Raw genomic sequence first — 144179 nt, 5'->3', positions numbered from 1 at the left:
TCAATGTAATCTTGACTCTCATTTAACCTTCTAGTTAACTATCTTCTTATTGCTAGTGATTTTCTCAACTTGTCCTATAGTTCATGAATCATGAAAACTTGATCTTTGAGCTCTTTCTCATACCTATCCATCTTCATAAACCTTTTCCTTTAGTTTTTAGGCTAATCTTCATTAAGGACCTATGCTCTGATACCAATTGTTGGTAAAAGATGGTATTCGGAGGAAGGAGGGGATGAATCATTACAATTGGTAATAACTAATTCAAACCACATGTTAAATTTTTTCTATCAAACATTAAGAAAATACTTTCTATAATAAAATAAATTCAGTTCATAATAAATAACACTAGTATTTTGGTTATGTGGAAAACCTCAGTTAGAAGGTAAAAATTCTGGCAGAGATGATACCCAAAATCCTTTTATTGCAGTTAAAATTTTTCCCTATTAGGAGCTTATAAATACCCTTTCTGTGGGTTCACCCTATTAGGAGGTTTTTTTACACTATCAAGAGTACAAGAATATTTCTTGTGATCCAACCTGCTTAGAGGATTTAGAAATCCTTTTGAGGGTCCACCCTTTAAGGATTTACAATAAAGAAGTAAGTTGAGGTCCACCCATTTAATTGATTTCCCTTATTGAAACTATTAGGTAATCAATAAGTTGATTGTCCCATCTTTGGAAATCCTTGCCTATCAATTCCTTTTTTCTCTAATCACTCTACAAATTCCCTCTACTCAATTTGTGCTTTTGTAAATGCATTGACCTCTTTGTATTTGTGTTCACCTATTCTCAATGTTTTTCTCTCACTCTCTATCTCACTCTCTATCTTTTGTTCTTATCACTCGCCATGCTTTACATATACTCATCCTTTTTCCACTTAACTTCTTATGATAGTTAATCTCATCCCTTCATTTAAATTACACAATTTCTATGTGTGTACCTTGTTCTCTTCTCATACCTCTATGTCTTCTTGTATTAGTTCCCAAGATAAGTTAAAATGTGTTTGACCTATTCAAATACCTTCTCAAATCCACTTTACCTATCTTGCTTCCATCTTCTAATACATATATTATTCTCTACCTTTCACCATTACTCCTTTCTCTTTTACTATTGTGACCATACCAATCATTTAATCATTCTTCATCCTAGGCAACTAATAAATATGTTAGACCTATCACTTTTCCTTGCTTTACCAATCATTACTAAGTGTCCCTGATCATGTCAATTACTTCTATCACTAATTTTCCCTCAATAAAAATTTCTTACCTATTTTTATTACTTTAGTGAACCCAATCAATTTTTTCATGTTAATGTCAAATGCCAACATAAATATCACTCTACCACCCGCCCTTGTGAAACCCAAAGAAGGCCCACTCCCTCTATGTTGAGGAGATAACAATAGACTCTATACAAATATAGAATCATAAAATCAATAAAAAAAGGATAGAAACCTAAAATGCTATCTAAATCACAGTCAATTTATTCAACTATAAAGGTAGTACATGCTAATCTAGAGGAAAAAAACACATGTAGGAAAACCAAGATGCATATAGGGAACTATCATCACATAAGTCAACTCTAAGGTTATACTATAAGTCTCATTGGACCCTAGAACCCAAATGACTCTCTGGAAATCAATAACCTTTCATATATACAAGGTTACTATCTATTCTATATCCAGTCCACCTAGGCAAAAAGCATTATGTTGTATCTAGTTCACTCAAGTGATAATCATCTTGGCGAAAGGTGTAAAAGCTTGGCAAAAGGTGTAAAATACCTAACAAAAAAATTTAAAAATTGGCAAAAAATATCAATTTACAAAGAAAAATAATAATCTCCATTGGCAAATCATTCATAGTCTCTTGAACAATGTGTAGAATCTGGATGAATTGTGTTATTTTTAAAACCACAAAAAATATATGCATTGGCGAATAAAAATTATTATTTGGTAAAATATTAATTTTATTATTGTACTAGACATAAAATTTATACATTGATGAATAATAGTTTTTTCAAAATTAAACATTAATTTTGTGGGCGAATTGATTCATTATGCTAAACGTAAAATATATACATTACTATTATATGGTTAAATTTTATAATAATATTACAATAAAATAAAATAAACTAAATTCTTACAAAATAAGTAAATTAAAAAAATTATATCATTCCTATCTATTTACTTTTCTAGATATGGTCCTAAAACATAAACATTAATTTTTTTTTAAGATGTTGAAGTCAAGGTTAATTATTATCATGTGTCATGATTTTTTATTTTTATTTTTTTAATTTAATAAAGCTCTAGTAAACTCAAATCCCAAACCTCCTTGATAAAAGGTTGTGTTGCATCCTAAAATATAAATATTCATTATTATAAAATTAAAATTTAATTTATTAAGATGGTAATATATTATGGTGGAATTATAATTTATCATTTAAATTCCTACCATTTTAGTGGCTTCTTTTCTAACATTAAAATTTTTATTAGCAACTTTTTTGAAGATTTAATTAACATTAATATTTTTTTTTAAATAATTGAATCACATGAATAGTTTGTAGAATTTAAGTTTCTAGAATAATTTCACTCGCAAAACTATTAGAATCTTATTCAATAATGTGTTGAGAAACAGTCATTTGAAATTAAGTACATATAGTCTAGTTAGTTAAATAGTTGGAATTCAATCCAAATTAGTAAACACTTCAAATTTCTCTAATGTCAATCTGAAATTTTATATCAATATTTCAATCACTAATTAGGGATAGAAAAAAATGAGGCAAAATGGAATTTATATCAATTGATTCTAAATTTTGGGAGGTGAAATGTGCCAACAAATCCAATGCAAAATGAAAAATTATTGGCAAAATGGGTCGACTGAAGGGAATTAAAATTAAATACATTGGGTGAACTATCCATACACATGCAAATCTAATGGATTGAGGGATGGCAAACATGACATCGATTAGAATAACCAGGTCGGTTGCATGAAAGGTGAATAATTTTACCAAAGAAGTCAAATGTAAATCCATGCTTGTTGATTGAAATGAGTAATGACCTGCTAACCCTGATAATGTTAGGTGATTGGACCACCATGTAATAGCTCAAAAATTGCCAAAATCAACATTGAAAAATCTCAATATTCGCTAAATTATGAATATTCACCACTAAAAAACACCCTATTCTCAAGACATGGGAGAGGAGCCATACATCTTATTAATTAATTTTAACCTCTTAATTAAACTTAGTTATCACTTATTAAGTTACTTACAATAGGTTATCCTAGAAGACTTGTATCTACACATGGAAGGTTTGGATATGCCAGGCCTTCCAAGGCATTGTTTGTGGGTCAAACCTAGAGAGGTCTTCTTGTAGCCCTACTATTCTAAGGGGAGGTGAGTTTGGGCCCCAAACCTCATTGCAAGCCACTCCTATCCACACACCAAGATAACCTACCCTAAACTCATAAATCATAAAAAGTCTCATAAATCAAATCAAAGTAATAATCAAGTATGGTTCCATAAGAAGGTAATTGGAACACATAGTGGTCCCCAAATCATAATTCTCATAAGTATAAATGGGTCCTCAAATAAAAATATAGAAAATTCAAGAGTGGCCCACAAACAATTACATAACACACTCTCAAAGAGTAAAAATACATGAGCTTAGAGTATTTATTGGGAAAGAATAATCATGATTGAAACATCAATATAAAGTAACTCATAACTACTATCACAAAAACCTGACACTCCCAAAGCCTCTATATACAACACCAATGACCAACATAAAGCCAACAATACCCAACAACTACATGGACAATGAACACAAATAGATTTCACATAAGAATTTCTTAATGAATATAAGCCCTCTCGATTTCCAAGGGTGTAGTTTGGCTATAAAAACATTCATATAAAACCTCATCAAATAGAATTATTATTATTATTATTATATGTATGTGTATGTACATATATATAGATAAATATATAAATTATATTTTTAATAATTGTTACTTTAGAAATATGTGTGTGTCTGTGTGTCTGTGTAAATATAGACACACACATGCATATTTCTAAAGTAACAATTACTAAAAATATTTTTTTAATTTTTTTTCTAAAAATAGAGATTTCTAAAATTAGAATTTACAAAAATTATATGCAAACTCTAAACATCAAAATCCTTAATTTAATATTTCTTTCAACAACCATATAGAAAATCTCAAAAATAATACATGAAAATTTATAATGGCACAAAGAAGATAATAACCAAAATTAAAGAAAGAAAACTTCAAAAATAAATAGACCAACTCCAACCAAAAAACTAAAGTTTTTTTTTTCTTTTAAAATTACAAAGGTTCAAAACCCTACTTCAAACCCATGAAGCAATTTGAAAAGATGAGAGAATATACTTCCACTAAAAATCTGAGATTCGAATTACTTTTTTCGTTTCCTTCAAAAGTCCCGAAAATTCTTCCACCTAATAATAATAATCCCTAGGATGAAAGTCTCATCTAATTTATAGAATAATTCTATTACGTTTTTTAAAAAATAGAACTCAACCTTCAAAAAGAAAATTTAATAATTTAATAATTTAAATCTTAATTTAAGTCACTTGACTCGACTTCTTAACTTGAAATTAATTATTAATTCATATTGAATTGTTGTGCATTCAAAAAGCATAATTACAAATTAATTTAGAATTAATAAAAAACCATAATATTATCAAAGAATTATAATTAAACTATACTTAATAATTTTAGCCAAATATAATATACAACTAATCTTTTAAAATCAATTCTTTTATTTGTGTAACTTAAATTTGAGTTTTTTATTTAATAATTAATTATCTCTTTTAACTGCACTATTAGACTTTTAATTAAGTAATTTTAATTAAATAAAGTATTTAATTAATTCGTCACACTTACATTTTCTAATATTTAATACTCTACTATTCATAAGATATAATTATTCCTAAGTCATAATTAATCTTAATCTATTTATTTCACCAAGTAAACATATAACAAAACTGACATGACTGAACCATGTGGAAAGAACTCAAAAAGATTATTATGCTCAAGGTTAGGTTCACAAATTCACGTCACCTTGATGAATTCATATAGGTAGTCAATCAAATACTTTTCAATATTAAAATCAAATGATGGCTTAGATAGGATTCACATGAAGGATATTGCCTTTAATATTACAAAAACACAACATAAATAAAGAAACAACAACTTTGCAAGAAACAAAAAAAATGGGTTTCTAATTATCTCAGAAAGTACGAAATTACAAATTTTAGAAATACAATATACAAAGCCACATAGGCATTTTCCTTACATTATTCTAAAAGACAACCCTATGAGCCTTCCTTATACGGGAAATTTTCCTCTTGTCTAGATGGTTCTAGACTTTAGCCTAACCCTTGAGGCTGACAAACCCTAATTTTTTTAATATATATATTTATTATATAGAGTCAACTCAAAATAATATAAATTATAATTATAGGTAGCCAAACTTACAGAGGCCATAACTTCTTAATAGTAGACTCAATTGGCTATTACAACCATTTTCATAAATGAAAAATCCTAATCTACAACACTTGAATGTGCATGCATCCATCACCTAGGGTTTGACCTCATTTTAGAGCCTCTAAAGCCTTTAAAATTGAACTCAAAGTTTTTATACCAAAAATCCTCAATAATTTCACCAATAAATATGATGTGGAAATGAAAGTCAACTTCTAGGCTACTGTATCTAAGATGAACCTCCGTGAGTGGAATTAGAACATTATGAGCTCATATGACAAAACTACTAAAAATAATAAGTCTCCAAAAAAAGAAAATCTACACTTAAAAAAAATTAAAAAATTGGATCATGCAAGATTTCCCTTACACCCAAGATGCTCGTGCATTAGATTGATTTTGTATATAATCTCCCCCTCTTACCATTAAGATATTGTTATAGGGCATGCTCATTCTACCAATTCAAGGATTCATTTGCCTAGTACCTATAAGTCTACATAAAAGATGAGTGTGCGCACGCGCGCACACACACATACACACATATATGTATATGTATGTATGTATATATATATATATATGTAAGTAAGTATGTATGTATGTATGTATATGTATATGTATATGTATGTATGTGTATATACATACATACATATACATATACATATATGTATACATATATATGTGTGTGTATTTATGTATATACATATACATACATATGTATTTATGTATATACATATACATACATATGTATGTATGTATGTATGTATGTATATGTATATATATCCATACATATATATACATGCATGCATATATACATCCATACATATGCACATATGTACATACATATACCTAAACTCTTCTAAGAGTAGAGACATTACACGTGTCATGCTCCCCACCTTGAACCAATGTTGACACTTGTATTCCTCTCACTCACCCTAGTGTGACAAGTTTCTCACAGTTTGATATGCTATTATGGAGCATAGGAGGCTCATTTCACATGGTGCATTTTTTTGCAAGGATTTCTGCTTCGACATCTAGGTGTGTCATATCTTTGATGCCCTTTTTGTGGGTAACCTAAGACTTTCATTTGTATTTATGGTATTCCAAAAGAGCCCAATAGTGCTATGTTTGGATTCATGACTTCTTTTCATTCATTAAGCCAAAAATCTTCTCTTGGCATATTATCGTGTTGTGAGATTTGCCTAGACCTCTCTTTGAGTTCTTACAAATTTGGCATGCCTTAAGGATAAAAATCCTTTTCAATCTATGGAAAGTTAGGAATGCACTATCTAATACACCATACCTAAAATCCATCATAATTTAAACCCACCAACACCTAAAATCTGTAAAAATTATTAGCTAAAGATAAGTAATTAGAATTAACTTAGTTCATAAAATATACAAAAGATTACATATATATAGATATGTGAATACAATTAAAGTAATGTTATTTTTTGGTTAAGAATGCATTATCTAATGTGTCATACTTCATATCACATATCTATGTTAATATGTCTATTTATCGGTAGATTTTTGTATATTTATATCGAAATTAAACATTGATATTCATAGACTAAACATAAAAATCTAAACTCAAGCATATACAAAATATAATGCCACACACAGATATATGTGTGATGTATGTGTGTGTATACATGTATATGTATATATGTTTGTATGTATATATATAAACACACACAAACATACATATATAAGATTTTAAACACACGTGACCTTCTACATCTTAAAAATATATATATACATTAATTTAATATAAATGTTAAATTATGTCATGTTTTCCTTATGCCATCTTGGCATATATCCCCATCATTTTTTTATCTATTTCTTATATTGGATCATAACCACTCTCTGATAGTTTCTGTCTTAGCCTTTTTGTTTCCTTACTTCCATATGATTATTTGGCTTTTCGGCTTTTATGTCCTTCCCTTCTTTCAAGACTTGGGATAGAGATCTTGTGATTCAATAACTAATTTATCATAATTATTGTAAATATTTGAACCCATTGGATGACACAAACTTTCATCACTAACAACCTTTTATTAGTAACTAGAACCTTCTAGATTTTCTCCTCCTTTGTGAAAGCACTATCATCTATCCAGTTTGGTAATTTAGTCATGGATACTAGCATTGATATGTTTCACACTTTAGAAGCTATAATAATGGCTTTTGTGGGTGAAATCAAGCTTTAAATTTGGAACCATTTATTAAACAACTTAGATGACCTTGCAAGGCAAGTTTTAGAAAGGATCTTAGGAGGGAGGCATTTTGATTACACTAAAACTTGGAGAACCATTACTGACATTATCAAGACCTTTATAGCTTGCTTCTTTCATGCTAAGGTTGCACAATGGGAAATATTAGCACTATGTCAAGATTTTTTTTGTAAAATCTTGGCTTGAAGGAATTAATAATATCATTTGTAATATCAATAAAAGGGGTGAAATCCCATATCTGAAAGTATATATGAAAGCCTCAATTGGCATCCTTTAATTTTCAAAAGTTAAAGGAAGATCAGTCCTTATCATTAGAAGCCCTTGAACTTCAAGAAACTTTGGCTAGATATGGAAACGAAAATTAATTTTCTTCTTCATTGGTTTAGTGTAATCAAGAGGATAATCCCCTTTGGTTAGAAACATACTTTCATGCCTGTGGTTGTCAAGTCCCTCCATCCTTGGATCTAAATGATCTTGAGCATGTTAGATTCATCCTTCCTAAACTCTTCAATTAGCAGCAGAGCAAGGGAAAGAAGGAAAATCTTTGATCAGATGGTTTAAACTCTGAGGACTTAGAGGACAAGATCATAGTGATCTGTCCTCTTGAAAGTGTTTATAATTTGTTTCCAAATAAAACTCCCCTCTATATGATTCTCTTGTCAATGTCATGGTTTGATGAGTTGGAAGGAAATTGAAAATCCACCATTTCGTGGGAAAGTGTGTAGCCATAATTCACAATAGGACTATGAGATTCCTAATATTAGATTTGGAATGCCCTCATTCCAATGATGTCTATTTTTGTTTTTCCTATTGGAGTTTCAATCGATACTTTGACTAGAACATGTAGCTTAACGAATCCATGGTTTTGTTATTGGTAATAAAATTTGATTGGCTACTTTAGCATAATTTCATATTTTATTCTTTTATTTTTCGAGTTTCAATTAACAAAAGAGATCTATTTTGTAATTGCTAAATAATTTATTTTAGCATAGTTTATAATATAAACAATATTTAATTATAAATTACAAGAATCTTTATCAAATTAAAAATATTTTATTTTCTATTAAATATTTTTTATTTTTTTTACATTTAGTATTCTTTAAATTATTTTCCAGCATAGACTATAAGAATTGTGATTATTCTATTTTGTGTAGTTTTATGTCAATTATACATTATTAATGTTATCTTCAATATAATCATATATTTTTTATCATGGTAAAATTATATTATTTTTATCTTTATATAATTCATTCATCTTTTGAGAAACTATAAGTGATAAAATCTTACCAATTTTCCCACTTCAATTAATCGTATAATATAATTTTAAAGTAAAAAAATTTAATATGTTTACATAAAGTCCTAAATGCATAATATTTGGATATATTCATCTTTATTCATTGACCTTAGTGTTTATTTACCATTAGAAATACCTTTTTTACTATTATTCATATTAGTATTAATTTTCAAATTAGTAGTTTTTTCGTTCGGCTCAAAAACCACCCTTACAATCTTAATACTTTTAATTATAATGTTAAAAATGGCATGGTCTTAAAATTATTTAGCTTGATGCTATAGTTACTATAGTGTGCATACTAAAAAGTTGAAATCGTGTCCCTATAACTTGCATAAAACATTATTGATCTTTAGTCATTTTACCCATCATATCAACATTATTCCTTATGACCTTGTAATTATAATGTATATGTTGTGGACTCACAATGCACTCCCCATTTCTCCTAGAAATGGGGACCCCCTAATAATTTTTTGTCTCCTAGACCCCTAGTCCAAGGCCTGGGTTATTTTTGGACTCCCCTAGGAGCCTGGGTCAAGCCCCAATCTCTGACTGGGAGGTCTAGAGAGCTTGAATCAGGTACAAAATTAATGTTTTTTATGTTTTTATGTGGTAAAATACGCACATACACACCTACTCAAGGTCCGCAAGTGTGCTTAGTGCACAAGTGCGTACTCATTTCCTTCTAGAGATGTGCACATGCACATGTGCACACCTCCAAAGGTGCATACCCATGAAGGTGTGCACCCTTGGAGATGTGCACTGAGGAGGGCTCAGGGTCTATATAAAACCCAAGACCCCACTTTCTTCTTATCATTTTCTCTCTAACTCTAGAACAAAGTTCACCTTCTTACCCTCTATCGTGCACTCCTAGTATCCTCCACTCCTAATCTACAATCAACACTCACCAAAACCAAAGGTTAGAAAACAAAACAAGAAAGAAAACCTAAGACATAAGACTAAGGCACCAAGAAGGTGTGCACTTGTGCACCTTGAACTTAAGGTGTGCATGTGTGCACCTTCTAAACACTAATTATGTCTTTCAAAACTAAGAGAACTTAGGTCATTCCTCCCACAGATGCACTTGAACTACGCATGTGCACACCTTACCAATGTTGTGATGTGGAGCCTAATCAGACTCAGAGGTTTATTCAATGTGATTTCCCTCTAGATTATTTCTATGAGGGTTTGGGATCAGCACCCCCAAGATGGGGTCAAGGGGCAGCAACCCTACAAGGTCGAGGGACAACGCCCCCCCGAGGGTTTTCAGGGGAAACACCCCCAAAGCCAAAAATGCCCTTATATTGTAAAAGGTGTTGGCTACTATTTTTCTATTATTCTAGACCTAATTTTGTAAGTGACAAAAAGCTTGTATAAAAAGGCTTAGGGTTAGGGATTTTCATTATGTGTGATGCGAAAATCAATTTTTGCAATAGTATTGAGCTATAAGGGATTATGGATTGTAATCAGGTTGTAATCATTAGATCATAATAATATTGGACTTGTTGTTTGTGGATGTAGCCCAAGGATTGGGTGAACCATGTTAAATCTTGGTGTCTTGTGTTCTCCTTTATGTGATCTACTATTTTCTGGTATTGGTTATATTTGCATGTAACTATTATTTATGTCTGAGGTTAATCCTAACAAGTGGTATTAGAGCCAGACGATTGTTATTTTTTTAATAGCCAGACTATTGTAATTTTTATGTTTTTGTGATTCTATGCAGGAAGGTCTCATGGTTGAGTGGGAGTCTCACAGTTGAGTGGGAGAGATGGCAGACGAGGGTAAGCTGAGGGTTGACAAGTTTAATGGGTAGAACTTTCAGTTATGAAAGATGCAAATGAAAAACTATCTCTATCAGAAGGATTTATGGAAGCCAATGGTAGGAAAAACTAAAAACTAGGGAACTATGGCAAATGAGAACTGAGATCTTTTAGATAGAAAGGCACTTGGAAGCATTTGATTATGCCTAGCACCATCAATGACATTTAACATTACAAAAGTGAAGATGATAGAAGAGTTGATGGAAACCCTAGCAAAATTGTATGAAAAGCCCTTTGCTTCAAACAAGGTATTTCTCATGAAGCATTTATTTAATATGAAGATTATAGAAGGTGGACCTTTTTCACATCATTTAAATGAGTTTAATAATGTTACTAATCAGTTATCTTTTGTGGGTATTAATTTTGATGAAGAAATTAGGGCTCTCTTGAATTTTTGTTCTTTTCCTGAAAGCTAGAATGGTTTGGTAATGGTTGTGAGTAAATTTTTTTCTGGATCTATACCCTAAAATATGATGATGTGATTGGTGTTATTTTGAGTGAGGAAACTCATAAGAAAACCTCAGGTGGATCTACATCAGGAAGTGTTTTGAATGCACAAAGCAGAGACATAATGACCGAGAGAGGAAATAATTCTAGAAAACATGAGAAATCAAGAGGAAAGTCAAAGGGGAAGAGGTCTCAATCTAAAGGACTGAGATATTGTTGGTACTGTTGTAAAATAGGACATAAGAAGAAAGATTGTTGGACTCAAAAGAACAATGAAGGAGATAAACCAAAAGGGAATAAGGAGCCAAATATGGCAAGTAACAAATCTAAAGAGGATACTTTTCTTCTATCTTTATAAAGTGTTGATGATTCATGGTTTTTAGATTCTGGTGCTTCATTTCATGCTACACCTCATAGAGGTTATTTTATTGGTTACGTCCTAGGGGATTTTGGGCTTGTTTATTTGGGAGATAATGAACCCTGTCAAATTGTTGGAAAGGGAAAAGTTAAGATTAAGTTGCAGAATGGGAATCATTGGCTACTACATGAGGTAAGACATGTTCCAAGGATGAGTAGGAATTTAATTTTAGCAGGGTAATTCAGTGATGAGGGTTGTGTAGTTAATTTTAATGATAAAAATTGGAAGATTTCAAAAGGTTCCCTTGTAGTAGCAAAAGGCTTTATAGAATCAATGGGTTTATAGGTTAAAAGAAGAGGATGGAGGTAAGAAAAGATTTAAAGCTAGGTTAGTGGTAAAAGGATTTGCACAGCAAAAAGGCATTAATTTTGATGAGATATTCTCTCCTATTGTTAAAATGACTTCTATTTGCACTATTTTAAGTATTGTGGCTACTGAATATTTTTATTTGGAGCAGCTTGATGTTACAAGAACCTTCCTTCATGGTAATTTGGATGAAGAGATATACATGGCATAGCCATAGGGATTTGAGGTCAAAGGTAAGGAGAACTTAGTGTGTAGATTGAAGAAAAAAAATTATGGCTTGAAGCAAGCACCTCGGCAATGATATTTGAAATTTGATAGGTTTATGCATGAGCATGGATATAGAAGGTGTCATTTAGATCATTGTGTTTATTTGAAGACATTGGATGATGACAGCTACAGTATTTTATGTTTATAGGTGTCATTCAGATCATTGTGTTTATTTTAAGAGGTTGGATGATGACAACTACATTATTTTATGTTTATATGTTGATGATATGCTTGTAGTTGGGTCTAACATGGACCACATTAAGGGGCTGAAATTTCAGTTAGCACATGCATTTGCTATGAAGGATTTTGGGGCAACAAATCAAATCCTTGGTATGAAGATTTGCAAAGATAGGAAAAATAGGAAATTTACTGTATCTCAAGTTGATTATATTGAGAAGTTGCTACAACATTTCTCTATGGAGAATGCTAAAGTTGTTAACACACCTTTACCTAGTCATTTGAAGTTGACTAAAGAGATGTGTCCCAAGACACAAGAAGAAGAGGATCAGATGTCTAAGGTACCTTATTCTTCAGATGTAGGAAGCTTGATGTATGCTATGGTATGTACAAGGTAAGATATTACACATGCAGCGGGAGTTGTTAGCAGGTATATGAGTCATCCATGGCTTGAGAAGTGGAATGCAGTTAAATAGATTCTCAGATATTTGAGAGGAACAACCAGTAAGTGTCTACTTTTTGGGGGCTCTACTACTAATTTATAGGGCTATGTTGACTCAAATTTGGCAGGGGATATAGATACTAGGCAGAGTACTATAGGTTATGTATTTACTATTGGTGGGGCAGCAATGCCATGGATTTCTAGGTTACAGAAGGTTAATGTTTTATCCACTACAAAGGCAGAGTATGTTGCTTCTACAGAGGCAACAAAGGAAATTATATGGCTTCAGTACTTCCTAGAATAATTGAGACACCCTCAAAGGGATAATTAATTTTTTACAGATAGTAAAAGTGTCATTCATCTTACAAATAATTTAGCTCTACATTCAAAGACAAAACACATACAGTTGTGGTACCATTTCATTTGGTTAGTTTTGGATGATGGATAGTTAAAGCTGAACAAGATAGATACAAATGACTATCTAGTGGATATGTTTACAAATGTAGTGACAAGGGAGAAGCTAAATTCCTCTTTAGTTTCATTTGATCTTTTAGATTGAAAAAAATTAATGATAGCAACATCTAGGGTGGTTTGATATTCCAGTGGGACCCACATGTTTAGTAGTGCTATGATCAGTCTCCAAGTGGGAGGTTATTGTTGTGGAGTTTGATCAGTCTCCAATTGGGAGATTGCTGTGATGTGGAGCCTAATCAGACTTAGAGGTTTATTTAACATGATTTCCCTCTAGATTATTTCTATGGGGATTTGGGTGTAGTACCCCCAAGATGAGGTCAACGGGTAGTGCCCCAAGTGCACTCCTTGTCACAATACAAAAATGACTTGTGAGAGCAAAAATGAATTGTGAGTGCAAAAATGACTTCCCCAAATGATAAAACATGGATCCAAAAGCAAAAATGTTGAAGAAAAATGCAAAAATATGGATGAAAAACCCAATTCTCAGGGTATTTTTAGCAAAAACATGCACAAAAATGAAATTTTTTGAAATTTTTTTGACTTCGGAAAGCAAAAATGAGTTCCTAAAATGCATTTGCATGTGTTGGAATGCAAAATTGGGGTCTACGGATGTATTTACATTTTTAAAATGCATTTGTATGATGGATGGAAGTGCAAATCACACTTTCAAGACCTCATTACATATTTAAAATATGTAATACATGCCATGTGTTTGGATGTTTTTGGCTGTGGAGTGAAAAATGGGGTCTTGGAGGGTAATGACATGAGTTTTGAATGTAAAATCAAATTCTCCAAGACACATTAAATATCAAACCCATTGGTTGAAGTGCATTTACATGTAAATGGACTCTTAGAAGTCCATTTAATATTTCAAATATGCATTTAAATGTTTGATATCACACTCTAAACATGCATTTGCATGTTTACATATTTTAGTGCAAATCGCACTCTAGAAGGCATTTGCACATTTTTAAAATGCATGAGACTTGGTCTCTTATGCATATCGCACTCTAGAAGTGTCTTTGCATTTTTCAAACACTTGTCAAAATAAGCCTTTAGTGCAAAACACACTCTCTAGAGGTCATTGCATATTTTAAAATCACTCCAATATGAAAGTCTCACTCTAGAAGACCCATTGCACATTTTATTATGCATGTATTTACATGTATAAGTGTTTTAAAAATATCTTTTTAGTCCAAAAATGTGCTCTCTAGAGGCGTTTACATATTTATATGCAAATGGGTTGAAAGACATGTTTTGCACAACTTAAATGGTCAATTAAGCACATGTCTAATTTATTTTTGAGGATTCTTTGAGTCAAAAATAATATTTACATTATAGAATTAACATATTATTGGCAAATGTCATTTTAAAAAGTAATATTTAACTTATATGTTTTAAATAAAATATAAAGTTACTACAAAAACAAATCAAACTATATAGTTAATATGGTCACTTAAGTGAAAAAATTAAAAAACAACTCAACATGAAAAAATAACATAAAGTGCTCTATAGTCACTTAAGTGATAAATTTAAATGATAAAGTAACTTAAAAACGTAACATAAAGTCAATTCAAGTTATATTTTTCAAAAAGCGAATTTCAGCATTAAAATATAACAAGATTTTTTAAATCATGTAGTTGCACCTGGAGAGTCCACTTTTGGGGCACTAAAATGGTCATATCTTTTGACTCTCAATTCCAATTAAGCCCTAAGATAGACTGAATCAAAGTAAAAACCAAGAGCAATGATTTGAACAAAATAAAATACCAAAAGCTAATTAACAAAAACACACTCAGAAAAAAAAATTTAAAATTAAATTAAATAAATTTAAAAAAGGACATTGAAGGCTTCAAAACTCAAGCATACTTGATGAAAGCTTTTAGTAAAAGGATTCATTACATCAATTGGAATCGATTGGTTGATCAATTATAGCCAATTAAACAATTAACTAACTCAGAGAGTTTTACAAAACTAAGTTGGAAAAGTTTACTATTCTTACCTACATTTTGTGGTGAGCAAATGCAGTTCAACAATTGGCTCTATTTGGGAAATATTACTTATTTGTTCTTGGAATCAAAAAGTGACATAGAATCCAGTTCTCTAAGAACCAACAACAAAAACTAATCTAATGCAATTAAAGAAAATAAAATCATTTAAACAAAAAAGTGCAAGCGCACTCATAAAAGACAAAGAAAAATTGACCTGATTAAAACTAGCCAAAAACACAAATTTTAAGATGAAACCATTTACTAGTTCAACAAAATAGCTACCTATTTTTAGCATCTTGTAGTACCTTTCATGTTCATAGGCACTTTATATTTATGGAACATGAACAACTAGAGCAATGGTGTTAATGCCCAATGTAACACTTCTCAAAAGAGATGGAAGAATTCATCTTTTTGAGATGAATCGTATGTATTGCTTCTCCAAGATAGGTTTGTGAATTAAAACTGCTCCTTTAGAACTAAACATGCTTCTTTGAATTCTTCTTTGACAATATTTTCATGTTCAGGTACATGTAGAATATCTAGCTTTCCATTAGCCTTTAACCATGCAATATGTCAAATTGGACATCCCCTTCATTGAAAAAATGTGTATTCTTCTTGCCAATTGTATCTTGCTTGATTGGGTCATCAATCATTGGCACCTCAAGATGCTCAAGAAGATCTTGCTCATCTAATTTTAGTAATGACATGACTATATTGCCTACCTCAACATGTTGCTCACAAAATTTTGACTTGGGAAAGTCTTTATTGTTTATGAGAAATTCCTTCTTAAGCTTCAAGGTAGAACAATTATGTAAAGTGTACTCAAGTTCATGACCTTGAGACAGAACTTGATCGAAACTTGCATGCATATCCCCTTTTACAAAGTGATTATTGGAAGAAAAATGTTCCTTCATTTTTTCATCTTTGGCCTTCTGAGACTACATACACCAGATATGAGTGTCATCAACTATGTCTTCTTCCTTTTCCTCAAAGAGAATAGAAAGATCAATGAAGAATGTGCCTTGAACTATTTGATTTTTGAGGAAAAGTAACTCATTTTCTAACCTCTATACCATAGGATCCATCCCTGTGGTGAAAGAAAATGAATTAGAAGAATAATGACTTTCTTTAAACCCACTTTCTTTGATTCTTATCTTTCTAGCAACAAGAAGATCATCTTCAATTTCAATCATCAATATCTATGCAATTGTGAGAGTAACTAGGGCTTCTCTCCTTAATAGAAAAATCACTTCACGAATTTGAGCACTGACAAAGAAACACTTCAAATTTGTAGTTTTAGGTTGAACAAAAACTAGAATTCTTCATGTCAATTTGTTGAAATGAGCAAAAACTTTATGCATAGACATGTGAGATGACTTCTTCAATCGAGTAAGTTGGGCCAACAATGAATGGGAATCTTTAGGAGGCTTGAATCTTTCCTTAAACTTGGCTATGAGTGTAGCCCAATTTTTTATAATACATCGTGGTAAATGGTAGAACCAATCAACAGCCATACCTTGTAGAGTTTCTACAAACATCCTTACAGAAATACCTTCATATTCAATAGCATGAACACCATATGCAATGTAGAAAGCAACAATATTCTCATCAGAATGTTATTCATCATCAAAAAACTTGGGAAAGTTCTTTTGTGAGCCATAGGGAAGATCATGTAGAGGTGGAGCTAGATTCAACAGTCTAAAAGCATTTCCCCAAAGGACATTGGGCCATTTACATGTCATTGGTAAATGCTTGAAACAACATTAAGAAACAAGATTACAATGAATATTTATAATGAAAATGGACACAACTATACTTCAAATAAAAGCACGAGGCTCTCAAATATGGGTTGTGTCCCCAACATAGTCACCAAAATATTGTTGGGAGGAAATTTTGCAACCAACAATTTGGATAAAATCCAGTCCCAAAATAGGAGTTAGGTGCATTGTTCCTTGTTCTCTCCTTATTGTAAGTAATATAGGAATCTTATTTTGATTCTTTATTTTGTTGTTATAATAATGAAATGGTTCTTTTCATTGAAAATAAGTGTTATGGTGAATCATTGCAAAGAAATAGGTTTGCATTATATCTTTGGGTTAATGACTTAAGTCCCCAATCTAATTGCTTCTTAAGCTTATGTAAACTGTATTAATTTGATGGATATCTAAATGTTGCATTATATGGAAATTATTTTTGTCTGCATATGCATAAGGTTACTGATGGTATACTGTTTGATGTGTGAGTGTGTTCTCTAACATTACTAGGATGATGTATTCCTTAGCATTGTGTGGTGATTTATCTCTCTTGTGTGACTGTACTCGGTCATCACCTATAATGTGATTTGTTTGATGCCTTATTTTATTTGGTTGGAGGTACTTTCCTCATGTTGTTGGGCTAGCATTAGTTTTTAGTATTTTTCCTCTCTTGGAGTAGTCATCAACGTTTATCTATCGCTCTCTTTGTGATAGTAGTCACATTTGACTTATTGTTGAAATGAGCTCTTTTGTTATTTACTGTTGGAACTGACAATTCCCCCATTTGGGGTTTTTTATTATGTTTCATGATGACTATTCTGAATGTGTTTTAACTACTACCCAGTTGTGTTTTGTGACTCTACCATGTTCATCTTGAACCTCTAGTAGTACATACAAGGGATAATATCATGGAGAACATGCTAGTGTGTCTTTGTTAGATTTAAAGTTGTTATTGTAATTAAATGGTTTAGAAGATGAGTAAATGGAATGTTATTTTTGAAAGAAATTGAAAGATATGTATTTGTTTTATGGTAAGTGACTCTTGAACCCTTACTTTGAAGACCTTTCAGTTTCATTGTGCATTAGTATTTATATTATGTTTAATTAATGAAATTATGAAAGAGGAGTAATGATGGTTTCAATGTGTGAATTACCTTTCACTCCATGTCATATGTTGTTAAGGGCATGTGTGCTCTTGTATGGTTTTGGACATTTTGTCCGTCACTTGTCTTGGTGGCCAAGACTGTTGCTTTTTCCTTTGTGATTTTTTTTTGAGTGGTGACTCAAATCGTAGGTCTTAGGTCTCTCTTAGCTTCTTCTTCTTGTTGTCCTTTTCGATATCTTTTTGATGCTTTTTAATGGAGCCAATCTGAGTCCAGATGTGAAGCTATGGCTTTTGGAGTTGCTGATCGATTTTTTGAGTAGCTTCTCGAGTAGAGGCCAGTTCAATCATGACATATCATATTTATGGCCATTGGAGAAGTTTAGCTCGTCATGTTATTCATAATGGACAAGTTATCTTGTCTTCATAATCTACTAGGAACTTGTTGGAGTTCGTGCTTGGGTTTTTGTGTTTCCTATTGCAAAGAACCACCCTTGTGAGGTGAAGTGTGGTTTGTGAGCATTCCTTGCTCAAGGATGATGTTACCTTGGCGCATCTTTATATCCTTTTCTCTCTTGTGAGAGTAGGCTAGCGTGGTTATGCCACTAGCTTAGTTAGTGTGTTCAGATGAGTATGTTGATGGTTGGTGGAATTGTGAGGTTCCCTAATGCGTCTTGGGTTGATTTTGTGCAAAGGTTGAGAGTAACTCCCTCTCAGTCGTATACTCTATAGTATCCTTCTCCCTAAGCTTATATCTTCATGTGGATTGTCTCAATCAAGTTTCTCATTAAACTGTTGACTTGAGGCTAGAGATTGAGTTTAGCGGGAGGTTGGGTGTAGCATGGTGCTGGAGGCACATGGTATTGTTGGACACATGTTACCATCGTATGAGTTGGTATGCAGACATTACATGATTGTGTCCACTGATGAAAGTCTTCGAACCTTATGAGAAGGTGATATCTTTTTTGGTTGGGTTATGTTACCCTAGTTTCCAGTGGTAGTTGAGCTTTTGTGTCGTGGTGAGGTGTCGTGCTCCCATGCTTGGTGTTGAGTAGTCCTTTGGTGTGTGCTTTTGTTGTAAACCGTCATCCTCTTTGTTCTAAGGGTGAGTTTACATAGATTCTAGAATGATCATGTGTGACATGATAGTATTCTTGGGAATTTTGGGATGGTTATTCTCCATGATTCCAACTTTTGTTGGAAGTGCATAGTGTTTTTACCTAGTTTTGCAGTCATGGTAGGTGCATGTTTTGTTGGGCACCTATTGACAAGGTAGAGTGGATTGTTCCTTACCTTGTATTGTTGACTTTATGGCTAGATGGGTTTTTCCTAGTGCATAGAAGGTTCCTTGTTGGAGGACCTTGTGTCTGTGTGACACCCATTCTCTTGTGGTTAACCTATTTGGGGGTTAACATGGTGGTTTGAGAATGTTGGAGTGATTTGGGTTTGACTTGTAGAGATTTGTTGAGTCATTCCTATTGCTCGCTTTTGATTTTGTTCTTGGTGTGTTTGGTTTCTATTCTTGGATTGCAGGCTTCCAGGAGTAAGCCCAGTCTTTTTTTGGGGGGGGGGGGGGGGGGGGATGATGTAGTGCCTCTCCCATTTGACTCATGTAAGTCATTCTGATGGATGCAACCTTGTTGATCTTTTGTTGTGATGGGATCATTATTGTGACCATGAGTGGTCTATACCGTTGAGGTGTTTGGATTTATGTTTCTGTATCAGTTGCTTTGTTTAATAAGCTTTGACTGATCTATGAGATTATGATGTGATTTATGGTTCATTGAGGTTTGTGCCAGTGGTTACCAGGATCGATGTGGTATCATGAGGTTGTTTCATGATTACCTTGAGATGTGTGCAGAGATTGCACTGTGTACTATTACCATGCTACACTGGACTAGGTTCCTATAGCAGTGGGTAGTCATGTTTATGATTGTGTTTGCTTATGCATTTTAAGTGCCTTTTTAATTTTGTTTAAACAATCATTATTAAATGCTTAAGTAATTAAAATGGATTGTTCATGTTGGATTCTTTGGGTATGTGTTGCTGACATTTACCTTGTTATATTTTGATCTGTGAGATATATATTACTTATGTGATGTTTTACATTTGAGATGACCTGAGGGTCAAATGTTATACCTTGATTTCAGTATCATAGATATTAGACTTCTATGTTGTTCAATTAATCATATTGCATGATGATGCCATTTTGAGATGACAGCATATTTTATGATGATATCTGGTTATCTGGTATTTGGACATACCTCTTATTATGTTAGGTGATGGATTTAATGTTATAGTTATTTACTTCATTCCTGCGTTGTTATGCTTTATGCGAACGTGAGTGATGTAAATGGATTATTTTAATATAATTAAATAAATGGTTAAATTAGGTGATTTGATGCATTTATTGCTTCGACTATGTTATTATATGCAATTGCACTTGATCATGTTGTTTAGTGTGAAAGATTTATATCCCTAGCAGTGGCACATGGAGTTAGTGATTCAACCATTCATATTTTACCAATGTCATCATTGTATGGTCGACGTATCCTTATTTTAATTATTTAATTAAACCTTTCGGTGATTATTAAATCCAAACTCATTTGCATTATGTGATTAGACCAGTAAGCATGTTTATGCATTTAGAGGTTCGCATTGTCATGAAATTTATTAAGGACATTTATGTGTTTTTGGGTTTTCGACCTTTTTAATTGATTTATTTTAATTTCTGGCAGCTTTTCCATAGATGAATTCTTATTTCTACGAATAGTCTATTTTCGTTTGGGTTGATTCGGGGTTTGACTAGGTTGGCTAGTTATTTTCCCTAATCGATTATTCACTTGAAAAGTGAATAAATATCCAAAAAGGAATTTAATTCCTGACTTCTCACTTTTGAATTAGAAAGTTGGAGAGTAAAACCCAAAATCTTCTTCATGAGGATTTACTATTTTGTTCGTTGTGGGAGCTATGGGCGTGGGATCGTCGCGAGGTTGAGCTCGTTGGATCCAGCTCAGGGAAACCTTGGATTGTCATGATTTTCAGCTACTTCTACGAGATATTTATTTTATGGTTCATATTTTCATTTTTCCCTTTTCATTGTGAGGTAGCTGTTTGTTTGGAGGCCGAGAACTAGTGTTCCCCTCCGTTTCTGTATGTTAGTTTTACTCGGTTGGGCGGGTACGAATATTTTCCTATTTTTTGGGATGAGGGTTTGGAGTTTTACGCCGTTATGCTGGCCATTTTTGCATATGGTGTCCAAACTTGTTTATTTTTGGATTTTTGGGGTTTTTGTGCCCAAAGGCCAAATGGGTTTTAATTTTGCAAATTTTCCAAAATTTGGGGTTTTTATTTCGTTTTGCCTACTTCCCTATTTTCTCAGGTTTTGTCAACACAATGTGGGTCGTGGACCTGGATGATCCGTTTGGATATTAGTCAGACCACTATTGCACTTTTATGTTGCATTGGGATGCCTATTACATCTGTACTCCCGACATTGTGTTTGGTTGAGTGATGTTATACCTGTTGTTATGGTTTCTTTTGGACCTTTGCTTTGTTTCATGGACACTAGGATTCATGTAGGATCCATACTCTCAGATTGAGGCCGGTGGAGTGAGTTCATGACTTTTGGTCTTGTTACATCATTGGGATTCGTGTAGAATCCATACTCTCGGATTGAGGCCGATTGAGTGATTTCATGATGTATGATTTTATTGGCTTTGGGATTCATGTAGAATCCATCCTTCCCGTGTTGCTTTCAGTTGGGTGTTTTCTTTTGCATTGTGTTCTCATCTTGTCCTTGTGCTTTGATCTTCGTGATGGTGGTGCGCCACACACGAGTACGGGCATGTACATTTGTCGGGTGACTTGCAAGGCCCAATCTTCCATGGTGCTTCTGAAAGTTATGATCATTGGGTTTGGGATGGGAGTATGCATGCCCACGAGAACTTGTCGTAGGATGAGCATGGGTAGGGTAGGGTAGCATATGGAGGGGGCTTCTATCTCGCAACCCAACGATCATGACGCCACGAGTATGGCTGAGAGGAGCTTTGACTAAGTGATAACTAAATAAAATGTGTGAATGGTAATAAAACTTAAGATAATAAAATGGTACTTTTGTGTATTGGCCTTCTGTTGAGGGAGTTGAGCTACATGGTGTATTGGCCTTTCGTTGAGGGAGTTGAGCTACACAGATTCGAGCTTGGGCCTTTTGATGCCAAGCGACTCTCCATGATGTCAGCCCCTACTTAGTAGCCTTTCGAGTGTCTGACCAGGACCTGTACTCCTTGCATTTTCTTAGGTTCTTGGTTACAGCCATCATACTGTCTAGCATGAGTGTTAGTCATGGATGTTGTTTTTGTGTGGTTGTGGTTGAATCATTATCTCCATCAGCACGGCAATGTGGACCTACGGGTTCCATGTGGTTGGGAGGCGTAACTACCTTCACCACTGCTAGGGACCAGTGTATAGAGACGGTCTTTTGTCCTAGTGCGATAGTTGCTGGATGTTTTCAATTGGTACTTCGACTTTCAGATTATGCTTTCATTGGAATGCTTGGATATCATGTTTAGATGATGTTAGTTTATTTGATGCATTCCCATATTATGATGTTTAGCATATGATTAGATGATGTGAATTGCTATAGTAGCATATGTATTGCTTATTGATGTTTAGCATGTGATAGGTGATGTTATCTATTGTAGGATTATCTTATGCTTTTCTACTAGCATGTTAGATTTCCTTATGCTTATATTGTAGCATGTTTAGTAGTGACATCCCTATAACGACAGTACCGACGATCCGATTAGTGGCTTGAGATGTTACGCACGGGGGATGGCTAGGATCCATGATGGTCTTATGATGCTATTGACGGTTGGGAAGAAATGTGTACTTAATTTGGTTGTTTTGTTATTGTGATATCATCTCTATACATTGCGATGTTGCTTATGTTCTCTGTGATGTTCCTTCTGTTATTTCCCTTCGATGTATGATTTAGATGGTTAGATTTTGGCTTTCTGTCTTTCAGTTTGTCGAGTGTTTTTTCCTCGAGATGTGGATCCGGTACTCCCCGGTGTGGAGGTTTTTATCTATGTTTTAGCTTGTTGTTTGTCCTTAGATTTTTCTTGCTTTTTCCCTGGGCAACCATGTGTCAGCATGGTGTGATACAATATAGTGTCGCACACCCATTTGAGGAATGTCGTACAATACTTTAAAGTATCACACACCCTTAGAAGAAATGTCATACGATACACTTCCAGTATCGCATGCCCTTTGGAGAAGTATCGCCCAACCCCTAATTGTGTCTCCCTCCTTCTGGAGAAATGTCGCATGATACTGGTAAAGTATTACACAGTGCTAATATAGTGTCACACGATTTTTATGAAACCTGCACAGGTGGGCAGTGGGAACTTTTTGGTCCGATCCGAGCTTTTCAGGGATGGTTCGAGGTACCCTCTTAGGTGTTCTTCAATCCCTTGGCGGCGCAATTTGAATTTCAGTTGTGTCTTTTTGGTAGTTTGTTCTTCGAGGTTTAAAATATATATCGTTTAAGTATAATATACTTAAGATATATTTTACTATATGCGATGAATCTTTTGAGATAGGTTTCAGACCTCTTGGAGATAAGATAAAGATTCTAGGAAATTTCAGGGTTTCAAAAATCCAGACTTAGCCAATTTTCAGGGCTTTAGGATTTCAGGCTTAGCCAAATTTTAGGATTCTGCATTTTACTCCAACTTGGTGTTTTGTTGATGTGTAGTCGTTTCTTCAAGCCCTCATCTTGTGTGTTTGTCATTGTTGGCTTTGTTTGTGTGTGTCACTTTGGTAGTGGCGTTTGAAGATTCATTGGTTGCCAGGATTGTGGTGAAGTCTTCCGTTGCGATCGTTGTGATCCTTGTATGATGTTGTCATGTGCATTCATACTTTTAAAAAAAAAATCTTGGCTTGTATTTCATCCTTGTTTCCAAGGATCTCCAGGCAGGGCATTACAAGATGGGCTTTTGTGGGTATGACCAAGAATGTAAGTTGGGATTCATATGGATGTGCAAATGACGACTTTTGTGTTTAAAGAGTGACCTACCAAAGCTGGATTCTCTGAATGCAATTACATGTAAAGTGATTTGCATGTAATCATGACTTGATGTAAACATGTAATTAGGTTTGAAGGATGAGATTGCATGTAAGTGGGTTTGAAAAAATGAATTTATATGTAAATGCATATGAAGGATGGAGCTATATGTAATTGAGGATGGAGAATGAGATTACATGTAATTGCTCTCAATATGTAATTGCATATGAAGAAAATGGATGCAATATGCTTTGACATGAATTGGTGGAATACATAAAGATGTGATGCATTTGCATGGAAAGGTGGAAAGTGAAATGGATGCAATATGCACTTGCATTCTTGGAAAAAAATCTTCAACTTTCTTCGAAAACAAACAAGCAAAACAAAAACATACCCCTTACTTTGACTCAAACCTGACAAAATATCAAGTTGCTCTCCTATATGCAATTTTGAAATTAGAATTTCGGAAAATTTCAAACATGTTGAAATGAAGCTTTTCATCTTATTTAAAGGAAAAATGCACTTTTCATGGCATGTCTTTGGACAAATGTGCAATAACAAACCATAATATGCAATAACAAACCATAATATGCAACAAAATAGCAAGAGAAGCATGACTTAATGAGAAAGATTGAAAATATCCACTTACTAGGAGATCAAAGAGCCAAAATAGAATGATTTATAGACTTCAAGACCAATTCTCCTCCAAATCCAGATCCACAAACAACTAACTTGATTCTTTCAATATTGCAAGTGATGGTTATTAATAAGCATTGCATGAAACATTTTTGTATGCAAATGCTAAAAACATGATCTTTAAACCTCCAAATGCAAAATGTTTTTGATGAAATGCATCTATTGGGAAGTTTTTGGGCAAAAATGTGCCCTCCAAATGTATGTAAATGAGTCATTTTTAGCAAGAAATGGCAAAAACGTGATCTCCAAATGCAATAGCATGCATTAAAACTCATAAACAACCCTTATTGATCCAAATGTATGGGCTCGAAATATCATTTTTTGGGTGTCTTTAACAAAAGCGTGCCCTTTTCATACAAAAATTTGAGTCATTTTTTGCAAAAACGTGCCTCATAGATATATATATATATATATATATGGCAAAAACATGATCTCCAAATGCAATAGCATGCATTAAAACTCATAAATGACCCCTATTGATCCAAACGTATGGGCTGGAAATATCATTTTTTGGGTGTCTTTAACCAAAGAGTGCCCTTTTCATGCAAAAATCTGAGTCATTTTTTGCAAAGACGTGCCTAAACGATGCATATATATATATATATATATATATATAAACATGGAAGAATTTTTTTAAAATGTGGATGAAAAACCCATTTTTTGGGGGCATTTTTAGCAAAAATGGGTTCCTCAAATGCATTTGCATGTGTTGGAATGCAAAATCAAGGTCTATGGATGCATTTACATGTTTAAAATACATTCATATAATGGTTGGAAGTGCAAATCGCACTCTCATAACCTCATTACATTTTTACACTATATAATACATGCCATGTGTTTGGACATTTTTGGCTTTTAAGTGCAAAAACAAAGTCTTGGAGGCTGATTACATGAGTTTTGAATATAAAATTAGATTCTCCAAGACATAATACATATAAGATCCATTGGTTGGAAGTGTATTTACATGTAAATGGATTCTTAGAAGTCCATTACATATTTCAAATATGCATTTACATGTTTTAAATTGGACTCTAAAAATGCATTTGCATATTTACATGTTAAAGGCATTTACATGTTTTTAGAATGCATGAGACTTAGTGTCTTATGCAAATCACACTCTAGAAGTGCGCTTGCATATTTTAAAAACATGTCAAAACAAGCCATTAGTGCAAAATACACTCTTATAAGCTCATTGCATATTTTAAAAACACTCCAATATGCCAGTCTCACTCTAGAAGACCCATTGCACATTCTAAAATGTATGTATTTACATGTATAAGCGTTTTAAAAATGTCTTTTTAGTATTAAAAAAAACATGGTCTCTAGAGGTATTTGCATATTTACATGCAAATGGGTTGAAAGACATGTTTTGAAATTTGCACAACTTAAGTGATCTATTAAGCACATGTCTAATTGATTTTTGAGAAATATCACTTATTTGAATTAAAAAATATATTTGCACAATATAATTGACATATTATGAGCAAATATCATTTCAAAAAGTAATATTTAACTTATATGTTTTAAATAAAACATAAAGTTACTCCAAAAATAAATCAAACTATATAGTGAAAATTTTAAAAATCAAATCAACATGAAAATATAATATAAAGTGCTCTATAGTCACTTAAGTGATAAATTTAAATGACAAAGTAACTTTAAAACATAGCATAAAGTCAATTCAAATTATATATTTCAAAAAGTGAATGTCAATATTAAAGTATAACATAATTTTTTAAATCATGCAATTGCACCTAGAGAGTCCACTTTTGGGTACTAAAATGATCATACCTTTTGACTGCCAACTCTGACTAAGCCCTAAGATAGACCAAATCAAAGGGAAAACCAAAAGCAATGATTTGAGCAAAACCAAAAGCTAACAAACACAACTCAAAAACAAGAAAAATGGTATTGAAGGCTTCAAAAATCAAGCATAAGCTCAACAAATAGAAAAACTAAAAAGACTTGACAAAAACCTTTAGTAAAAGGATTCATTACATCAATTGGAGTTGATTGGTTGATCAATTTTGTCCAATTAATTAATACTTAACTCAGAAAAATGCAAAACTAAGTTGAAAAGGTTTTGTACTGTTACCTACATTTGGTAGTGACAAAATGCAGGACAATATAAGGATCTTTATTATCCCTTCAAATTTTGGTTTAAGTGTAAACTTTTTTAGGTTGAAACATATTTTCTGCAACCTTATATCTTAAGCCTATTAATGTTCCTTCCCAATCTACCAACCATTATTTTCTTCATTCTTTTATTAAGAGGAATCCCCAACAGTGAATGAGTTAATAGGTATTTGAAGGACAATCTAAAGCTCAATACCTAGATTTAGATTGAGTAAATATGAGTATTTTTTTTAGTGGTTTGTCAATATTTTCTAATTAAATATAGACTCAGACCTAAGAACAACCTTTGACATATATTTTTAAAAAATCGGTTCTCATAGGAAGTAGTGTTATCTTTAGTCTTCAAAATTTTGATATTTGAAATAAGATTGTTTTATTATTCATATCAAATGCTATATTCATTTGTTTAATATGGTAAAAACCCTTATGAAACTTGACACCATTATATACATATGGCCTCAACTTATTGAGGGGAATCAGAATTTCATATTTATTTAATGACAACACCTGACATATTCTCTCATTATGCTTGGGCTTTCATGATTTTCTTTTTTTTCTTCCATTTTTTTTTCTCATTTCTTGAATCTTTCTTGGGAGATAATGTCTCACTATTAATCTAAAATTTCATGAGGACAATTTTCAATGGCACAATTTCCCTTATGACAACACCTGACATATTCTCTCATTATGCTTGAGCTTTCATGGTTTTCTTTTTTTTCTTCCATTTTTTTTCTCGTTTCTTGAATCTTTCTTGGGAGATAATGTCTCACTATTAATCTAAAATTTCACAAGGACAGTTTTCAATGGCACAATTTCCCTTCAAAATGTTTTTGTTTCTCATGATGCCTTATGTAGGTATCCCTCTTCCTGTTGTTTAAGTTCTCGACCTTGTTTAAGTTTGATTTCCCTTCTTGTCCTTTCATTTTAATCATAGTCTTGTTGTGTGTTGTTTAATTTCTTGTATATCACCCCCACCCCTTTACTTCCCCTCCTTTCTTTCCTCCATTTTTTGTTTGTTCCCCCCTACCCCCCACACCTCATCTTCAATTGTTGCCGGCTTTAATCTAGTATTTATTCTTCTCCTTGCAATGTTATATCCTACATAATCTTTCTCCGTATATTCTAAATAAAGAATATTAGGGTATAGCATTCCAAAGGTAAGGAACCCAATCGCACTTTTCTTATTCTTTGTTGATTTTAATTGTTCTTTTCGAACCTTTTATGTATATCAATGTTCTTCATTTGTCTCCATCTTCTTCCTATGCTTCAATCTTTTATACCTTTTATAATCACTTATTCTGGAAAGTTAATCCTATCGCAGCTTCAGGATAAGTGATTATACCGATGTATAATAATCATGACATAGGAAAAAATTTATTGCATTTTATTAGTTTTTAAATTATATAATTTGTTTCTGTTTCTCAATCATACCAATGATTACTACAAACTTGATCAAAGTTGGCATAGCAAGAGTTCATTTTGAGAAAAACCAAGAATTTTAAAACAAAGTAGAAAAGGATGCTTAGAATGTAATATAATTATGACTGTTTTTTTGTACAAACTAGACATTTTTAAAATCACTAGTCAAGGACAAAAATCAATTATAATTTGTAAACAAGAATGAATAAGTCCCCAACTACATTGGGGATTTTCTTACCCGTTCTTTTTCTCCCAACGTCTGCATTTGGATGGAATGTTAAAAACTTTATTTTTAAAATTAATAAAATAATATGAACTAAGGCCATCTATTGAACAAAAAAATTTAAAAATGACAGATCATTAATTTAAAATTACCAGCATATTACACATCTCATCTTCACATATTGCAATGAAGTAGAAATGATACTAATGGAAGTTAATGGCATTTTGAAAGGGGGAAGAGTGGAGGAAAACGGGTACTTATATCATCCTATGTATTGTTTATTTCTTAGTACATCAATTTTTTTTAAAACTTTACAAGACTTTCCACCTTTAAGATAAACGTCGATTTTCTGAGCATTTCCAGTGTTTATCATTAGATAGAATCCTTAATAATTTCAGTTGACGGCGGTGTCAAAGAAATATTATAAAAAATTCTAAATATCACAAAAATATGTGACAAATGTCTGAATAGATAAAGACAATATGGTGCCAGAAATAATGAAATCAATGATTTCAGTCAGAAGTCCATAAGTGCAACTTGCACAAGCATGGACAATACAAGAATCTCAAGCAATTTTGGTTCCAAGGTTTGTAATGTAAAATACAAAATTGAATGATGAGTAAATATGCACCCTTAATTATTCTTTAAAATTTGAACAATAAGACATTTCTACTACAAGAGGAACATTTTCCATCAAGCCCATTAAATCTCAGCTATGCTATCTTGCCATTTAATTTTTTATTCTCCCTATAATTTCCAAAAATAACTTATGATTAATAACTTCAAAATAATCCTCAAAACTCAAGAAAGTTGATAGTGCCATCCGCTTCCATTCTCAACGATCTAGCAGAACAGACTCACTCCAAGATAGTATCATATCTCGTGTAGCTGCTGGCAGTCCTGTTAAAAAACACAAATAATTTAGCAACATAACAAAAATGAATTTTGGCACTGGAATCAATCAAATGAGAGTGCAATAAAAAAATTTGTCAAATGAACTACAATTACAAGTATCAGGTTTCCACAATCCATAATAGTAATCAATAATGTTTCTGGTATTTGATTGTGTACAAAAAATCTAATCAACATTTCGGATCACACTCTGCGATCCATCAGCAGGATAACAGCTGCAAAAAGCTCATGAAAATGTTTGACTTGCCTTGAACAAGATCTACAGCTAATGAGGGAAGATCAAATTCCCCTTCAACTAATCTGTATATGTCCATAAGCTGCAACAAAGGTTGTTAGATGTAATAGTTTGGTAAAAGTAGAAATGCAAAAAGATTAGCAACTAAAACCTTGTCCAGAAGGTCATTAGCTAAATTTGGAATTATACTCATCAAGCTGACCTCTTTAATATGCAATTTTGAATCCTCGGTCAAGGCCAAAAGAAGTTGACGACGAATGCCAGCATCTACCATTACCACCCGAGCACCGTCTTTAATTGTATCTGTCAGATCTAGTTTTCTTTCAACTTGCTGATTTGCTATGCCTTGCCTATGGATCACATTAAGACTTAAGTTAGGAAAAGTGAGCATTAATACCTTTATATGCATGATATGACTATATTATTTTTCCTACTGGCAAAGTTATGTTAATTACAATAGAAAGTAATTGAATTGGCTCCAAATAAATGACAGATGTATAATGCATATACACAGCGTCCAAAACTTTGAGTATGAACATCATCCCGAACTGTGTGTGCATAGAAAGAAGAAACATGGACATTATAGAAAAGTAGTTTCTTGCCTGGTTCTTTCTTGCAATGCTGGACTCCGACTCATGATGGCCACTTGCTCTTTTGCCAGCACAATGAGATTTTCAAGTCGTTTCCATTGAAATAGTCCATCTTTGAAAAGCACCTGCTTGAATATATATATCCTTTAGGAGACTAATCCCTTTATGCAATCACAACAGTACGACTTCCAATTCAACATAGCATTCATTTTGATGGTAGTACAAGCAAGAACAGCAAGACAAAAATAAGATGTGCCTACTTGTTGCTTCTAGATTCACTTTCATTCTGTAAATTCAACTGCCTTGAGAAATAAAAAGCAATCTTTCCAGAATTACTATGGAGTGCATTCAAAATAAATATTTATACAATGACAGATAGATAAACTAAAACAGCCAAAAAGGGTTGTGAAAAGCCTTAATATCATATAAATGTGTACAAGGAAAGGATAAGGCCATCTGAAAGTTCTCTTAACATTTTGGTGCTAGCCAGCATCAAGCTAGAGTACTCGATGGGTATGTTACCCAACACTGGTGTTTTGAGGACAGACTCAAGGAACATTGACACTTGACAAGGACACTCACATTGCCACTTGACAAGGACACTTATATTGCTGGGAGGATCAATTAACTCTCCTTGAAAAGAAATATCCCACGGTGGCAAGCTGACAAACTAAAATGGATTTCTTCTCAACTCAAGCTCTATTGATCCAATTACATTGGCAAGTGATCTATCTTTCTGCACAACTATGTAGATGTAGATTCTTGGTTCTTATAATGCTTGACTGAATATGATCTATGTTCCATGGTATTTCAGGGACAGGGATGGGGTGACAGCAGGGGATGGCAGTATGTCAATGACTGATAACAAAAATAACAATATGTAAATAAATCATGAGCAGGACTATAAGAGCATAGTAAATTTTCAGTAAAGCATTATAACAGTAGTCTCAAACACCAAAAATCCATGATCTGTTAGTATCCCAAAGTCTCAACCATGGATCCAAAAGTCTTAAACATCAATATACACCAGTCTATGAAACTATTTGGCAATCAATATCCAGACTCAGAACTATCCATATATCATTATCCAACTTTGACAGAAGTGGATCATACAATGGTAGGCACTATGGTCGATGCCAAATAGTAATCTTCAAAGCCTAAGTCACCAGTTTGGGTTTAGGTTTGGGTTCAGGTTCAAAGTACCAGTTCACTAGTACGGCAATATTCTGAAATAGGGTTTGGGTTCATTGGTACAAAAACATATAAAAATTATATATACATGTACAGATATCTATATCTGTACCAACGAACCCAAACCCCATTTCAGAATATATACACACACACACACAGCCTAGAAGCATGAAGAAGATTAGAATGTCACACGGTATCATATAAACAACAAAATTTGTGTAGAAACCCCGCTCCCCTGCTCTGCAACTTTCCCGCTCACCCCTTGATTTGAATTTTGAACTGCAATGGCGCTGGAGGGCCCAAGCATGCTCGATGCCTCGGTGTGCCCGGAGCTGCACATGGTGTTGGATCTCTGCAAAGATGATTCCCCTGCGTTGTCGGTAGCGTTGGGTAAGGCATGCACCTCTAAACCTCCCTTGTCGGGTTCTGGAGTTGACTCTACTCGTATTGATGTTGGGTCCACCGAGTCTACTCCGCCCCCCAAAGATGGGTGGAAGAATGTCCCCGTGGGGGAACAGGTGGGAAGCACCAAGCTTGAAGCTTCCAAGGTCACCCATGGAGATACAATACCGGAAATCACTTTTCCGGACAGTGTTGTGGACAACGCTACTACCTCCCTCAAAAATTGTATTATGGGTTTATATCCTTCAGGCCTTCAATTGAGATGACGAGGAAATGGGTCGTCTAAAAATGGAAGGTGAAGGGAAGCGGTAGTGTTCCGGCAATGCCCAGCGGTCTCTTATGCTTCCATTTCACTTCTGTGGAGGACTTGGCAGTCGTACTGTATGGGACCTGGTACTACGGTAAACACTACCTGGCACTGGCAAAATGGCACCCTGGCTTTGATGTCACTTAGGAGCTTCAGAACCTAGCCCCAATTTGAGTCTGCTTGCCTGGACTACCGCTAGAGTTCTAGGATGAAAAGATCCTAAGATACATTGGAAACACTTTTGGACGTTTCGCACTGCTAACCTGGTAACTCTACTTAAATCTAGACTTTTTTTTGCTAGATTTTGTGTGAACATCACCACTAATCGGACTCTCCCAACCACAGTCACATTGTCCACTAAATGGGGGAAAAGGGTACAATCGATAGAATATGAGAACGCAGGAATGTATTGCCAAAATTGTGGTTGCTTTGGACATGTGTTGTCGGCTTGCTCTTCCATTTCTATGAAGAAAAAACAGAAGGTGGATTCACCAGGCATTGTTGAGGACTCCGTCTTGGTTGGGGAACCTTCGTCCTCTCCTGAAAAAGTAGAAGTTGAAATTATGGAAGACTGTCCTAGTAGTAAGAAAGTTGAGCAGGACAAGAGGGAAGGTAAGGTGGAAGAGACTGTTAAGACGCCTGAGGTGACGACTATGGAAGCTAAGGAAGGAGTAGAGATGGAGGAATACCCATTTAGAAGAGAGATTGATGACCTTTTGAAATCCCCAGTAGTGGGAGAAGTTAACGCTAACCAGGCGCTAGAGGGTGAAATTGGTCCCTTTGAGGTGGCTACCCAGGGAGTGATACCTTCAAGTAAGGATCATTCAAGAGGCCTAGTGATTTCAGCAGTGATACCATTGTTGTCCTCGAGCTCAACCGCTAGGAGATAGAGCACGGTGTTGGTAACACCTGTAAAGAACCCAATACCAAATATGGGGGTAGGGGGGAGTTCTAATATAGAGAAACCTGATAAGTTGGGTCAATGGGGGATGTTTACCCCGAAGAGGCTAAAATTGGGGTCTTTGGAGGAGGTTGTGGCCAAGGCCATGAGAAGCTTTGAGGAGGCTGAGGGAAGTTTGGCCCTCTCGGTCCCATCCTCCCCTCAAACGAGTGTTAAAAGAGAATGGGAGTGCCCCAAGAGGAAAACTAGGGGGGCAAGAAACCAGATGTGGGGGTGACAACTATCAAAGGCCACCTAAACAACAAAACAACTAGGACTAACTAGGCAGCAAGGGAAGTGGCTAGTGGAAGACAACTTACACTGGAGACAATCAAGAAAGGTAAAAAATGAAATTCCTCTCGTGTAATGTTAGGGGGCTGAACAACACCCAGAAACAATATGCTCTTAGACATTGTATTATGGTGGAAAAGATTGACTATATCCTCATCTAGGAAACAAAGATGACAAACCAAAATTTTACTAAGGTGGCCGAGAAGCTCTGGCCTGGGGCAACTTTCTTCCATTTGGAAGCTGACCAGGCCTCGGGGGACCTTGCAATCATGTGGAACCCCAATGTCCTCATGGGTAGGAAAGTCCTTAAAGAGAAGAACTTCATGGTTTCTAAGTTTACTAATGATAGAATGGTGTAGAATCTGGTAAACATTTACGCCCCTAATACCAGGGCGAGAAGAGGTGAACTATGGGACAGGATTGGAAGAGAGATGGGAGTTCTGAAGAACAAAAGTCTTATGTGTATGGGAGACTTTAATACCCCCTTATACCCTTCAGAAAAGCTTGGGGGGATAACCGACTTCTCAAAAAGTATGCAGGACGTCTTGGAGTTCATAAACACTAATGACCTCCTGGATGTGGACCTACAGGGCAATCCTTTTACTTGGTCCAACAATAGGAAGGGTCAGGACTTGATTCAGGTTAGGTTGGACCGGCTACTTGTCTCGGGATACTGGCCCCACATTATCCCCTCCTCTCTGGTGAATCTCTCAAGGACTATTTCAGACCACTCCCCGATCTTGTTCAACTAGGTGAATGATCTGGTGAGTGGACCTAAACGCTTTAGATATGAAATTATGTGGCAATCTCAACCGGACTTCAAAAATAAAGTGGAAGAATGGTGGAATATAAGAGTGGATGGGATGGCTATGTTCCGCCTGACGCAAAAACTGGATAATGTAAGATAGAATGCTAGGGAATGGGCTAAAAGATCCTTTCGGGATGTGTTTAAAATAAAGCAAGATGTTGAGGAGGAGCTCAAAAGGCTGCAAACTACCATGGCGGCAAGGGATGACACTAAAGCAACCACGCTGGAGGAAGAGATCTATAGGAGGAAGTGGAAGGAAACTAATCTCAAGGAGGAGATTTTCTAGAAGCAAAGGTCTCGTATTGCTTGGTTGACTGAAGGCAACAAAAACACCTCTTTTTTCCATAGATCTGCTTCGAAACATAAAAAACACAACCCTATCACAACACTATCACCTCCCTCATGAAGGATGTGGAAGGACTTTGTCGAAGCAAGAGGAAATGGGTAGGCATGCTGTGGACTTCTTCACGAATGCTTATAAAAAAGAGGACAGAAGGTGCAACAACGTAATAAGGAGAAGTATGCTCAATAATATCCCAAGTGTTGGGGATGGAGGAAAATGATAAGTTAAAGGAGAAAGTTTTGGAAGAGCAAGTGAACAAATAATAGAGGACTTTGATGATTTCACTCGGGCTTTGAAATAAAGGATGGAGAAGCCGGAAGAAGGGTACTAGAAGAAAAAGAGGGAAATCAAGACCTTGTGTGAGTTCATAAAGTTGCCTCATCTAGTGAGAGAAGAAGGTTCGTCTTTTGTTCCTCTTGTAGGTGTTTTAGCTAAAGCAATAGATGATATTGATAGGATCAATCAAACTGCTCAAGGTGCAAAGGTTTGGGCGAAAGGAATTAGGAAGAAGTGTTCAAGTATGCAGAAGAGTTGGTGCAAGTTTGTAGTAGGGTTTAGTTGTATTCTCCACATCCAATATGGATGAATCATGGGAGCATGAGCACATATACTAGGATGAGGTGATCTCAAACATACAGAATCTGATGGAGACTCAAAAGAAGGTATTGGTTGATGATGGAGTTGTGGGTGAAAGGGATGTCTGACCTCCTCAAGTGGTATAGTGCAGTGATCACAGGCAAGGAAACATTTCAGAGCTTTGCCAAGGAATTTTCTTGATGGAGAAAGATAGCCGACAACATCAGGAAAGGGGTTTCCAACACAGTTGCATCCTTGTTGCCATAGATTGATAGAGAATGAAATAATAGTGGACAACTTGAAAGGCAAGTTGGAGTTCTTTCAACTTAATTCTTTTGAGAGAGATGATTTTGAGAACTCCATTTTCTCAAACACCATGCATAACACTCAAGGCATGTTACCAGATTGGGAGGAAAATTTAGGAAAGGCTGAAAGGGTAGTGGCAGTTCTAGATTTCAAGCAAGAATCAACACCAAGAATCAATACAAAAGAGTTAGAGACAATGACGAATCAATTCCATGCTTTTATCTACCATAGTCAAGGATAGATGCATAGTGGGTAGTGGCCCTTTATTGCACCCGTCTCTCTTCTTGAGTGAGCATACATAGTGGGCATTTATTACCTGTTACAGTAGTGGATTGCATCTTGCATTAATGTGCTTCCATTTTCTTTTCCCTAAACCTAGTTAGGGCTGATGTGGTACAATGCAAGCCATTTGCTATTGTTTTTATCTAGGCCACCCATTGTAATTGAGGACCTATATAAAGGCCTCACTTCTCATTTGTAAAGGAGAGGATTGTTGATATTATTTCTCTGAGCTTTTGACACAAAAGAGTTTTCATTGAAGGTTGTTGAATACTTGATGTGTTTTAGTGCTTGCTTGTTCTCTTAAGTCCCTCATTTAGATTAAGATGGTTTACATAGAGTGTGGTAATTGCAATGGAAAATGTGATGGTGTTTTGATGAGTTCCATTTGGTTTATAATTTTGACATTTTAGTGATTCTAAATCATTGTGCAAAGTTAGCCTAAACCTCATTCACGCACATGCTTAACTTCTATCATTCACATATATTGTTCTTTATGATGGTTTTTGTGGTGGTATGAAAATCCCTTGCATAACTTTTGAAGATTGCACCAATTCTCGCATAGTTGTAAAATAACTTGGCAAAGCGAAGCTCAGTGATTAAGGGAATTTGTCCACCAGAGTACCATCTATTGATGTCGTTACCCTAAGGAATAGAATAGAATCTTTGAACTCTAACCCCCTTTCATTTCTGCATATTCTATGAAAATTCCAAAAAAGTACTTTATTGCAAAACCTTTTGATAGCTCTCACATCCAACATGACTTGAAATGAATCTAAGAAAATATACATAAGGCCCCTTGTGATCATCAACAAATCACATCAACCACCAAGCTTATCCACAATCATGACCTGACATTTGAGGAACCTTGGAGTCACCATATGATCTTCTCACAATTTTAGCATACATGACACTTTGTTCAAAAGAGGATATGATACATTGGATTTTTTTTCTACTGTTTGGTGGGTCATAAAACACACATCAACAAGTTGGCTCCTATTTTTGTTAATGAAAGCTATTGTATGGGTTTTCCATGAAAAATTTTCTGTTTACGTCTTGATGGTTTCTCTCTTTATGTTTTAGGTGGTTTCATGCATTTAAAAGTTTAAAAATCTGAAATGCAGATTCAAAACCCCCCAAACCCCTCTTAGTATTTCATGCCTGCTCCTCAATTGGTACTTCTATCATGACTCTTACCACACATATATGACATTGGACTGTAGGTTCATTTTTCAACAACTCTATCCTGCAACATCAGTTCCTTTTCCCGCATGGCTATAGATACTGTGTAATTTATGCTTTGATCACACAATGTCTTCCGTTTAAAAAAAATTAAATGTACACCAATGGTTAGCAAAGGTTCAAAATTTGAGACAGAGGACAGAAACAACAGTTCTGATTCTGAACTGCAACAAAAAAATTTGCATAATTTTTTCTTTTTTTATGCGAATTACTACCATAGGGGTTGAACCATTTCATTGGTAAAGAAAGATTTATATTCAGGAGCAACCGTTTAATCAAGTAGTCAATCCACTCATTGTTTATCAAGTTAGATCAAGACCTTGCCAGGATCGAGAATTATTAGAGATGTCCCTTTTTTAGCCAGTATCAGTAGTTGAGCTGCTAGCCCATCATTCCAATCCTCGTGGGCTAACATTTTGGTTTGGGGGTACTTGGTTTGAGATGTTACATGAGCAGCGGTGACATTACTTTTCTTCACTGATATTTGGGATCAAGACCCTACCTTAGCATTTTCAGTTTGGCTCATTTTGCGGGACTTACTATTTAAAGTAAGTCAATTTTGGTCAATTACCACTTTTTGTAGGGCACTTGGTTATTTGTCCTTGGCAATGAACATCTAGATTCAGAGTTGACCACTTGGAGAGATTTAATAAGTTGTTTAGTTATTAAATATGTTCTCCTTAATTAATAGTAATATGAACGGCTTATTTTATAGTTTTGTGGCGCCAAGTTCATTTGATGAATATATTATAAGTTTGAACTATGTGCCTAGTATTGGAGAGAGTTATAAATTATTATTATATTCAAACTTCATCAAAAGAAAATGTATTTTTAAGTTATAAGTGTGAGGTTGAATATTCATGGTCAATTTGTCTATGGGAAATATATAAAGCTAAAAGTCAAAAAAACTGATCCATTCTATGCATTCTTAGTTATTGAATTGGGTGAAGAGAAGTTTTTGTATTGGGTGGATATTTTGCAACCGACAGTTTTGGGTAAAATCCAATCGCAAAAGAAGATGACCAGCCACAACGTGTGAGACAAAGTCTCTCCTACATTAAAGAGAAGGCTCCCTCTTCTCATCGTTCCTTGGATCAACTCAAGGTAAGCAAGAAGTTGAGAGATTTTGTAAGGAGTGTTACCAATATTCTTTCCTCTTAGCTTTTAGGAAAGAATCCACTTACTCATAGAGTGAGTAATGGGCAAGATGAAATCTTTAACTATACCTCTATCTAATAGCTGGAAACGGTGATACCGATAAACTCACACCAACTCAAAGGCTGATTGAAAGCATAACGGTTTGGCTCTAAGTCCTATTTGTCTAATTTATAGAAAAAACACTACCATTGGAGCGCAAAGACTTCCAGAAGTAGATAATCTCTCTTTTATAAGAAAAATCTCTACCATTGGAGCACAAAGACTTCCAAAAGTAGGGAAATTCTAACTATTTTTCATGAATTTGAGATGGTAGCACAAGCTACAGTCAAAGCTTCTAGTCTATGTATTACCACAACTGCTCCCAGCCAAAGCTTCGGCTCTGATTGCTTCTTAATTCACTATGCTCTATTTTAACAAACAATAATTACATGAGTCAAAAACAATAGGCACAAATTACAATCAAAGCTTCTAATTTGCTCTATCACAATTGCTTCTAGTCAAAGCTTCGAATCCAATTACTTCTTCTATTCACTTTTCTCCCAAATTCGCAATACACAATCAATGTTATGCTTGCACAAATGTGGCAGAGCTTTCTTGCATACAACAAAGATGATTTTTTCAATGAAGGGGCACTCCTTTATATAGGCAAAGGAGTTGAGAAAAAAGTGGAGGAAAAAGTGGGAGCAACTCAACCAACTTTGACCCGGTGTTACTAAGAGAGAAATTATTGGGTTGCATGCAACGCGCATTACGTGTAATTACATCTTGTCATTCAATACATCCTTTTCAATTACAAACATGAAAAAAAAATTGGAAAGACGGAAAAGAATTGAAACAATCCTAGGGATTGTTCTGAAGGGCCTTGTACTTGGCGATGCAATCCCAGATGATAACAGGATTGGGAGTTCCTATATTTTGTGCCACTGCATTCACCTTGATAACCATGGTGTTGCATCTTTTGATAATTTTTGACTCTCTCTAATGAATTGTTTGTTGTCATTTGAAAATTTGATGTGATCAAGCTTTTTCTCATTCAAGTTGTCGTGAATTCTCCTTTTGTAAATCAGCACAAACTGGAGTATCTGACACTTTGAAAACCTTCTTGACAATGTCCGAATGTAAACTCGAAATAACTTTTCATCAGCAGCTTTAACTTTTCTTTTTTTTTTTTTGAAAGAAAGTGCTTGGCGCATTCCCACACGAACTCAAGTTCACTAATAACCATCAAGAAAATAGAGACCAAATGAATTACCATTTTTTTTAGCACGCCTTCTTTACTGGATGTCTTCATTCTGTATAGACACTCTAGCATATCTTAACTTGCTGCAACATGAAAGTTTCAATGGGACTGAATCCTTGAGAACTTTTGGGATTTGAGTTACAATGACAAATCCATGAGGAGTGGGTATTCGAAGTATGGATTAAACACTTATAGAACACATGTGATGGCTGTAAATGAACTAGAAAGCATATGTATTTGGATAGAAAGGACCAAAGTCAGATTTGGAAGGATGGATATACTTTGAAACATGAAAGTGGAATGCATGGGAATGCGTGTAAATGAAAATTCTTGACTTTTTAAAAAGTGACTTGGGCTTTCAATATGTCATTGCACGGAAAGAGGATTACATGAATATGCAACATGTAATGAAGAATGGAAAGTGAGATGACATGCAAATGCGGTTGAAGAATGTAAGAATTTACCTAAGGGCAAAATTCACCCAGGAACTAAGAACTCAAACACAAGCACATAGTAGACCAAAGAGAGAGAGAGAGTATGATCAGAATGACAATGTATTCAATATGCCATGCTTAAGAGTACACTAGGAGTGTCTGTATATAAAGGCCTCTCAGGAAGCACCTAGAATGCCTCTAGAAACAACCAGAAGATAAGACAACTAAGCACCTTATCCAACATTCTAGATGAATGGATAAGAATGACAAAGTGTGATATGTGTGTAGAAGATTCCTATGTTGTAGACAACATGTGCTAAAAAGAGGTGTGGACCCCTGTGATGTCATCATGACAACACACAAGAGTGCACAAACTCCTACGTGTCTCACAAATAACATAATGCAAAATAATTAAATAATGCATAAACCAAAGTAAACTTAAGTGTAATAAGTAAATACTTATTTACACCAACAACCCCCCTTAAGTGCAACTTAGGGGAATGCCCTTAAGCTTACGAAAATAGGATGAAGATGCAGAATAGGTCCCGGCTACAAGACCATGTTAGGTACCCATGTACATAATGAAAATGCAAATCTCTCATAAAGCGGGGAAAGAGGGAAAACCTCATGGGAAAAACCCTCCCCCAAAAAGAGAGATGAAAAGGGATGCATGGATGGATGGAGTAATCAAGACCTCGCCATTACGACATACATCCAGTATATACAGAAGAGAATGAGAGAAGGAAGAGAGACAGAATAGGCTCCCCCCCCAAAAGAAGAATGCCAACAAGTGAAAGCTGCTTGGATGAAGAAGCTGGTCCAAGAATGCAGAATGGTGTTCCTTCCCTTAGGAAGAAACAATGGCAAAGGTACAATCCTGAAGATGTGTGCTGGCCTTGAAACCTGCTCAAGTATCCCTGTACTGATGCTGATGTTCACCCCTTCCAACTATGCTGAAAAGAATGAATGCAGATCTGGCAAGGATGTCTGTTGAACCTGGTCCACGGAACCATTTGTCTCCTCAACTGACAAAGAGACCTCCACTAATTGCTGTTCATAAGGATCCACAATCATGCCAACCTGTTCAGATTGATCATGTAGAGAATGGACATGAGGGTCAGAATGAGCCCTCGCAACAACTGTAGAAGGATCAACTTCATCAATGAGAAGATGTAAGTCCTCAAGTCTCTCTCCCAAGTCAACTGAAGCTGGAGCTGGAAGACGAGATGTACCATAATGTGATGGACCTTTCACTGTGGCAATGTAAGCATGTGGACTGGACTGATGTGACCTCACTGCAATTGTCGACAGAACCCCACGTGTCTAAACCTGTTGAAGCACTATCGCTGGTGTCACTATCAGTTTCCACTGTGTATGATGTGCGGAGAGGAGTAGAGGATAAGCTAGGTGAACTTTCCTCAAAGTGTACATCCTTCTCCACAAAGATCTCATGAGTCTCTGGATCCATAAGTCTATAAGCCTTCACATTGTCTTCATAACCAATGAAGGTACAAGGCCTAGGTGTCGGTGCCTTGCAACTCTTGGAAGATAGGTTTGCCCATGTTGGACAACCGAAGACTCTAAGGTGACTCACAACTGGTTTTCTGCCACACCATGCCGCAAAAGGAGTCTTGCCATCTAAGGCTGGATGAGGAGACATATTAAGTATGTGAGTAGCACTACTAATGGCTTCAACTTCAAGTGTAGGATCAAGAGACTTGGTTTTTTATCATGCAACTTGCCATGGTCTTGAGAGTCCTAATCCTCATAGCTGCAACATCTGTCTTGTGTGGACTGAATGCTGGTGAGTTCTGAAGATCAATCCCCTCAATTCTGCAAAAGTTCTTAAGTCTTTTGTCTACATATCTGTTCTCATTGTCCACCCTTAGTACTTTGATGGCTTTCTTTGACTTGTGTTCAACATGAGTCTTGAAGTCTTGAAGCTTATGAACCAATTCATTCTAATGATGAAGGAAGTAGACCCAAGTGAATCGCGAAAAGTCATCAACAAATGTAAGTATGCAGCGGCCTTGGCTGACCGAAGTCACTGTAAAGGGTCTTGCTAATACCATGTGAACTAGTTGAAGAACAACTGGAGCTCAAGAAGACTTCCCTTTATCATACTTCTCCTTGAGATTCATATCCACTGAACAAGATGAACACTCTCCCTTAGAAAAGCTTATATTGGGTAGACCTTTGACCATGCGTTTTGAGCAAAGTTGCTGAAGAGAGTGGAAGTCAAGGTGACCAAACCGCTCATGCCATAAGTTGATTTGTGAAGTAGAGTGACTTAACAAGGCTCGGGAAGGACTCTTAGGCACAAAGTGGGAGGAGTAAAGCCTCTTGTCATTATTGACTTTCCCCACTGCAACCAATGAAACATCTTTGAGACTTCGCACCATCACAGAATCTGGAAGGAACTCAACCTTATGACCATCTCCTAGGTGAGTGATTTGGTAAACTAATAGGAGATTGGAACTTAGATTTGGAACGTAGAGAACATCTTTGAATTTCCCATTTTCCATTTCTACATGTCCTTTCCCTTCAACTTCCATCTTAGCATCATCTCCCACGAAGATGTGTGGTACCTTTGACTGCTTCAATGAAGAAAAGTCTTCTTTTGAAGAACCCATGTGTTAAGAGGCACTTGAGTCAAGTATCCATTCCGAAGAAGAACTTGTGTTTGCCATAAGTGCTTGACCTTTACCTTTTGAAGAGGTTGGAGTTGAATCCTTGGAAGTACCTAGCACTTGAATCTTGTTCTTCTTGAATAGATTTTCTAACTCATCGATTATTTTTGTCTTGCAATGATGCTCGTCATGATTTGGCTTTTTGCAATATGCACAAAAAAGTTTTTCCTTCTTTTCATTACTTCCCTTCTTGTTTGAAGAAGAACCGCCTTGTTGAGAGGAGGATTGTTGTGTCTCAGATTATGTTTTCTGCTTCCACTGCTCCTTCTTCTTGTTGCTTTTCCCCCCTTGACTTGATTTGTGATCATCACTAGTCACCAAGGCTTTGTTCTTTGATGACTTGAGAAGTCCAAAATCCACCAAGTGAGATTGTTCAACAATCAACATGTTTGCAAATCCATCAAAGGAAGGCTTCTGGTAAGCAGATCCCATGGTCAACCTGTGAGTATTAAAACTTAAAACAAAGTTAGCGTACTCAGAAGGTAGCCTCTTTAGGATATGATGAATCAACTTGTCATCCTTCATGGGATTTTCACAATCTTTAAGAAGTGCCCTATACTCATTAACTTTAATGATGTAATCCTGAATTGTGTCATAATTCTTTGGATTCAAGAGAAGTAGATCATCTTCAATTTGAAATCCCTTTTCTTCATCCACCTTACCATACAATTGTTCAAGTTTATCCCAAGCTTCTTTAGAGTTTGAACAATTTTTAATGTGAAAGAGAAGATCCCCATGTACACAAGTCCTGATTACTCCTAAAGCCTGTTGGTCTTGAATTTGCCAATCAATGAGTTCTTTAGCATTAGTAGGTTTAGTAATTGTACCATCAACATACAGACTATATCCTTTTTTCATTAATCTACTCCATGCAATATCTTTCCATGCAGAATAGTTGCGTGAAGTTAGAGGAGGACATTTAAAACCCATGATGCAGAAATGAAAAGAGCACAAGAGAGAAACACAAAAAAACACACTAGACCAAAGAGAGAGAGAGTATGATCAGAATGACAATGTATTTAATATGCCATGCTTAAGAGTACACTTAGAGTGCCTGTATATAAAGGCCTCTCAGGAAGCACCTAGAATGCCTTTAGAAACACCCAGAAGATAAGACAACTAAGCACCTTATCCAACATTCTAAATGAATGGATAAGAATGACAAAGTGTCATATGTGTGTAGAAGATTCCTGTGTTGTAGACAATATGTGCTAAAAAGAGGTGCGGACCCCTATGATGTCATCATGACAACACACAAGAGTGCACAAACTCCTAAGTGTCTCACAAATAAAATAATGCAAAATAATTAAATAATGCATAAACTTAAGTAAACTTAAGTAAGTGTAATAAGTAAATACTTATTTACACCAACAAAGAATGAGCTTACATGTAAGTGCGTATGAAATGCGTTATCACAAGAGAAGTGGAATGACATGTATTTTTCTCATGAAGTGTAAGTGCATATGGAAGGAACTTTATAAATGCCTCTGAGGAAAAGTAAAGTCAAAGTACATGGGGAAACATGCACATGACATTTTTGACCTTTTAAAAAGTGACTTTTAGTCAAAAACGGGTTTTAGAGATGCAATTACATGTAAGACTTTTCACATAATCATGTCGTACGATTGGATGCGGAAAGTGAGATGAGTGAAAATAGAAATGGAAAATAAGATTACATGTACGTGCGAATGATGGATGGGATGAAATAAATGTAATCGCATTTGACGAATGAGATGCGAAGTGTTGTGATATTGAAAGATGGAAATGGAATGAAACGATGCTCTTGCATGAAATGGAAGATGGAGTGAAGTGAAACATGATCAAATTTTTGGGACTTCTTCAAATGAAGAAAAACAAAAAAACAAACACACAAAACACAAAAACAAACTTCCAAAGAAGAACATACCTTTGGCAAAAGACTCAAACATGTCAACAAGCAAACCAATTCAACATGCAATTTCGAATTTGGAGTTTGGGAAAAAACCAAGAACATGAAAATGAACCATTTCATCATTTTTAAAGAAAAAATAGTAAAATACACTTTTCATGGCAACAAAATCAACAAGTATAAAACATCAAGCTAAAATATGCACAAAATCAACAAGATAAGCACAAATTAATTAGCAAGAAGGATAATGTCTACTTACTTGATGATCAAAGAGCCAAGATAGCTAGTTTTATAAACTTGAAGACCAATTCTCCCTCAAATCCGGATTTTCAAACTTTTTGACTTTTTCTATACTTGCATGTAATGGGCATTCAATGGTCAAATTTGACATGAGAATGTCAAAAACGTAGTCTCTAAAGACAATAGCATGCATTAAAACTCAAAAATGACCCATCTTAATCAAAGGTATGTGCTGGAAATGCCATTTTTTGAGTTTTTAAACAAAACATGACTTTTTAATCCAAAAATCTGAGCCATTTCTGCAAAAACGTGGCAAAAAAATGCATATTTTTGAGTCATTTTTTACTTGTGAATGCAAAAACAACTTTCCCAAATGCATATACAATGATCAAAACTCCAAAACGGCCCCTTTTATGGCAAAAACATGAATTTTGAAGGCTAAATCTGGGCGTTTTTCTTCAAAACGCGGCTCCAAATGGGGCTGAAATAAAATGTTTTTAGCATGAATGAGGTTGCCAAATGCATGGGAATGCATTAGGATGCAAAAACACCTCTTGAGAGAAAGATTTAAAGTCATTCTATGGAAGAAGCTAAGAGAAATCACCAAAACCGGGTTTTTGGAGGCCAAAGTCATGAAATTTTTCAAAAATGGGTTTTGGAAGAGCAAATGCATGAAGTTGAATGCAAAATGGACCTTTCGGAGGTGTTTGCATGTTTTAAAAATGCAACATAAAGCAAAATGCACATTTTAGAGGCCAAACATGTAATGGACTCTCCCAAGGCAAAAACACATTTTTGGTGCATATGCATGTTTTAAAAACATGTTTTTTGCCCAAAAATGGGTTTTGGGGGTGTTATTACATGTCTTTGGTGCAAATGGCACCTTTTTGGTGTAAAGACATGTTTAAGTTACATGCATATGCAACTCAAGGCAAAAACTCATCTTTTTGATGCATATACATATAACATATGTAGCTCAACTTTTTCATGTCATTGCACATTTAAGTGAGTTTACATGCAATAGCATCAAAAAGGTCCACTTTTAAGTGATTTTACACTTTTAAGTGGAGTTTTACATGCAATTGCATAAAAAAAGTTCCACTTTTCGGTGATTTTACATGCAATAGCATCAACAAGGTCCACATTTAAATGATTTTACACTTTTAAGTGGACTTTTACATGTAATCGCATCAAAAAGGTCCACTTTAAGATATAATTGCACATTTAAGTGATTTTTTCAAGCACATGTCAATTTAATTTTGATAAAATATTACTTAAGTAGGACATAAATTATATTTACATTATTAACAATATAATGTGTAGTTATTATTTTATAAGTAATATTTACTAGAGCATTTGATTTAAATATCAAAAATTAAATTGAACTATATAGTTAATATAGTCACCTAAGTGAAAAATCAAAAAGCAAACTCAACATAAAAATATAACATAAATTGCACTATAGTTACTTTAAGTGAAAATTTAAATGATAAAGTAACTTAAAAACATAACATAAAGTGAATTTAAGTTATATTTTTCAAAAAGTGAATGTCAAATTAAAAATATAACATGAAATTTTTAATTCGTGCAGTTGCATCAAAAAGGTCTACTTTTTGGGCACTATATTGGTCATATATTTTGACTAACAACTCTGATTAAGGCCCAAGTTAGATCAAAGCAAAGGGAAAACCGAAAGCAATGACTTGAGCAAAACCAAAGGATTAAAAACCAACAAACAGACACTCAAAAACAAAAAAAATGACATTGATGGCCTCAAAAATCAAGCATAGGCTCGACAAACAGAAAAATGAAAATGACTTAACAAAAGCCTTCAGTAAAATGATTCATTATATCAATTGGTGTCATTTGACTGATCAATACAAACCAATTAAATAATGAAATAAGCTTAGAGAAATACGAAACTAGTTTGGAAAAGTTTTGTACTGGTACCTACATTTTGTGGTGACAAAATGCAGGACAACAATGTGCAACGGTTTTAGAAATTGATGCTCGAAGGAATGGAATTCTTCACAAGCTTGGGCAATTAGAGATGCTGAAAGACCCATCAATTTCTGCAATCAACTATGGCTTCATCTAGTAGCCATGAACTGAAACAAATGCTTTGAATTTGGTGATGTATGAAATAGGTTTCATTAGCAATTGCAGAGGTGATAAATATTAGACAGAAGATTGAAATTGCAGCCTTAGGACAAGTATTTGCAGTGTATTAAGGCAGCCACACTTTGATAAGGAAGCCACATGAGCCATAGAGATTGACGCCTAACTTTCAAGCTGACACGTGTGGGGTTTTTGAGCAGCACTTGGGCTTCAGACTTAGGCGCCTAAAGGTATTTGGGCTTCAGACTTAGGTTGTGACTCCTTTTGCAACAATAATACAGAGCTGTGTTTATAATCTAGGTTTCACAAATGCTACAAATTCATTCCTTGTTTGCAATAATTGATCATTGTGTGCAAAATCATTTCCTAAATTTAATAACAAGGAATTCTTGTGCATTGTTTGAAATAGATAGTTTGATTTCATGCACTATTTATATATTTATTCAAAACACACAAAAAAAAGCATAAAACTCAAAAAACACCAAAAACATACAAATTTGCAAAAACATTTTCTAGCAGTGCCAATTGAACAAGCGTAGAACCAACAGCGTTCTTACAAGAGATGATTTCTTTTCCATTCTAATTGATGGCGTGATTAGACAGATAGTAAACAACACTATTGCTTCCCTAAAAACGTGTCTTACTGTGTGAAGTCTTCATATCATTTCCAAAATTTAATAACAAGGAATGTAATGACCCTTACTATAAAGGCCACTGAATCCCTCAAACTGGACTTAGGAATTTTGTCAAACAGTTGGCATGTAACCGAATAAGGCTGCAATATTACTAATTGTTGTACAACGAAACCTCAATATATGATGCCAATAATGTATGAACAACAATTCCAGATTATAACACTACCAATCTAAGAGATAGATGACAATATGAAACTCAAATATGAAGTCCAATGCAATTCTGATTTTATGACAGCAAATAGAACTGATTACAATGAGAGACTGTCACAACTATGCACTTCTAATACATCAAGCTCTTGACAATGCAATGTTATGACATGAACAATAACCCAGTTCAGATTTGGAATGCAAATGACGAAACTTTTACAACAGTTATTAATGACTGGAAATAACTATTTATGCAATGACAGTGCTGACTGTTCTAATCCTTAACATGCAATATTTTGGCAATCAATATTTTGTGCACCTGGAATAGCTCCAATCTTGCCGGATATGAATGCTGGATTAATGCCACACGAAAACCTCACAATCTGCCCCAAACCGACTCACAAAATTGTTGCTGCTGCCCAACTGACAAGGCCGTACAGGTACGGCCTGGTACGGCTGCTAGATAAAAATATTGCAGCGTTTTTTGTCACTCCAAAAGCAATAAATCTGGGCGCCTAGGGTTGCTGAATAACCCCCTAAAATATGAAATTCATCCGTCAAGCCAATTAGGAGTTATGAGCTAAAACGTGGGTCCAAACCCTGGACTGGCAGTCTGAAAATAATGCACAACTGTGTCTTCAAACCCTGTTAATCAATCCACAAATGCTAGGGCACAACTGAAACCCTTATTCCAACCAAAGTAAACCCTTATAACTGAATCTCAATGAAGTCCAAATGAGATGGCTGCATTACCAACTCCTCAAATGCAACAATTCAGGTGATATTTCACACCCTCAAAGTCGCCAATCCAAGGGAATGATTCGTTCCCAAAGATCAAATAATAATTTGCAGACCCAAGAGACTACAAATTTGCTTCACAATGGAAGAAGTAGAAGAAATCTCAAATCCAAGCATGTCCAAATGAGAGGCCCAGCCCTCTATTTATTCACTTTTCTAAGAAATTGCTAGAACTTCTAGAAACATCCCTTATAAAATCTCATTATAATGCACTTTTTATAATAAAGTAATTTTATAAAATAAAAAGTGCAACTCAACTTAAAATTATAACATGTAGGCCCCAATAACACATAATAATAAAATATAACCTCTTAACACTTCTTCAAGAGCAAGATATGACCATCTGATCCGCAGAATTGACTCTCTCTCCACACCATTTGCCTACGAGAGTCTGGAATAGGCAAATCCATGATCAATGCCATGTCGAACTAAAGAGGGGACATTACAAGGAATTCTTGTGCATTATTTGCAATAGATAGTTTGATTTCATGCACTGTTTAAATATATATTCAAAACACAGAAAAAAGCATAAAACTCAAAAAACACCAAAAGCATACAAATTTGCAAAAACATCATCTAGCAGTGCCAGTTAAACAAGTGTAGAACCAACAGGGTTCTTACAAGTGACAATTTCTTTCTCATTCTGATTGATGGTGTGATTAGACAGATAGTAAGCAACGCTATTTGCTTCCCTAAAAACATGTCTTACTGTGTGTAGTCTACATATCCTCCCGAATCTTACGGATGACATCCATCCACATACACGTCATCCAGCTTGGAGCATTTCCTATGGTAATTTCTTGTAGAACATTCATTGAGTCGTCCTCAATGTCCAATCTGTCCAGACCATGATTCCTGCAAATGATCAGTCCCACCAAAAGGACGGTGAATTCGGCATCATTTTTCGTATCTCGTGGAAACTATAGTAAGCCACCCTAGATTAACTCTCCCCTATCATTCTTAAAGATGTATCCAGCCCCCGAGAAGCCAGGATTTTGACTGGAAGCTGCATCAAAGTTTGAGCCTTCCCCGAGGCAGTCAGCTCCAACACGCATTGTCCCTGCTGCTGCAATTGGTGAAATTCTCTCCCTTTGGCAGGATAAACTATAGCATATTTAAGTGTAAGATATATTTTAAATAAATTTGTCCTGATTCAAATTTAAATAATAATGTCATGTGTCATTTAAATTTTTTTTGGCAGAGTATCTAGCAGCAGCAATTAAGAGGCATACACTTAGCCACGACACAGAATTTAATTTGTCTTTACAAGATAATCTTATAATAATCAAATAGCTAATCAAATATCAACAATAATTTGTAATGCTTTTCTTTAGTTTTTGAATCTAGTTTCCCCAAAATTTTCAAGACATGATAAACCAAGACAAAAAAGCCAATTGAATGTTTGGCCATTAATGTTGTGTGCCAAGTCCAAATGTACACACACGGAGATATATGTGTGTGTGTGTGTGTGTGTGTGAATTCAAATAAAGAAACTGATAAATTAGAATAATTGCAATTCCACAATGTGAGAGGATCTGACCTGCCACTATGGGACTAGATTGGGCATCAGAGCACAACCCTTGATAAGTAAACAAGATTAATTAGGTTTAAAGCAATTAAAAACTTCAAACAGGAGAAACAGCTATTAAACTTTGCATATCACAAGTCTTCTTTAATTCAAAGATAGCATAAACGGAGTCTGCTCACTACCAAGTTATATACTATAACACTATGACTACATAAATCAGCCCAACTTTCGCATAAAACTGCATAGAAAAGTCAAAAACCTGTACAAGACGTTCTCGTAGTGCTGGATCAGGATCTGTCAGGAGGCGTTTTGCAATGTACGGATAGGCTACCTGATATAAATCCCATAAATAATCAGTTTGCAGTTACTGTGATAAAGAAATTCATGTCAAACAACAAAAGATGAGACTGCGGTAGTTATTGAAAAATTACTGTTGTGCAATATTCTTTTGATAATTTGAACTAGCACATGCATTTCGTATATAAGAAACATAAATTTTTCGAAAAAGGGAGTAGCAATGAAACAGCTGTTAGCTATGTTTTGTCTCTGTTCTATTCTACAAGCATCTCCAGGCCAATTGCCACAAAATATCTGTTTCCCAGACATATTCTGTCCTAAAAGACAAGACCAACAAGAAATTTCTCCTAAATGTCACAAATGCTTGTTTGAGAACAAAAAGAATGAAAAGCCATACTGCACTTCTTTTAACATTAATTTAAAAACAAGAAAAATAATTAAGGAATATATGAATGGACAGAAAGCCTTCATAAACCCTCCTTAAAGTGCACCTTCTCACCCAAATAACTTTATCCTTTCTAGAGCGGAGAAAAAGCATGGTTGTAAGAATTTTCTTTTGATTCACTGCAAGCTAAGTTCAACGGTGTTTCCAGGTTGGCAACAGGAGGATGACGGAGGCCACATTTTGAGGATGGCAGTGTTGGGGTGCAATATATAAATGACAATGTTACGATGATGTCTGTAGAAGCACACATACCAACAACATTCCAAAAAGAAAGTGTTCATTTGTACTTCTCACACAGTACCACACTTTACCAGACCATAAAAATGCACCTTTAATCTCTTTTGCAGCTGACAATAATAACTAAATCTAATACCATATTAAGAATTTTGAAGTTTGAAACTTTTTTGGACAATAAAATCAGAAATCCAAATTATTACTGTTAGAGTTAAATGTTATATAACTTATATCATTAGCTATGAAGCTGAATCATTTTATACTCACTGCTGTAACACTGTAGTTGATGATGTCACTCCTGTCATGATTAATTTAATTGTTGTTATACAGTTGTCATGATATGCTTATTGTTGCTGTTATAATACTGTCAAGATATATACAAGTCCTTTTTTAATATTATGAATGATTTTTCTTTTAAAATTACAGCAGATTGTTTTTCCACAAAGGATGCCTAGCCATCCCCAGGACAGTTGAGGGACATATGAGAAGTCACCAGCTGCTTTGGGGGCAGTCTGGTGTTCCCTATACATTTCCTATCATCCCCAATTTTAGGGACATGTTTGGGATGTTCCCTTATTTTCTCTGTCAGGAAGGATGTCCTCTAATGTCCCCGCCCCAAAATACCTCGAGGGATAGTGATAGGGGTTTGAGGGGCAGGGATGCATCCCCATGTAACACAGTTTGCAAGTGAAGAAGAGGATCCCAGTTATTGACATATGGTACAATTTTTTATACAAGGAATAGGTAAATTTCTCATTTCTAGTTTTATATGTCCATCCTATTTTGCAATGGCAACTTCGTCATCACAGTTCCAACTTCCAAGTGTAACTACAAATCCAATAAAGAACCCGTAATGTCCCCTTTTTGGCTTGCCCTAATTTTACCCTAGAATCGCAATTTCCATTAAAATGATAATTTGGAAAATGGTCAGAATTATAACTTCACCATTAAAAATGCCTCTTTACAAGTTTGACCCCAATTTAGGTCCTGCAGCTCATAAAAGGATCAAGAGCACAAATATACTAAACAGGATATAACCTATCTTATTATTTTAATAAAGAGTTCCAATTCATAACATGTAATGTGTACTGTTTTAGTGTTCATGAAGGTGGAAGGAGATATTACAAAAGGGTGTCTTTGCCTAGCAGCAGGCCCAAGAGGGGAATCTTGTCCCCCTTGGTACCACGTTTCGTGGAGTTGGCGTACCTAGTGGGACTCACCATACCCATTAATGTAACCTCCTCCACCAATGTGGACTATACTTGCACGACAGTGCCTTTGTATGATGTAAACTGTGCCTATGTCACTGCACGCCTTATCTAGCACCTTTGTATGATGTAGCTCATGCCCATTCCACTGCAGACCTTCCCTAGTGCCTTTGTATGCTGCAGCACAGTCCATTTCACTGCAGATCTTATCTTATCTTGTAAAGTGATAATCTTAATGCAGTTAATTATGACAAGAACATGAAAAATGTAGTGTAATTGAGATATCATTAATCTGATTAAAATAATAAATATCTATATTTATTACCATATTATTATTCACCATAGAAATATCATGAAATCAATGCTATATATATTTGCAGACGTATGTATATGTTTCAAAATATCACTTGCACATATTTATACTTAAATTCATGTTTTTGTGTGTGTGTGTATATATATATATATATATATATATATATATATCACCTATATTTGAGAACAGTAACCTGTACATATACAATGTGTTGAACATGCTATGTACTTAAGTGACTTTTATCCATACCCATAACAGCCTGTGGCTTGTGCATGTCCTGTGTTGTGTCTCTGTTCTATCCTTGTATGATGGGTTTATGGTCTGAAGAATATGAAAACTCCATCCCCTAAAACCGATTGCCGGCAATGCGTAGATGTTAAAGGTGTTTCACACTATTTCTAATTAGGACGTATGATCTATATATATCCAAAATGCCAGTGATCTCCTAAGCATTCTATATAAAACTGTCCTTATATCCATCCCGATCATTCCCCTCCTCAACTGCCGATATTCTCTTCACAATATATTGGTATAGGAAAATGATGAGAGGTGACTCTCCTAAGGGTCACAAATAAGCTGCTGCTGATTATACATAACCTTAGAAGCCGAAGCAGGCATCTTGGGCCTGGAGGTGGAAGCGGATGCCTATGGAGGCAGATGCAAGTGAAAGTCACCCGGAAGCACCTCCCAGGCATCCGCATCTGGGTGGCTTCCATAGGCATATGCTTCTATTATTAGGTTAAAACTTGAGATTTATATCCAGCTTAGGTTTGCGGAGAAGAAAGAATTCAGAATTCCTAAATCTGAAGGTTGACATTTATTGCTTACTCTGTGTATGGAGGCATTTGCAGAGCATTGTCTTGTGTTACAGGCAGGAAATGTGTCTGAGAGTTTGTGTGGCAGCAGATTTAATTACGAGATCAATTTCTACTAGGTATGTTAATTTTTCCATACCTGGTATCTTCCATTACAATGTTAAGCAGATATATAATTTTCCATACCTGGTACCTTCCATTACAATGTTAAGGAGATAATATATAAGACTAAAGATATGATCCTACCTAATGTTGTTTCCAGTTTAGTAGATCTGTGGTTTTTGACAGGGGATTTTGGAAATATGTGTGAATCTGTGATCCTAGAAAAATCCATTTATTCAATATTCAAGGTTAATGAAAATGCATTTCTTTGCATATACATTGTAGTGCCTCTCTCATTTGATTTTTGTATGTCATCTTGACGGGATATAACTTTGATGTTCTTGCTTTCTGAGTGATCATGTTGAGACCCATGAGTGGTCTACACCCTTGGGGTAATTTGATTTATGTTGTTGCATCAATAGACTGGTTATTCTTATGCCCAATTTATGAGATTGGTTCATTTGATGGTTTCACTGAGGTGTGCGCCAATGGTTACCTAAATTTGTATGGTGTCACGATGTTGTTCCATGAGTACCCTTGACATATGAACGGTAGTTGCACTGTGTGATGTTTTGGACTGCTGCACCCGATTCGGTTCCTGCAGTAGTGTTGATTCATGTATTTGATAATGTTGTTAGTGACATTTTGACCATATCTATGTGACGGTGCTTTATGATGTCATCTAGTGTATTTCATATTTGAAATTACTGAAGTTGCTTCAGGATAATTGTGTGGTATTTTATGTTATACTGTCTCAGTTATGTTGTTGGGTGATTTAGTTATTATTTCCAGTATTATATCCTTTCCATTATTATTAGCTGTTGTTGGATGATTAAGGAAGGATCCTTAATCCTTAACTTGGTTTTTCTGGTTATGTATCTTGTTTTGTTTCTTCTTTGACACCATTTGGTGCACCTGCTTTGATTGGTTCTTTTGTTGTATGCTCAGTCCCATAAACCCTTGTGGTTTTTTGTTGGACATTACTATCATTATCTTATCTTATCTTATGCTTAAGATAATCGGGAAATGATTCATCTATATTCGGGTTTTGGATTATGGATTTTATTTACAAATGGAATATGTTCATTTGGATCATGGATCATTGTGCCTCTATGTTGTGGATATGTGTTATTTAATTTCAGTTGATATAAATGCTTACATGATGAACAATGATTATTTAAATAATTTAATTAAATGCTTTATCATATTATTATGTGATGTTATACTGTACAACACCCTTATTACTCATGGACTGCCGGTTGGTGCCAGTGCGAAGGGGGAACATAGCCGTAGTCACTTGCTTGTGAGATCTACACGATGTCTTATTCTCCTTCGCGATATTGCATGTCTTTGTATGCTTTGGCTATTATATATCGTACATCTACAGTTGACGTTTGCTTGTTTACTAAATAGGTACCAGATATATTCATGCTGAATTCAAGATCTAAGTGTGTACCTATATCCCTGACAGTGGGCACCAGGAGATAGTGACTTTGACCTTTCATGTTGAGCCAATGTCGTCCCTATATGGGCAACGTATCCTTATATTTGTTATTATTATCCCTCCAGTAATTAGTAAATTTGAATCCATAATGCATTATGTGATTAGACCCTAGGCATGTTTGTGCATTTAGGCTTCCACAGTTGTCATGGAAATTATTAATTTAAATGCTGATTTAATTTATTTGAGGTACTTTAATTATTTGATTTTATTTATTTATTTTTCAGCTAATTTTCCGTAGTTGAATTCCAAATTCCTGGAATTGTTTTATCTAATTTGGAAAAAGGGGGCAAATAGATTATTAAGTGGGTTAATAATCTATTTTATAAGTCACTTGGCAAAGTGCTTATATTATGCCAAAAGGTAAGTTTTACTCACTTCTTAATTTATGTTTTGAGAAATGGAGGATTTTTCCTCCAAACGCTAATGGAGAAAATCCTTCATTTGCTCGTTGTACTTGATTGAGTTGTCAGATTTGTGTGTGGAGCAGCTCCTTGGATTTGTTCTGAGATCGCTCCACTTCTCTAAAGGTTTCATCCAATTCAGTGGAGGTTTTATTTATTTCTTTTCGTTATTGGTTTTTACCAAACGTGAGAGGTAGGGCTTTCTTGTTTATTTGGTTTTGATTTATTAAAGTTGGTTCTTTTGATTGCTAAATGTTAAGGGGTGGAGAACTAGTGTTCCCCTCCATTTTTATGCAATTTCATCACCTAGTTGGACGGGGAAGAGCATTTCATTATTGTATGTTTTTTAAAATGAAAGTCTCGAGTTATGCTATTGGATTTTGCATGTATGCCCAGAAGTTGATTTTTATTTGATTTTTGGAAGTTTGGGCATGTTTGTGAAGTGGATTTTCGATTTCATCAAATTCTGAGATATTTGGTTTTTGGGTGTTTTTGGTACCTTCTTGTTTTGTGTGCCATCTAGTTTTCATCTATCGCTTTGTTTGGTATGACTAGAATTTTGGTTGAGTAGGATCATGGAGTCAGAATGATTGGAGGGCATTCCGAGGTATTTTATATACCGATCCAAAGATGTGTTTTTAAGTTGGAATGAGGGCTTTTGGTTCTTGTTGGATTTGCCGAATTGTGATTTTGAACTTGGAATGGGAATTTTATTGGACCCTTGGTCATTTGACCACATTTTGAAAATGAATTTTCATTTTTATTGAAATCCGAGAAGCTTGAATTTTGGGTGTTTTATCCTTACCTTGTTTTGTGTGTCACCCATATTGTGTTGGGATTATGGTAGCATATGTTTTGAGCATGGAAATGGTTGTATTCCATGTTTCATTTCATGTCTTGGTTTTACTTTGTGGACATTGGGATTCGTGTTGAATATGTGCTCCCGGCAAGATGCCCGATTGAGTGAATTATTTGTCCTTGTATCATTGTTGCATTTCCCATATCCAACCCCTACATTAGTTTTATTGATTACATCCACACATGAGCACATGCATGTGCATATGACAGGATCTTAAGAGACCTAAACTCCCAAATTTAGGCTGGTTGAGGAATTCTTCATTTGGGGGTTGGGTTGAGAACTTGCATTGCGTACGGGCACTCATCATGTGATGAGCATGGGTATGTAGGGTAGACGTGTGGAGTGGTTTCTGTCATGTACCCCATTTCGAAAGTGGCCGACAAGGTAATGTAAAGAGGTTCTAACAAGTGATAACCAAAATTAAGTAAATGAGATAGTAAAACTTAAGTAAGATATATAATCTACCCGTTCGGGCAATAGTCGGGCATCCCAAGGGAGCCAGTGTGAGGGTGGTGTGTCTAGGCAGTAGCCAATCTTTTGTGAAAGTTGGTGCAAGGGCACAGTGTGAGACCTCCTATTGGAATTGGGCCACACCAGGTAGGAGGCCTCCCGAGGGAGTTGAGTCATGCCATATATAGCTTGGGCTTGTCGATGTCAAGAGATTACACTCCACTAGAGTCCCTACATAGTTATCCTATAGCATGTCTAGCTAGCGACCTAATGTACTGCACTATCTTAATAATAACTAAGTTATTGTCAAACACTGATTGGCGTGTGTGTTAGCCTCATACAGATTTGTCTTATGTGACTGTGGTCGGATTGATATCTCCATGAGCACGGTAGGGTGAGCCTAAGGGTTCCAAGTGGTTTGGAGGCATTGCAACCTATATTGCTATTGGGGATCGCAAAACAGGGACGGTTTTCTTCCAATTGCAGGACCTTGCCTTAACCTGCTCTCTCCTCTTGTTCTATTCAATATCCTTGAGATTTATGCTTTACTTGATGCATACGTTATATTGTGTCATACTTGATGCTATATTGCCATTGAGATGGACTAGAGATGTACTTGGTAGAATAGTATGCTAGATGTATTCTTTTATTGCTTTGATTTATATTGAGGCTATCGAGTGTCCATTCCTCTATATATGTGTATCTAGTATTCCCCACTGTGGAGGTTTACTTTATGCAATTGATTAGTGTAGTTCCTTGTACGTTAACTGGTAGTTTGATCGTACCTTTGGTAGGAAGCAAGTCGTACAATGAAACATGGAATCCATGTTTCATCACACGCAATGGAGAGTTGTATCACATGGCTCTTAGAGTTTTGTCATGTGATACAAAAGGTCATCATATGTATAGTGGAGTTGTATCGTACGACTATCGCATAGCTTCTTTCCATATTATTGCATTGCTTCTAGACTTTTATCGTAACATGCTAATAGGTAAATATTGTACCTCAAACAATGGCTATTTCTCGACTTGTTTTGAGGTTGTGAACTAGTGTTTGAATAGCCTTTTGGGAGTGTTTTCTGGATTCACTACAGATTGCACTTAGGGTGTTTCCAAGGTCATTTTGGATGCTTTTTATTTTCTTTGCGTTTCAAACCGACAAATGAACTTCTATGGCTTAATTACTTAGGAACTTGTATTTGGGCTTTAAAATAAGTATCATATCAATTGTTGGAATGAACATTGTATAGTTAATTGACCTAGATGGAAAGTATGTGTTGGTAAGTAGTGAGCGCTTAGGGATCTTTGGTTGGTTGGTTAGTTTGTCTTATGTTGCAATCTTATGATTGTTTTATGCATGTTATTATGTTGTCCTTAATATAAAAAATTTATATTAGTCTATGTTTGTCCTTGTTTCCAAGCATCTCCAAGTGGGCCATCACACACACACACACACACACATACACAAACACACACACACACACATGTATATATACATATATACACACACACACATGTATATATACATACATAAATGTATATATATATATATATATATATATACACACACACACATGTATATATACATACATACATATATATATATATATATATATATATATATATATATATATATATATATATATACATGTGTGTGTGTGTGTGTGTGTAAAGACCTTAGCCCCAGCTAACTAAAATTTATTTTTGCTAACATCCACTTACCTTATCAAAAGATTGTCATTTTAACAAACATTTGGTAAGCAATGCTAGCTATGAAATTCTAGTGATCCCTCAACTAATCAAAAGGCTCGGAATTTTAATAATTTCCTTGAGTTTTGCAAAGAAAAATAAATAATTATAATTGTAATTGTGAATACTGTAAATGATTGTAATCATCATATAGAAATTTTGTTGCCTTATTTTAAAGAAACTTCAAGAATTACAATTGGAAGAGGGAAACCTGATATCAATTATTGCAAGATCATAATGCAGCCATCAGCCCACACAAATCATATGTCTGTTGTCCAAATTGAAGGTCCAACTCTCAGTAAATGCTAGCCCTAAATACAATAAGCAAATCCTTCAACTCCAATGCAGGACGCCACCCCAAACCAGTGTCAATTTCTCCAAACGCTTGTTCAAGCTCCTTAATCAAGTCGCGGCTCTAGAAATTCCCAGTGGTATTACATCCCAATTTTTTACCTAGTTTGAAATATAGCCGTTGAGGTTCACATGAAGTCAGTTGACAGTTTAATTTGATATAATCTGGCGAAATGGTAAGTTAGTTGGTCGTTATGATTTCAAATGCAGATGACATGTTAGTTGATCGTTAATCGCGAATTCATGGAATTAAGATGAAAGGTTAACTGATATGATTATTTATAATTTATAATTTAATTACAGAGAAATTCCTTGCAGGGAGCATGTCGAAGGGGTGGAAGCATTGTCAGAAAAGAATTAGGCAGGGCATCACCATCACTAGCAAACGGGTAAAGGACCTAGCGATTTGAAACAGGACACACCCGTGGAATTGCATGAGTTATTTAAATAAAATAATTGAGTTAAAATATAAAAACGTATCTTAAAGGGTTTTAAATTATCTTTTGTCGTAGTATTTTTAATAATTGTTATAAATGTTTTTTTAAATATAAAATCATTTAGCACCATTATAATTTAATAATCAAATAAGTGATGTACATATTAGATTTTAATGATTATAATAACCTTTAAACCTTTCATCTTCTTTCTTTCCTTCTTTTCCCTCCTCTCTTTCTTTATTTTTCTTTAAATCGATTTCTTTTCGAATGGCTTCTTGTAACTGATGGTAGCTGAAGAGCCAAGCATCTCGTTTAAATAGCCTCTTTGATTGTATTTTGATATAACTCTTACCTTTGTGTGCAACTCGTAACTTCTTCTTTTCATCCATCTATATGTTATTGTTTATTCATTTAATGTGAGGGAGTAATTTTGAGTTTTTAGGGAACCAACTCTCTTAATTCCTTAGCCATCGTGATTCTTGTTTTAGGCTTTTGCGACTAAACCAATTCAACGGCTTATCTTGCATTGCCAAAATAATACCATCATCCACGGGTGACTGATTGAGACAGCGGTTTACATAAATACAAGTTCAATTTCAAAATCGAGTGACAGGGAAGGAGTCAAGTAAAACTTGTAATCCGATTCATCAACTTGTTTATGCTTTCCTTCTTATTTTATTATTGCAAAACCGGCGGATTAGAATTTGGTCATTTTCATTATAATTATGTGAAACCCATACTGTAATTAAGTTCATTAATTTCTCAATTGCAAGTGCGTCTACTTTCCTTGAGATTTAAGATAGCGAATTGAGCTTGAAGTCTACTATTTTTCATTAGAATCTGTCGTCTTTCTTTTTGTGATATGAGCATTGATAATAGATCATATTTCCCTTCAAGATTGTGGTGTACCTGGAAAAGACTTCCGACTATCCTAAGAATAGCAAAGTGTTAATTTATACCCAAGTCTATCATACTCCTTATTAAGTTTGTCGTCTTCCCTGAAAGGTCTGCCGATTGCTATTTATGTTATTTATTGCAATGATTTATATTCAGATCTGAGTTCTTTTTATATTGGAATGTGTAAAATTTCTCAGAAATATTTAAGAAAGTTATCATCTCAGATAAAATCAATCTCATCCTAATATCAAAATACATAACTGAGAGAGAGATATTGAACCTAGAATGCCAAGGAAATGCAATGAAGTTTAGATTCTAAATTATTCCATTTTTACTCAATATGGAGATGAATATGAAATCATGAAAAATCCAATGTAATGGAACTAATATAAACATAGACTGAAATATGGTGAACAATATTTGATTTCTAGTTATTGGACATTGTTCTTATATCATAGATGATTCTTAATTCATAAAAGCATATCAATTATGCATATAAGAGATTGAAGTGCAATGTAAGCTGCGAAAAATTATATTTAGCTTAGGAAGTTATACATTCATTCATGCCATACAAAGATGAAAATATAATCAATAAATACAAACACGATGAAATTCACCAAGCGTTATGCTGAAGTGGTGGAATTAATTAATTAGACATTCAATTTGAGATCTTTAAAGAACATAATTATGTAATCACAGTTAGTGAAATGTTGGAAGAATCAGTTGTTTGAGGATTCCAAACACCTAGGACTCACCCAATTGTGTAGCTAAGAAAATGGGTGACAAGGTGAGAGAAAAGAAATCTACAACAACATGAAACAGTAATTAGTTATGACATTTCAAAGTTATCATTTAAATATGAATTAATAGCGCATGCACATTCCTGCCACTATGATATCCTTTTGCCAAGTTGTATGGCGTGTTGTATACCATGATGCCAATGGATGGTAAGATGTACCCTGTCAATTCCAAGTAGGGAGGGCCTTTCTTGTTAAAGATCGTGTGAGGATATGTTGTGGTCCGAGGTTGGGTGGTTAAGCCCCTGACAATGTTTTACCTCTCTCAAGATGTCGGATATGCGTTAGACAGAGATAAGCCATGCATTCAATTGTTTATCGGAAATAGGTATTATCATTTTTATTTATGAGGTAAGATTAAATTGAAGTATTTCATTGTTATCATTACTTTACACCTAGATTGATTTGTGAAATTGTTTTCATTTATATGAATATTGAATATAAGTATTTATCTAATCTTGAGAAATTGTCATAGATAAGTAATCGGAAGGAAAAGAAATCCGAAGCCCTAATTGATTGGGTGACAGCTGGAACCTTAAATAATATAGTGGTATTGGAAGCCCTAAATTGAATCCATGGTCGCGAAAGCCCTAAAATGAATCCGTCGTATTGGAAGCCCAAATTGAATCCGTGGTCGCAGAAGCCCTAAAATGAATCCATGGTATTGGAAGCCCTAAGTGAGATAGCGATATCAAAAGCCCTAAATGAACCAAAGGTAAACAATGCCCTAATTGATACAGTGGTAAGTGATGCCCTAATTTAAAATAATAGAAGTATTTAATTTGATTTTAAGAAGGCAGTTTATTAGATGATAGTTGTCATATGAAGTTGTTATAGTGTATTTGTGGACTAACTTGGGTGGTTGTAGAGGCATCCCTAGTTTGATTTGAACTCAGTTTTTTGAGGTATGTGGTTTTCACTTTTTGTAGTAATTTCATTTGATGGTAATTCAAGTTTTTAGTTAAGAAAATTTTGTATAACTGTTTTTAACGGTAAATCATATTCACATGAACATGAATGATGTAACTTCCTTCCTATGAAATTGAAATTATAACTGTATTCCTTGAGTAAGTTAAATGTTAGTTTAGACCCGGGAGAACCGGATGTTACAAGTGGCCACTCACAATTCCTTGTGATTTACAGATATAAAAATCGCAAATGCTAAGTAATGATTGCCTAGCCTCTAATAACAATCGCCTAGCCTTTGCAATTGTCTACCAATCCCTTAAGTCCAGATTCGCAGGTGATAATATGAACCACGGGCCCTAAAATACAAAATCGTAGACCAAGGAAAGATATCGCAATTCTGTTTGTATCAAATGCTCACACAACCCATGAATTGATTTGGATTCCCTGAAATGTTAAATCGCAGGTACCAATAGGATAAGGTAATCAACCTCCAAGTTCAATTGACTAGATACAACTATCAATGGCACCTGAATAATGAATTGCTGCTTCCAGATTGCTAGATGCCAGTATGCAATTCTCAAAGTGTGACCTCCATCCAATTCATAGGTTGGCAATTAATTCACAGAGAATTCACTACATGAATTCCCAATTATCATCAGCAAAACACTCTCCTACACACAGGCAAAATAGGAGTAAAGTAGAAAATTACTATAAATCAGCAATAATTTGCACAACACTCAGAATTCTCAAAATTATGAAGCCAATCTCCCAATCACAGAAAAACACAGTTGGGAAATTTATCTAATGAAATCACTATACATCAGCAGTGACTCCAAACAATCTTCTGAAACTCAAAGACCCTTATACTTCAACAAGGGCTCACCATTCGGAACTCAGGCAAAAGCCACAAACGCACAAAAAGCAAATATATTTTCAAGCATGCTTTTTCCAATGAAATGAGCTCTTAGTTATAACCTTTTGTTGGCCAAAGTTTCGTAAAAAACTCCACTTCAGAAATTGTGGAAATTTCCCAAAAGAACTCAACACTAGAAACTTTCCAACACACTTTTTAGAAATATCTCTTAATATCATTATTATAATAATATAAATATTATTATAGTAATGCAACTTAATAATAAATAAATAAATAAGAGCTCATGCAATTATTACTTAAACTACAGGTGACGACCAACTGCTGAAGCCACCTACTACACTGCCAAAAATAGACTTACTAAAAATAGTAAGTTCACAACTGAGACCCCCAAACACCCTGTCAGCTCATGAGGGTTGCTATGATGAGCTAACAACTCTATCAACTCCGTAGACTTACCAAAACAGGGACATTACAATACACACACACACACACATACACACATATATGCATCTACATCCCCCAAAACAACATTGTGTGTATCCACGCACCCACTTCTCACATCCACACCCAGATCTGCACCCAAATCAGTAACTCAATATATAATCAATAAATTCGTATTATTTATTATTTATTAGTAAACATTAATAACTATTATTAAAAAATAATAATCTATTAATTTTTATTTTTATAAATCATAATATATTAATAATATTACATATAGCTAAATACTATATTATTATCATATTTTGTTAATTATTATAATAATATTATTTTTATATATCATTGATAAATAATAGATGATACTGTTATTTATTATGTATCATTATCTACTATCAGATCTTTTCATGTTAAAGTCTTAATTGAAACATTCTTATTTGCTTGTCATTATTGCGATTTCATATTTTAGAGATTCCGCAAATTGGTGTGAGAGGATAGGGATATTGTAAAAAGAGTTTCAAGTGAGGAAATATGATAGTCCTCCCCTCCCAAAATTGCCTGTCCTCAACCAATGGATGATCCATTTGTTATCCACCCATCTACTGTTAAGACATTATCTTTCCTAAATTCATGCATGGGTTCTACGGTTGGTGAAATCCAATAAGGTTTGAAAACATGCCTTGAATGTAATGTCTTTTACTCCATTCTATAAATCAAAAATAGAGCCACACACGGGATATGTACCTGAAACACAAAGTATACAAATGAATGCATGAAGACACAAAGCATATGCGAAGCAGACACATGAATGCATGACGACACAAAGCATACATGATGTATACACATAATGCAAAAATTGTTACAATCCTTCTTATAAGCCATGGTTATGAAAATTTATTTCATCACTATGGTCTTGACTAAAAATCCTGCAACATAAGTTTAGTATATATATAAATTCCAAAATGTGAGTATACCATTATCATTCTTAAATAAATTGATTCATAGAGAATGAGCCAATCAAATACCAAGCCCAAGAGTAGAACTTTGGCCCTTGGCCTCGTTGGCACATATTAGTATTAGGCATTCACATGAGGTGGTCTACAAAGCAAGATGTTTGTTTTGCTTCCCTATCCATGCATCATCACAAATAGTTGATTAGTTCATTGTGGGAAGGGTAGGGAACCATAGTGTGGTTCTCAACCAATCTAAACACAAGAGAAAAACTTTGCCCCCCTTGGCCTTGGTGACAAAACCTTGGCATCCATCAAAGTGATATACTTAGATGGCAGTCTTATTCCTCTTTAATTGTCCAATCTAAGCCTAAGAGCAGAACTTTGGCCCTCTTGGCCTTGATGGAAAAACATTGGCATCCATCAAAGTGGTCTACTTAAATAGAAATCTTATTTCTTTTAACTATCCAACCTAAGCCCAAGAGCGTACCTTTGGCCTTATTAGCCTTGATGGCAGAACTTGGCATCCATCAAGGTTTTCTATAACGATGGCAAGCTTATCCTTCCTACCTTCATCTCTTATAGTAAGAATGGTATGGGGTATGTAGTGGGATTCTCAGTTTGTCCAATTCAAGCCCAAGAGTAGGACTTTGACCCTGCTGGCCTTGATGACAGAACTTTGGCATCCACCAAGGTGGTCTAGTTAGATGGCAAAACTAATCCTCTTACCTACATCTCTTCCCCACCTCAATTTCTCATTTCTTTTACCCTTAGATTAAAAACGAGGGCATGTATTTGAAACATTTTTTTCTAGACTCGCTGTGAGGCCAAAAAGCTTTTCGAGTTGTCAAGTTGAGCTAAGCAAAACGGATCATGACAACTCCTTTCAATGACTTGACAAGTTATGGCATAGCTCAACCAAGTCTAAGCTCCATGACTCGCATCGGCATTAGCCAACTTTGCCCAGCCAAAAACAACAACAAAAAAGTTATTTCCAAAATATTTTTTGACCTATGTCTTCTATTTTGCCCTAAAAGTCATTCTATTTGCTAGTCATGAGAAGAAGAGAGGAATAGTGAGAGGCAGGAAAAGAAGAGGTCATAGGTTTGTAGCCAGCAAGGAAGAAAAGCATCAAGGAGTCCACAAATCACATTGGGGAGGCCAAAGGTTTCAATTGAAAGCATCCAGAAGTCCATAGCAACACTTCTCAACTCATTTGAAAGAGGTAAGTGTTAAAATTTGTAGATTTTGTTAATATTTTTGGTGTGTTTATTGATTTTTCATTTGTTTGTTAAATTTTTTTAGTTTAAGTTTCCAGCTCTTGAATGTTTCCTATTAAAATATTAATTGCATACTTCAATGAGAGAAGTAGAACTATAGCATAAGAAAACCCTACATTTTTTAAAAAAAATTGTTAACATATATTTACAATTTTTTTCTTAAAAAATGTAGGGTTTGCTGATTTTGAAAACATTAATTTTTCCCAATGCCTCCAAAGCATGAAGCTTGGAAATATATTAAAGACTTTCTTAGTAGACAAAGAATACAAACAAAATATCAATTTGTACAGAAATTAATCATGGCAGCATCAATAGATTTAAATACCATATTGTCAGCATATTTGGCCATGATATTGAGGTATGTAAAAAATAAACTGCCGAGGCAAAACATTTATGTTAGGTCTAGTTAAAAACACATGAAAAGGAAAAGGAAACTAGGATGGGGCAATTAAAAGAGTTAAGTGCTATTGGCTCCTATCCATCCACATCTACAAGTTGTGTTGGAGAGGGTGTAATGTCCCATTTTTAAAGTGGATTTTAATGATAATAAGAATCAAATATAAAATTAAATAATTAAATGACAAAAAATATATATAATTATAATTATATTATATTGATTAAATAAAATAATAACAATACATAATGATATTTAATCATCTAAATTATTATTATGAAACGGAAGAATATAATATTAATAATGTCATATATAATAATATTTTTAACAAATGCAAGTGAATGGTAATATAAAATAAATTATATAACTATAAATGATATTTCAATGAATACTATAGTTAACATTATATAGTAATAATAAATGATATAAAATGAATCATTAATAAGGATGAGCATATGTATGTTGTTACCTATTTGTGACTAATATTATCAGCTCCTTCCTAAGTCACGAATAGTATAAGGGAAAGTAGACAACAAGCAATAGTAATTAATTTAACAATGCTAATAATAATCATCTTTTGTACATTCTAAATGAGGGTCAATCCTTAAACAAGGGCTAAGTGTAACTTGAGCGATTATTAGCATGATCATTAATTACGAATGGATGGATGTGTTCCAAGAAGAGAAGTATCTTAGCATCAAGGGTTGCAAACATTTCAGATTTACAGAAGTACATAAGAGATATCGTCATCGACCATAATGGCGGGGAGAATAGAAAAGGAACGATACAAGAGAACAACAAGGGAAGAATTCAATGGATAATTAGCCTAGTGTCACTCGTAGCAGATATATACCAAATTAGTGGGAATAAAAAATGAATAATATTATATCGTCTCTATTCTTCTATTACTAGTGCCAATCAAGATACGACAATTGATAGCAAGACCACATAGATAGGAATTGAATCTAGCAAAGTCTACAATAAATACAAGAATTTCAATCATCGGAGATATAAGGAGGTGGTGATACCAATCAGCGCTTTGGGATAAGGAGTTGCCCTCCACTCAAGGATAATAGATCCAATCAGAGAATAAGAAATTGATTCAAACAACGCCTCATTCCATAGTCACAACCAACACAGAATGGTCCATATGCAAATAAGATAATAGAAATAGGAATGTCCATCTCTAGCAATATATCCATAGAGCATACAAACTGTAATCTCACACAACAATAGAGGATATACGAGGATATACGATCCATACAACAGCGATATGTATGACCAATATCCCATAAATTAATACCGATGAGTATGAAAGAAGATTTTGTTTTATAGATATTATACATACAAAATTCCCAAGCATGATGGCACCTTGGCTAAATTCACATAATTAATATATGATGGGGGATATAATAGCCTGCGACTACATACTCTTATTGATCAAAGCTCTGACACCTCTCACACATCATCACTACAAGATAATCAAGTCTTTCATTAGACCATAGGAATATTTCGAATGTGGTATGGTATGCAACATCAGTAAACTCAACCCAATATTGGCAATTTTGACAAAGCACCAAGATTTTATTAAACAATGATCAATGTCTTCTCAACCATTCAAAATTTAACCAGTAGTAAGGCAAAAAATAAACAATGCTATGATCAGAAATTATGATTGAATAATGAAGTCATAATGATAGTTAATCAATGAGTGTAAAAAGATTGTAAGACAAAGTGATTCCACCTGAGTGCAGATAAATTTATCAATGTCCAACAAGATACTACGAGGGTCTAAGGGACTGAAAAGTGTACAAAGAGAAAACTGCTAGCAACAAGAGCACCAAACAGTGTCCGCGGAAAGAGCAAGACAAGAAAGAAAGAGAACAAGAACCAAACAAAGACAAACCAACTAACTACTCCTCACACACGAGTAGTCAAAAATTGAGGGGTACTTCCTCAGGTGAGGAGGAGCCCCAAACTGTCTCAAAGAGCCACTAGAAGTAGGGTGGTGTTTCCGAGTGTACAAGTTACCGAGGTCTCATGGACCCAATGTAATCCAAAGAGTGGCAAAGGGGCTTCTTAGCCTTCTAGGCTGGGGACCTAGGAGCAAAGAAAGAGGTGATGAGTTGGTCCGGCTACTGCACCAAAGGTAGCTAAGGTCAGCTAATCGATATATCTAAAGAAAGATGAGAGAAAAGTGCACTCTCTGAACAAACAATGAAATCTCCCTCTGATCTCATAGAAGACAAGGCAACAGAAAAACAAAATGAATCTCAATTTTCGCCTCCCCAAGATAACAGAGATAGCAACTCCTCTCCTCCTAGTCAATCTAATGATCAGTCTAAATACGTAATCGATTAGAGCCCACTTTGAAAGAACCTAGAAAGATGTGGAGGGCATGTGTCCAGTGGAGAGTGATGTACCAAAGGTGCACAATAACCCCATCTAGAATAACCATGATATGCTCAGCATGGAAAGACATCCTCGGCCAGAGAACCTCCAGAAGATTATTCCAAGTCATGATAATTACTGTGTAGATGTCACTCCTGGCATGCTCGTTCAGCTCATATTGAGAGGGAAGGAGGTGAACAGGAATGTCTAGTGAAAATTCGAAGGAAGACTGTCTATCGAGATCCCAATCGAGCCGAGAAGAGTAGAGACCTAGGGGAACCAGCAGCAATCCCTACTAGCAAGATCAGAGCCTATAATTGCCTCAGAGGAGCAATTGGCTAGGTTAGAGTATATGTGTCGATCCTCAGAAGAGTCTGAAAAGCCCCACAACTAGTGGAGAAACAAAATCAAATCGAAGATGGTCTGAAGCCTAAAAAGGTGAGCACCAAACTTAGCCAAGATGATACTGACTGGGGTGGACCAGTGGCATCTGATAATGAGTCGAAGGAGAGTATAAACTTGCTCAACGGAAGCCCAATTAGACTCAAGGAGAGGACCCCACATAATGGACCGATAGAGGACTGTCAGTTTGACCAAAGAGTCCAAGAGGACATCTTGGTCGTGGTGTCTTGGAAGTGATGCCCGAAGCGTTGTCTATCAAGCATAACCAAGGAGTCGAGCCCCTTGTTCACACAGGACTGCATAGCGGGTCTCAAATTGAAGCGAGGCCCAAAGAACTTAACTCCCAAGTATAGGAGGAGTTGATCTCAATCTCCTCACCCTGAAAGTAAAAACGAAGATTTGAGGTCTTCAAGCAGTTGAAGACAATCACCCAAGTCTTGCTCAGGTTCACCACTTACTACCAAGAGCCACAAAAGGAAGCCAACCCCTCAAGAAGCCGTTGGAGCTCATCATGAGAGGAAGCCAAAAGAACCACATCGTCAACAAAGATCAAGATGGACATCAAAACTTGGTGTAAGTAGAAGTCGTCACCAAGGAGCAAGAAGTCATGGAGGAAAGTCTCCAACTCATCAATGTAGATACAAAAGAGAGTGGGAGAGAGAGGGTAACCCTACTTCACTCTTATGGTACTCTGAATACAATCTGAGAACCCGTGAGTTTTGAACCTGCCCATCACACTCATATAGCCTCATGATAACCATCAAAAGAACCTCGAAAATCCCAATGTCCCCAAGTCTTTGGAAGAGGGTCGTCTTAGGGACAGAATCAAAAGATTTGCAGAAGTCTACAAAACAATAGTACACAGATATAAATAAGGATACGTTGCATAATTAAAGAAAGAGTATGATAATGCAAATAAGTCCATGTACAAATAGTAGAGAATATTGTGCACATGCCAAGGAGCTTAAAGATCTAGGAGAAAAAGGATCAAAGAGATATAGAAGAGAGAATATTGACAAATTTTGGGAACAATATATATACACAAATAGGTATAAGGATTAATCAAAAAAGTCACTTACAATTCAAGTTTAAGAAATCAGCCTCAAACTAAAGGGGACCTTAGAGGGGGCATTACACAAGGTTCTACCATGCCTCCCTTTCATCCTAGTACTACTGCTAGTGCTAGTGCTTCTGCTTCTGCTCCTCCTTGTGGCACTATTACCTTTGGCCCTAGAGTCCAAAGATCCAAATTGGATAGTTTTTTTGTGCCACACAGAACTCATGGTGCACTACCCTTGCTTGAGAGCATAGGTTGGAACAAGGAGGTTCATGATATGCAAGAAAACAAATTTGCAAGTTCTAGTACTTTTGAAACATTCCATTTACTATAGCCAAGTAATTCTGTTTTATTTGATTGCTTTAATTTTAAAAGTAAATTTGAAAATTTATAGTTTAAAACTTTGAAGTTGAACTCTGCTTTGTCAAATCATAATCTATTAGCGACAGGTCTCCTTACTAGCAAGACATGCTAGATGTTGTAACCATTTGGGAATTGGGGTTTTAAGCCCCTACTAATGGTGAGTTAAGTGGCCCCCTCTTGTTAGAAATGGTTGAGGCTATGAAAGTTGAGCTAGAGGACCACGATTAGTATTGTAGCCAAAAGGCTTACACCATCATGACAGATTGTTGAACAGATAGGAGGAATAGAGCACTCCTAAAATTTCTTGTATTTTGTGGAACTAATTGATCATTCTTCCCTAAATGCATTAAATAATTTAAATTTTGATTTATTGCTTGATCCTTGATAATTGATAATTATTTTGCTTTATTTTCAGAAGCCACTATGTTCTTGAAGTTTATTGATGATTCCTCACATGTAAAACATGCCACATACTTATCTAAGGCCATTGAGGATGTCATATGCGAGGTGGGGGAAGACAATGTGGTGTAGGTGGTGACAGATAATGCAGCAAGTTACATTGTTGCATGTAAACTTTGAACTTTTTAAATTTTGATAAAGAGGCATCTATGAATTTATTTAAAATTTTCTTGACACGTCTAAATTTCCTGTACTTAAAATTGTTGCAAGTGAACTTTTGATGGAGAAGCAGCCGAAAAAAATTTGATTTCTATGTGCAGCCTATTTCTTTGACCTCGTGATGAGGGATACTGGTCAGCTTGAATGGGTGAAGTCATGCATTGGAAAGGCCAAAAAATGTGTAAGTTTATCTACAATCATGCATTGGTCCTTAGTATTATGAGGCAATACACGGGGCAAAAGGAGTTGGTCTGTCCTAGTATCACAGGATTTTCCTGAAATTTCCTCACAATAAAATCCTTCATGAAATCAAGAGAAGCTCTAAGGAACATGTTGGTTGATGAGGAGTGGACATCCTCATCCTATGCTATGACCATTGAAGGGATAGCTATGGTAGAATGCATGTTTGATGAGCCAGGTTTTTGGACCCCTTGTGGAGAAATCATGGAGGTAAATTTATCACAATTTAACATTTAGTATTTAGTATGTACTTTTAATTTATATGCATATTTTTGTTTTCTTTGCAACTTGTTACTTTGCGATTTTGCTTAATTTTATTTAATTTATGACTTAACTACTTTCATTTAACATTATTTGTAGGTCACTAAGCCCCTAGAAATTCTCCTACAAAGTGTTGATGGGAAGAAGCCCTCTATGGGCTATATATGTGATGTCATGGATAGGGCCAAGGAGGCCATCAAATCCATATATGCAAGAGTTGAGGATAAGTAAGGCCCCATTTGGGAAATAATGTAATGTCCCTGAAACCTTAATTGTCCGAAATGTCTCCTTCTGAAATCTTAAGTGATTTTCTTTTTAATCCATATGAATGTCTGAATCCATATCTTATTCCTCCTTTTTTATATGGAAGAAGGGACCTTCCAAATGTTCGACTATTTATGGTCATGATGTTTCATTTAATAATATATTATATCTTATAAGCTTAATAATATTTTATATATTAATTACTATTATTATTGTATATTAAAAATATAGTAATGTTAGTATTATAATTAATTTTATTATTATTAATGTTATTGTTAGTCTTTTTATTAATAATAATTATTAATCAATGAGATATTATTATCATTAATATTCTTAATATTATTATTATTTATTTATTTTATTAATAACATATTATAGTGTTATAATTGATAATTTGATATATACAACTTCTACATTTATATTTAATATTATTATTTCAATATCTAATTAAGATGTACATATCTATAGTGATATGATATTTATTTTATTATAATATATAACAAATTATAACTTATATTTTTATATTAGTATTTATTTATTGGCATGTATATTTTTTATATTTTTTATATAAAAAAAAAAAACTTGAAAGGTAATGGGCCAAAGCCTAGACTAATTATTATGATTTGTTGAAATTAATTATTATTATGTGTTAAGCTCGAGTAAGACTCGAACTCAAGACCTCCCACATGAGAAGCTCACAAGTTACCATTGTGTTATAGGCTCTTGCCTATACTTTTAATAATATTGACTTGATATCTAATGTTTATTTATTATTAGATACCATCTCAAGGTTGGGATATCACAAATAATTGATAGGAGATGGCAAACCAGCTTCACAAGCCCATCCATGCAGCATCTTATTACCTCAATCCAGCATTTCATTTACAAGTTGCTTCAAGGTGGATGAGGAGGTTCTTAGTGGCCTATATATAGTAGCACAAAAAATGTGTAGTGATGGCACAATCTCAACTCCAACAATTGAGCTAGATAAATATAATAATGAAGGGGTGATTTTCTCAAACAAGATGTACACACGTTTAGATAGAATTGCATCCAGATAGAAATAAATTCTTAAGTTTATGGATTATAAGTTATGCATTTTAACTTTCATTTTGTAATTTAGCCTTAAAGTTGGACTTGGAAATGAGAATAACTTTTTTTTTTTTCCTTATTACAAATAGATGGTGGCAAATGTTTGGGCCCTCAACCCCAAACCTTCAAAAAATTGACATCCGTATTTTGAGTCATCTAGGCAGCTCTTCTAGATGTGAGTGTAATTGGTCTGTGTTCGTGAACATCCACTCGAAGAGGCATTATAAATTATCTGTGGAGAGGTTGAATGATCTTGTCTTTGTTCATTACAATCTTCGTCTTAGGACCAAACGGATTTTGGACACTGACTCCCCTCTGATTACTCTAGCAAAGATCGATCCAAAGTCTGGGTGCTCATTGAGACTACCGATCTCATCTTTATTGAGGAGGACCATAAGTGGGTTGACAAAGAAGACAAAGAGGCTGAGGTTGTGGCTATGGAAGAGGAGGTGGATAAAGTACGATCTGACACAAGCACAACTAATGTTGATCAATGTGGCACCTCACAGGCAGAGACTATGGCTACTCAGTCATCCAAGAACTACTTAGACACCTTTGTAGGAGGCAAACAATCTACTCTGGAGATGAGGCTGAGCTAGAGCCTGAGCCATAAAAAAAAATTTGTTTACACATGTTTGGGAACATTTGATGTCATGGATTTTATATACATTTGACAATATTTATAATTCTATGCATCAATGTTTTCTATTTTCTTTAGCTTTACGTTTGAATTTATGTGATGGATGTATGTGATCAAGTTAACTTCTATTTGACAATGTTATAGTGTCTTTAAGCTTCATTCAATTATGGGTACATGATGCAAGCTTTGAATCATTAAAATTTCTAAATTTCAAGGGTTTTTTCATTTTGCCAAGTCTTTGTCAAGTCATAGCCGAGTCACAAGTTGGCCTTACCGAGTCCATGTCTGGGAACTATGATTTGAAACACAAAACATACACATGAATATGTGGACATACTTTGCTTGGCCGACAAGAGGCAAGATTATCTACTCTAGACCATATTCATCTCTAGCAATAATCAACTCATCATAATGTCCCTCAGGATGGAAGGAACATGCTTTGATACCACTTGCAATGTCCTCTTTGGATTGCCCGAATTTTTCCCTAGAATAACAATTTTCATTAAATAATAATTGTAAAATGGTCATAGATATAACTTTACCACTATAAATACCTTTGTACAAGTAAAATCCCAATTTAGATCCTGCGACACCAAAAAGGAACAAGAGCACAAATATACTAAACATGATATAATCTATCTTATTAATTTATTGTATAGTGTTTTTGTGTTCTTGAAGGTGAATGGAGATATTACAAAAGGGTGTCCTTTCCCAACCCTAGGCCCAAGACCAGATCTTGTCACCCTTGTTCCCATGTTTTGTGGGGTTAGCGTACCTAGTGAGACTCACCATTCCCCCTTATTGTAACTTCCTCCACCAATGTGGGTTATCTATTGCAATATAGTGCGTTTTGTATGATTCAACTTGTGCCATTTCAGTGCAGGCCTTATCTAGTGCCTTTGTATGATGTAGCATAGTCCATTCCACCTTATCCTTATCTTGTAAAGCAATCATTTTAACGTAGTTAAATATATCAGACACATGAAAAATGTACTGCAATTGAGATATCAGGAATCTGATCAAAATAATCAATATCTATATTTATTACTATATTATTTTTCATCATAGAAAATATCATGAAATGAATGCTATATATTCTTGTAGACATATGTATATGTTTCAAATATTATAGGCATATAGTTATACTTGTGTTCATATTTTATATAATTATCAGAGTATGTATAGTGATCACCTATATTTGAGAATAGTAACTTGTACATATACAATGTGTTGGACAAGCTATGTAATCTATAAACGTTTATCCATACCTGTAATAGTTTGTGGCCTGTGCAGATTCTATCTACTACATATCTATTTTGCCCCTTTGTATTATGGGTTTATGGTTTGAAGAATGAGAAAACTCCTCCTACCGCCTGAAGCCGATTGTCAACAATGCACAGATGCTACAGGTATTTCACACTATTTCCAATAAGGGTGCATGATCCCAATATATCCAAAAATGTCAACGATCTCTTGTGCATTCTATATAAAATTGTTCTTATATCCATTGTGACCATTCCCTTCCTCAATCGTAAATATTCTCTTCACAATACATTGGTACAGAAAAGTAAGTCACCAAGCCACCGCTGATTGTACATAACTAATAAATTTGTATTTTTTATTATTTATTTAACACTTTATTAGTAATTATTAAATAATTATATATTAATTTAAAAAATATCAATAATGAACTAGAGCCGAGATCCACATGGGCCTCGAGTAGACTTAAACCCAAGACCTCCCAAATGAGGGGCTCACACTTATTGCTGCAATGCAGGCTGTTCCCCAAAATATTAATAAATAACAAATTAATAATTAAATACAGCTAATACGGTATTATTATTATATTTTGTAAATTATTATCATAATAATATATTAGTATTAAATATTATTGATAAATAATTGATTATATCACTATCTATTATGTATTATTATCCACTAACAGATCTTTTGATATTAAGGTCTTAATTGAAACATTCTTATTTGCTTTCCACTATTGCCATTTTGTCTTTTAGAGATTCCACAAAATTGGTGTGAGAGGATAGGGATATCGTAAAACAAGTTTCAAGCAAGGGGACATGACACAATCACTTCACTCTTCATAGCTATGCTGAACAAGATATCTGAATACAAATGCAATTGAACAAAGTGATGCTTCCTAAGGACCCTATAAAAAGATGGCAGCTCACTTTTTGAATTAATGCAGGCATTCAGTTGACAAATGTAAATGAAGATCATGCTAAAAGAGAAAATTTTGCAGTAAAACAACTTGAATCTGATATAGCCAAATCACAGATGAGAACTGAAGGCTCTTGCCACTGGGAGAATAAATCAACAGACATTAAGAGGTCAAGGGAATCAAGAGAGAGCTTAAATGATTGTGTCGAGCAATTGGAATCTTAAAAAACTAATTAAATATAATACTATGTAAATGTTTATCAAAAAATATCATTACCATTTGAAGATTCTTTTTTATAGCTATAAGAGAATAATAACATTGGATCATAACTTATAAATGGTTGTGAAGCCAGCTCCACGACAATGAAAATCCATAAAAGCTAAATTTTAACCTATAGCTTTTTAATATTTTATTCTATGTATTTGAATATTCCTACTGCTATGAACACATATGTGAATTGCAAGCAGCTAAACAAGTTCCTAACATGTTTCCATAATTAAGAATTGATGTACATGGCCTTAAATTATTATAAAGGCTTATGATCATTTCTTTTTTTGGAATTGTACTTTTTAAAAGAGTATTAATATCTATAACTATCTAGTGGATTTTTTAATTTTTTAAGTGATCAGGAAAGCCCAGTTCTTCAAATCAAAAATCTTTTGTAGCTACCCTATACCACACAACCTAGCATAACCAAAGAATGGATATGGATCCTTGCAAAAGACTGCCTTCATTTATTGAAAAAAGAACAATTGATATTAATCATTAGAAAGGACTGAATTCACTAAATCATATTAACGAAGTAGAATTTTCTAAAATACAATGTTGTTTCACATGATGATACTTTATATAAAAACCCTACTCAAATTATATTTTCATCTAATACAAACTAATTCAACTCTCTCTACCTCAAGAAACTTGAAGTCTGGTTGAAGAGTGAAACAGATTCCTTCTTGAGTAAGCAATGAGCGAATAACAAGAGAAAACCTTTCAGGTATGCGTATTGGATACTGGTACACGAGTCTGTTGAATTTTTCTGCAAATAGAGACTACACATTAATTTCATTAAAAATGAGATTGCCAATAGGAGTTACAACACATGAAAATTAAGAGAATAAATATAAGACTAAAGAGAGTGGAGGACATGAGGATCACTCTTTGCAATTCTAAATAATATCTTTTGAATTAAGAAATTGATCTCTGCTTCCTCAAGAAACATTAGATTGCTTCTTTCTTTAATCACTGATAAACTAATAGAACCACCCAGAAAAGAAATATGAGGACTAACATATAGAAAGAACTCAAATGTCAGGGAAAAAACCAACTATTTATGACTAAAGAAATCAAAAAAATTCAACACAAAACTTTGGTTTAGAAGATAAATCATACCGATTAATGCATCTTATGCTTATACACTTTGAACTGTTGAACACACTAACTATTCAACATTAGGATGTAAAATTTAGATTAAGATCACCAAAACCCAAGGAACTTAACATTAGGTGACTACAGCTAATGTCAAAATACAAATTCAATGATCCACTAGAATAGGATCTCAAAAAGATAGGCAGGTATGATGTAATATTTAATTTCTACATATATAACTGTATCCTGAACCAGTTTGTTATTAACATAAATATTAAAATTTCGCCTGAAAAAAAAAACTGTATCCCGAACCATGTCTACTTCAAAGGATACCATTTTTACGGTTGAAAAGATAAATGACATGTGCCCCTTCTATATTCCAGTATTATTGAAATACCTAGAAGATAAACACAAAAGAAAATTTTCAATTCCACATTTGATCAACATGATTGCCACCTAGTCTTCCACCTCAACCTGACTCAGAAGAAAAACAGGGCTTGGTAGTATTGTCACCTTTTGACACCATTGCCCAATTGCAGATAAGGACCCCCTCCTTTCGCTTGGCAATAGGTGTAGGTTCCTTAGTTTTCTTTAGTTAGTGCAGTTTTGGTAGTCTCTGGGTCAGAGAGATGAGTTTGAGAAACTTTGAATCATGTCCACTTAAAAAGTCAAGCCAGTTGAGAGGAGTGGGGTTGTGAGTAAGAAATCTGACGATTAGTCAAGTACTCAGATGGTTGAGTTTAAGATGATGAGAGGAAAGTTGGTCTAAGTTTGAGATCTAGTCACCAAGAGAGAAGAAGTGTGGCCCAATGGGGAATTAAGATAACAGATACAACTTTTGGTATGGAATCAAAATGAAAATGCAAGACAAGAAGCAACTACAAGGGTAAGGAAGCATAGAGAGCATGGAATTGAAGTATTTTGAAGGAGAAAGCAATAAAAGGAGTGCAAGATTAGGAAACTGTATAAGGAAAGTCAACAAAATGTGAAGACTAGGCATGATGCAACTTTGAAAAGTTGCACTTGGGAAGATCTGATTCTGACCTCTCCAACTACAACCCTGCACTTGGACAGGTCAAATCCCGACCCTCCCAAGTATAGGGTGACATGTCCCACCCCCCCGCACTCCCCCCACACCAAAAAAAAATCCATCCCCCTATTTTGGTCAAATTTCAGTTTCAAATGACTTGTTGCATGGAAATATAAGAATTTCAACATAAAAATCAAGATTCTTCACCCATACAAGTCTAATTTTAGTGAGTTGATGACCAGCTTTTGCATAAAAACATCAAAATCAGATCTCTAATCAAGGAGAAATACAAGATTAAGAATCAATACCAAGCCATCACAATGAGAAAAGTTGAGGGAGGAATGAAGTTGTTTGAAGACAAGATGGCAACAAATTGGAAAGAAAAAATTGGCATGGAGTTGGGACTAGGGGAGGCCGGATTCTGACCTCAACCAGCATCATCTTAATTTCCAGCATGAAGGAAGACATTTCATGATATGTCAAGCTCGATCTGGGATGGTAATGAAGATAAATTTCTCCACTGTAGGCATGAAATCAGATTGTCACAGAAAGAAATCCATGATTCAATCTCTGATTTTGAACTAAACATTAATTCAAATCACTATTAATTCAAGCGGAAGGAGAATCTCAAGTAAGAAGATGAGGGAGTATGTGCATGGAAAATCAATGATTGAGATTGCTTGTACTTGGAGTCAGATTCCAAACCCTCCAAGTACAACCTTGGACTTTGGTGTAGGAGCACCTAGAGGTTAAGCGCTTTTAACCCTCAAGTTTTGGTGTGCAAGATCCTATAAGGGTCATGGAGTGAATAAGGACCATCCAAAAGTCCAATAGGTGATTTTAGGAAGGTTTTAATGTGTTTGTGTGTCATTGCTAAAGTTGAGCAAAGTTTGTCAATGAATTGGCCAAGAATTGCCATGTAAGCCAAATTTGGCACAATATGGGTTATGACTCCAAAATTGCATAGGTCATAGTTTGCATGTAGACATGTTTCATAGGTGTTACGACACCATTCTCCATCATTGGAATGCCAAGATGTCAAAAGAGATCAAAAGTTGCAATGTGTGTCCAAAAGTTGTCAATGACAACTTTGCAACTTGTCAATATTGCATGACAACATTTGGGCATAATTGTGCAAATCACCCAAAATCAGTTATGGGTCAGAACTAATTGGTGAAACATGATGACAGGACATACTTAAGGCCTTCCTTGGCATTGTAAAGAGGTTAGTGAACATTTGGCACAATTTTCAATAGAAAAAGTGTGACAGTTTTCTAGTAAACTCACTGTAAATTGATTGCAACTGGAATAACTCATGCTTAATGGATTGAACTTGTAAATTTTCCACTGTGGATAGTTAGCGTAGTTGATTTCCTTTCTTTGTGTGCTTTGGCATTGGATCTTGTTCAGTTTTGATTGTGTAAATAAAATTCCAATGTTTGGTTCCTGTTGACTAGACTGGACAAAGTTGGTCTGAATAAAAAATCTACACTGAATCTCCACCGTGGGAATTTCATGGCCTTTGGAAGTTAGGAAGTACAGTCTATGGGCTTTCTTTTCCCTTTTGTTGAAATCCGAAAGATGCAGTTTGCTAATTTTAACCTCTTGCCCTAGACGAGCTCTGCCATAGCCTGGCTACAAACAAGGAGGAACAGTGAATTATAACTTGCAGGAGTGGATTGGTTTGTGAATTGAATCCTCCTAAAGGTGTAGGGTTTTTGGATAGAAGAAACCCTGAAGAGGTCCTAGTAGGGGCCTAGTGAAGAGCTGGGAGTAGCTCATAGTAGAACCTCCCTATCAGACTTGGAGAGGTTGGAATCTGGCCACTCCAAGTCCCAAATTAGGATTTCAACCCCCTGATTTCCGCCAGCCCCTACAACACAGCTGATTCAACCTTGTAATTAAACTTTGCCTCCCAAATTTGATAAAATAGAAGGAACATCCAAAATTAATCAGATTCAAGGAGTAAAACTCAGATTTTCAGAAGGCAAAATCAAGTTTACTAAGATCAAGTACTTGCAGATCTGAGTTTGTAGACTCATAATTTTGTGAGTAAATCGTTTAATTGGGGTTTTCATTTTGCCTAGATGTGATCAAATTTTAAAAATTGAGAAATTTGATCCTTCATATTGTCTAAATAGAATGAGTTCCTCTTAAGTTTCATTTCTTAGCATCAAATGTTGATTTTATGAAGAAGTATGAAATCCAAGCTTTTGACAAGTATTGTTGTTTTGTTATGCAAACAAAGCAAGATGGAGAATTTGAAGCTAAGACAAGGCTATGGCAAGATGAAGTTCAAGATTTCAAACAAATTGCAACATGAGAATTCAGGTATCTTCAAATGGCAAGATTTCATGCAAGATATTGCTCAAAGTCGAAGACTAAAATGAAGATCAAACAGTTCCAAGTTTAGGCTCAAGTCATCAAAAGGGAAACAAAGAACCAGTTGTGCAAGGAGAATGATCAAATTTACAGGCCTACAAGAAAAATCAAAAGTTAGGACAATGAGAAGATTTCCAAGAGGAAATAGAGAGAATTCATGAAGATGAAGCAATTTGGGAATATATGCCATCAAAATCAATTGAAGACTTGATAATGTTCATTATATCACCAAGAGATATTGATGAAATGTACAAGATAAGCATGTTGAGGTGGCGGCCATTCATCCAACCAATCAGAAAACTCTAGTTGCATGTGTCCAAGCTCATCCAATCAAATCATTCAAAGTGTGCATGTGTAATGTCTCTACCTAACCTAATTTCTGATTGGTCAATTAAAGCAATGTAATTTTCTCATTCGCCCAAAAGGTGGTGCTTTTTTGCAATTGGATAAGCATTTAATGCTTGTAAGTAGTAGCTACCCTAGGTCCTTGTTGGCTTAATCTTGGCCATTGATTCCAAATCAACCTAGGCCCTTCATTGTACTTTAACAACTATATATGACAAGGCCTTATTTTCTGTAAAGTAGATTTTTGAAGAGATTGTTAGAACAATACTATTAAAAATTGTTCGTAACTCATTGTTGGTCTTCTTAGTGGATTACTTGTATTATTTTGGAGTATTGCATGGTTTCTGCATTTCCTCACTTTGAGTAAGATTTCATTTATGTTCACCAGAAATAGAAGTAGATGAATGGAAGATGATATTGATTGGTGAACTATGGTGAAACTAGTGTCCATACCATTTGATATTTGTTGATTGCAAGTATCTATGTAAAGTTAGTCTAGGCCTCATTGCAAGGGTTTAACTTCAATTGAAGATGTTTGTTCAGATTGCACCATCATTGAATATTTGAATCAGTATTGACAGTACGAAAATCATACATGCATCCTTAGAAGATTGCACCCTCCTTTCCTTAGTTGATTTGGCGAAGCAAGGACTGGTTGAGTTTCACCTCACCATCACTGATATCTTGCATGTTGAAGTGGTCATAAAACTCGCATCAACAGGTACATTCCCTCCTAAAGAAACGATCACCTTTTACAATAGGATTTAATCAAACCTAAAGAATAAACCTAACATGGATCACTCCAAAAATGATAGCCTGTTTACAACTTTGATAAACAAGAACTCCATGAAACTATCTCCATGATATTGTAGATAAGTTATAACAATGAGAAATTCACTGAGCCATTTAAATTAATAAAACAAATTGCCATCCTTTAAATATGAATTATTTAGGGCAATGATCCTACATGTATCAATTTTTAAATATTAACAGAACCCTACGAGAAGTACAACCATCATAATAATGAAATTAATTGTCATCATTTTCACATCATTGGGACATACTTATGACACTCCCATTACTCTTGGCAACAAAATGCATATTTGTCTCGAATTTTTGAATTTTTCGTTGTTGACTGGAACAACATGCAGATATTATTCAGCCTTTAAATTCTTACAAAATTAAATAATATAATGCATTTTTTTTAAATATGGAATCTTTGCTCAATTCTCACCATCAATCACAATAAGTTCCCTCCAGTATTCACACAAGGAATACAATGGAAGAGGACACATTTGATGTCCATGCTGCTGACATCAACAGGCATATAGTCTGGCATTGACACAATGTCCATATTGGTGCGCATCTAAAACCATTCACATTCTATAAAAGGAGATTCTGCATCACTACATAGAGTAACTCAGAGAAACTAAACTAAACAAATCCAAGGGTCTTTTTTAATACATTGAAGAGAATAGAGAGACTCCAAATCTATTCTGTTATTGAAGAGTACAATATAGACAGAAAATGAAGCTATGGTGCAGAATTTATGTAGAAGATACTGACCTGATGTTAATTATTTATTCACAAAGTGCTCTAGTTGTCAATATCCTTAAGACTGAATCATAAGCATTTTTGTACTAAAATCATGCATCTAGAATTAGAAACAAAACAAATTAGAGAAAATGTCTTGTACCCTAGATAACTATGGTGCCTATTTGCAAAAAAAAATATTGTAAATTACGATTTTGTACTAGACCATGTTGATTGTTGCATGACGAGAGTTTTTTGAGTTTCTATCAGCGCTCTAGACTGCAAGTTTAAGTCAAGGAATTGCTCATCTGTCTCATATAATTCATCTGATGTCATATTATATATCATAAACACAATCTTATATACCCTTGTATTATTTACACATTTCTAGAACTAAGAAGTTTTTCAGTGTCTTGAGCTATAGACAGAATCAGTTTTTATCATGCATCAGACAATCAAATTTTAGTTGAGCCATGGACAAAAGCTGTTTTTATTCACGAATCAATCTGGATATTGTGCCAGATATATTTTAAATGGCAACCATTTCTATGAAAGAATTTGAGCATACATAAGACTTGCACAGGGGAAGCTAAAACGAAAAAATCCAGTTGATGCTTAAATGTTTAGGGAATAATCAATGGAACAATGAAAGCACCCACAAGGCCAGAAAATTGATACGGGCATTGGAAATATAGGCTACCAGATATCTTGGTTCTCACAATGTAAACCACTTTAATGAAAAAATTTAGCAGTCATTAAGTTTTGCAGACAGAAAGCTGAAAAGAATAATATAATTGATGTATAAATGCTTGCAAAGTCGAAGGATCAATAAAGCACCTACAGAGTCAGAAAAATCATAAATGATAGAATAAACATTAGAAATAAAGGTACAATTAAGTAAAAATTTTCATTATGTCTCATATAGCAGATTCAGAATTACAGCCCACTGATATATCAAAGACTTCAAAAATAATTTGGCATCAACCGTACAAATTATTTGGGTCACCAGCACAGAAAACAATCTTTTCATTAAAAGAGTTATTTGAGCTTAAAAAGGCTAGTTATGACAACATCAAAAGATATAAATGAGTTAAGGTCTCTAATAAAACAGCTAGTGGAGATATTTGTTATTAAATATGAAGATATTCAAATTGTATAATTGAGCAAGTTAATCCTGAATATAATAATATTGCATTTCACTTGGTATGCTGATTTCAGAATTGTTCGGTACTATGGTTTCTACTCTTTAGTAGAAGAAAACAAATTACTTAAGATGAAATCCAACAAGATGTAAGTTTTGGAAGAGCAACTAGAAAAAAAGTTGGCAAGAGTGGGCATTAAACTTGCACCATGAACACTGATAGTATTTACCATAGCATGCTAATTCAGAGATTATCAAGAGTCAAGGGCAAGTCAAATTATTACCAAAAATTGCATAGAATTGTCTCTAATTTACAGTGAATACTGACTAATATTCTTAAGCTTAGTTTGAGGCTTGAGCATCAGAAGTATTAAAAGAATGAAAACAAACTAGGAAAATTGATGATTTACAATAATGAAAATTACTCAGAAGCCAAATGAGACAAATTGCAGTAAATTGCAAGGGTTGGAATAAGTGTTGATAAGTTTACCAGTAACACTCCTAAAATTAAAGTCAGCGAGTCCTTTCCCAACAGAATTCTGCCATATCGCTTCTAATGCTGGAACAATAGGAGCTACATCTGTACCAGGAGCCAGAAATCCCAGCCTTGTAAAATCATTTGCCATTTCTACATAATCTTCATTCACAGCATGGACAACTGCATCGATCAAGATTTGTTTATTTTGCTGAGACAGCACAATCAAACAAGAGATATTAATTCATTGTTGAGTAATAAATCCACCAGTTATCTCTCCTCTCTCAGACAGGTATAAAATTCAGTTGGTTCCAATTCTACAGATCTAAAAAATACCTTCTAAGACTTTCAGTTAAATCAAGCCACATATAAGCTATTCTTGAGCCAAAACTGGAATTAAGTTGAGAAAAACAGCAAGTTCTATGGAATTTTAATAGACTAAACTTTCAAACTGCTACAAAATTATCCTAAAAGCAATGTTGGTTGAAGCTCCAAATTGCAAGAAATTGAAAACAGACGCCTTTCTAGCTCAAAGATGCAAGTGATCACTTGAAATATAAATTATAATTCATTCCTTTACTTGATTATTTGTGAACACTAAAGGAAAGATTATAGACACCTTTCTATGATGCTATAAATAAATTAAAAATGAAAAAAGCATCCCCAAAGCATTTGGATGAATTTTGGCATTAAAAATCAGAAAAAGAAAACACTTCTTTCTTAGAATTCTCTTTGCCAAAGCAGCAATATGGGGGCGGGGGCCACAAGGTTTAAATTCATGTCTGTGGACAATAAGATTCAAATGAAGTTCTGCATGGGAAAAGATTTGGCAATAAAAAGGCTCGAAACTTAGAGGCAAGTTTGCCTTGAAGCCTGCTACGTCTTCTTACGATAGGACAGCTCCTCGGAGAAAGGAGAAACTTGAGGGTAAGCGTTTGTTCGAGCTCCTCTGGATCGGGAGATGATTAATGATTTAAGGAGGAAGTTGTGTTTCTACTATAGGGGTTCCTATGATGTTGACCATGACTGTCTTATGAAGCCTAAGGGCAAAAATAGGATGATGGAGTGGTTTTATGATGATGAGGATAGTGCTGATTTTCAGGAGCAGTCTGGAAATTTTGATTAGGACAAACCTAGGATTGTTGATGATGAGGATGAGGTAGATGATTCCAACCTCAAGGTAGCTTACTTATCTAGCATGAAGGAGGGAGCTTTCAGGATGCACAGGCTCATAGTTGGACAGAGCATAATCGCATTATTTAACACTGGAACCACTCATAGTTTTATAGATGTTCGTTTGGTTACTAGGAGAGGTATGCAGAAAGAGGGTTTTGAGGGCTTACGGGTATAGGTGGCTGATGGTTACACCTTCAGATGTGACAAGATGATTCCATATCTTCCTGTGAGACTTAATACATATGATTTCACCACAGATTTTTATGTGGTAGACATGGGTGGCACAGATATAGTTCTTGGTATGGCATGGTTACAAACGCTTAAGGATATCTACTTGAGCACAGAGAGGATGGAGATGAGGTTCATCAAGGATGGGCAGCCACAGATTCTCAAGGCAATCCATAATGAAGAGCTTAAGCAAATTTCCCTTCGGCGCATGCAGCATCTGGTATGTCATGAGGATGTTATAGATTGGGCAGTTGAGTGTAGGATTATGCCTGCCTTGAAGAGTGTTGAGGAGTCAGCTTATCACGCAGACATCCACCAGTTGAGAGTCAAACACTCTAAAGTGTTTAGTAATTTACCCCCTAGTAGGCCTCCGGATAGAGGGATTAAGTATATCATAGAATTGGAGAAGGGCACTAAGCCCATCATGATCACGCCCTATCGGCATCCGAAACGACTTAAAGATGAGATTTTGAGAAGACCATACAGGAGCTTCTTGACATGGGACATATTAGACCAAGTAAGTCCCCATTTGCTTCTTCAGTTGTTCTAGTGAAGAAGAAGGATGACACCCTTCAGATGTATGTTGATTACAGGATGTTGAATAAGAAGACTATTAAGAACCGGTATCCTATTCCACGGATTGATGAGTTCATTGATGAGTTGCATGGGGCAAAGTATTTTTCAAAGATCGATCTAAAATCGAGATATCATCAAATCTGGGTTAGAGAGCAGGATATAGAGAAAACTACATTCAGGTGTTACTGTGGGCATTTTGAGTTTTTGGTCATGTCCTTTGGCTTGACCAACGCCCCTGCTACTTTTCAGTCTACTATGAAAAGGGTGTTTCACAACCAGCTCCGCAGAGTTGTGCTAGCATTTTTCGACGACATTCTAATTTATAGCAAAACGTTGGATGATCATGTTGTTCATTTGGATACAGTTTTGGGTATATTGGATCGGGCTTCCTTGTATGCCAAGGAGTCCCAAGTGTGCTCTTGGTATGACAGAGTCACTTTATTTGGGGCATATTATCGGGGCTAATGGAGTTCGCATGGACCCAGATATGATCTGTGTTATTGTGTAGTGGCCTACACCAAAGAACCTGACACAGTTGGGAGGGTTTATAGGTCTTTGTGCCTTTTACCGTAGGTTTGTGGCAGGATTTTCACCACATGCAGCTCCCCTTACAGATTGGACCCGTAAGGGTGCTTTTCAGTGGACAGCTCACGCACAGGAGTGTTTTGAGAAGTTTAAGACTATCATAACTTCATGTCCGATGTTGGCTTTACCTAATTTCTCTGGGCCCTTTGATTTACATTGTGATGCTTCTGGAGAGGGTATTGGTGCAGTTTTGTCCCAGGATCAACATCCTATTGTTTTTAAGAGTAAGAAATTGAGGAGACCAAAGAGATTTTTCTGGGTTTATGATAACAAGATGTTGGCCATCACGCATGCTTTGGCCAAGTTCAAACAGTATTTAGCAGGCAGCAAGTTTTGCATTAAGACTGATCATAGTAGCTTGAGGCATTTCCTTGGAGAGAGGGATTTAAATAAGAGGCAACAAAAGTGGGTCAACAAGCTACAGACTTACGATTTTGACATCTCCTATATCAACGGAACTCAAAATGTTGTTACAGATGCTCTTTCAAGGAGGCCTCATCTCTGCGTAGTTATTGAGATTTGAGAGGATTGGACACATTTAATTAGCTAAATATGCCAAGGATCAATGGGCTTCAGGTGTTTTGGATGGTAGCATTCAAGATGATAGTTATTCGCTTTCAGGTGAGTTGATCATCTATAAGGGAAGGATATATTTGATTCTAAAGTCAAATGTGCGTGGGATTATCCTACGAGCATTCCATGATTCTCCTATGGCTGGTCATCCGGGGTTTTCTAAGACTTATAGACAAGTTCGGGAAAGATTCTCTTGGAAGGGGTTGAAGGCTAATGTTCACTGCTATGTTTGAGAGTGTTCTATTTGTCAGCAAAACAAACAAGAACAAATGTATCCTACAGATTTGTTATAGCCACTTCCTATTCCTAAGAGGAAGTGGGAGGGTATTTCCATGGATTTTATTGTGGGCTTGCCTATAGCCCAAGGTCGAGACTAGATATATGTGGTAGTAGACAAACTCACGAAGTATGCTCATTTTTTCCCAATCACTACTACCTATTCAGTTGTGTAGTTAGCTAAGTTATTTTTCAGGGAGATATTCAGATTGCATGGTCTACCCAAGACCATCCTGAGTGACTGTGATGGCAGATTTATGAGTCATTTTTGGCAAGAGAATTTTAGATTATGTGAGACTGAGTTAACTCCTAGTACCAGTTATCACCTGCAGATGAATGGTCAGACTGGAATTGTGAACACGTGGGTTGAGGGATATCTGCAAAACTATGTTTCTTCTCAGCAAAAAGATTGGGTGAAGTGGATTCACTTATGTGAGTATTGTTACAAGTTTACTCACCACATGACCATTCAGATGTCACCCTTCAAGGCTTTATACAGATATGATCCACCTAGCTTCATGGATTTGTTATGTTGTGACAGTAGAGTGCCGAGTGCAAGGGAGTGTTGTGAGGTTTTCACACCATTGCCCCAAAATTTTTGGGGACCCCATTTTTTTTATCGCCTTGGCAATAATTTTTGAAGTTGTCCAAAAATTTCAGGTCTTAGAAAATTTTACTTCTTAGACGCCTTCGGGTCAAGAGGGAGGAAGTTAAATTTAATTTTCACCCGGTTTTAAGCTTGATTTTCCAGAACAACTAATTTTATCCTTAGGTCGAACAAGTTTCAAAAAACAACACTTGGCAAGATAAAATTGTAAATTTTGTACTTAGACGATTTTTTTTTTGAAAATTTGGATATAATTGTATACACTTGAGTAATTTTCAAAAAATGAAATTTTTGTTAGATTTGGGTTATTTGGAAAATCTTGAATTTTTTCAGTGAAAAATAAATAAATTTTGTGATGGTGAAATCAAATTGCAAAATCGATTTTGGATTCTATAGAAATGATTTATTTCTGTTAAAAATTTAAAATTGCATAGCAAAATCGATTTAGATTAAATTGCAAAAATTGGCATTAAATGGATTAAATCTGCCTTGAAGATTTTAAAATATTTAAAGAAATTAGTAATTTAAAATTGAAAAAATCAATTTTGGCTTGCCAACTTTTAGTGATATATTAATTACTAAATCGTCATTAAATGAAAATGTTTAGCATCTCCAAGGCTTTGTTTATTTTATTTTTGCAATTTTGGTCTAACCAGCAATTTAAAAATGCAAATTTCATTGTGGCAAAATTAATTTTTGGCTTATCATTTAATTGGGACTAGATTGTGCACTAATTAATGTTTTTTTTTTCCTCTCCTAGGCGCAAGTCGGCAAGCTAGAGAAGGCAAGTGAATTGAGTATAAGAGGGATCTCCTTCCCCTTACCTCCTCATTCATTCCATCCTCCTCTTCCATGCTTGGGTGAATTTTGAGGAAGGCAGCGATTTTTCTTAAGGAAGGTGATTTTTTTTCCAGATTTTGGCATTCTTGCAAAGGTGGATTCCACTATTAGCAATCTTTTTCTTTTCCATTAAGGCTGCATTTCTGCCCTAGGCAACTTCTTGTGGCAAATCAGAATTTCATGCCCTAAGGTGATTTTTGTGGAGGCGATTTTGGTGGAGCCGAATTTTGTGGAGTTGAATTTTTGTGGAGCCGAAATTTGTGAAAGACAAAATTTTGATTTTCTAGAGAGGCTGCGATTTTTCTCCTAGAGATTGGACGATTTTGTTGGTGAAGAAAACAAGCGATAAAGTCTGATTTTTTGGCACATGCATAGGCAATTTCAAGTGGACAGAATTCTTATTTCTTCAGCTAGGGCATCAATATTTGCAAGGGGTTTGAAATTCCTAGGTCTGATCCAAAATTCAAAAGAAGACCTGACCATTGGTAAAGGTAAGTTCAATTCATTTAGAGTTGAAAGGGGTCCTTAGGCAGATTTCGCTCTTTTGTTCTTGTTTAGTTTTGTTTCCCTTGGTTCTTCTTGCATTCATCATCCACCACTTCATCATCCCATCCTAGGTTGAAGATTGGAGATTGATAAGTGTAGAATCCATGATAGGACATTTGAAGAAGCAAAAATAAGCTAGGCCACCCTAGGTTGAAGTTGGGAGATATAAGTGTAGTCCATTCTAAGGTAACGGCGAGGCAGAAATAAGTGTTAGTCTCATCCTAGGTTGAAGATTGGAGATTGATAAGTGTAGTGATAGGACTTAGCGAAGCAAAAATAAGTGTAGAATCCATCGATAAAAAGAAGGTTGGAGATCGATAAGGGTAGTCCATATCACTTAGAATAAAAGGGTAAAAATAAGTGTTTAAGATAGTAGATGTTAGTGCAAGCAAGAACCCTAAGGGAACAAATACTAAGAAAGACAAAGAGGATATGATACCCAAAACAACTTTCTTCAAGAAAATGAGGCGAATAACCAATACCAATGTCGGTACAATAAATATGATATAGGTAAAAGACAAACTAAAGAAAGGACAATCCCCTGTGGCAAAGAAGATATACAGGAGCAAAATTGTACACGCAGCAGCTTTTCCTCCTACCTTGCCTTGTCCAAAATTGGTTATGGAGTGCGCATCCAAGTTTGATCTAATCAGTAAATCCATCATTTTTTATGAAGGGAAGAGGGTGTTGGCCAACATTGGCAGACAAGCGATCGAAGAAGCATTTAAGATTCCCCAATACAAGAGCATGACAGTGGTGATGATGGATCAGGCAGCCAAATCATTTCAAGATAACCAGGAAGCTTATTTCACACATCTAAAACAGGATTGGCTATACGAGGGAAATAAATGAGTAACCAAATCGTAGAGGCTCACAGTGGCAGATTTCAAATTAGAATATGGAGATCTCATTGTGCTCCTTAGCCAGATCATGGGCCTAGCTCAAGGTATGCAATTCAAAAACTGGAAGTACTTCTTTATTGATGAAATTGAAAAAAAAAAAAGAAGATTTGATTGGGCTAGGATCATAAGCAAGAATCTAAAGTTGCAACTTAGAACCGTACAAAACCAAAAGCAATTCTACATGTGATCCTATTTGTTTTACCTAATTGCTAGATTGCATAAAAGTCCAGGACTTAAGGCCTTGGGAGAAATTGGCAATGAGCCGGGGCAATATTTGGTGCATGAATGTTATCCTCAACTTTGTTTGCACAACAACAAAGATTACAAAATATTTTGTGACACCTTTGCCATAAAGACAATAAGGGTATTTACAAGGGACACCTGCTAAGAGACTCTCATCGGAAGCAGAAGCAAAGATAAAGAAGTATGGAAGTCGGTTCATCCAATTTCCGCAATTCACATACATTAGAGTAGTAGGAAGCACAGTTTGTCCCAAAAGACTTCCAAGGTACCCACCCGACAAGGTAGTTTTTATGGAATTGGCTAGGCAACTTGAGTATTATGATAGAATAATGGGACTCGAAGGTAAGAAAGGGATTACCTTCTCATTCGGAATTGGCAATGATAGTTGCCCCAATCGTGTCGCCTTTGCAACTACGGAGAAAGAATTGGAATGGTATCATCTAGGATGGTACAGAACAAGGCAAGGATTCAATCTTAATGGTCTTATCAAGGTATCTCATGGAAATGTATTTAAACATATTCCCACTATAGAAGACTTTTGGGCCAATGCCAAGGATGACTTTCATGTGAGAAAGCTAGCTTTCTCAAGATTGTCGGTGAACATGATAAGAGATATCAAATGGAGAGGCCTTGATATTCCCGATCAACTAGAAGATGATGGAGACGTGCTGAGAGAAGATTATGATACAGTAGAAGGAACATAGTTGAATCTAGTAGATTGGGATGATCATTAGGATCCTTCCTTGGAAGCAGTTACAAGGACAATAGACCTGCATACCAAGTCGTGGTATAATGGAAAGTTAAGGAAACTACAAAGTCAAAGGATGTCCCTTACTTATGAGAAGATGAAGCCAAAAGAGGGTCCAGCGGAATCAGTCGGACAGAAAGGTGAAGGAAGTAGCTGGCAACAAGAAACAGTTAGAAGCAAGAAGAGAGCTTTGGAGGTTGAGAAGAGCAAAGAACATCCGGAACCTCCAGCAAAAAGATAGCATACGGCACCGTCAAGGGAAAGTATAACTGAGGCTAGTAGCCAAGAAGATAACACAAGTGAACAAAGGACCGCGGTAGAAGTGAGCTCTGAATTAGAGTCAAGTGGTTAAAATAATAGCACCAAGTACTCTCCTCTCTCAGAAAACCAACGTGGAGATGACATGGCAATTACTAATGAAGAAGATGGGCCGATTGATATTGAGGAAATGAGTCGAGCACCCTAGGCCATTGTTGATGCTCTGTTAGTCGAATCGAATCCAGATTTGGGGAGATGCACCGCACCACTATGGTTAAGGCAAATGCTTATGCCAAGAGGCGAGGTAGTAACTGCCCAAACAGTTGAAGACATCCAAGGACTAATAGAAAAGGGTGATAGCAAGAACCAAAAACAAATGGCAAAAACGGTGGCAAAGGTAATTAGGAGCGACAATGATGGTCACCGAAAGGTTCAAATTGTTATACCAACAGTCAACAAGGCAATGGATGAGATTGCGGCCCAAGAATATGAGATAGTGGAGCATAATTTGGGAAGAAACACAGATGACATGGAATGTGAAGAGATCTAGGAGGGTATAGCTTCAATCAGAGAAAGGTTGAGGAAGGCAAATGAAAGGATCATAAAGTTGGAGGCCGAGAACAAATATTGGAGAGATTGCCAGCCTATCCAACAGTTGCACCAAGAAGCCCTTCCTCAAGACAGCGAGAGCAACCTAGAAGAGATATTGGCTCAGCTGCATGAAGTCAAGGATTAGATCCATGATACAATCAAAGACGGGCAGAATTTCTTTCCATTCATAGGAGTAGGAGTAGAATAGCAAGTAGTTAGGAGTTGGAGTTTTGAAGAGGAAAGTTAGAAAGGTGTAAGTCATAAGGACATTCACCCTCCATCACCATCACCTTCTCCATCAACATCATCTAGCATTCACACTGAATCACCATCACCATCATTCCACCAAAGACCAAGTTATCTTCGAATGAATAACGTAAGCCCGCCTACATGATTACTAGCAAATCACATCAATAACTGAGTTAGTATCCATAGGTCTAAGGAACATTGGAGTTATTCTCATGTCCCATGAGTATTAACTTTTCAAGAGAGGAATTGTGTGTTTGATACTCCCTATCAGATATTCAATTGCTAATATGTTATGTAGTGGTACAAAACTAACATCAACAGGGAGTTGTTACAAGATAGCCACGATGTAGTGAGGGCTTTGAGATACAACATACAAAGGCCGCAAAATTAGCAGAAGCAGTATGCTGATCCGTGGAGAACAGCCCGGACTTTTCAAGTGGGTGACATGGTTTACTTGATGTTGCAGCTGTATCGACAATCTTCTATCAAGCAGAGTGGGTCAAAGAAGCTTAAGCCACATTATTATGGACCTTTTTGTATTGTGCGGCGGATTGGTGAGGTGGCTTATGAGTTAGATTTGTCTGAAGATAGAAGGGTTCATAATGTATTTCATGTTTCACACCTCAAAAGGGCTTTGGGTAAACATGTGGTACCATCTCCTGTTTTGCCTCCATTAAATGATGAAGGGAGATTAAAGTTGGTTCCGAAAGCGATTCTTGATACTAGAGAGAGGCAGTTGTGGTAGAGGACCATCAAGGAGTTTATGGTTAAGTGGCAAGACTTGCTAGATGAGGATGCTACCTGGGAGCCTAAGGATATTCTACAGCACCCTGGATTGCTATTGCTTGGGGACAAGCAATCTTGGCAAGGGAGGACAGTAGTGTCCCCAATTTAGCAAGTTTTTGGAGTATGGTTTTGTTAGTTCATTATTGTGACCCTTATGAACTGACGTCTGGTTCTAGGGGTCTTTGTCGATCAATTACAATTTTAGGGGCTTACAATTTTTAGTAAGTCACTTTTGGCCAATTTCTATTTTTGGTTGAGCAGTTCAGGTTGGGTGATCATCTAGCATTTTGGCACTCAATCTCACAATGTATTATTGGAGTCATATTGCTTTCAAGTATGATAGAATTTAATAAGTATTTAATGTACACTTAAATATTATTGTGCTTTATATTATAAAGTGATTAGACTTTATATTATAAAGTTGCTTTTGTAAGTGAAAGGTGTGTGGGTGAAGCTAATTGGATGGAATTACATTATAAATATGAGTTCTTGTGGAGAATATTGGACATCTTGAATATAATATTTCCTTTGATAATTGGCTGAGGGTTTTTTGAGTTGAAGATCATTTGAGAATTTGGTTGCAAATTGGGCTGATTTATAGGATTTGCTAAGTCCTCCTACTATGATTTTACTGTGGCTAAGGAGATCGATCGATTGTTGGAGAGTTATCTACAAATACTATATTCAAAACATAGTTTCTCTTCGGGGTTCAATCTCAGCATTGAGGGCCTCCAATTTGCATTTCCAAGCAGCATGTGAAACCCAAGCAGCACTCAGAATTGAGCAACAGGTCCAAACGTTTCTATCCAGGGTTAGATGATTTAAATGATGGCCTGCAAATTGTATTAACTGGATATCGAATGTGATTTGAGGTAGTATTTTAAGCAAATATTATAGCCATGAGCTATAGGAGATCGGGTGTAGTGAAATGGCCACCACAAATGCAAATCGACTGGGAGTTGACGGAATTTTAATCAGTGTGAGGGTTAGCTGGAACAGCACAAACGGCAGCACATCAACCATTCAACTCCAATGTGTAGCGACTTTCAGCTGGGAAGCTGTATTCCTTAGAAATTGCATTCTACGGCTATAAATAGGTTCTTATTAAAACATTGTTAGCTATCAAGAGTATTGAATGTCAATCGTTGCATTAGAAACTTAGGGTGTTCACAAAATAAGTTCCAGAATTTGATGATATTTTCCTTTAGCAATTTGTTACTTTAAAAATACAAAAAAACAAGAAAAACATATAACAATCCAAAAACAATTCTCATTTTCAATCAGCAAATCGGTATAAGATAAGAAGAGGTTCTTACACAAATATGGTAATGGGATGACTAGTGCAGAAATACTTTCATTTATAAGAGAACAAGAAGCTGCTGAAACATTGGTTAATAGATCAAAAAAAGCTACTATCAAGGTCCATCCTCAAAGAGCAAGATGCATGCACCCACTGAACCAACTGTATCCTCCCAACACCCATTCTTGTAAGTATCTTTGCCAGGAGAGAATGAGGAAGAAGTGGGAATTTCAACGCGCAAAAGAGGCCCATTGCACACCGCATTTTAAAATGGAGGCAAGAGACCATGTTGATGAAGTTATTGCACGTTGCCTCTATGCAAATGGGTTTCCTTTCAACTTGGTGAGATCACCATATTGGACGGAAATAGTTGCAGCAATCAAAGAATCACCAGTTGACTACACAAGCCCGGGGTATGAAAAGGTGTGTACAACTCTATTGCAACAAGAGAAGACACACATAGAGAAAAACCTTCAACCAATCAAAAAATCTTGAAAAACTTCAAGTCTAACTATTGTGTCAAATGGTTGGAAGGATACAAGAAACTAGCCATTGATTATTGTGATTGCAATTTCCCCAAAGGGGCAATGTTGTTGAAGGTTGTTGATTGTGAGGGGCAAGTGAAGGATTCTAAATTCATTTCTGAAATTCTCATCGAGGCCATTAAGATGGTGGGTAGTGAGAATGTGGTAGAGGTGGTCACAGACAATGTCAAAAATTGCAGGCATGCGAATGCTTTGGTTGAGAGTCAGTATGACCATATTTTTTGAACCCCATGCACTGTTCACTCCCTTAACTTGATCATGCAAAAGATTGGCACTGAAATAGATTGGGTGAAAAAAATATACCAAGAGGGGGAGGAGATACAAATGTTTGTGACAAACCACCACATGCCAAAATCCATTTTTAGAACATACTCCAAATTGGAGTTGCTAAAGGTAAATTAATTTTTTTTAAATGCGAAGGTTCATGGATTTGTAATTTAGTTAAAAATTAAAATTTATAATTTTATTGTCAATTGACATGTTAACTTGCATAGTTTGTTGAGACCCATTTTGCATCTCATACAATTGTTATGAGACGACTCCTCAAAGTAAAAGATGCATTGAGCCAAATGGTCATCAGTAATTAATGGGGTGTATGGAAGGCCTCAAATCTAGAAAGAGGTCAAAGGTTAGGGATTTGGTCTTGAGTGAGAGTTGGTGGCTCCTGTGGCATATGTATTGGATTTCACCGAGCCCATCATGACTATGCTCCGCTTTTCTAATACAGATACACCTTGCTTGGGCAATGTGTATGATGGCATGGACACTGTGGTTGAGAAGGTAAAAATTTCTTTACAAGCACATGAGAGTGACCCTACATAAAGTGAAACTTTATGCAATCAAGTGGAAACAATCATCTGCCATCGCTGGAATAAGATGACTACCCCATTGCACCTCCTTGCATATGCCTTATCTCCTAGGTACTATAGTGAGGAGGTACTTAGTATGTCACGTAGAGTTGCACCATTGGTAGATGAGGAGGTTGTTGAGGAGTGCCACAAATCTCTTACAAGATTTTTCCCACTGGAAGAAATGCATGAAAAAGTGAGGGAAGAATTTGGGCTGTTTGCTTTGGGGATAAAGCATTCTCTATTTTCACTAGAGGACCAAAATAGAATGGGAGCTATCACTAGAGGTACATGTATGGTCAGCCTTTCAAGCATCTTCAACCTCTTGCAATCAAGATCCTATCACAAGTAAGATTTTAATTTTGTTTTGTTTTAAACTTTTATGTTTACACTTGCATTCTAGAATTTAGTGTTTCACACATTCTTTAAAATTAATTTGCTTTTCATTTGTATCTTTTGTGACAACTATCTAGGTTGCTAGTTCTTCTACTGCTGAAAGGAATTGGAGTACATACTCCTTTATCTATTCAAAGAAGCGCAACCGGTTGGGCTCCAAGAAAGCTGAGGAATTGGTCTTTGTCCACACCAACTTCCATCTTTTGTCATGTAAGAATGATCATTACAAGGAATGGGCAACAAAGCTTTGGGATGTAGCCCCTTAGTGTGAAGATTTCAATGCAACACTGAATGAGCTTACTGCAGTCGAAGATGGTGATGATGATAATGTGGCACTTGGTGCATCTAACATATCTGGAACCATGTTTGGTTCAAATGATCTTTCAGTAGTTGGAGATGGTGATGATGATAATGTGGCACTTGGTGCATCTAACATATCTGGAACCATGTTTGGTTCAAATGATCTTTCAACAGTTGGAGATGATGATGAGTATGCGGATTTGCTTACAGATCCTTATGATTCAAACTCCGATGCATATTAGTTGATTGAATCTTCAATCATTAACTAAGTTTTTATTTTGTTGAAATCTCGAACATGACCTATTTGAACTTATTGTCTAAGACTAAACTCTAATGTTGGACAAGCACATATTGATATATCATATGAATTTTAAAATATCTTGGATTTTGATAAAAGGTTAAGTATCATAATCATACTATCAAATGATTTGTTTTTGTATAGTTCTTGCATTTCTTTGAATATATTATATATATAATTATATCTATATATATATACACACACACACACACACACGTTTCCTCCCGCATCCACATCCAAAAAAAAAATTCTAGCATCCCATATCCACATCCGAATCGGTAACTTAGCAAAATATAGATAAATAATATACTTTTAGTGCTATATTGTATGCTTTTAGAATCTTACATATGTAGATAATTAAAATGTCCAATTTTATAATTGTCATACCAGCTAGATCTGTATTAGGGGGTCTTCAAAATTCAAAGTATTTGTGTCTATGCCATATCTGTTTCTATTCAACACTGGCTAACATATTTGAGAGATCAGATGCTTTTTATTCCCCTTTCACTTATTCCAACCAAATTCTCAGCAATATTTTACCATATGCATTTACCATCACTTGGACCTTCCTGCCAATCTATGAGCTGTGCAAACATTAATTTAATAATAATTCTGCCATTTGTTGAAATGTCCCAACATGAGGTGGTGATATTCTTCTTAGTAGATTTTTGATGATTTATATCTATAGTAATCAAAATACAAAAATGGTTATCTTCATCACAATCTAGTGTCATCTTCAATGGAGGAGGTTCATGAGGTAAATTTCTGTACTACAGGTGCATTCAAGTGTCTCTCATCTGGAAAGCTAGCAAATATGTTCTATACACAATCCCGACAACATCAAGCACATCAAAAGTAGAGTTTAAATTCAATCATTCTCAGCTTAATCATAGTCCTTAAAGGTGAGGATTATCATCTCGATAGAATTTCATACTCTTTTTCATTACAAAAAGTAAATATTAATATTAAGCATAGGACTACAAAATTAGGAACGCCCTTAAGATCAATGGCAATCCAAGATTTCACAACATATATGTTCAAATGAAGACAGCTATGCACAAAAAATAAAAATAAAAATGTGTTCAGCACAAGCTTGTAAGAGCTATCTCGACAAGTAAAATCTGAAGCTTTCATATCATAACAAGGGTTTCTGAGAAAGCAAAATGTTCACGGGAATTCACATTCAATTGAGTTAACAAAGAAAGTTAAGCACATCTGCACTATAGCCATAAATTTATATCCAACTAATACAAAAGGTGAAAATTCCAAAAATACAAGTTGTTCATTAGCACAATTTATCTGTGAAAAATTCAATCCAACTAGGTTCCAGAAATGATTCATGGGAAATCTGTAAACCAAATTCTAATTTGTATTCAGTAATTCCTCAACTTCACTATTCATAACAGACATAATAGTATGCTCTGACTGGAATGGCTCCATAGTGCCCCATATCAATTGCATGCCACATTGCTGGTAAAACATTAATATTGTCAATAATACAAAAAGAAAAAGAAAAATCATGCCCCAGTTACAATTTAAATGCATATTTTAACAAACCTGACTAAGCACTGCAACATTTCCAAAGTCAACATATGCAATACGTCCATCACGCATTGCAAAAATGTTCCCAGGATGTGGATCTCCATGAAACAAACCAAATTCTAGCAGTTGTCTCAAAGCAGCAGATACGCCAACTGTGAGAAAATCAGGAACACGAATGCCAGCTTCTTTAATAGCCTATTACAAATGATAAACCCATTCAGTTGCAAGATCTTGCAAAGTGCTTGCTGCAAAATTGGATTCGCATACAAATAAAAATGAAAATATAACACTCGGTAATATTTTTCTAATTTGTGTGATGTATGTCAGATCTATGAGATGACTATTAGATATGTCGTTGATATGATATAGACTTAAGTAGCCAACCTGTGGATTAGTGCAACGGATGCCATCAATCCATTCCATCACAAGAACACGTGAACCACAAAGATCAGTATATACAAGAGGAATCTTAACTGTTGGATCATTTTTGAAGTTCTCCAAGAAGTCCTTAATATTACGTGCCTCCTACAAGAATAATCATAAGCAAACACCCAGCATAGCCTGCATTAAGAAGTAATCACAAGAGAAACCATCTTAATTCTAACAATATAAAGTCTACCACAGAAGTGAAGTAGTGACTCACTCATAATGGATTGTAAACTTACAAGTGTGTAATCAAGTTCTTCCAACAACTTTTCACCAAATTCATCAACAATAAGTTCTGCATTGCAACCAAGCTTCTGAAGACTAATGCCATTCAAAAAGGAAGCAAGAGTTCGAAAAAGGAAGAGATCCCTATAAATTATAGGTTCAATTCCTGGCCTTAGCACCTGCGGATATGAGGGCACAAAAAGGTTAAAAAATCCAAACTTGAAATGTTTTATTCTATTACTACTGAGTCTATTTCCCTTTGCTATGTTTTATTCTTTAGTAAGAACACAAAGTTTGCATGGTTTCAACGTTTTTCAGTTCATTGGATTAGACTGATGCAAAACGAACATTCTAGACTTATGCAAAACACAAAAATCAAATTCACTGTGGAAAGTTCTTGACCCACATCAAAAGGGAGCATGAGATGCTCATCTCAAAGTTTCTATTGCAGAAGCTGAAGTAGTTGTCTCAATTCACTAAATCCTACAATGATTTGAGGCATTTTGTGTTTGATGAAACTTCTAAATTGGCAGTGTTGTGAGGTTTTCAAACCTTTTCCCCATTGCAAATGGGGACCCCCTCTTTTTGTCTGGTAGTTCTAAGGTTTTGGCAGTAGAAGTGTCATCTCGGAGCTTAAATAGGTTAAGGAGTGGTTAAGTGATCAAGTTGTCAGGTTGCAAGTTCAGATAGGAGTGTCAAGGTTAAGGCTCACAGGATTAAGTTGCAATGGTTTGAAATAAAACTCATAAAGTGCATGAAAATTTTGGCGAGTCAAATTATTTGAAATATGCTACAATGAAAAAATTTATACATAGGGGCTTCAAATTCCTATAAAAGTTAATTTTCCATATGTAAGATATGCAAAAACCTTATGAAAATCAATTTTAAATCATTTCGGCATAAAAAAGCATGTTGTCCCTATGAAATAGAATTTCCACTCCAAAATTGCACTTTGTCCTCGTGAAAACAGAATTTCTACTTCAAAAAAGATCAAAGTCTCTATAAAGGGTGGGTTTCTACTCCAAAATTATCAAAATCCCTGTGATAGATGAATTCAAATTTGAAAAATTATGGAAGTCCCTAAGGGAGTCAATTTTCCACTCCTAGAGAGCAAGACAAGAGAAAAAAACTAAGTGCTAAACATATAAGTTCCTATAGGGGTTGTCTTCCCCCTCTTGGGCATAAGGAAAATTAGTAAAGAATCCCTATGGATATTGACTTTCCCCTAGACTCTACACTTAAAAAAAATTTGAATGTGGGCAGAAGGTCCTTCTGAACAAGGATTTTCTCTTTGACCTTGTGAGGATGATTTTTCCACTAGTCCAAGACTTAAAATATTGTTTGTGCTTGAAATGAGGAAAGTCCTTGAGGATGAAGAATCTCCGCTTGGCCTTGTCCATGTGAAATCTCCACTTTGTCCTTAGACGCCTATGTTTTCTAGTTGGATAGCATGGACTCCAAATTTTCCTCATACCCATGAAATTTCCCTAGTCCCTGTGCCAGTCAACTTCCCCCTCGAGGGAAAATGTCAATTAAAGAAGAAGTGATGCGTGAAAATGGAAGTAATCCTTGAACCCATCAGTTTCCCCTTGGATCAGTCCCTATACTGATCGAGTTTTCCTTATTTAGGGATCGTGAAAACAGATAAAACAAATTTTAGAAGCAACTTGTCCCTATACTAATTTACTTTCCCTTAATGAAACAACATAAGTGAATAAATGGATTTCAAAGAGGATTATCTCATGTTCTTGTGCTAATTGATTTTCCCTTGGAAAGTATTATTGAAGAAATGAAATGGAATTCAGTAAAACGCAAGGGAAATGAATTAAATTCAACATACAAAACTTTCGCGGGGAAAAACTTTTATCCCACAGTGGTTGTGTGGGTGCAACAAAGTGAAAACACCTTAAAGGACCACCTATAGTAGCAAATAAAATGAAATAAAGGAGTTGACTAGGCTAGGAGTCAAAGGAAGAGGTGAAAGCAAGTAAACAAGAGGCTTCCAAGAGGTGTTAAGTCTGACAAAACACAGTCACAACAATGATGGAATTTGGCTAGCATTAAGATGAAGGGTTAAAGATGCCAAAGAATGTCATTCAAATTGTTGTTACAAGGAAACAAAGTTTGTCGGTGTAATTAATTAATTCTTTTTTCACTTTACATAAGCTTGCTTAGTGTAATAATCCTCAAAAGGTGATAGCTTAATTAAACATCAATTTTCCTTCACAAGATTAATGGTTTGACATTTCGTCAAACACTTTGCATGAAATCTCTATCTCGCTGTCTTTTATCTTTAGGTTACTTCCGCTTGCTTGTAATGGTTCAAATTTAGTTTAGATGCATGCAAATGGTTATTAAATGTCCAAGCAAAGAAGCTGAAGTACAAATGCAATCTTTTTTTACCATTCAAATACATACATATGATTTCAGCCTGTGAAATGTGCATCTACAACCAATAGACAATTTTACAAGCACTTGGCATTCAATCTAATGACTGAAGCACATAACTACAACTCTCATAAAATTTGCAATTAAAGGAAGAACATGTAGATGAGTGTTGTAGATATCAAATTGCAACAGATTTGTATAAGGGAAAACGTACAACGGTATGCTCCCTCCAACTTAAGGCAGATCGCAATTAGCATGTAATAGACACTTCCCCAATAAAGAAAACATCAAACTCCAAAGGAAACATAGGTCTACAACTTATAATTTCTATCTCCAAACCATTTCGAATCAGACCAATTCACTCACAAACATCAGCTTCCTTGCAGAGTTAATACAGTTGAAAAGACAAATCAAATTGCTATGCTTCAGCAGTAAATTGCACTACCAATTTCAGACAATCTTCCACTATACTTCAGCAGTGAATAACAAATCCTCAAAACAAACCCTTATACTTCAGCAAAGGCACAAACTTCAAAGCCTTGGAAAAAGCCACAAAGGCATCAAAAGAAAATAAAAAATCCAAGCATGCTTTTCCCAATGAAATGAGCTCATATTTATAATGTCTTTGTTGACAAAAGTTTCCAAAAGAACTCAACTTCTGAAATTGTGAAAGTTTCCCAAAAGAACTCAACTCTTGAAATTTTCCAACTTAACTCTTTTGACAACATTTAATACTTGGCTTAGGCATAATATTAACGAAATAAATGTCCCCTTCCAATGATGACTCAACCCTCAACTTAAGTGATATTATAAAGTTAAATTATAACTTTATAATAAGTTATTTAAAGATTTAATAATAAATTACCACTAAAAATATTATAACTCCCAAAATACTCATCATTTAAATATGTTGTCTGAAATAGGAGTCACTCTTAATATTTCTCCATGTGACCAAATGCACTTTCCAAAAATTGAAAGGGTCCATCTCAATCAACACCCAACTTACCATAAATAGTAAGTACACAAAACGAAGCCCAAATGAAGTCTAATCTGAGCCAAACGAAGACCAACCTCTAACTTACTGAGTTGTGGAGAAGATAAGACCATCCCAAGCCAAGCCACTGCCTCAGAAGACCCTCTATCCACAATAATTAGCCTACAAGGATCACAATATTAGGCTAATCTCTCAAACTCTGGTAATGGCAAAAATGGGGACATTACACTTAGGATAATCTATTGTATAGGATAATCTATTGTATAGTACTTTGCATTGTAGACACCTAGGAGTTTGCATCCTAATTTAGCACATGTTGTAGGAGAATTCCACTTTTGGTGGTGATCGTTGTTATCTCATTCTACTTTATGGGTGAGATTGACCTTTAGTACTCTTATCACATTATCATCCTCTCATTGTTTGACATGTTTGCACATAATTCATTGTACAATGGAAAATCATCCACCTTTGGTGGACATGTGATTCCGCCTAGTGTGGTTGATAGGTTATCGCTAACATATCTCCTAGTTATCATGCCTTGCCTATATAAGCAAGAATATCTACATTGTATTTGTGGGCTTTATTGATGTATTATTGATCATTGTTGAATCTAGTCAATTAATTAATCATATCATTTGCTTCTCTCTTTTGTGCTATTCATTAGGCTTCTAGATTCTTTCATTGTCTTAGGAAAATTCTTGCATGGTATTGGAGTCATAGGAGCATTCATGCAGTCTTGAGAAATTTTTTGCTTCATTTATTAGAGTGTTGTGATTCAGAACCAAGTAGTAGGTGGGAGCATCTAGAGAAAGATTTGATCTCACCATTGTGGTCGGGTGGTCCTTCCGATAAATTTTGATGATAATTTTACTATATTGGGCAAAATTTAAATTTGAGACCAATATTTTTGCAAATCAAGCCCATGCAGCCCAATTTGGGTTGTACCATCATAAAATGAAAACACCCATCATTTAAGAATTAATAGGAAAGGAACAAGGCATCAAAATTGTGGATTCGGATTTGGAAAGTATCAATTGCAGGCTCTCAAAAGAATCTGAATCGGCTTTCTTTCTATGTTTTGAGAACATGTCCATCATTCCATAAACCTACCGGTATGTTTTCTTTTGGTCGACCTATACCAAGAGATCCGGGTTTTTCAAGGCTTTCTAGGTTTTTTCTTATGATTGCAGATCCGCAGTCAAAATCTCAGTCACAGTTTTAAATCAAATGTTTTCAAAGCAAAAAAGTATTTTCCCTTGCATATTTTAAGGTCAGTTTTCCACCCTTCTTTTAATCTCTTAGCATAGACCTATTTCCATATCTCAATTGGACAGATTGCATACATATAGCTCCTAGATCTACTTTACTCTTGTCATTTAATCAATTGGTTCAATCTACATTCATATTGCACATTTAAAGTTAAAGGGGACTTGCTTGCATACTCCCTTAGCATAATTTTGGATTTAGTATTGGCATCCCTTCATCCTATTTGGGTTTTGCTAATCTACCTTGAGTTATATTGAGAGTTATATTTGGAAGCCCCTCTTTCTCTTGTATTGAATGTTAGTGAAAAGTGGAAGTCTTATATTTACACATCTCATTGGAGAACTTCCATTTCACCACTAAACAAGGGTGTTTGTCATATTTCATCATTTTTCTGAAAAAAATTGGGCCTTTTTGGGCCCTCTACTCTATGTACTTTGTTAGATATTTTTTGCAAGTGTCAAAACAGAGACTGTACACAATACACAGATATCGAACAATGTTGGTAGAAACTAGGCCATCACATCTAGGTCCCACTCACACGACAAATTTTTGGCAATCATTGTAACACAGCTCAAAGAGGACACATAACCTTTGACTACATCCAACAATAGCACTTGTTGTTCAGTTGTTAAGAGTGGGGTCTTTGTTTAAAACCAAAGTTTCATTACTCGGTGCATGTGGGAATCTTATCCCACTACACCACCCCACCCACCGTAGGTTCCTTCACTCTACCACCACAAATGCAAAGGAGCCATGTCGGACCTCCTCCCCACCACCACAAATCTACAACAAAGTACCACATTAGACACGCAACAAGTAGTCCATGCAAGTAAAACCTCTACAAGCAATCTACGTAGCAGTACAACTAGATAGACAAGCGGCCACTTCGCAATGGACACATTGAAATTTTTCGAAGGGACCCACTGTTAGAGAGTGATATGCGATACAATGGCACATCAACCAAGCCACACGAAAATACTCATCAGCAGCAGACACCAATTAAACACTAACATGTAACAGGTTCATCAGCATTCATATGCCCAATCACAGCTCAAAACTTTTTTCTGACACAACTTTTTACAACATTAAATTTGATGATTGTTTGGCCATCATGTCTGCATTTTTTATTTTTCCTTAACGGTCGTATAACCATCAATGTTAACTCATCTGCGTCATCATTTCACAAGCTCAAATTTGACTATTGTTTAGCCATCATTTCTGGGTGTTTTTTGTTCTACTGCAACGGTCATTTGGATGTCAAATTAACTTAGTGTTTTATATGACATCATCAGGTTTTTAGAACTTTTGACCCCTTACTATTTGCAATTTCAAATTTCCAGTCCTACTTTGGAGGGTCATAACTTGGTCTTACAGACTCCTCTTTTAGTGCAATTTGTTTCCTAAATTTTTGAATGGTGCAAATAGTTTATATTTTTGGTGGATAGATTTTGCAAAAAACCTCATCTTTCAGTGAATGTACCTATCCAGTCATTGATTATGCAACCTCGGAGGATTCATTCAAGCTCATAAGGACATATTTTTAGGTGTTGTATTTTTTATTTGTTATTTTGCGGGTTGGGGGGTGGGATGGGTGTGTTCTTTGATTGATTGCATTGTGGGGGGTACAATGATTTGTTGGCCTCATTGCATTGATGTAATCAAGGGTTAGTAACACATTCTACAGTTATACTTTGAATAGGGATAACTATGAGCTTAATCTCTTGCCTCATCTTTATGGACTCACCCATGAGCCATAGTCATGGTGGAATCAATTAACTTGGGAGGAAAAGAATGATCATATTAGATTATTGATCATTATGAACATCATTCAATTTCTCCGTTGTCCAATCTTACCCAGGTTCAAATGCATTTAGTGCCCACTCACAATTTAGACCATTGTTTGGGAGCATTCTAGAGATCCACATGTTCCTCCAGTCCCAAAAGATCCAGCTGCAGATTGTATCATTCCACTTGATGATGTAGAGAATATCCCCTTTGATGACGATACCTTAGAGATGCTATCTAGTTTGGCTTATACTCAAGAACTTAAAGATACTTCAGATAAGATCACTTCTACCATCGCTCTTGATAAAGCTTATATTCCTATAGCCATGGATTCTTGTGATTCAATGCACAAATATATTCCTTGTCTTCCAGACACAATTTCATAGGATGACTTCCTAACAGACATTGTAGGTTTGTTTGTGGAGTCGTATATTGAAGATTTGGGAGACATCATTGATGACATTCATCGTCTCTTTGATGAGGATGATCCTTCTTTAGTTGTTGCGAGGGAACACTATAGCCCTCTTCTTCATTCTCCGCTTGATCATTCTTCCAAGGTTGACATGATTGTGGATCCTTTGATACAGCATCAAGGATAAAGGATTCCGAGCCAGGGAGGTAATGGATAAAGGTGTCAAGGATGTTCTAAACAATGGAAGAGGAGGACTTCACCATACAAGGATGATCAAATTATGCAAGGAGGAAAGGTCTCCAAATGAGGAAGATTGTCCATCATCAAACATCTAAGGACATGAAAATTTACTAGTCTATGATCAATATGGAGAAACCAATTGCTCCAAGGAAGCTATGATATCAAGACCAAGTTCAATGATGGGTTCAATCAAGAGGATCCCCATGAGGATGAAGATGGCTGGGAATTCCAAGCAATAAAGGGGGATTGGCTCAAAGAGATCACATTCGAAGGAGGTTTAACCAATCAAAGAGGATCAAAAACAAGATTCACAAGCAGGGAAAACAAATGAGTTCTACCAATCAAGGGGATCAAGTCCGAAGATGGAGAAGACAAGGAATTCCAAACAACAAAAGTCCAAGTGCAAAGTATTCAGCAACCACAAGGTCTAGACATCTAGGAGAAAGAATTCCAAGAACAATAAAGAATTTCTAAGGATAATGTAGTGGAATTGAAATAAAGATTGCAAAGAAAGTGACATAAATATTCCTAAGGATGAGTTATCAGTAGACTAAGCATCTTCCTATTGGTTCTCTTACTTTTAAATTTTTCCACTGGTCCACAAAGTGGTACCTCACTGTCAATAAAAGAACATTTAATGTTTGTAGCAACCCTAATTAGGTTTTTCGAGTTAATTTAGGCCATTTATTTTAAATCAATCCTATCCGTTCAGTGTATTTGGGGCTCCTCTATAAACCCCACTCCTCTCACTTGTAAAAAAGAGACTTGTTCAAATTGTTGTCATAACGCTATCTAAGTAATTGCTAATTCATTATCGGTCTATATGGTGAATTACTTATGTTGTTTCGGAATATTGCATGGCTTCTACATTTCCTCACTTAGAATACAGATTTTATTTTATGTTGATGAGAATTAGCGTTTATTTGAATGGAACATATTTTGGATGCATCTTTGTTGAACTCATTTAGACCTACCACTAGCATCTTTGTTGAACTCATTTTAGTTTTCCTTGCATGGTTAGTTGGCATATTCATAACTTAATTTCAATTATTACTTGCACATTGATATGCATCAATGGATGGTATTAATGGAATGGTGATAGTTTGAACATCTTACATCTACCTTAGAAGATCCCACTAGCTTGGTTGATGTCGATGGCTAAACTAAGTCTAGTAGAGTCACAAAGACATTCACTATCACTTGCATTCTAAGATTAGATTAGGTTCTCTAAATCCTATTCCCTTTGCAATTTGTTTGGTTGGAATAAGTTGAAGCATTTGATATCTATTGAATGAATAGTGTAAGTCCCTTTGTGATGCCCAAGATATCACATCACAAAATTGAGATAAGTCCACAATAAGAAGGAACCTTGGGGTTGTCTCAATTGATCACACAATCAATGTACATCATTTAGGATATAAGCATCCTTATTCAAGAAAGAGTTGGGAATTTGGTGTTTTGTTTGGAATACTAATTGTTCGATTTTGCATGTTGTAGTGGCATAAAACTCACATCAACAAGTAGCTTTATTGAACAACTTTGCACTTCAACATTATAAGGGAACATGAAAACTATACCTTATGACCCAATAACTCCCAACTAAAGACAGATGATGTCTCAACACCAAGTCGTTTCAACTTTTTCCTCTTAGACCCTAACATAATTCTTACAATTATCCAAGTACTTAAAACCAGCGTTACAGGACTCAGCGAGTCCTAAGGCAAGGTGGTCAAAATGTCATGTCCCCAAATTTGAATGTAATAATTTAATTTAATTAATTAATTAATTGGTCCCAGAATTTAAATAATATAATAAAAGGACCTTTAATTAGTTACTTTAATTAATTAATATGGGCCCAAGTTATTATTTGTATTTGTGGTTCCGATTGATTTAATATATCTCTGTCCTATTTTTATTTTAGTTTCCATTGGTAAGTTTTGCCGTCGGCTATCTTTGTACACCCTTGGAAAGGTTTTCCCCGACAGGCATCTAAGCACGGCTTGTATGTAGTTGTAGGTAGGTGATTTGGATTATTTCTTTATTCTGTGAATTCCGGTTGGAGTTCAGGGTTGTCGCCATTTCGAAAGTGAAAGACATCTAGATGGGATGGAGGTCAACGGAAAGCTAGACATTCCAAATGTAACTGAACATTAAGATACGATTGAGAAGGAAGCCGAAAAAGCATGTTTGGTTCAGCAAGAGTAGTTAGAATTCATGGACCTATCTTGGAGCAGCAGTACATATGATTCATCTCAAAAAAGTGAATTTGTTCATATCTTCCAAGAGGTTTTACATCAAGCATCGACATCATTGCTATATTTGTTTGTGTTCAATATATATAAAGTTGCATGTCAACATGCAAGGTACTACAAGTTGCTGAAACACAACAGCTATTTTGCTAAGCTAGTAAATGGTTTCATCTAAAAATTGCATTGTTAGCTAGTTTTATCAGGTAGATTTTTCTTTGTTTTTAATAAGTGCCTTTGCACAAGTTTGTTTTATTTGAACTAGGTTTTCTTTGCCTTAGTCACGTCATCCTTTCTGAGTCAATTTTTTTTTGTTTGCCGAACTCTATAGCCCAATGGAATAGATGAAGGCACTTAGAGATCTGAATCTACAATCCTCATTGTTCCTAAGAACAAACGAGGAACATTCCCTAGTTAGAGCCAGTTGTTGTCCTCAATTTTGCATCACAAAATTATGGCAACCCTACACAATTTTCTCATGAGTTTGTAGGTGTATCCTCTATGTTTAAACATAATTATAAGGTGTCATGAAGGCAGTTTGTCATCCTTGAATTGTACTTTATGTAGCTTTATTTATGTGTTCTTTTTTAAGGTTTCCATCAAGTTAATCCCCCTTGTCAGAATGAGTTTTTCTTCTCTAACTACAAACACTTGATTTTAGTAATCCTCAAATTTGTTCTTCATTTTTCCCTTGTTAGAAGTTTTTAATTTTGTTTTTCCCTTAGGTTAATAGCCCTTCGAATCTTGCTCTTTTTGAGCTAACTTAGGCCTCAAACAAAGTTGTCTAGCTCAAATTATGAAGGCAAAGGTGGGGTTTTTCAAGCCGACAACTTATTTTATTAAAAATCCTCCAAAAGTGGACTTTCTATTGGCAATTGCATAAAATAATATTATTATTGATATCTACAGTGGATTTTGACCCCATTTTCAAATTTCAACTCACTTTGGGTTGATTTGAAAATAGTTTTTAATGTTTTAATAAAAATCACCTTTTTATATCTATATCCTATTAATTCCTTGAAAACTATAGTTATATATTAAAAATAATTACATGGGACACCTAAATGCAATTAAGTGGGGTTTTTATTACTCATTGCATATCATTTGATGCAAATTACCTCCTAAAAACCCACTACCCATGAAATCTAAGTCCTAAATACATAAAAGTGGAATTTTTATATGCAACTACATATTTTAAATCAAAAATGTCACTTAGCATGTGTAAGTAGGGTTTTTATAAGCAAATGCAAATTAAAATCTTATAAACCTTTTATCACTAAAAGGCTTATAGTAGGAATTTGAACCCAATAAGACATGCATAATAAAGATCCCTGATGGATCTCTTTTGATAAACTACTATAATTTTCTGAATTTAAATTTTTGTTTTCCTATTTATTAAATTCTCTTGCAGAACTAGACGTAAGTGTAGAAAGGTTGGATTCTTTTTGTGTTTTGATGGTTACAACATAGAAAGGAATAGGGAACAGCAAACATGAAACAAGACTGAAATAAATAAGGTATATAGCAAAAATTAGAATTATTGCAAACCGTACCAGGCAGATTTGTCTGAATTATAGACCCAAGCAATAAATCCAATGCATTTCCCAAAGCTCACATACAAATTTGATGTCAAACTAGAAGGTAAAGATTGTTCTCGAATCCAACATACATTTGGAGGTGAATACAAGAAATACTCTATACACCACGTGGTGTATCTACTACAAATGGCATCCCACAGGCTACAATGAACTACGTCCCAACTGGAAAGATGATATGCCACGCTGAAACCCCAATGAGAATTGATGCCTCTGTCCTTAATCACCACGCACAATGCCTAAGAGATTCGGTGCCAAACATTGTTGAGGGCTACGTCCTAGCCAATCACTAACCTGGGGTTTGCGTCGCAGAGTAGAAATTGCCCATTCAGAGCAAATTCATAAACAAGTTGTCAAATATGCAAAAGATGATCATAGAATGAAGCTTCTATCTCCTTATAACCCCTCTTAATTGCAAATCAAACCCTAAGTGTCTCCAAGTGGCGTTGGGTAGTGAAAGTGTTATAATTTCTTATTTTAAAGTGATCATGTTACTAGAAAATGACCTTTTTCCTCATAGACAGAAATCTATTCACTGAATTGCCCTGAGACCAAAGAGAAAGATTTAGAGAATTTCGAGACCTTTCCAACGAGCTATCACACCATAGGATGCACATCCAGATGAGGCCAAAAACCCCTTATTACTCCAAAATGGCTAATAACTTAGCCTTATTTAATTATTAAACGCTAACTTAGGAAATATTAAAAATATAACCCAAATAGCCACAAAATGTGCAACTAACATCACAACCCATAAAATCATCCTGTCACCTGTCTGTGACTGAAGTCGAAAATCAAGGATCCACTGGCAGTCTCATCCCTAAAATCTAGGGATGCTCCTAAAATTTAGGAAACAAGCCCTATCCCTCTGAAACTGAACCCAAAGAGTAATCTCATGGAGACCCAACCCTGGGCAAGATCATACCTCCTAAAAAGTAGGCACTGCCTCCTAAAAACAAGGAACGTCTCCCAACTAATCAATAACCGCCAAAACACCAAGTCCCCAACATCGAATAACCATACTGGGCCTCTATCCACCCTGTCAAACTACAAGACCCCATAATAAGCTAACTCACATGTCTCTGCTAGACTAAGCTAGAGTGGGGACATGACAGTCCTCCCCTCTCGGAGATGCTTGCCTACAAGCAATTGTAATGCTGGATGCTATAAAATGCTCTCACCCTCCCAGGTGGCATCCTCTATGGGAAGATCTCTCCATCGAACCAAATACTCTCGAATCACCCGACTTCTCAACCGCCGTTCCCTCACCTCAAGAATCTCATTAGGAACCAAAATCAATTTACCTTCCTCATCCATAGGAGGTAACTCAGGTGAAACTGTAATATGCTATCCAAGGGCCTTTTTCAGGCAAGATACATGAAATACATTATGAATTCTGCTGCCAGGTGGTAACTCAACCTCATATGCAACCTCTCCCACTCGCCTAAGTACCCTGTATGGACCATAAAAACATGGTTTGAGCTTCTCAGCTCCCCCCCTTTTAAGGGTGCTCTGCCGATATGGTTGTAAGCGCAGAAAGACCATATCATCTACCTCAAATGCTCTCTCAATCCTGTGCCTATCAGCGTACATCTTTTGTTGATTTTGGGCCTATTGTAAATGCTCCCTGAGAGATCTCATGACATCCTGGTTCTCCTGTAACCAATCCTGAGCCAAGGGAACTCTAGTGTCACTAAGTGCCAAATCAGTGAAAGATAACGCCTCATATCTATAGAGAGCTCTGAAAGGTGTCACGCCAATGGACACATGGTGCGTAGTATTATAGCAATACTCACCCAAATACAACCAACGTACCCATGCCTTTTGCTGTCCTAACACATAGTTACGCAAACATCCCTCAACCCACTTGTTGACTATTTCTATCCGACCATCAATTTGAGGGTGGTAACTAGTACTAGGTGTCAACATAGTGCCTGTTAGCCTGAAAAGTTCCTGCCAAAAGGAACTCATGAACCTGCTATCCCTGTCACTCACGATGGTCTTGGGAAGACCATGGAGTCTAAACACCTCTCTGAAAAATAACTCAGCCACCTATGATGCTGTAAAATCTAATGCAATGGGAAAGAAGTGGGCATACTTTGTTAGCCTATCCACAACAACATAAATACAATCTTTCCCCTGAACTCAAGGAAGACCTGTACTGAAATCCATTGAGATCCATGTCCACTTTTGTTCCAGTATAGGTAAGGGCTGCAATAATCCAGCAGGGTAAGTATGCTCCGACTTGTTCTACTGACAAGTCATATACTCCCGAACATGCCTCAAAACATCATCTTTGAGACCCTTCCATGAGAATCTCTCTCAAACTGCCCTATAAGTCTTCACATATCCTGGACGTCCTACAGTAGGAGTATCATGATGAGCCTACAAAATTTGTTCCTTCAATTGTGAACCTAGAACAAGATAAACCTTGCCTTTGTAGTAGATAATGTCATCTACCACACTATCTCTGTCATCCACTACCAAACCCTCCATGATCTCACAAGCATGTTGATTCTTGGAATTCTCAACTAAGAGTTGAGCCTTCCAATCTGCTGAAACCTCGCTAAATGAGCATAGGGCAGCCAATGAAGGTTTCCTAGAAAGTGCATCAGCCACAGGATTATTCTTTCCCTTTATGAATTCGATATCGAAGTCATAAGCCTGAATTTTGCTAACCCATTTTTGTTGTCTATCATTGAGCTCTGTCTGATTTGGGAAATATTTCAGACTGTTGTGGTCAGTTCTTATCACAAATTTGCTGCCAACAAGATATTGTCTAAACTTGGCTAAAGCATGCATGATAGCCAACATTTCCTTGTCATAAGTAGAGTACAACCTTTCATTGTTTTGCAACTTTCTGCTCTCATATGCAACGAGATGTTTGTTCTGCATTAACATGACTCCTATACCCAATCCCGAAGCATCACACTCTAGGACAAATGGCTGCGAAAAATCAGGTAGTGCCAAAACAAGACAAGACAAGTGCTCATCACCTCCTTGAGTCTATCAAAGACCCCCTGCACTTGTTTCGTCCATCTGAAGGCTCCTTTCTTTGTAAGATTTGTCAAAGGTGCTGCCAACTGAGAGAACCCCTTCACAAATCTTCTATAATAAGCACACAATCCAAGGAATCCACATAACTCAATAATGTTCTGAGGGACGGGCCAATTCTGAATCGCCTGAATCTTCTCCTCATGCACCTTTACCCCATCAGCACTGATCACATGTCCCAAATATAACACCTCCCTCAATCCAAACTCACATTTGGAGAGCTTAGCAAATAGAGACTGGTCCTCCATTATGCTAAGTACCTCCTCAAGATGTCTGAGATGATCCTCCCAAGTACTGTTGAAAATCAGTATGTCGTCAAAAAATACTAGAACCAATTTCCTCAACTTCTTGTTGAAGATATGATTCATACAGGACTAGAAAGTAGCTGGTGCATTGGTAAGGCCAAAAGGCATTACCAAAAACTCATAGTGCCCATAGTGACAACGGAAGGCAGTCCTGTGTACATTCTCTACTCGTACACATAACTGATGGTAGCCTGAACGAAGATCAATCTTAGAGAAGTAGACAGCCCCATGTAACTCATTTAACAACTCATCAATGCGTGGAATGGGATATCTGCTTTTATTGTCTTCTTGTTCAAGGCTCTATAATCTACACACATCCGTAGAGTCTCATCCTTCTTCTTAACAAGCACTATAGAAGAAGCAAAGGGGCTAGAACTAGACCAAATGAAACCCATATCCAACAATTCATGAATAGTCTTCTCAATTTCATCCTTATAAGCTCTAGGATGACGATATGAGGTGGTAATCACTGGCTTTGCTCCATCCTCCAATTCTATACCATGCTCAAAACCTCTATCTGGTGGCACTCCAGGAGGTATATCACCAAATACTCTACCATGACGATCCATCACTGACTGAATGTCAACATGAAATACACGGTCATCCTGAGGTGTGGGTGTTTTGGACTTAACCAAACAATGCATAGCCCATAGTATATCATTGTGCCTAAGGATAGTCTCCATCCAGTGAGAAGTCACCTCCCTAGGTCCATCGTCGGAAGCTGCCCTCAAAATCACCTTCTTCCCACCAAAAAGAAACTCTAACTACATACGGTGGTGATCACTAATGTAATGCCCAATACCTTGTAACCACTGCATGCCCAAAACCACATCATAATCCTCTATAGGAAGCACATAAAAATCATCAGTCAAAGTATAATCCCCAATCTGAATACTAAGCTATGGAATCCATTTGGTACAACACAAAACTGCACCATCTGCCACCTTCACTCCAAAACCACCAAACTCATCATACTGTAAGCCATGCCTCTCAACTAATTTATGATCAATAAAGTTATGCATAGCACCTATGTCTACCAAGCTAGTGACCCGCTTACCCTTAAGTATACCTTTCAACCAAAAGGCATGAAACTTAGGATAACTAGAGAGGGTAGCCATAGCTACTTTGGCTGATGCCAAAGGCTCAAGGGTGTCTAACTCCAACTGTGTCTGAACCTATTCAACATCCTCTATACTATCCTCAATATCAGTATCAGGAACTTCCTCATCCCCTAACTCAAAAGTCACCTCAATCAAATGAACCTTTCCTTTACCCATGCAACGGTGTCCTGGTTCCCATGGTTCTTTGCAGGAAAAACATAACTTTTTCCTCCTCAATTCATTCCTCGTCTCCTAATTCATCCAAGGGGTTTTAGATGAAGTCCCTCCTTTGTTTTGTGACGTATTGGCCTTCTACATAGGCCGTGACTCTCTAAATGGTTTCTTATATGCCTGATAAGAAGTGGGAACAATATCCAGTCTCAATGTCACATCAATAGCCTCCTTAAGGGTCACTGGTTGGAAAGCATGCACCAATCCCTTTAGCCCATCCTGCAAGCCCTCAATGAACAACATCACACTACGTCTGTGGGGCATATCAGGTACCATAACTGCAATACGCTGGAACTCATTAATATAGGCTTTTGCATGACCAATTTGTCTAAGGTGAGCCAACTCCCTCTAATAAAGTTTTGTATCCTTTTGGTCAAACCATGCAATGAGTCGCTCAATGAACTCAGCATAGTAGTGAACTAAGGCGTGATCCTAGGTGACCAATCCATGGTGCCACCAATCATAGGCAATCCCCTCTAAATGCAACACAGCAAACTGAATAGCCTCACGCTCAGGCATGGGCCTCAATGAAAGATATATGTCCAGCTTATGGACCCAAGCTCGTGCGCTAGTGTCTCTTGAGCCATTATATGGGACCAATGTAATCTTCCAAGTAGCTCTATTGAGGTCATAATTCTGTTGCTACTGTGGTGGTCTATTACCACAATCTCCCCTGAACCTGGCTGTATCTCTACGATGTGCACAATACTGGGGAAGAGGGAAGATGTCCCTAACCTCAGGAGGTAGAGCTCTCCACTCAACTATGGCTGCCAAAACTGACTCCTGAAACCCCACCTCTGGTGGTTCCACCTGCGCTGGTTGTTCACCTGGTATGAACTGGGGAAGCAATGGCCTATTCGTAGTAGGTGTACGATGGCAATGCCGCCTAGAGGAATGAAGGGAGCTCCCAACTGAAGAATGGGACTGATGGCTATGCTGACTACCAACCACTAAAATTGATCTACTTTGCCTGCCTCTGTGTCCACCCATCTCCAAATGCTCCAAGGTATCCTGTAATTTTTCTAAAGCCTGAGTGATCCTGGGCTGAGTAGTGAATAAGGTCAGCACCATCTCTCTCTCTTCATCATCCTGATTCCATGTGCCGCCCACTTGTTCTTCTACCATAATAGGTTCCTGGTCTATTCCAAACCCTTGCTCAAGTTGAGCTCTCCTGCACGTATAAAATCTGTGTAACTCTCAGCTCTTGGATGCATAGATTTGTATTCAATCCACCATCTAGTGACTACCTAGATGCTAATATGAATTATCAAAACTTTTGATCCAGTACCCAGATGCCAAAATGAATTATCAAAACTTTCTAGCCAGCACCCAGATGTTAAAATGAATTATCAAAACTTTTTAGCCAGTACCCAGATGCTGAAATGAATTATCAAAACTTTTATCCAATACCCAGATGCCAAAATGAATTATCAAAACTTTTTAGCCAGTACCCAGATGCTGAAATCTGTTGTGACAATTTCTTACAAACCCAATAGGCTGGCAGGATGTAAGCTCGGATACCACTGAAAGATCCCTGATGAATCTCTTTTGATAAATTACTGTAATTTTTTGAATTTAAATTTTTGTTTTCCTGTTTATTAAATTCTCTTGCAGAACTAGACAGAAGTGTAGAAAGGTTGGATTCTTTTTGTGTTTTAATGGTTTTACAACATAAAAAGGAATAGTGAACAGCAAACATGAAACAAGACTGAAATAAATAAGGTATACAGCAAAAATCAGAATTATTGCAAACTGTACCAAGCAGATTTGTCTAAATTATAGATCCAAGCAATAAATCCAATGCATTTCCCAAAGCTCACATACAAATTTGATGTCAAACCGGAAGGTAAAGATTGTTCTCGAATCCAGCATACATTTGGAGGTGAATACAAGCAATACTCTATACACCACATGGTGTATATGCTGCAAATGGTGTCCCACAGGCTGCAATGAACCACGTCCCAACTAGAAAGATGATATGCCACGCTGAAACCTCAATGAGAATTGATGCCTCTGTCCTTAATCACCACGCACAATGCCTAAGAGATTCGGTGCCAAAGATTGCTGAGGGCTACGTCCCAACCAATCACTAACCTAGGGTTTGCATCCTAGACTAGAAATTGCCCATTCAGAGCAAATTCATAAACAAGTTGTCAAATATGCAAAAGATGATCATAGAATGAAGTTTCTATCTCCTTATAACCCCTCTCAATTGTAAATCGAACCCTTAAGTGTCTCCAAGTGGCGTTGGGTAGTGAAAGTGTTATAATTTCTTATTTTAAAGTGGTCATGTTACTAGAAAATGACCTTTTTCCTCATAGACAGAAATCTGTTCACTGAATTGCCCTGAGACCAAAGAGAGATTTAGAGAATATCCAGACCTTTCCAACGAGCTATCACACCATAGGATGCACATCTAGATGAGGCCAGAAACCCCTTATTACTCCAAAATGGCTAATAACTTAGCCTTGTTTAATTATTAAATGCTAACTTAGGAAATATTTAAAATATAACCCAAATAGCCACAAAATGCCCAACTGATATCACAAACTATAAAATCATCCTGTCACTTGTCTGTGACTGAAGTCGGAAATCAAGGATCCACTGGCAGTCTCATCCCTAAAATCTAGGGATGCTCCTAAAATTTAGGAAACAAGCCCTATCCCTCTGAAACTGAACCCAAAGAGTAATCTCATGGAGACCCAACCCTGGGCAAGATCATACCTCCTAAAAAGTAGGCACTGCCTCCTAAAAACAAGGAATGTCTCCCAACTGATCAATAACCGCCAAAACACCAAGTCCCCAACACCGAATAACCATACTAGGCCTCTATCCACCCTGTCAGACTACAAGACCCCATAATAAGCTGACTCACATGTCTCTGCTAGACTCAGCTAGAGTGGGGGCATGACACATAAGCACGTTAAAAACCTATTTTTGTGTATTGCAACTTGAGTTGTAACTTAAAAGCACAAAAGTGAGGTTTTGTAATGTCCACTTTTTCAAAACATAATTTAATGATAATAAGAATTAAGCAAAAGATTAAAAAAAATTAAAGATAAAACTAAAGAAGAAATAAATAATAAGAAATTATAAAATAAGTTATCATCTATATTGCCAATAGTGGCATGTTGTGATGGTTAAGTTGTTGCGTTGTTATACTTGCCATCCAGGTTCAAATCTCATGGGGATGAGGTCCCCCGTTTGTGGCCTCACTGGTTCATAGCTCCAGGTCAAAGCGTTTGTGGTACCGGTGGGCGTGTCGCGCCAGCGCTACCGGTCACGTTAAAAAGTTTACCAGGCGCATTTAAAAAAAAAAAAATCATCTATATTGTTAATGTAATATACCATAATATTATCTAATAAATATAATGATGAAGTAATAATAAAATTAATAAAGATATAAATAATGGTAATATTGATAATATTAAAATATAAAATAAAATAGACTAACAATATAATAACATAATAAATACTAATACATTACATCACATAATACACTAATATTAATGTATCTATTCACTGGATGAATGATTCATCTAAACAATAACCAATCAAAGCCTTGAACGATCTACATCAACAAGCATATTAATTACACTAAGCCGACTATGAGAAGAAAACAACAGATAGAGGGTTTTGTAAGCGGGATATAGCATACGAATTGCTTTTTAATGGGTAGATGATCCCATACAATCACAACAGTCACCCCAGAAGGAATCACTCTCATTTTATCGTAGGAGACAAGGAACAAAAGAATAATCAATATGTATAATGTTTACATAAAAAGAATAGCTATCATTATACAGAGCTGTAGTATGTGTCTAAGAGAGATACTTAATACAAGTACGTCAGCATAAAGAAGATTAATTGTCAATCAATTAAACCATTCAGTTATATAAAGTGGTGCAATTGGTATATACGAAAAGAGGTGATGATATGTCTTTTGGAAGCAACTCATCATTACTTTTACAAGATATAAAGATGGCAATTAATACAAATGAAGATATATGATAGGGCTGTGAAATATAATAACGGAGAGGAGGAAAATTGTTTAGCACTTCTAGTAAAGAGGAAAAACCAACACAGCCAGCAGAAAACATTCAATACTGGATACAAACGATCACAGATCGGCATTTAAGGAATACGGAAATCAAAAATCAGAGAAGGGAATATATCATCAACCCATAATATACTTCAGCAAATACATAAACGACAGTATCATCAAACAGCAGAGGGAGTAGTTTGGAGAGAGCTGTGATATTCAACGTTGGAAAGAAATAAATATCTCGAGGATGCAAAGAAGGTATGTGATAAGAATATATAAGTAACAATTAGTAGATACACGGAGACTTAAAGTTGTTTAATACCTTGAAATACGATCAATTACTCTTATCTTGGATTCATTAGATAAATAAGGAAAGATGCAGATAACGGAAGTAGTGTTATATCAGATTTTATTGGATCATTGCATCAAGCTGATCAATAAGAATTACAATTACATATTTCTTGCAGATTGGTGTATCAGTGATTTTAAATGTACTACTTTGAATCCACTAATACATCAAAATCCATACTTGTCTCCAACAACAATTTTTTGGAAAGGATAACCTATCAATACAAGATTAGAATAAGACATGGGACCTAATCTACATTCCACTGCAAAGTTGAATTTACTATAGCAGATTTCATTAATTGCAAATACAAAAATCAATTCCATTTCAACGGCTTGATCAGGGATAGAAGTGAACTTGATAAGAACAAATGATCTCTTAAGTAAACTCGTAAATGCTCTTATTGTTCTAGAAATATAAGTAGTACCAAAGTTTTATTGATCAAGTTAAGAATGTTGAAGAGAAGGCAACCATTCCAATCCTCTAAGGAAGGCTAGAAGAAGCAACATTACAGCTTTTTGAACTCAATAACACATGTTTTGTACTTTTGCTGTTTTAAAAGACCAAATATATGTTATTGAAGTTCAAAAACTCATTATTACTCCTTTGAAAAGTGCATTTTAACTAAAACCACTTCAGGTGGCGATTTTATACCCAAAAGCACATGCTTTTGAAGTTGAAAACCCTGTTTTGGACTTGTTTTACCATGAATTTGGGCATAAAAAGCATATGGTAGCAATTTTTGACTCAATGACACATGTTATTGAACATCAAAAACTGTATTTTTGACTTGTTTTAACTTGCCTTTGGTATAAAAAAGAAAGTAGTGGCAATTTTTAGGAAGAAAGCACATGTTTTTTTTCCATCAAAAAACCCATTTTTGCTCATTCCTCATGCGTTTTGAAGCGGGATAGTGATTTCTTTGGCCATTTGAATGTGTTTTGGTCTACGAAAAATGTGTCTCTCCTCATACTTGGGCGTTTCTGATGCATTATCCTTGGTCAGTGATTTTGGGGCAAAAACCCATTAGTTTGTGTTCAAAACAACCCATGTAGGGCACATTTTTGCCTAAAAATTGCCCATTTTGGGCATTTTCTTTCACCAAATCCAAATGTTTGCTACCAAAGGTGAGTTCTTTGGGATTGCTTATTATTTGCACCTTGTCTATCATTGTTTTCAAGTTGTTTTTAATGCCCTAGATGCCATTTTTAATTGCCATTGCACATTGCATTTGTTTTAGTCAATAAGGTTGCTATTTTTATGTACTCTAATTCTCCAACTTCCCACACTTGGCAAGCAATGTGTCTTGACTCTAAAATGCATACATTTTTAGAGAACTGAGTCAAGATTTGAAATCTATAAAAGTCTTTCTTCTACAATCATTTCCAAATTCAAATATCTTCCAGGATTTATTTCAGATTTTACATTGAGATTTGAAGAGACCTCTTCCTTCGCTTTTTGTGGAAAAGAGGTAAAAATTCTTGCGAATTTCATAAGGCAAAGTTGTATATATGTTCTTTCATTTTTGTTCCCAAATCTCTTCATTTCATTTTCAAATTTGCATTTGTTTTGTTTATGATATGGGCTCCTATTTCCGTCTTATTTCTCCAAGGTGCATATGCAAGAGTTTATCTTGCTTGCATATGGAGTTGGGATTAAAAACTCTATTCTTGAATGAAATTACCAAATAAAGAAAGCTCACTTTACACATGCTTTTGCATCTAAAAAGTCCACTTTCATGCTTACATGCACTTCATCCACACTTGTTAAATCGCTGCCATATAATTTAAAACTCATGATGGTGGTTGTTTGCACACTTCTTATGATAAAACATAATAATTCATTATAAGTATATGTTATGCTGCCCATTTTTCATGCATTTTTCACACAAAGTTTGCTATCCACACATGCTATTACCCTCCTAAAACTCATTTTTTAATTTTTCCAATATATTAGCACACATTTGGAGTTCAAACGCATATATCCATTCATTGTCTCAAAAGTTTCCAATTCCAGCCATACTCCATATGCCAAAATCCCAAAATCCATATTTGTGAATCAAAAGCGTGCAATGAACCCATCCATACTTCAATTTCTCACCTAAAACTTGTTGCCCATCCATATCTAATGCTCCCATAAAATCCCAGTTTTAAGTTCTTCCCCTATTTAAAGAGTTGGTTTAACCTTAATTCCTTCATCCTTCATTGCTTTAAAGTCCTCCAATCATGCATGCAAAGAAGAAAGAGGGACACCAGGCAAGAATGAGCACACAAAGGAACCTACAAGGAGGTGAAAGAATGATCACAAGTATAGAATGCTTTCAAGACAAAAATGGTTAATGAACACTCAATGGAACAATCAAGGATGCATATTCATATTCTGGTTCGAGATGCTTTTGTTAAACACAAGTACTTCACACTAGGCGTCCTATAGCAGCATTAAGACCAATAAAGGATGATGTGATAGAAGTTGTCTTGTCAAGCACTTAGAATATTTTCATCATGCATTTGTAATTTGTAATTGACAAATTATATGCAATGAAAAAATAATATGTAATTACTTGTTATGGTATCACGTGCAAAGTTGTAACATGTAATCAGGTTGCAAGTGCATTAGGCATACAACTTTGAATAAGTCAAAGTCAGCTAGAAGTTTGTTAGATAGTAAGTCAAGGTGGTTAAAATTTTCCCCTTTTCTCTCCACTCTTTTTCTATATAAAGGAGGGAGCTCATTGTAAATAAAAATCTTTTGGCAAGGCAAGAAAACGCTGCCATGTGTACTCAAGACTTTGTGCTTGGATATAAATCAAATTGCTTTCACTAAAAGAGCCAGATTATTTTGGAACTTTGTGCCAATTCATGTTATTCAACTTGACAACATTTTCTTGAGTTGATTATGAGTTTTAATGCTTTGATTCAAGAGGGATTTGGATTCAATTGTGCGGACTTTGAGTTGCCTATTGCATGGAGCCAATTTGAACTTTCACTAAAAGAGCTAGATTATTTTGAAACTTTGTGCCAATTCATGTTATTCAACTTGACAACATTTTCTTGAGTTGATTATGAGTTTTAATGCTTTGATTCAAGAGGGATTTGGATTCAATTGTGCGGACTTTGAGTTGCCTATTGCATGGAGCCAATTTGAACTTTGAAGACTTTGTGCCGCAGAAGGACAAATTGTGATAAACGGTAGTCGCTGCAATTACTGAGAGCTGAAGACTTCGGGCTTCACCTGTAAGTGTTTTATTCAATTTGAGAGTATCCAATAAGAGACTTTGTGCCTTACTGGTTATCCTTCTTGAATCCTCATTCAAGACAAGTGGAGGAGACTTTGGGTACCTGTTTTCGTTTCACAAAATATAAAAACTAAACTATTGCCACTAGTATTGTTCATACGTCAATTTCATGGTCACCGGTATTATCATAGCCATAAGGCACTTTTTGTTAAGTTTGAAAGTAGTAGTTGTATGCAAATCATTCCTGAAAAGATAAGAATTGATTAAAGGAACAAACTTTATTGTGATTTCAGTTAAGTTCCTCTTGAAGTCACCTACAATAAGAAGGGAGCCTCCCCTATTGCTAAGAGGAGAGAGAAATCTCATGAGGCATTGCCTTAAGTCACAATTTTGTAAGTTGTGATCACAGTGACTTACAAAAAATTTAGCCAAAACAATAGTTTGCCACCCCATTAATACACAGAGAGAAAACAACTTAAGGGAAAGTCAGTAACGGAAATGTAACTTTTGGGAACAAGAAACAATAAAGTTAAATGACCGAATAATCTTGTCTCTGCAATTTCTGGCAAAGAAGACCTTTTAGTGTAGGTCAGAATCATCTAACACCTATACGAGTAGACAGAAAAGACCGGAAAAGAAAAATAAGAGGATCAAAGGCTTGTGAGAGTGTTGTAATGATCAGATTGGCAAGTACTTAGCTATAAAAAGGATTAAAAACTTGATAATGGAAATTAAAATGCACTTTTATTATATCTATTCTCTCAGCTTGATGGTTATTGATTTAATAAGATTTGATAGATAACTCAATAGCTGATACCAACTTTTTTTCCAGCCCCAATCCTCCCCCGCGCCCCCCCCCCCCCCCCCCCCCCCCGTGGTCATTCCAATGTAAAAATTTGATGTTTCAAGTTGAGCTTATTATTGTTTTCAGTATTTTATTTTCTCTGTTTGCACAAGATCCAATTCACACCAACATAAAAATTTGATGTTTCAAGTTGAGCTTATTATTGTTTTCAGTATTTTATTTTCTCTGTTTGCACAAGATCCAATTCACTTGAACCATCATTGAGTATTTCAAGTAGAACAAATGATTATTTGTGTGCTGGTTATTTCTTTAAAAAAATGAGGAAACTACAGATCATCTTGGTATTAGAGAAGATTTCTATACCTTGGGAATGTGGACAAGTGTAAAATATTAATTTGTTCTACTAACAACAAAGAATTTCTACCTTACAACCCAGAAATCTCTACTTGGGAGAGAAATAAGGAAGTAAGGATGCATAATATGAATGCATGAGTCACAGGCTTGAAAGCCCCATGGGGAAGATGATGAAAAATTGAAAGTGTGTAACCCAACAACAAGAGCATAATGAACCTAGAAAATCCTCTATGAGCACCATAGCGTGTACACTAGCCAAACAAAAATTGGTATTGAGGATGATGGAGAAGACCTGCTCAATGGAGATAGAAGAGAAGAAAACCAAAAAGTTTTAGGTAGCATTTGAATGAACCCCATTTAAAACTTGAAATGAAAATTATAATAAACCTTTTTAAAGGAAAAATATAAACTGAATTTGTCGATGCATCCTGCATAGAACTCAAGACTGAATCAACCACCATTCTCTCCAAAAAGAACTTAGATTAGCCCACTATCTCAGTTAAAGATAATGTAAATATGGTAAACAAAATTAACCGTAGGTACACCAGGATTAAACAGGACCATAATAATTGATCTATAAATTCTACAAATCATCCAAAAACACCAGCATTAAGACATTATTTTATCGAACAATAAAAAGAAAAATACCCATAAATAGAGATATTAATTCCGAGTCCAAATATCAAGCCAGCAGTATTATACAAATTAAAATCATTTACTTCCTCTGAAAAGTGGAAAAAGAGGGGATGGCCTTGCTGCACTGGGAACTATTATTAATATGGATTTTTGAGATGTTTTCTCACCTTAATAGCAACCTCTTCCCCTGAACTGCGAAGAGTGGCACGGTACACCTGGCCCAAGCTTGCTGCTGCTATAGTCTGAGAAGTAATTTTGCTAAATATGCGTTCAAGAGGTGCTCCCAAATCTTCTTCTATAATTTGGAAAGCCTCCTGCTCAATTAATAGAATGATTATAAAGTAAGAAGAGAATAAGATTTTCTTACAAGCAAATATGTAGCAGTATGTTGCAAGTTTGCAACTATGCTTTGGATACTAATGAGTAGAACTATGCTTGGGTTGATAATGAGTAGTCTAGGAATAACTTCACTATCTCAAAAGCTCAACTGCAAAACAATTATGTATTTTTCAGACAAAATATCCACATCTACCTGATTTGGAAATGCAGGAACATCATCTTGAAGGATGCAAAGTTCGTTCATATAATCTTCACGTATTATGTCAGGTCTGTTAGCCAAAACCTGTTTAACTCATAGTTGTGTCAGCTACATAAGAAACTGTGCCCGTCCTAAGTAAAACAATTTCCTTGGTTATTCTATTGCAATTTCAGATAGAAAGTGGCAAATAAACCCTCAAGCTTTGACCCTAAGAAACTTAAGATACCTGACCAGCCTTGATGAAGGAAGGTCCCAAGTCACAAAGTAAAGACCGTAGTTGCCCTGCACGTAGTGGAACTACCTCTGGACCCCTCCCAGCAAGCTTATCAAAGGTAAGGGTAGTCCAGTACAACCCTAATTTCCAGAGAATCTCCACTCCACGGCCAATAAGAGAATATATTGTTCCACTCGACTCTAGAACAGTTTTTCTGACCTTAAAAATACATGAAATCAAAGAACAAACAAGTTAATAAATCAGGTTGATGTTTTATATAAGACCAAAAATTGCACCAAACAAATAAATCAATAATTCATACAACCCAATGCTGCATACCAATTCTGGAGTATATTTACGAAATGGAATGCAAACCCCTCGTTCTAAATCTAGCTCCTCCATAGCTTTACTTGATTTATCCTGAGAAGATAACATCGTAGAATTACCCTTTGCACCTCTTTTTTGCAATGGTACCTTCTTTTTTGTTTGAGCTTCTTGTGCACCAGAAACTGAACTTGCTACTGCATTGACCAGAATATTTCTTTGTTGATTTGCAGGTATTAACTTTTCTATCTTGTGAAGATCTTTCAGTGTTTTTACATTTAGAATATTGTCATATACTTTATGATAAGATAATGGACTAAAATGGCTGCTGCTTCCAGAAGGTCTGTTGAAATCCCCAGATAATAAATAACTACTACTCTGTGGCACAAATTGCCACAACCTGGTAACTTCCATTCTAGATGGAACGTATAGCAGGTATATAGAGAATAGCTTTAAAGCTAATCAAGTGGACTGCCTTGGTAGAATAAACTGCAAAATGCACAGAGCTGCTAACAGAAAATCAGCAAGACATTAAGTACGAATTTCAAAAACACAAAAATTAATCAAGCTCAACAACAGTAAGGGGAATCTAGTTGATTCAGCATGAATTCAACTGACAAGAAAATTCTCCAGATTTTTCAGTTGCACATAATGGAATAATTTGAACATTTTTTTATGTGAACATAGGTCCAACCTTCTTAGTCCAACCATAACTTGTGCATAAAACAAAGAGAGAAAATACTTTGTGTCTTCCAGTCGATGCATTTACACCAAGAGGATAGTTAATACTTGTTTTGATTAAAATGTTCATATAAACCAGCATTAAAATACTGAAAACTATATATTTGTGCCTGTAAGTGGCTCAAACTCATTTCTAAACAATAAGCATTATCAAGATTTGTCAGTGTGAAAATGAGCAAGTGCAAAAGGGAAACAACATAGACAATCAAATGAAACTGGAAGATTTGAAAAATATTGGCAAGCAGACCAAAATGTTAAATAATCAAAAAACAACCCAATGCAGAACAGAACGAGGGAAGAAAAAAATGTGCTATTCATTGTTAAGGACTGAATATCAACAGAATAGATAGAGGAATAGCAACTGAAAAGACAAAGGAATAGCAAGAAAGAGAACATAAATTTAACATTCTGTGACTGTTGCAGTTGGATGAGAACATAAATTTAACATTCTGCAAGGAGCATAGCCCCTTAGCCCCAAACCCCCACCCACCATTGTTATTGTTAATGCAATCATTGCCATGTGTTTTTATGTTAAACTTTGAACTTCACTTATGCCAAAGTTTGATTTGAAATTCTTAGTTTGCTCCCATAGTTCCAAAACTCTGCCTACCAGTGTTAATGTTCTAAATGCAATTATTGTCATGTTTTCAAAGTTTATTAGTTTAAAGTTTATGTAGAATACCAAAGTTTCATTTGCAATTCTAACACTTATTCCTTACACATCTTTTTATAACTGTTTTTTGAAGCACTATATGTATTTGTTCCACCCGCTTGCTGCCATCCTCCCATCCCCAAACTTGGTCCTTTGGTCCCCCTAGTAGGAAACTACATGAAACTATGCGTTTAGATCATACAGAGAATCAAATCAATAACTGGTGTAATAGATGATTGTCTCTAGGTGGGAGGTTAACATGAGCAAAGTCAGTAATGGAAGCAATACTAGTCTACTGTCATTGGTTCATCTCCCAAAAGGGGTATTGCAAAAAATAAGGAAGCAAAGTTTCAAATTTCTTTTGATGGGCTTAAATTAAAAAGAGTCATTCTGTTGCCAAATGTCAGCATAAGCAAGCCAAAGGAAGACCAAGGTTGGGAGCTCAAAAATATTCATTGCTTTGGAGGCTCTGGCTCTGAAAGCTTGTGTGGCTTTTCCTAAAGGAGGGCCTGTGGTACATTGAGAAATATATGAACCACTTATCGAGGAAGAATAAGTTAGAGGCTCATTTAAATCCATCCATGATATTTCCATTGTCTGGTATGTAGGTTTCTTTTTATTTTCCTCCTATACAGAATTGGTTGACTTGCAAGGTTGGAAAGGGGAAGAAGTCGGCATTGGGGCAAACTCTTGGGTGGATGTGGAGGAGCACAAAGATTGGTCAAATCGGATTACTCCATTTCAGGGACCAGACATTCTTTATCTGGTATTAAGAATGGAAAAATGCAGATATGCTTGGGTTGGCTGGCATTGAACATGTATCAGTGAGGGGCTTATGCAAAGTAATTAAGGAGTCATGTTAGAATCAGAGAGGTGCAGGTCCCAGGATATTTTGTTCTGATCCAAAAAACTATCCTTGGGAGAATAATTCCAAGATTGGGGCCAAAGACTTCGTTTCTCGTAAAAATATCATGTTTGAGGAAGTTTTCCTGGAAGATTATGACACCCTTAAAGACAGGTTTGCATGTGAATAGCTTTAAAATAAAGATCTTACTTGAGAAGCACTATCAGACAGAAGCTGTAAGGAACCTGGACGATGTTCCTTGTGTAAAATTGAGATTGAAACTACGGATAATTCAAAGTCCATGTGCTCGTAAGGTGTGGGCAGAAATGGAAGGAATGAATGGCTATAATGAAGACTACCAGTCCGAGACAGTAGAGGTTTGCTTAAAGAATTGGCTTTACGAAAAAGAATTAAAACCTTATATAAGTCTGCTTTTGGTCATGCCCTGCAGCATTGACAGGCTAGGAATGCCCATATTTTCCAGGACGGGCACATCCCTTTCTTTCAATGTTCTTCTCAAATCTGAACTATCCATGACAGCCTTAAATAATTTCCTAAATTGAAAGTTCAGATTCAGTTGTTTCATAGGCTCATTGATAACTCTGGAGCACGGCAGTATTTTAAGCAAGCTTGTCAAGGTATGCCATCTTTTTGTGGGGCTGAAGGCATAATTTATTTCGATGACTCGTACCATATAAAGTTTAGACCTGGCCTCGACGAAGGATCAAACAACTTGACATTAACGACCAAGAACATAGTTCTGAGAAGTATTAGAATGCAGTAATAATTCTTAGGAGAAAACAAAGGATTGCAGATTATAAATGTTCTTGCCTAGTTCATGAGGCACAGGACTTGTAATAAATTTTAATGTGTTATAGAATTTGAAAAGATTGAAGGTCCATTTCAATTCACAGGAAGAGATTGAACAGTTTGAATGGTGAGATGCCTGAGACAGAAAAAAGAAAGAGCAAAATGTGATTGTCCAGAAAAGAGAAAAACAATAACTGAACATGAGTCTCCTTTCTGTTGAAATATAAATAAACATAATAAGGTATATGAATTAGCCTGGCTCGCCATGGTGGATACCTGGTAAAGAATCCCCTAAACAATTGGGAGCCAAATTTCCTGCCTTCCAGTTTGATTTATAATAATGTCTTCTTTAAAAATGTTCCAAGTACGAGACTGACGAAGACTGTCCTCGCAGATAGGAAAGAACAAACTGAAGCCCAGAGCTGTGATCGATATACTCTGCACAAATGTTCCGTGCAGTGCCACGTAGCTAGCATTCGTGATCTGCCATATGTGGTGTTGAATAATTCGAATGTCACACTTCAACTCTATCCATCGGAGGTGAGGATAATTTCAACCGCTTGCCAGTGACTCAGAAAGATGGGAAGCATCTGGGTCTGTAAGGGAATTTATCCAATAAAAGCAACCATTTGACACCACAGACTGTCTTTCCCGTTGCACTCGTAAAAACTCCAGACCCCGCGCCTCTTCCACTCATATTGACTTGATTTGTCTTTTGTTGTATCAAGTGTCACTAGTGGCAGTCCTTGTAATTAATTGTAACTTTAGTTGTATATGTAAATTTAATTATAATTTAATTATATTTATTATAAATATTAAATATAGTTTTTTTTTTAATGAATAGTGTTTTTCTATTAATAAAATATATTAAGAATACAATTCACAAAAAAAAAGGCCGGGGGATACAAGATCACCTTGCAAAAGTGTTCACACAGCCGAAGTCGGACTTACAACATGGCCTCAGTCGAAAACAACAACTATTCATCAAAAAAAAAAAAACCACCTCATGCTACCAAGGCAGCGCCACCCGAAGGAGGAGGATCATCTCTATCAGGAAATCCCCACGTATCAATGGGATTGTGGGGCGGACTGGGAACAGTCCAGCCGTCATCAGCAGCAACAAGATTAGGGGCAACCTTCGCTTCCTTAACCTCTAGCTGCGGAGGAGAAATTGCCAAAGCTAGGCGAGGAAATGTCCCAGAATGCGCCCGCTGAAGCCCAGGAGGCAGAGCCGGGGACCAGCCAGAACCACCGCAAGGTGGGGAAGCAGAGCGGCGCCTCCATCCGCCATCACCACCACTAGGAGAGCGATGGCGGGAAGCTTGGGAGCGCGGCATGTGTGAGTGCTGGCCTGAGGAGTGGCGGGGAGAACGGTGGCCACGAAGCATAGAGGCATCAGCCGAGGCATCCGGAAGAACTCTGGCAATGGTACAAGGAGCATTGCCCCAATGATTTAACAATTCATGTAAGTGAGCAACTTCTAGGGCAACTTTATTAGCTTGCACCTGGATCTGCATAATCACATTATTACAAATGCATGCTTTAGTGTACATACCAATGTTAACATCCAAAAAGCTATGAGTGAACAGAACAGCATTCCTATCTTCCCATAGAGAAAGCAAAATTTCCATCCTAAAGGTATGCCAAATCTGAGTGAATTTCTGAGGAATTATGGGGGAATCACCCAACAGGATCATGTGCCATGAAAATGGTTCGGACTTGAAAGGCTTGAAAAAATCATGAATCCAGTGTCAATAATTTTGAGCATGCTTACAAAACCAGAAAATATGCAAAAAGGACTCAGGTTGACCACAGAAGGGGCATCTAGGATCAGGAACCCCAATGTGCTTGAGCCGAGGCCCCAGGGGAAGACCTTGGAAGGCAAGGCACCAAGCAAAGTGGGCAATCTTGGGTTCTGTAATAGCACTCCAAATGGCGTCAAAACGTTTTCTCCATTGAGAGAGCGAAGATTGCAAATGCCACCGCTGGTTAAGCATGTCAACCATCAGAAGATGAGGCGAGAGCCATCAGTACCCCATACTGGGCTTATAATTGGCAAATGGAGTGGCAGGATACCACTTCCAATCATGCCACCAAGGCAAACCAGACTGAATCCCCACCTTATGAACAAGGTGCACAAGGATGGAAGACAGCAGAAGGTCAAAAGTTTGTTGATCCGTACTGACAAGGCGATACTGAACTTGCATATCTTCCCATGACCTGAAACTCATGGTGACTCTAGAAAAGAGATCCTTAGGAGTGCGGATGCCACATTTGAAAAAACGCAAAGCACTGGCACCTTGAGTCTTAGCAAGAGGAGTACCTTGCATAGCAAACAGGGGAGACCAGCAAATGTTCTATTGATTCAAGGAAAGCCCATTGCGAAACTCATCTCCAGCCCAACGAAGCCATGGCTTAAGAGCTTCCCAGGCTTTCCAGATACTCTTAATAATAAATGAGCCCTGAATGGCTACTAGTTCATGCATGATGAGAAGGGTTTGAAAACCAATCCCCTTCCACGCAGGCCTGTTAAATAGGAAGCTGGAAGAGATGCAGAGCCTTACCAGAATCTTCCAGGCTTCATCCCCAGAGATAGCTTGGATGATCCATTTGGCATAGAGAGCAAGGCCTTGTTTTCAAGTGGAAAGCAAGCCAAGACCACTAGACTCCCTTGGGAGACAACAAAAATCCTAAGCAACTCTGTGAAAACCATGATGGTCAGAACTAGAAGCCCAAAGAAAATCTTTGAGCAAATGTTCCAGCTTGAGATAGGAAGCTTTGGATGGCGCCCAACAGGAAGAATAGTAGACATGGGTGGCGGCCAGAATCTTAAAACAAATCTGGAATTTACCAGCAAGAGAAAGCGGCTTGGTGATCCAATAGTCGAGCTTTTTGCTAATCTTGGCAAGCACAGCATTCCAAAGCTCCACAGGAGAGGCCTGGAAGGCAAAGGGAATGCCAAGAAAGCAGAAGATTTCCCCATGAGTAACCCATTTCCACTGGAACTGGCTGAGCCAAGGTGGAGCTGGCAAAAAAGACTGGCAATAACAAAGCATTTTATGCCATTGGATGGCAGAGCCAGAGGCTTACAAAAGGTGTCCAGACAATTTAAAGCATTTTTAATATTTTCTTCATCCTCAAGAAGCATAAGAAAGGAATCATCAGCAAAATGGCCATTGACTAACTGGGAGGAAGAATCAAGCAAGGAAATGCCACGAACCAATCCAGAAGACACATAATGAGCTAACAAATAGCCAAAACCTTTAGCAGCAAGGACATAAAGCGCTGGAGCTAGAAGGCAACCTTGCCTAATTGAACGAAAAAGTCCAAAAGCCTCAGATTGCGAATTATTGATGGTAATGCAAGTGTTACCATCACCAAAGAGCATCTCCATGGACTGGAGAAAATTGGGGCCAAAACCCAGAGCCTGAAGCATAGCCAAGATGAAGGGCCATTCAATGCGATCATAGGCTTTAGCAAAATCAATCTTTAAAAAGATAGCCTGCTGCTTGGACTTGCGAGCCCATTCCATACCCTCCCAGATAGTAATGATGTTGTCTAGAATATATCTGGACTTGATGAAGGCAGTTTGCTCAGGCCGCACAATTGAAGGCAACATGTACCTGATTTTGAGAGAGCGCGCCTTGGCAATGATCTTATAAGATACATTTAGAAGGGTAATGGGCCTCTAATTGCATATGTCCTTAGGATCACCAACTTTAGATATGAATTTGATATTCCCTTTATTTATTATCGCTCCTAAGCTTTTAGTATGGTATGCTTCGAGATAGACTTTGTGCAGGTCATGACCTATTTGTTCCCAGAGGTGTTTGTAGAATTCACAGGGAAAGCCATCACATCCAAGAGACTTGTCATCCGCCATGGAGTCAACTGCCTCTTTAAGGTCTCTGGGGGAAAGAAGTTGCTCATAGAAAGCACGTTGCTCAACCGCAAGGCAGTTTGGAGTAATAGAGATACACTTTCTGAGAGCCTCCTCCTGAGCAACCGAATTTCCCTGTGAAGCAAAAACGTTCTCATAATGATGAACAAAGGCTTGCAGGATGTCAGGGAGACTGGACAGAACAGTCGTTCCCTATTTGATCTTTTTAATCCCAACATTGGTATGACAGGCCCAGAGAGCCTGAAAGAACTCCTTCGAGGCTTTGTCGCCAACCTCCAACTAGTGGAGACGGGCCTTGATTTGAGCTCCATGGGCAACATAGTTGTCAGCAATTTGCTTGTCATGGCGAAGCTTGGCAAGATTAATTTGCAAATCCACATCAAAGGGGTTGAAGGTGATAGCCTCAGAGGCTTTTTTGAGGGCGAGGGTGTTTGCTTCATAAGAGCGTTTCCTAAAAATTGCTAGCTGGCGCCCATAGATGCACAAAAATCACACAGTTCTGGTAATGGCATCATTCCACCATTGAATCCATCCCCGCTGGGATGGCGGACGTGGCTCCAAATTCCAGACATGTTGGATGTGCGAGATGGTGGAAGCATGCAGCAACACAAACGTGTTGAGGAAGAACTGAGACTTGGCCACCTTGGGGACAGTTGTTTGCCAAGAAATGACAAAATAGATGGGATAGTGGTCAGATAACGTCACATCTGTCAGGGGAATGACAGGTAGATCTCGATATTCAGAAAAAGAGAAAAAAGATTGTGCAAAGATCATAGCATGATCAAGGCGCTTAAAAATGCGGTCAAAGCTAGCTCGAAAGTTGGACCAAGTGTGTCAGACCCCACTACCCTGGCGGTGGTTTGTATTGGGATCAAAAAGGCCCAATTTATTTCGCATGTAGTACCAAGCTTCTCTTTCTTCAGCTGTCCACCGAAGGGGCAGAATGCCATCTTTGTCAGATGCAACTTCAACCATGTTGAAGTCCCCACACATGACCCAAGTAGCAGGAGGTAAGTTGTCAGCTAGCCAAACCCACATCTGGGACCTTTCCATAGCATCATTGGAGACATAAACATTAATGACTCCAAAAGAATGATTGTGAATGGAAAGCAAAAGCTAGATAATTCTATGCGTGGGGTCAGAACTATGCGAAATAATAGCAGAATGAAGGCAAGGTGATAGGAGAGTAACTACACCACCTCGGTCAAGTTCATGCTAAGAGGAAAATAGAACGCCATCCTGCCAAATGATGCGACACGCAACAGAAAGCATGAAACCAGAAATATTAACTTATTGTAGGCAGAGAAAATCTAAATTACCAAGTCTATGACGGGTGTCTTGGACATAGAATTTTCTAGAGAGGTCAGAAAGACCTTGAACATTCCAAGAGAGGAAGTTCATGAGAACTCTTCCATATCATCATTTTCCTCGAGAGAGGAGTAGCTATTCTGCAAGAAGGTAGAAACCTAGTGGAAATCAGACGGGAAATCGTCTGACCTAACAACCTGCCATTTCACCTCTGGTTTCTTCGCACATCCAGGAGGACTGCGAGAATGCCTTGTCGTTGATGGCACGATGGAAGAAACTACAATAGGAGCACGAACCCCAGCCAAGGTAGAAACCTTGGTGGCCACCTTAATCCCCCACATACTAACAGGGTTTGGAACCTATGAAACCCCCGGAATAAGCGTTGTGGGAGCCACTTGTGGCCCCATGCTAGCCGGTGCGGACGCTCCTGTGGGAATAGGAGGAACCGCGACGATCATCGCATAAGACGGCTTGGGGGACAAGGGATTCAAGGGACCCTTGCCCTTGCGCCCAATAGTAACCCATTCTTCCTTCTTTCCTTCGGCCTATTTGGTAGGTGCTTCTTTAGGCATGGACTTGACCCTAGGCGTAGCTAGAGGGCAATCCTTGATCTTGTGTTCCATGGACTGGCACCTATAATAGGTGTTGGGTAAATTCAAGTAAAGCACCTTCTAGGAGAAGGTTTGATCTCCAATATGGATTTCCATAGAATCCTTGAGATCCTTGGAAAGATCAACTTCAACGCAAACGCATCGCTATGGGCGGGCATTAAAACATTTCTCAGGCTCCTTGGTGACAACTTTGCCAAGGGTTTTGGCAATGGACTCAATGAAAGGCCAACATGGCAAGGGAAGACCTGGAAACTCAACCCACATAGGAACCCAAAGCTTTTTATCATCTGAGACTGTGAAGTCTAGGGACCATTTATGGAAAACAAGTAGAGAGGAACACACAGACCAAGGTTCATTGTTAAAGACCGCGTCTGCTTGCAACGGGTTAGCGAAGTGAAATAATAAAAAAACCTTTGGTAAGGTTTTGCATAGCATCAAGGCGGACTCCATGAGGAGTCCAACATTTGTTAACCTAGTCTCGGAGCATAACTTCAGGAGGAGTCCTACCAACAAAATAACCTATCAAGGTATGGTGTTCTAACCAGTCACAAGCAGCATCAAATTCTTGTAAAGGAAGGATAATACCAGGATTACCTTGTGAAAGACCTTCGGGACAAACTTGCATTGGCGTTTGTTCGGAGGTGGCGCCATGGCATTTCGAAGCAGCAGCGAGAGAACTAGAAACAACTGGTTCGCCGATTGCCGGACCCATTATAACCTAACCTAAAAGCTCTCGCAGTAATTGCTGTTTGACAAGTAGTGCCTACAAGAAGAAAGCTCAGACGAAGAGTCGTACACAAAAAAATTGGAAGTTCGCATGAAGCAAGAAATCCTCCGTATGAGGATATTGAAAGTCATTAAATATAGTTTAGTTAATAGTTATTTAATAAAAAAATAAAATTGTTAAAAGTTAAATATTAATAAAGCTAATTCATAAGAAAGTTTGTATAATATATTATTATTATATTATGTATGTTTGTATATAGTATTGTAATAAATTGTAAATATTTAATAATTTAATTATAGTATTTAAATGATTATTCACAAATTACATTTTGAAAAATTAATTGTGTTCAAGATGTAATTGATAGGTTTGTATTTGATTGATACTAATTAAAATATATAAAATATTATTTAAGTTACAATTATATTATGTATCTTATTTCTAATATATAAAGCTCTTTAAAATTTTGTGAGAAAAATTCAGTATCCCAAAAGTGGTCTATAAGATCAAATTGATTGAACAAATCATAATTGAAATAAGTAATTTATGTAACATATTTAATGACTAAATAGATATTGAAATTTTTGAAATATTTAATGAGAAATAAATAAATAATTATAATTCTAGGTTGTTTTCACTAAGTATTCACAAGTGATTGCAATGTACTAGCCTACAACAAATACAATATTTAGATTAAAGTTGGTAACTTATATATGTTTTTATTAAGTTTAGTTTTATATTTATAAGAATTTTAGCTTCATATTGTATGCAAAATTATATAACAATGTAGAAAACATTATAAAACAATTTAATCTAATTTAATTAAGCACACCTAATGAAGAATTGAAATAGAATAAATTAAAAATGTGACTTTTATCTCAAACTTACCAAGTGCAATGTGCCTACATTGTTCTCATAGCTTTGAGTTCTTAGATTAGTGAGCTCCCAGATTTGAACCAGCTGACTTCTTCAAGATGCTTCAAGATGCTTCAAGATGTTGGAGAATCGTGAATTACAATGCAATTCTATGGAAATGGTCCTAGAATGCTCTAAACCTATATGAAAATGGATAGATGAATGGAAGATGGATTATGATCCTAGTGATGCCATTATGAAAATGTTTATGAAATTGATATGAAAATGTTATGAATTGCTTTGATAATTTCTCGATTGCTTGATAACTGCTTGTGAGGGAAAATGAGGGTTCCTTTTATAGAGTTTGGGAAGACCATAGCCTAGGTGGCGACATTCGATGGTGCCGAGAGAATGTAGGATGTGTAGAATAAGATTAACTTGGTTGAGGGGGTTAAGAGAAAGAAGGATTTGATTGGAAAGTGAGAGAATAAATAGGAGACATGTTCCTCTCACCTTGATACAAAAGGTGATTGATAGGAATGGGAAAGACACGTCTCTTATCTCACAAAGAATATTAAGAAGACAATTCTCTCAAAGAGGACTCTTGGGCAAGTGTCCGATGAGTCATCTTTGGCCTTATGATGTGGCTTGACCAAGCTCTAGATCATAGGGATAGGTGGCTAATACTTTGTCACCCAAAGATATGTGTCCCAAAGACCAAGTCTTTCGAGGGCAAGTGTCCCTATAACTTTCTTTGAGGATACATATCCTTTTTTGACCCCATAAGAATAGGACACATGGGTGATGATAAATAGATTTGAATGATAATTAATTAAAAGTAATTATTTGTGCAAAGTAAGGTGTCATGTGACATGGATTAGATAGATGGACTAGGATATTTGGTCACTTAGATGAGTGTATAGTTAAATAATTTTAATAAATCACTTAATAGGATTAATTGGTGGACTTAAGATAGTGAAGATAACCTAGATGAATTATCTTAGTAAATTACATAATTTATAAAAGATAACAGAAGAATAATATTAATTAAATATAAAGGTATTTAATTAATTAATAAAAAAGACTTAACTTCATGAATTAAGTAATTTATTAAAATTAATTAAAAAGGTGCATTAATTAAATATTAAAATATTTAATTAATTAGCCTGGCTATTTTTTAGTGTATACACATATATTGGTTTAAAAATGTAGTCATAAATTGAACTTAATTCGATATAAGAAATTTCAAATTATATTATATAATATTGTATAAAATAATAAAGATCTAAACTATTACTCCATGTCATAGGCTATTGTATACCGTTGCAATCATTCAATACAGTAAAAAAATATTAGAATATATATATATATATATATATTGACCAATAGAATCAAAGTGTCTAATGAGTTATGTTTGTTATGTAGTGTACCTTCCTAAATTATAAGAACCTATAATTAGATTGTTATAATGATTTACAATAACTAAGGATGGGGGGGTGGTGAATCGGTTATCCTCGAGTCCAAATGTACTAATTCATATTTCACTAACTTCAAATAGATTAATCAATCTCATAAAACAACTCTATCCATATAGCAAATAATCAACAAATCAACTTTTCATACAATTTCTTAAGTCTATGTTTCCTATATGTGTCGATTGCTAATATATAAATAAACTACTAAAAAATAATAGCATGCATAACAATCACATCCACACATGTAAATAACATTTTGACACTAGGATTGAACATGGAAACCCAATTTGGGAAAATCCACCAAGTAACATGCTACCAATTGTTCACTCTTCTAGAGTGAGCTCGATTAAGAGCTAAACCTGTTAAAGGTTATACAAAACACTATTAAATGTGACTTTGTTAAAGGATTTAATCACCTTGTTAAGAGTGGCCTTTTTAGAGGACTTTGGATCATTCCATTAGAATTTCACCTTGATTAAAGGATTTACAAAATGACTATTAGGTCAACCTTGATTAAAGGATTTTGACTAATATAATGGTTAGAATGTAACAGTAGGTCTGATCTATAGAATATAATTCACTTTTGCAAATTTATATCTCCATGCGCTCATATGTTGGTTCATTGATTGGCCTCCATTCATATCTCCATCATTGATTTGCTTGGATCTCCTTAAGCAATCACTCTTCATCAAACTCTTTACACTTCTCCTCTATTGCTCTATTCTTCACAGCTTCTCCTTAAGATCGCCAATCAAAAATGAACCAACCTTAGAAAACATCTCTTATGCCTCCTTAAATCTATAATTTTGATCTTTTACCACTTAAACATCATCATTGATATTAGGGTAAGTTCAGACTTGTCAAATCCTTCCATCTTTTTGTTCTATTTCTTCTTCTAGAAACTTATGGTCAAATCCTTGCCTATAATCTCTTAGCAAACTCTCCTCATGCATCAACTATGAAAGCTCATCATTCCTTATCTTCTATGCACTTTGATTAATTTAAAATTCTAACTATGTCAACCCCAAATTCAATGCTTTTTGAAACTGTAACTTTTGTTGTCACTAGTCGACAATCATTGTGTTCTTTTGCTTGGTCATCACTTTGTAGCTTGGCATACACTATATTGTCTCGCTCGGCCTCAATAGGCCCACTTGGCCATTACTATGCTTAGTCACTACTAACACTTCTTCATACATTTGCCTCGGTAATAACTAACACTTAGCTTGAATTGTTTTGTTCAGCTTCTACATAAGTTCCTTAATCTTCTTCTTTAGCTCCTTCATTGACCGACCAACACTGATACTTAGTCAAGCTTATCCTTATGACTTGTTCCAACACTAAGTTTCATCTAGTGGTCTTCTTTACTTCATGTATTGATTGAACATCACATTGTCTTGTCAAGGACTAAGTTATCAAGTGCCCATTGTGTTTCCATGCTACATAACTTCTCATCACTCATCAATGCTCACTAGCTCACCTTGATATCTCTTCTTTTCAAATCATCTTCATCAATCAAATGACATGGCACTCTACATTGTTAGTAAATGTCTCTCTAGTAGTTTTGACACTTTGTCTTACCAATAGGTTTGACATCAATGACAACATAACAATTGCTCCAATTTTAGTTTCCGATAATCTCCCTCTTTGGCATTGATGGCAACACCTCACTAGTTACCAAGCAATCCAAGATCTTCAATACTTGTACTTCCAGTTCCCTTTGTGTTTGTGTTCTCTCATTCTTAGTTTCATTCTGATTCTCATCCAAAGCAATCTTAGGATGCTTCCTCTATCAATTCAGTACATACTCTTTCACTGTAGCAACACCTCAATATATTCTCCCTCTTGCAAATAATATCAGCACATCTAGAAACATATGTCTCCCTCTTTACATGTGTACTTGTATGGTAACTTAACAATCATCTCTCTCTTTGACAACATTGCCAAAGACATTAATCTTCTCCCTCTTTGATAATCAATCATACATCTTCATGCAACTAATTTGATTGATATAGAAACATCATCTCAATCATCCTTGTAGCTTCATCGACTCATAGTTCAGTGTCTTTCTTTTCACACCTTTAGGCAGCTCCTAAAGTGTGACCTTCTGCATCAATGTATATCATATTCTAATTAAATTATTTGATGCAATGCAACATCTCTTCTTAGTCTTCTTTAGGTAGGGGAATGACCCCTAACTTACCTTTTAGATACTCAAAAGCATCATTAGCTAATGCCTTAGTGAATATGTCAGCTAACTATTCTTTTGTATTCAAATATTCTAGTCTCATTTCTTTGTCTTGTACCAACTCTCTCAAGTAATGATGCTTGATCTCAATATGCTTAGTCTTTGTATGCATCACAGGGTTCTTTGACATGTTTATAGCACTTGTGTTGTCACAATATATCACAACAAGTTCAGTGATCTCTTCCTTCATTCATTTCAACAATTGCTCAATCCATACAATATTTGAACAATTCACTACTATAGCAACATACTCAACCTCTAATGTCGATTGTGAAATACAGTCTTGCTTCTTGCTTGTCCATGAAATTAATCTTCTTCCTAAAAAGAAAGCTCCTCCACTTGTGCTTTTTCTGTCATCAATATTTCCTACCCAATCAACATATGTATAAACCTTTAACTCAAATTTGTCACTTTTCTTGTACCATAAACCATAGTCTTATGTTCCTTTCAAGTATCTTAGTGCCATTTTTACTTGCATCATATGATTTTCTTTACGATTAGCAGAGAATATAGAAACAATTCCAATAAATAATTTAATGTCAGTTTTTCTATGTACAACATATTGCATTTTTCCAATCATTGACCTGTATAATGTTTGATTCACCTCAGCAGAATCATCATTCTTTGACAATTTATGTCTAGTCACCATAGGTGTTCCAACTAGTCTTTAGTCTGTCTTCAAAATTTATTTAATATACTTGGAATGAGTAATGAAAATACCTTTATTCATCTAATACACTTGTAATCCAAAAAATAATTTAATATTTCCAAACATTCAAGTTTAAAATTCCTTTTTCATTTCATTAGCAAAAGAATTTCTCAATGAGTCCTTTCCTCCAAATATGATATCATTAACAAAAATATTATCTAGCATTATCTTATCTTTAGATTCATTTTTTAGATACAAATTTCTATTGTCATTAGTTCTCACAAAACTAATTTTTACCAAATAATTGTGTAACCTTTCATACCAAACTTGAGGGACTCGTTTCAAACCATATAAAGCTTTCTGTAACTTACATACAATATTCTTTTTGTTTGGATCAACAAATCCTTCAGGTTGTTCAATGTAGACTTCTTCCTTCAGTCCATTTAGAAATGCAAATTTTATATCCATTTGGTATACTTCTAATCCTTTGTAAGTAGTGTATGCAAGCAAAATTCTCACTCCTTCCAACCTTACAACTAGGGCAAAAGTTTCACCATAGTAGCACTAGTACAAAAACAATAATATGTGATTTAAAAAGACCACTAAACATTGTATATATGTGACTAAAATCAGTCAAATGACTAATAGTAGTTAATATCTAATCAATTATAACACTACTAAATATACCATTAAGCAATTGTGGTCATTGATTTTGATCTATGACTAAAATATACTACTAATGATTGGATATTAACTACTATTAGTAACTTGATTGATTTTTAGTAGTATATTTCAGTCACAAATCAAAATCAGTGACTAAAGTTGCTTAGTAGTATATTTAGTAGTGTTATAAATGACTAGATATTAACTAATATTAGTCATTTAATTGATTTTAGTCACTAATTTTGATCATTGATATAGTAACACATTTAGTCATATAATTAGTAGTATATTTAATCACATATTTAGTTGTAAATTTAAAAGTTGTTTTAGTTGTATATTTAGTGTTATATGTAGTGATCTATTTGGTCACATAATCTGGATCCATTAGGAAATGTAAAAATTGGGAAGAAACCCTTGTTTTGAAAGTTTTGGTAGTGTTTTGATAATACTTGTTTTTTATCTAATGATTGTAAACAATGTTGGAAAAGATGAAATGATTGTAACAAGATCAATAAACATAGTTGGTGTTGATTCTACAATTTTCAAAGGTTCTAATGGTTGGGAACTTATTTAAAATATCACACTAGGATAGTATAATTATACCTTAGGTACATATTAATTTAGGACTGTAGCATTAACAATTCAAAAGACTAGCAAAAATGCATCAATTTAGTGATTTAAATAGACATAACAATACTAAACCATAGATATAACATCAATCCCTTTCATAATTTTATATCAAGAGTAAATGATCACTATGGAAAACATAAAGAACTAGAAAAAGATGAAAATTAATAATTCATCTTTTTCTATTTCTACTCACCACTCTTTATATGATAATTCCATGCAATGAGAATCCTTAAAAGAATTATGAACTAAATATTTGTTGCCACACATATTATGTCCTATAGATTTTGAAAATAGCATAAAGCACTTTACAAAAACAAAGAATAAAAACTTCAAACCCAAATTGACATATAGACCAGGAGATACATTGTAGCTACTTTTTGGGAAACAAGCTTGCAATGAGCTCCCTCAAGTCTTTACAAAGAAAGGAGCAATTGGGGCATCCATGAAAGCCGGAGTAGGTAGGTATGTGGTCAAAGTACTTGTCAAATACTTCTCCCATGGGCTCATTTGATGTGTCAAAGTGTAGTAAATATAAAACACAAGCCAAATGACTTCTAGTGCTTCATACACCATGCTTAATACCCTGAAGAAAGAAGTTGTTGCATATTATAGCTACATATCTTAATTCATCTCTTGAATAAACTACAATCATAGTCAAAACATCACTTCACTTAAGAAAGCTCTATAGGAAGCCTCATAGACTTTGTGTCACATTAAAAATGGGATCATGGATAAGGGGGGAAATGACATACCTTATCACAATAACTTCCCCAGCTTACCCATCATTTTGATATATTCTTTAAGAGAGTGATTGCATTGGAATAGGCAAGATTAACACTTCCCCTCACCCAATTTCTGCAAAACATTTCCCTTAAAACAAAAGTCCTCTGCCTTACATTGAATAGGAAATATTGTAGATTGGTATTGAAAATCAAGTTGATACCATTCACTAATTCACCTCTCATTTCCAATAGGCTTTTTCTTGCTCTGTTACCTTCAAAAGAGCTTCCTACAAATGTATTTGAAAGCCTGTGATCTTGAAGATATTGGAACTAAAAAATTGATAAAAAATAGTCTACAATACTTTGAAATATGATAAACAAATAATATATATGACACTTTGAACTCCCATGGTTGCATAGCCATTCATATTGTTGAGCACAACTACATAGACATCAAAAAGTCCTTTCTTGCGGGCAACATGAGAAAGCTTGTTGACACTCCATGCCTTACCCCCATATCCAAGTTGATGAAGATGATGGTTGTTATTTGAAAAATCTTTGAATGCATTATTTATAGTGTTGCACATGTGATTCCTTCACTACAAAAAATCATATTGGACATAAAGATTATCCCACTCATTAGATATCATTTCTCTAAGTTTCTTAAATATCTTTAAGGTCCACATAGCTACTATGAACCCCTCTAGGTGGAGTAATAGCACAAAGTTTCTTGTTGCGATTACCAATTTCTACAAGAACTCTCACAGATTCTTGAAGTTCTACCAATTACTAGATGGAATGATAGTTATTAGGCAATGATATCGTATATTAAGAGTCAAGAAATACACCAAGCAGTACATGAAGGTTGTGATTAAAGGGTAATGAAAGTCATACCAGGAAAATGAAGGTTTTGACATAGAATGTTTAGCAAACAAATCTAGTTTAGAATATGCTCCACAACACCTTCACACATAGTATAGTATTTTGACAAGCATTGCTTACAATAGCACAATTCAAGGGTATAGAGTTCCACAATTTGAAAACTCGAGAGCATTTATAGAAGACCATATAAGAATGTATAAAAAAAACTATAAATGTGAATCTTGGAGACTATGAATCTTAAGCAATAATGCTGAAGTTTTTCATATTTCTTTATTTTCATGTCACAAAACTAATTATATAGGTCTGAAATCTATTGGATTCTATGGAGGTGTAAATCCATTTCATTTTGGCTTTTGAGTCACCCGATTCCATGACATATTGGAAAAGTTATTCAATTTTTAGTGTAGGTTATCCAAACTCTTATTTTGTCCAGATTTTGAACATCTATTTTTTGTGTTTTTCATGGTGAGAGTATCTAATGATCCATCTAAGGTGGATGATATATTACTTAATCTTCTTTATTTTGGTTCTTGTGGCATGTGATTTCATGCATTATTGACAAAGATATAAGACTTTTTCCATAGACTATCAAAACCCTCATCTAGGGTATCGAGTTAGCAATAAAATATAGTTTATTTGCATTAGACGTGGATCAGAACCCCACAATTTATCATATGGAATAGGAAAATATATAATTTGTTTCCATATTGTTTGTAGGAGGTCATGGATTAGATGGAACATGAATCTAATAAAAACGATAAACAATTTTTCTGTCTTGGACACAACACTATTGAAGGTCAGCCTAACTTGAGAATTTAAACAATAAAACCCATTTGTATTAGGAATGTTCTATTATGAGGAATGAGGGTTTATAAGTGATTGGGAATAGGGAGGCACTAGCTTAATTACATGTAGGTGGCTATTTCTATTAGGAAGTTGCAGGCATAACTATTTGTTTAAATGTTGGACAGAGTTAAAGTTTGAATGCTTGGTAGTTGGGCAATGTATAGTCAAGGAATTGAGTAGTGTATTGAGTATAATGAGATGTGAATCCTTTATAATAATTAGATATTAGAGGTATAATGTGCAAATGCTGAAACGAGACACATATTTGAGTAAAGGTGTTATTGGAATAGTGGATATGGACAAACACACATGTCTGATTTGAAAGAGTTGGAAAATTGATAGTGAGCATTGAGTTGTCTTAAAGATGATGAAATAATCAAAACACTTATGTGTATGGCTAGAAAGGAATTTTATCATTCAAGATGATTGGAACAACCAAGAAAGATTCCAAGTTGAAGTAAAAAAATTCTAACAAAGGTGAGACTATGACAATAACAAACAAATTTTGTTTTGTTTGAATAAGTGAGAGTTTTTGAGTGAGTTTATGGAAAGATTAATGTAATGTGAAAATAGACTAGAGTGTATTATAATTTATCCTAGGATGAGATAAGACATGAACCACCAAGTTATTGGTGTGAGGAAGGTTGGTGACATGAAGTGCTTAACTCATTAAATTCAGGCTTTTTTGACATTTTTTACTAAGTACCAATCTAAAAAAATAACTTCAAAGATGAAACAGATAAATATCAAATGCATTCAAAATATTAACTAGATGTTTGATAATTAAGCTTAATCTAATAAAAAAGCTAAAAACGTATCATGACT

At 35.7% G+C, this 144179-nt stretch overlaps 1 protein-coding gene across 1 annotated transcript; it reads right to left on the bottom strand.

Moving 5' to 3' along the window:
• Nucleotides 1–29216: 29216 nt before the first annotated feature.
• On the bottom strand, nt 29217–128528 carry ACDO1 (Protein kinase superfamily protein). The gene is made up of 15 exons (XM_089824882.1): nt 128117–128528; nt 124809–125299; nt 124482–124688; nt 124250–124339; nt 123885–124031; nt 98695–98859; nt 98414–98554; nt 98045–98224; nt 83632–83827; nt 76254–76381; nt 50394–50465; nt 30526–30638; nt 30126–30273; nt 29936–30005; nt 29217–29676 (listed from the first exon to the last, which is right to left on the bottom strand). The coding sequence occupies exons 2-15, from the start codon at nt 125205–125207 to the stop codon at nt 29612–29614; spliced, it is 2121 nt and encodes a 706-aa protein (XP_089681008.1). The 5' UTR covers nt 125208–125299; nt 128117–128528; the 3' UTR covers nt 29217–29611.
• Between the last annotated feature and the right edge of the window lie 15651 nt (nt 128529–144179).

This window comes from Cupressus sempervirens, chromosome 4 (assembly GCF_028749045.1).
Source record: "Cupressus sempervirens isolate cs-2001-9-10 chromosome 4, ASM2874904v1, whole genome shotgun sequence".
Classification (NCBI taxonomy): domain Eukaryota; kingdom Viridiplantae; phylum Streptophyta; class Pinopsida; order Cupressales; family Cupressaceae; genus Cupressus; species Cupressus sempervirens.
Note: the sequence above shows the minus strand (reverse complement) of the source record. Positions and strands in the feature narration are given on the sequence as shown.

Bases quoted from the DNA above. Each gene is read 5' to 3' on its own strand.
- ACDO1 (XM_089824882.1), bottom strand. From the start codon at position 125,207: ATGGAAGTTACCAGGTTGTGGCAATTTGTGCCACAGAGTAGTAGTTAT. The intron at 30,274-30,525 runs GCAAGAAACTAC...TGTGATCCATAG, and splicing joins GCATTGCAAGAAAGAACCAG to GCAAGGCATAGCAAATCAGC. The intron at 30,006-30,125 runs GTCAGCTTGATG...CCTTTGTTGCAG, and splicing joins CAAAATTGCATATTAAAGAG to CTTATGGACATATACAGATT.